Genomic DNA, 128,693 nt, shown 5'->3' with positions numbered 1-128,693 from the left:
GAATTCTTTGTTCAGCTCTGAGCCCCATTTTTTAATGGGGTTATTTGTTTTTCTGGAGCCTACCTTCTTGAATTCTTTATATATATATATTGGATATTAGTCCTCTATCTGATTTAGGATAGGTAAAGATCCTTTGCCAATCTGTTGATGGTCTTTTTGTCTTGTTGATGGTGTCTTTTGCCTTGCAGAAGCTTTGCAACCTTATGAGGTCCCATTTATTGATTCTCAATCTTAACGGCACAAGCTGTTGCTGTTTTTTCCAGAACATTTCCCCTGTACCCATATCTTTGAGGCTTTTCTCTACTTTCTCCTCTATAAGTTTCAGTGTCTCTGGTTTTATGTGGAGTTCCTTAATCCACTTAGATTTGACCTTAGTATAAGGAGATAGGAATGGATCAATTCACATTCTTCTCCATGATAACCGCCAGTTGTGCCAGCACCATTTGTTGAAAATGCTGTCTTTTTTCCACTGGATGGTTTTAGCTCCCTTGTCAAAGATCAAGTGACCATAGGTGTGTGGGATCAGGTGACAGCAGATGCTGGCGAGGATATGGAGAAAGAGGAACACTCCTCCAAGGTTGGTGGGATTTCAAGCTTGAACAACCACTCTGGAAATCAGTCTGGCAGTTTCTCAGAAAACTGGATATAGTACTACCGGAGGATCCTGCAATACCTCTCTTGGGCATATATCCAGAAGATGTTCCAACCGGTAAGAAGGACACATGCTCCACTATGTTCATAGCAGCCTTATTTATTATAGCCAGAAGCTGGAAAGAACCCAGATGTCCCTCAACAGAGGAATGGATACAGAAAATGTGGCACATTTACACAATGGAGTACTACTCCGCTATTAAAAAGAATGAATTAATGAAATTCCTAGGCAAATGGATGTACCTGGAGGGCATCATATTGAATGAGGTTACCCAATAACAAAGGAACTCACACAATATGTACTCACTGATAAGAGGATATTAGCCCAGAAACTTAGGATACCCAAGATATAAGATACAATTTGCTAGACGCATGAAACTCAAGAAGAACGAAGACTAAAGTGTGGACACTTTGCTCCTTCTTAGAATTGGGAACAATACACCCATGGAAGGAGTTACAGAGACAAAGTTTGGAGCTGTGAGGAAAGGATGGACCATCTAGAGCCTGCCATATCCACGGTTCCATCCCATAATCAGCTTCCAAACGCTGACACCATTGCATATACTAGCAAGATCTTGCTGAAAGGACCCAGATATAGCTGTCTCTTGTCAGACTATGCCGGGGCCTAGCAAACACATGAGTGGATGGTCACAGTCAGCTATTGGATGGATCACAGGGCCCCCAATGGAGGAGCTAGAGAAAGTACACAAGGAGCTAAAAAGATCTGCAACCCTATAGGTAGAACAACATTATGAACTAACCAGTACCCCGGAGCTCTTGACTCTAGCTGCATATGTATCAAAGAATGGCCTAGTCAGCCATCACTGGAAAGAGAGGCCCATTGGACTTGCAAACTTTATATGCCCCAGTACAAGGGAACACCAGGGCCAAAAAGTGGGAGTGGGTGGATAGGGGAGTGAGGGGTGGGTAGGGTATGGTGGACTTTTGGGATAGCATTGGAAATGTAAATGAGGAAAATACTTAACAAAAATATACAAATAAATAAATAAATGAATAAAATTTATAACGCAAAAAAAAAGAAACTTTGCAGTTTCATGAGGTCACATTTGCCAATTCTCAATCTTACAGCACAAGCCATTGCTGTTCTATTCAGTAATTTTTCCCCTGTGCCCATATCTTTGAGGCTTTTCCCCACTTTCTCCTCTATAAGTTTCAGTGTCTCTGGTTTTATGTGGAGCTCCTTGATCCACTTAGATTTGACCTTAGTAAAGGGAGATAGAAATGGATCAATTCACATTCTTCTACATGATAACCACCAGTTGTGCCAGCACCATTTGTTGAAAATTCTGTCTTTTTTCCACTAGATGCTTTTAGCTCCCTTGTAGAAGATCAAGTGACCATAGATGTGTACGTTCATTTCTGGGTCTTCAATTCTATTCTATTGGTCTACATGTCTGTCACAACTCTGACACTCTTCATGATACTTTGCTATGCTTAAGGACAGAAGCCAGCAGCAGGGTCATATGATTAGTTTACAGTTCATAGCATACCCTCAGTCACTTCCACTCTTCTCAATCTCTCCCTATTCTCTTCCACACCTTGCCTCCCATTCTCCTCAGAAAAGGGGAAACCTCCCATGGATAAATATTAGCTTATCAATGTGCATCTTTTTCAATTAAGGCTAGACAATGGTGCCCAAATAAGGGAAAGTGATCAAAAGTTAGGCAACAGTCAGTAATCACCCCTTGTCCTGTCGTTTCTGTTCCATATGAAAGCCAAGCTTCAGAACTGTTAAATATGTGTAAAGGGCCTAGGTCTGTCTCATGAAAGTTCTCTGGTCGGTAGTTCAATCTCAATGATCCCAACTGTGGCTAGGTAGCTTGATTCTGTAGGTTTTTCTTGTGCTGTCTTTGATCTCTCTGGCTCCTTCAATCCTCCCCACCGCCTACAAAATTCCCTGAACTTCGTTTGCCTGGGGTCTCTGCATGTGATTCTATTTATGGCCATGTGATTCCTCTCCAAGGAGAGTTGTGCTAGGCTCCTGTCTGCAGAATATCATTAGTAATGTCAGGGCTCTTGAACAGATTGGAAAAGGTGATGACTTCTTGAAATGAACACCCATGGCTCAGGCACTCAGTTCAACAGTTAATTAAAGGGACCCCATTAAATGGAATATCCTCTGGAAGACAAGGGACAGAATTAGTATGTCAAAACAGAAGCCTATAGAATGAAAAAACAAACAAACAAACAAACATCTTTACCATCTATTCATTTGTCAGAGGGCTGATATCCAAACAAAATATATATCTCCAGGAACCAGACATCTACAAACCAAATACCCCATTTAAAAATAGGGTACAGAGGTCAACAGAGAATTTTCAACAGAGGAATCTCTAATGGTCAAGAAGCAATTCACGACATATTCTACTTTCCTCGTCAAATGCATATTGAAAGTACTTTGAGGGTCCATCCTATAACCATCAGCATGGTTAAAAAATGGGAATGGGTGGGTAAGAAAGTCGGGGGGAGGGTATGGGGGACTTTTGGGATAGCATTCTAAATGTAATTGAGGAAAATACGTTATAATAAAATATATATATATAAAAAAAGATTTCCACTTTAAAAAAAAAGACTAAAAACTCAAGATGCAGTACATGCTGGTGAGGATGTGGAGTAAGGGAGACAGTCTTCAAATTCTGGTGAGTGTGTCAACTTTTATACTACATTTGTAAATCAATCTTGATATTTCTCACAAATAATTCTACCTCATAACCCAGTTATATCACTCCTGGGCAAATACTCAAAACATGTTTCCCCATAATACAAGGATACTTGCTCAACTACATTCATAGCACCTTTATTCATAATAGGCAGAAAGTGGAAACAACCCACCTGTCCCTCTACCATAGAATGGATAAGGAATATTTTGTACATTTATGCCATGGAATCGTGGTCATCTACTAAAAATATGGAATATTATGTGATTTTCAGGCAGATGGATGAAACTGGAAAAGATCATTCTGAGTGAGGTAACTCAGACCCAGAAGGAATTGCGTGTTATGTAGTCACTGTTAATGCATTATTACTTATAGAGTATAAAATGACCATGCTACAATCCAAATCCGCGAACAAGCTAAGTAACAATTGGGAACAAGGTAGAGTGATTGAATCTCACTCAGAAGAGGAAATAAAATCGGTATCAGTGGTGATTTCTTAGGGAGAACTATATAGGAGAGGGTACAGGGACAGGAACATTTTGGGGTATCAGGTATGGTGGGAAGGGCCAAGGGATTTAGAGATTTGGGAGATAGAAAAGCAATCCATGTGGGGGCATTTCAGGGAAAAGCAAGAGACCTTGGATGGAGCAGGCTGCTGGGAGTATATGGGAGGGACCTTGGCTGAGAGCCCAGCAGATGGGTATAAAGAGATGAAGTAGCCACCTCCTCTAGCTAGGCAAGATTTCCAATGGAGGGAGGGGGACACCAATCCACCAATTCCTATCCAAAAATTTCCCTGCCTACAAGATATGCAGGTATAAAGATAGAGCAGAGATTGAAGGAATAAACAACCAATGATTAACCAAACTTGAGATCTACCCCATGGAAGAGAGCCAAACTCTGACACTCTTAATGATACTTGGTTATACTTAAGGACAGAAGCCTTGCATAACTGTCTTGCGAGTGGCTTCATCCAGCACCTGATGGCAGCAGATGGATACCCACAGCCAAACATTAGACAGAATTTGGGGAGTCTTGTGGAAAAGTCAGAGGAAGGATAGAGGGAGCCAGATGGTGAAAAGATCAGCCCAGGGCTTTTTACCAAATTTGACCAAACAGCAGAGCTTAAGGACCCAGCCATTCCTGGAAGACAGAGGAGGTCATGAAGCATGTAGGCACCCTCCCTTCCTGGATTACATTTCTCAGGAATACCCATGGGCACAGCGTCCATTTGCCACCTACAGACAAGAGAAGTCCTTGCCACCTCATTCCCTAAAGACCAATCAGTTTAAAATTCATACTGTGCCTAGTTGCTGTATAAAAACTGGCCAAATGGGCCATGTGGGTTTGGGGCCTCTTCTTGAGGTGCATGACGATCCTAGCATACTGGAACAATAAATTTCTCTTGACTTTGAAATCATCACCTTCTACGAGTTCTTCACTCGAGGGTCCCCATTAGCTAAGGGTCATCAGAGCTTTACAACAGAGTCAAGCATTCCAGAAGGAGACCTACATAACTAAGTCATGTGGACCCATTGGGAGTTCACACAGACTGAACTACCGATCAAAGAGCATGCATGGTCTAGACCTAGGCCTCCTACTCATATGGAACAGATGTGAAATTTGGTCTTAAATGAGGGTCTCCTAAAAATCAGACTGGGTGTTTTCTCCTTTTGAACTTTGTTCTCTGCATTTGGAACCTTTTCCCCTTGATGGGCTGACTTGTCTGGCTTCAGTGGGTGAGGATGCATTTAGTCCTGATGCAACTTGGTGTGTCAAAGTGGTGTGGAACCTGGTAGGGGTGGGGAGTGTGTGCCTCTCCTTTGCTGAGGAGAATGGCAGAAGGAAATGAGATGAAAAGGTCAGAGGGTAGAACTGGGAGGAAAAGACAGGCAGGAAGTGATCAGGTGGTAAAGTGAATACATAAATGAATTAATGAAAGCAAAAAGAAATGAGAAACAGGGAGCTAGACATGTTAGCATTTAAACTTTGCCCACAACAAACTGAACAGAAACAAGTTTTTCCTGAAACATGTTAGCAACATATATTCTCATGAGCCACTTATAATTACACTAAATAGTCATGAAATATGCAATTATTTTGATATAAGACAAAGTTCTGAACATTGGATTGAAGCTTGGTGCCTTTAGTTAGTATGTACTTATAACTGATAATTAGTATATGTCAATTACACAAAGAATGTTGTTTCAGTCAGACATTTCCCTAAGACATAAATAGGTAAGGTTATATTTAGTTCTTATTTCTCTCCCTCTGTACATTGTTTCTTTCTCTTCTCTGATCAAGATATGCGTAAAGACTATACTATAGAAATTGTTCAGGATTTTTTATTATTTTGATTTTTATTTACTTATTTTGAACGGTTTTGTTCCTTTCCTGATCAGGGATAAGATGAGTTCAAGAGACATCAAAAGGAAAGTGCTCAGGGACTCTGGCTCCCTATCAAGAGGAAGTTTTTTGAATTTTTATATTAGGTATTAGATAAGTAGATAGAATGCTACTGAATTCCTGCTCTGAATTCTCAACCTAGAGGGTGCTGAGATAATTGTTACATATTATCACACCCTGTTAATTTGGTTCATAGATCCTGTGAATGGCTAGGTAAACATTCTATGAAATGAAGCTCATCCTGACCATTCTTAGAATGACTCAGGATATTGCTATATCATTGGCTGATCTATATAGTGACTATCTAAAATAGGAAACAATCAAGCAAACCAGCGACACACACATGTACACAAAATGTTTGAATTGTAATGAATTAAAGATAATGCCAAAGTCGTAAGCTTTTGTGCAAAATAAATTCCTGATTCCTTTTGATTCTCTATCCATGAGTATGTTTACCATTCTCAAACATGGGCCTGTAAGGATCAAAAATTATGAATCCTGGTTGCTCTTTCAGACAACTGGAGTTCAGTTCTAGACAAGCACCTGGTAGCTGACAACCATCTATACAACGTTCTGATGCCTTTTTCTATCATGCAAGGATACATGCAAATAAAAGAGGAATATACATAAAATACATACAGAAATAAATATTGCAGAGTGACAAACTACTAATTTCTTCTCACTCACCCATAGTGAAAGAGTTCAAACTCTGGAGCTCAGAGCATCTTACAATATTGCTCACCAATGGAGCTCAAAGGATATGCCTAAAACTCCAAATGCTCCCTTCACAGACACACAAGTGCTACTGAACAACATCACCATTTTAATTAATTGGGCCATTTTTTATTCCCTTGTGAAATTGAGTCCTTTTTTATTTAAAGAGTTCTTCAGCTGGTTGAATAGCTACCTGTGTATTATGTGGATTTGTGCATGTGAAAGGTGGGATCCACAGAGGACAGAAAGGAGGGTCCTAGCACCTGAAGCCTGAGTTCCATTTGACAGCCACGTGGTTATTAGCTCTGAAACAGAACTTTGGTTCTCTGCAAAAGCAGCATGTGCTCTTCACTGGTGAAGAGTCTCTCTCAATCTACATGTTGTTTGTTTTAAGAATATGAAAGCATGTTAATTGTGGGAAAATATCAGGTGAGTTCACTGGTCTTAAGGAACAAGTTCAGGGAATTGGACATTCAGACAGGGAGAAAGGGTGTGAGGGAAGACAGAAAGAACGAGTCTGAGAGAGGTATGTTCTTTATTTTTTTTTCTTCCTCTGTACTTTAGGCCAGCCTAGAAGTTCATATATTTCCCACCATAACTGATAACTTTATCCACCTTCCCAAGATTGTGAATTTTGACATGCCTGGCTTCAATGTGTACTTTTTTACTTCTTTCCAGAGGGTGATTGTTGTAGTCTTTTAATTTAGATGCTTTATTCAATTCAGACAATAACAATGATGTTTAAACAAAGAAATCATGTTCTAAGTTTTCAATAAATACAGAGTAACAAATTATTTTATTGATAGTTTACAGAAAGGGGGTATAATGACTAGGCTGAGTGAGATTTTTTTCTCTGTTCTTTTTATTACAACTGAAGATGGAAAATACATTTTTTTTGGTAAGACATGTGTCCCAAACCTTATTTTTATTCAAATCCAGAATGTTCCCATTTTACTGCCAGCAACGACAAAGGTTGGCCACCTGGTCAAAGACCCAGCGCTCCCCACATGTGTGGCAGATATCTGTAGCAAAGGAGGTGTTCTTGGGCTGCCTTATTGCCCTCAGTGTATCCATGAGATCCTGACAAAGTCGCACAAATCTTTCTACAGAGACTTGAGCAAATTCATCATAGCACTCCAGAGGGGCAGGGTATTGTTCCACATTCATCTTGCTCCAGTTGGCTGTGTGCTGCAAAAGGTCCTTCAGGAAGGGCATGGAGAATTCATTGTTGTAGAAGTTGATATTGGAGATCTGAGAGCATTGTTTGAATGCAGGTAGGAGGACACTGAGCTGGGAGTCCTTCATCCTACACCCCTGCAAATCCAGAGTCTCAAGAGTGCCTGCCACTTTCATGAGGAGACCTCTCAGAGGCATAAGATCCAAATCCAGTAAGACCACACCTCTCAATTCCAGATGTTTTAGCTGAAAGAGGCTCTGACAGCAGGCAAAGGAATCCAAATCTCTCTGTGAAATCAGGGAGTAAGTAATGGAGAAGGTCTTCAAGGGTGTCATCAAGCACCTAGAGGTAAAGGAGACAGATGGTTAGTTATGGCAAATGGGCTTGTAGATGTTTGGCAGGGATATACAGAGTGGTAGCAGGAATCAGGTGCCCCAAGATCAGTTTTACTAAGTGATTAAGGACATCATCTATGATGCTTTCTGTTGGAAACTGCTCAGTCATTTCAACCTCTTAATTTATCTCCTGGCCTCACTCTAAACCTGAAAACCAGTTCATCCCCTAATCCCAGAAAGCAACAGAAGAAATCCCATCCCAATAGAATTCTGACAGGATCTCAATATTTGCTGTGTGTTCACTGAATCTGCATTCTATCATTCCCTCTGCAGTCATGCTTGCTCTCATTTACAGCCCAAGCTCTACCTCCTGCCCCATGTATTCAGCACTACTGGGCTCAAAACATTTAACCCATGGGAAGTGGGTGATGATAGAAGGCTGTTCTAACAGATCTGAACATATAGCTCCTGTTTACCCTGTACTTGTGAGTCCCCTGACTTCTCACTACACACTTCCATTCCTCTTCAGTTTCCATTTGATTGGGCGGCCATGATTCTAGGAAGAAATACAACTGATCCTTACTAGATCTGACCTACTCTTTACCTCAAATCACTTTCCTACTTCATGAGTGTTCATTTGAGATACTGATTTATCTTGTAAAATTTCCCTTGTATAACTGAGTATTCATGGAAACAAGACATAACTTCCAGTCTTTGGAGTCTCTAAATATTTGTTCCTAGTGACTGGTTGGCATCATGTCCCCATAACCCTTAAGAAAAGAGAGACAGATTTGCTCTGATAGCTGAACCAGCTCTCCATCATGGCTTACCCTAGGACCTGATTCATCTGGGATCTGAGAAAATGGACGCAGAACATGAAAAGATGCTGCAGACAGTTGAATTTGGAGAACTGAGAAGCAAACTTGTTGATACACTTGACTTCGGTGACTCTTGTTCTATTGGGTAAATGGAAGTCGATTTTGTGGAGGGGTGCCAGGAATACTTTGCAAAGATTTCTCATCTGCCCAAAATAGGGGGCAAAATGTGTCAACTCTAACAGAGTCCATTCAGTGTTTAGTTCTAACTCCATGATGTGCTCTGGATCAAAAATGTGGAAGATATGTCTGAGAGCTTTTACTGGCAGAGTCCAGATTTTCATCTTTGTACAGCAGAAATATAGGGAGCCCTTTCTCTCCTGGGCCCACTTCAAGAACCATGTTTGTGCTTCATCAAGGCAGGACCTGATGCACAGGTCAACTGTGACCTTCAGACGCTGCCTCAGTGCATATCTGGGACGGACCTGCAGGGCTTTCTTTTCATCCAAGATCTCTGCTGAATAGTCACTGTCCTCTGAATCAGTCCATATGTTCCAGAAGCTATGGTGCACATTCCTCAGGTCGAGATACTGTAGTTTTTTCCTCCTGCAGGTGAAACATAAGAATGATGACAGACCCTGAATTAGCTTTTACTACATATATCTAAACTCGTCTCTCTTCTGTGCTAAAGTGTACATTTTTTTTTCAGGACCTGATATCCAAGTTGGACTCAGGCTTGCTACTGAAGCTTTCCTGTGCTTCTGTACACATGAATACTTTTCTTTCAATAAGGTACACTTTACTTCTCCTTACTTATATTATTAGTTCTTGTGGGAATGTCAGGGATAGGCTCATTCCACTGTGAGGCCACATTTACTCTAGTCCATATTCAAGGTTAATCCATATCGAACTGTGCTCAGTACAAGTAAACAGTAGCTGTCAAGAACCCTGTATCCCTGCCTGATGATGCCATCAGAAGCATCTGATCCATTTATGACAGATCTAATCTCCCTGACAATGTCTAATGTGTACTCCTTCTGCTCCCTTCTACAGGACTTGGAAATTGCTTACCTGGGGTGAAACCCTATGGTTCGACGAATGTCTACTCCATCTAGCACAGCCTGCAATGTTTCCAGGTCAGTAGTCCTCATCAATGCCCCCACAGGGAGACAGTGGAAAGGCCAGGCTATCACCAATGCCTTTATGAGCTTGATATATCTGCCATCAATGGCCTCCTTGAAAAGTGCTGGGAAGAGTCCATGGGCCATCTCCTCCAGATCAGACATGCCTAGAGCCTCCTCTCTCACCAGAGTCTGAATTGCCAGCTTCTGGAGTGTGGGTGGGGTATGAACATTCATCTTCTTAAGGTCTCCAATCAGAAGGATCCTGGGGAAGGAGTCAGAAATGCATATACGTTTAAGAGAATATTTATAAAACTTCCTCACCATCACATCAACCACTAAGCTTCTGAGTTACTGCTCATGCAATGGTAAAGACATCAATTTACCTCTTCATCCTAAGACGTCATAGAAAGACAGTCGCCCACACTGTCATCATGGCAGCCTCTCTATCACCCAAATGGGTATATAATTTTTGGATCAAAAATTTTGTTTGTGACACACTCTTTAAAAAAAGAAAGAATGAAAGTAATATTGAATTGACAAGACTCACAGGACTTAATGTGGATGGCCCAAGACAACATGTGCAGCACAAGCGAGATAGAACCTTAAGAGACCAGCCTCAGTGGATAGGCATGTTCCCCACGTGAGGGAAGGGACCAGTCACCCATCTCAAAATTTTTAACTTAGAATTGTTCCCATCTAAAGAAAAACTTGGACAAAAAATGAATCAGAGATTGAAGGAAAGACCATCCAGAGACTGCATACCCTGGGATCAATCCCATCAGCAGACACTAATCCCCGACACTATAGTTGGTGCCAAGATGTGCTTACAGATAAGAGCCTGGTATAGCTGTTCTCTGAGAGGCTGTGCCAGCATGTAAGACAATTGCAGACACTTATAGGCAACCATTGGACTGAGCCAGGGGAACACAATGGAAGGCTTAGGGAAGAACAGAAGAGGTGAAAGAGATTAAAGCCCCATAGGAATAACAACAATATCCACTAACTTGACCCCTCAGAGCTCTGACGGATGAAACCACCACCCAAAGTTTGTACACGGGTGCATCCACGGCTCTGGATAAATATGTAGCTGATGATTGAATTATCTGATATCCATGGGAAGGGAGATGCTTGGTCCTGTGGAGGCTTGTTGGGGACTGGGTGTGTGTGTAAGGGAGTATTGTTTTAGAGTCAAAGTGGATAGATGATGGTCAGCGGCTGCCAAAGAAAAGACTGGGAAAAAGAACAACAATTCAAATGTAATTAAATAATCAACAAAAAAAAAAAAAAGGAAAAAGAAAAAAGAAAAAAAAACCCAAAACAAAAATGCAACACACAACAATCATGGAAGCAGTAAAAACACACACACACACACACACACACACACACACACACACACACACACAACACCCTGTGTCTTGGATCAATATTGATCCACTAAGCATGATGATGACAATGGGTTCCTATAATTTTCAGGGTTTTCTGGGTCCCATATACAGACCATATAAAAAAATCAAAGCTGTGTGAAAGCGATATCAAGCAAAGCCTAATGTAAGACATTGAGTGAGACATTAAGACACTCCAAGTGTAACTCAAGCTATTGTGAGTTAAAGGTGTTCAAAGACACATGGTCCCCTGGTCTCCAGGTGAGCCAGTGACTCACAAAAACAAGCACAAACATTTGAGTGAATGGAAATGTGAGGGAACACACTAGTAATGTTAATACTGAGGAGTCTTATGAGTCAAAAGGTTATTGCTTTTCACCCTACCCAATGCCACATGGCCATTTGTAGGACAGCTTAAACAAAATAGAAAATCAACCATAATAATGAAATCACCTGGTTAACATATACGTTTGTGATGAAGCTAAAACTTCATTTGAAATTAAATCCCAGGTGTTCAATGTATTCCTCTAAGAAGAAAAAATTAACATGTTTTGTCCTAACTTGGAGTCTAAATGTCTCTACATCAAACCGCATGACCAAGGGGAATATCATTACCTCCTAGTTCTGAACACTGTAGACTGGTCTCTGAGTGCTGGTCAAACAAGACGGTTATTCAGGCTGCAGTTCTCTGAATGTGTTCTCTGGCTCCAGTGAAGCCTTTATATACCTCTCTGCTCACCACTCCCTTTTGTAGCCACACCCACCAATCCCAAACTGGAATTGGAGTAAATTATTAAACTCCACCCTTTTAATCGTATTTGTAACATGCAACCTTTTCAGTGATTGAATCAGAGCTCTCAACCTCATTTCACAGCTCATGTGGGAAGGTTATGGAACAAGAGGAACACATCTCTATTGTTGAAGAGAGTGCAAACTTGCACAACCACTTGTAAGATCAATCTGGCAGTTTCTCAAATAACTGAGATTCAATCTACCTTGTAGACCCAGCTTTACCACTCACAGACAGAAAGCCAAAGAGGACCCACAATGCCACAAAGATACTTGCTTGACTATGTTCATAGTAGCCATCGTTCTACTGAAGATACCTTAAGGCCTTCTAAAACACAGAAGAACTGATGCACATATGAATTTAGAGAGCTTGAAGCAGCGGGCACAGGGCATGCACAAATTTGTACCACTTGACAGTATTGAGAGAAGCTCCCATTTGGAACCCAGAAGCTGTCTCCAATCTATAAAGTAAAGTCTTCCAAATGAAACACTAAACTTGTTAAATGGAATTTTTTTTTTTTTTTTTTTTGGTTTTTTGAGTCAGGGTTTTTCTGTGTAGGCCAGGCTGTCCTGGAATTCACTTTGTAGACCAGGCTGGCCTTGAACTCAGAAATCCGCCTGCCTCTGCCTCCCAAATGCTGGTATTAAAGATGTGCACCACCACTGCCTGGAGTTAAATGGAAATTTTCTGTTGGATGCAAATCCTACTCTTAAAAGAAGACTAATTAACCAGTTGTAGGAGGGAAACAAAACAAACTCAAAGACAATTTAGCAGATCTGAGTGTTAGAAAGTTGTGTTATACACTTTTGTTTATTTATATTGTTCTGCTTTTAGATTATAAATTCTTTCTTTCTGTTTTTCTGGGATTTCTGTGTCTTTGAATGTATTCTGTATTTCTTTGGGATTTTTTTTTGCTGTTGTTGTTGATGATTCTACTTTATTTTTTTGATGGGGTGGGATTGGCTCTCTTTTTCTGTTGGCTTATTTATTTTGTCCTGTTCCAAGTTGTGTGTTCTTCTTTTCTTTTGATTTTCTGTTGCTCTTTTTGTTTATTTGTTCATTTCTCTGTTTGTTTTTCAAGCAGGGTCTCATTGTATGTTAAACTGTTCTGTACCTCACTTGCTAGGCCAGTCTGGAGGTGGTCCTGCCTCTTCCTCCCCTGTCCTGGCAGTACACTTGTGTTCTGCCACACATGTTTCTGGATTCTTTAAGTGCCTGTTTCTTTTCTCAGGAGAGATACAAAGGGTGTGGATTGAGATGGAAAATAATGTGGGAATGACCTCAGAGGAGTTGGGGGAGTTGAAACCATAATCATAACACGTTGTATGAAAAAAAAATATTTCAGTAAGGGAGACGCAAAGAAAAGGGGAGGGAGATATGACTGAGTAGTTAGAGCACTGGCTTCTCTAACAGATACCTCAGGTACATATCCTAGCTTTTGTGTGTCAGCTCCTGTGTTTTTTTCCCCCATGCTCCTAACTCCTGAACTATCTCTTTATCCCATATCTGATTAACATGAAGGAGTGCCAGCTTAGCACATTGTCTACAGATAATGCCACTGAGATAGGAACTAGACAGGCTGAAGGCTCATACTACACAAAGAGGCAGAGATAGTATCTTCTTTAATTTGCGTGTAGACAGGGTTATAGATGAGGACTATTTCACCTAGGCAGCCATAACGAATAGCATGGGGGTTCATTACAGGAAAGGATCTCAGTATCCAGACTTGATAAGTGAGATAGTTCAGTTTTGGAAGCTTGAAAATTGGGAGCTATAGAACTCTTGATCATGAGAGAACCCACAACATGGAGAAGGCCAGTGGCTCCTTGAATGAGACCCAATCTTGAGGAAAGTGCCCCAAGAGAAGTTGTTCCAAGACTTGTAGCTAGCAAGCCTTTTCATTGTGTACACTGGACTGGAAGGAAACTGATCTATATTCTGTACTTTCATAGGAACCAGTGTCATTGATGCTCTCTCCCTGGAAGAAGCAATTCTGGAATGACCCCTGAGGTTACTCTCTAGGCACATCTGGTAGAGATTTTCAAGATATGCAAAGGTTGAGGATCAAGGCTAGATGTTACCATTGTCCTGTGACAGCCACATTTCTGGAGAAAATCAATGGGAGAGGCCAAGATCATCAGTTCCTTTGGATTTTGAGCCTGTAGTCTCTGGATTTTGCCTGTTAAATTCAATTGTCAGTCAAGGAAGAAAATGGTTGCTCATAGCTTTGGGCAACAAACAGGTGTTGGTGTGACCCTCACAATGTTCCTTCCCAGGTCCTACTGGTGTGGCTCAGAGGTGAAAAAAGAAAGGAATAGTGTGTGCTAGGAAGATGTGAATGGCTAAATACTATAGGCACGGTTGTTGAAGCATCTGCTTTATCTGCGTAGGTGGTAGAGAGCACCAAGCTACCAGAATAAAAGTTCTGGGCACCTGAATAGCAAGGGGGTTAGAAGTTTCATGGCCAAACAGAGAATAGTGCTTAGTAACAGGATCTCAGCCACAGTCAGGTCCAGAGGAAACCCTCAAACAAAGACAGATGTAAAAAATACCCCCCAGACCCCCCACAAACAAACAAGAAACAAACCAGATCAATAAAAACTTTGAGACTTTCCATTCTTCTACTCTGATGAGCATGGAACAGAAGGTCAACCTCACCAGGACAGGGCTCCTTGAACCTTGGTGCAACAATACTACCCAAACAACAGATTCTACTGTGCATGAAATTCCCCAAGGACAGCCTGGACAAGCTGCTCAGAGGAACACAGGTCAATTTCAGAAAATCTCTAGAAAAAAAGTTATTGCAATATAATATGATCAGGGATCTATTGTCTCCCATTGAGCACAAAGCCTGGACCTGAAGAAAGCTTTTGCCCACCATTGGGTATGTATACAAAGCCTCCATTCCAACTCTGAGGTGTGACATTGTTCATGCATGCTGAAAAAGTGTGTACACATCAGTGTCTGAGTTTGGTGACTGTAAATGGGATGGATCACCAGGTGAGCCAGTCTCTAGATGGTCGTTTATTCAGTCTCTACTCCACACTTTGAGTCTGTATCTCCTTCCATGTTCCCCCTTTTGTCCACCCCCTTTAAGATAGATAAAAGATCCACACTTTGGTCTTCCTTCTTCTTGAGTTCCATGTGGTTTGTTAATTTTATCTTGGCTATTCTGAGCTTCTGGTCTTCTGGACTAATATCCACTTATCTGTATGCCCCAGTGTGGGGAAATGGCAGGGCCAGGAAGCAGGAGTGGGTGGATTGGTAAGCAGGGGGAGGGGGAGGGCATAGGGGAAGGGTGTTTTTCACAGGGGAAACCAGGAAAGGGGCTAACATTTGAAAATGTAAATAAAGAAAATATCCAATGAAAAGGCGGGTCATTGTCTTTATCTCTAGACAGTGGTACTTGTGGCTCTTTCATTAAAAACTGTAGTGCCTATTAACTCGGCAAGGTCAATGCCCCTAGGCTCCAGAATTCCCTGGTCATGAGCCCCATCCAGCTCAAAGTCTCCTTTCTCTTGGTCCCATTTTACTCTGAAAATCTTTCTTTCTACTTTGGATTTCTTCTTTCTTTTCCAAGGAGATCTCATTAGCATTTGGAGAAAGCCTTTTTTTCTTGACCCAAGGAGTTTTACTGCAGATATTTTAATTCATGAAGCCAGAACAAGAGGCTGAGCTGCCAATCAAACACCCAGCTCCCATTGTTGGTATTTGAATGGGAGACACAGAATTACATTATGTAGTTTGGGGGTCATCCTTCATCAGTCCACTGAAACTTGCACCACCACCCTTGATAGCTCTCCTGCTCTTCTGTACATGCTGACTGTCTTAGTTCATTTGTAAATTGGTGGATCAGCTAGGGAGTGTGCATGTAGAGTGGGTGGACTGTAAACTGAAGTGGTCTATGTCAGTACAGCTGTGGTTACCACTACTGAACTCAGGCTTGACAGCAAGTGCCGTTCCCCTCTGAGCCAACTCACTGGCTCTTAAGCTCCCTTGAAGTTAATTTAAGAATTTTATTTTGTGTTTTGGGTACTTTTTTGTTTGGTTTTTGTCTCTCTGTCTGTTTGTTTGTTTGACTGATTTTTGACAGGGTTGGTCAGTTTACCCATCTCTGGTTCTTCCTGAACTCACGTTGTATACTAGATTAACCTTGACCTCAGAGCTTCTCCTGTGTCTACCTACCTAATCCTGGGTTTTAAGTCTGCACCTGCACCATCTGGGAAATTTCATCTTGTTTGTGTGTTTGTTTTGTTGTTTTTAGACAGGGTCTCTTTGTTTAAAAGCCCTAAATGTCCCATAAGCCACTCTGAGGAGCAGTCTGGCCTCGAAATCAAAGATGCTCCTGCCTCTGACTGTAGTGCTGGGATTTATGCCCTGTGCCACCCTGCCCAGCTCTGGTTTAATTTTGTGAAAGATCCTCACTCCATAGATTTCACTGGTTGGGGATTAGTTATTAAGATAAGGGTAGCTCTGAACTCCCTGAATCAGTCAAACTTTGACTCCTGAGGGGAGGGAATCAATGTGTATGCTCCCATTCTCAGTATAAATGTATGGTTTTAGTAAGATTTGTTCTATGTGTAGGGGTGCTTTGCCTACAACTATGAATGGGCAGCCCTCTCATGGCTGCTCCCCTAGAAGGTCAGAACGCAGTTTCACAACTGCTGGAACTGGAGTCACAGATCATTTCAAGCCACCATGTAGATGATAGGAATAGAAGGTTGACAGGTTCCTTCTTTCTAAGCCAAGTCTCCAGCCCAAGACCCACATCCCTGAGGAATGTTGTTAGGCTGATCCTACTTGTCATAATCTAAGTTGCCTGAGCAGCCAAGGGCACCATTTCCCTTGTCTTTTAGGGATCAGACTATACTTCAGCTTACAGTTTGGCTGAAGATGACATTAAAATGAGCCTCCTACCTCCCACTTCCAATTTTGAGCTTACCAGCATGCCCCATCTTGTCTGTTGCACAGAGAGTTTTAGAGAGGAATCTTTGAATGCTGGGTAGCTCCCTACCAACTGAGTACACACACAACACCCTGGCCACTATAGTAATGGAATCAAGCCTTGCTCCTGCCCTACCTTTTGTGTGGCTGCTGCTGCAGTTTACTGACAGAACATCCACTTCAGCCCTTGAGCTCCAGTACCTATTCCTAACTCTGACTCTGTATTCTGTCCCAAATCCAGCTAAAAAGAATACCTTTGAATTATGGTATGTCTCTGATCAATAACAGATTAAACCCTTAGCTGATGAAAACTAAAAATGACTCTGGTCCCATGAATGAAATCCAACCAGATGTGTTTATTCATAACAGTAATCCTAGCAATAGGAAGGATTCTGAGGCAGAAGAATTTCTAGAATTAGACTTCTAAAACACCCTTGGCTTCTGAGCATGACAAGACCCATGGAACAAATTGAAAACTAAGTAAACCTTAAGTAAATGAAAAAACAAATAAAAAAACTTGATGTTATATGGTTAATTAACAAGTGGAATGTTCATATTTATCCATGAAACCTTTTGGGGGGGTGAGGAAGAGTGGAGAGTATGTGAATACAAGTCCTTCTGATTTAACCGATGAAATGATTAGATCTTTGATCTGGAATTTGAAGGGTGGAGATTAAACCAGGAAATCCAATTCCAGTTTTGGTTGGAGGGTGTGGCTAAAATAGGGAGGGGTTAGCACAGAGGTATATAAAGGCTCCAGTTGATCCAGAGAACACACTCAGAGACCTGCAGCCTGATAACTGCCTGGTGCAGCTGGGACTTGGAGACCTATCTGCAGTGCTCAACTGGTATGTACTGGTTTTTCCTTGGGTAATGCAGTTTGATGTAGAGAAGTTTAGACTTCTTTAGAGGAACAGGTTGAAGACCTTGGGTTTCATTCCAATTGAATTTTTAGCCTCATCACCGATATATTTCTGTAGCATCACTGATATATTTCTATAGCTTGCATAGTTCATTAGTGTGTTTCATAAAATTTTTGAGACAAGTATTCTGTATCTTGTTCAAACTCTCTTAGAACTGGCCATGTGGCTCCTGGGAAGCTGGAAAGCAGATCATTCTGACTAACCTGTTCCTTCAGGTTTCCTCTTCACTGAATTTGTGTGTGTGTGTGTGTGTGTGTGTGTGTGTGTGTGTGTGTGTGTGTGTGTGTGTTTGTGTGTGTGTGTGGTGTGTGTGTGTGAGAGAGAGAGAGAGAGACAGGCTCTGGGTCACACTGTAGACCTGTACACCATGTATCTTTGGTTTTCTTCAATGCCCAATTGCTCGAGTGAAACTTTTGAGTTATGCATATGTATTGCCTTAGGCTTTGTGTTTCATCTTTTCCACATAGCTTTCTTCTGTGTACATGATCTGCTTACCAGACCCAGGAAACCCTAAAAATTGTAGAAATGCACTGAAGTCATTCTGCTTACTGGGAATTAATATTGATCTGCATCACAAAGATGTATGTTTGTTTTTTTGGTTGGTTGGTCAGTCGGTTGGTTTTGTTTGATTTTGGAATTTTTTTTTATTATTTTATGTAAGTACACTGTAGCTGTCTTCAGACACACCAGAAGAGGGAGTCAGATCTTGTTACGGATGGTTGTGAGCCACCATGTTGTTTCTGGGATTTGAACTCTGGACCTTCGGAATAGCAGTCGGGTGCTCTTACCCACTGAGCCATCTCACCAGCCCCTGGAATTTTTTTTTAAGAATGTTTTTGAGAAAGGGTCACACAAAAAGTATTTTGATTTGAAAATTATGTGCTCATTTGGTTTTTAGAAAGACCCCGGTTGTGGGAGTCTGTCTTTCCACCACCAGTTTAGGTTGAAGAGGTAAATTGATTTCTCTGTCACTGTCAGAGTAGTAACTCTGAAGATTAGTGGTTGATGTAATGGTGAGGAAGTTTTACAAACTTTGTCTTGAAAGTATATTTTTTTCTGAATCCTTCCCAAGGAGCCTTCTGACTGGAGACTGAAGAGGATGAGTGTTCAGACTCTGTCCACTCTCCAGAATCTGACATTGAAGGCTCTGCTGAGAGATGAGGCTTTGGCCTTGTCCTGTCTGGAGGAGGTGCCTTTTCTGCTCTTCCCAGCACTGTTCCAGAGGGCCTTTGCTGGCAGACTTAAGAAGCTCATGAAGGCAATCATGGCAGCCTGGACTTTTCCCTGTCTCCCTGTGGGGGCTTTGATGAAGTCACCTAACCTGGAGACCTTGCAGGCTGTGCTAGATGGAATAGACATGCAACTGACAAGAGAATCTCACCCCAGGTGCGTGATAATCAAGTCGTCTATAAGGGATCATTTGGGTACACAGTAGAGATTGTGGGGTCAGGGAGAATGGCTTCTGATGGGATCATCAGACAGTGGTGCAGGAACCTTGAAGCTATTGTCTTCTTGGACTAAGGACAGTTGTAACTGACAGTTGTCAGTGGATTACAGCTTACTCTAAGTAGCCTCTAGAATGAGCTTATTCCTGGTTTTCCCACAACCACTATTAATGGGACTAAGGAGAAATAAAGAGTACCTTAGTGGAAGGAAAGTGGTCAGGTCTACACATGCAGCTCAGGGAAAGATTCTGTAGCATGCTTGTGTGCACATTGCACTCTGTTTCAAGAAATTATACCTTACCAAAGTTGGGGAGACTTGAGTTTAGAGTCAGGTAGTCAAAGCTGACTGTGGGTAGTCATGTCTGCTGACATTTGACATGTTTCACTCCCGACAGGGGAAAACTTCAGGTTCTGGACCTGAGGAATGTGCACCATGCCTTCTGGGACATATGGGCTGGTGCAGAGGATGGTAGCTGTTCTTCAGAGCCCTTGGATGAGAAGCCTACAGTAGTGAAGGTCCTTCGCAGATATGCAAGGAGGAGGCAGCTGAAGGTGGTAGCAGACCTGTGCCTCAGGCCCCGCCATGATGAAACACAAGCATACTTCTTGAAGTGGGCCCAGCAGAGAAAGGACTCCCTACATTTGTGCTGTATAAACATGAAGATCTGGGCTATGCCCGTGGACTTTGTCTTAGAGATTTTGAATGTCTTTCATCCAGAGCACATCGAGGAATTCGAACTGAACACTGAGTGGAATGTGTTCAATCTGGCCCGTTTTGCTCCCTGCTTATGGCAGATGAGAAATCTTCGCAAACTTCTCCTGGCACCCCTCTATAAGAATGTCTTCAAGATTGCCAATAGGACAGGAGACAGAGAAGATAAGTGTGTCAAGGAGTTCGTTTCTATCTTCTCCAAATTCAATTGTCTCCAGCATCTCTCCATGCAAGGTGTCCACTTTCTCACAGACCACATGAGTCAGGTCTTCAGGTAAGCAAGGATGGAGATCTGAGTTACCTAGCAGAGCATTTTTTCTTGTCCGTTTTAAGGATTATTCATGTACAATGCCTGACAGTCAGCCACCTGGAACAAATTTTAGGGACCTTTTAGAATATGGCCGTTATGTGTATTGATTCAAAGTCTCAAATAATTACTCCTGAAGCAAAAGACTGAAGGGAGGTAAGGAGTAGCACAGATCTGATCAGAAGAGACTGTAATTCTTCTTGGAGTCACAGCCAACAAAATGATCAGAAGCGCTGGCCAGTGGTGGCACATGCCTTTAATCTTAGCACTTGGGAGGCAGAGGCAGGTGGATTTCTGAGTTAGAGGCCAGCATGGTCTACAGAGTGAGTTCTAGGACAGCCCGGCTATACAGAGAAATCCTGTCTAGAGAAAAGGAACAAAATAATCAAACAACCAAACAAACAAAAATGATCAGAAGGGAACAGAGAGTTAAGGTTGTAGTTAGGAGCTGGGGGAGACCATCAAAGTGAGGAGGTTAGCTCTGTGCTAAGATCTGTGGGAACAGCCTAATATCTTCCCCTACTTTCCCATGGTTTGGAGCCCCAGTACTGTGGAGTACAAGGGATATGAGGGATTGTGTGGAACTGTAAGGGATAGCAAGAGTGACTGTTCAGAAACTTGGATGAAATGCAGCTTTGAATGAGCCCACATGTAATGTCCCTAGATCCTGTCAGGACTCTTTTGTCACAGAACTTCCTCTATGTGTCTTATGGGCTAAACTGGTTTTCTGTGTGGGACTGAAGCCAGCAGATTAAGTGTGGGTGACCTTGGGTCACCTGGTCCCTTCTACAACTGTGTAAACTGCATTCCACGCTCTCCATCACCACTTGCCAGAACTAACCATCTGGTCTCACTTATTCCTAGGTGCTTGATGACACCCTTGGGGTCCCTCTCCATCACTCACTACCAAATTTCACAGTCAGACTTGGATTCCTTCTCTTGCTGTCAGAGTCTCTTTCAGCTAAATCATCTGGAGATGAAAGGCGTGGTCTTACAGGTTTTGGATGTGATGCCTCTGAGAGGTCTCTTAGAGAAAGTGGTAAAAACTCTTGAGACTCTGAATTTGCAGGGATGTAAGCTGAAGGACTCTCAGCTCAATGCACTCCTACCTTCCTTCATACAATGCTCTCAGCTCACCAAGGTCAACTTTTACAACAATGACTTCTCCATGCCCATCCTGAAGGACCTTTTACAGCACACAGCCAACTGGAACAAGATGAATGTGGAACAGTACCCTGCCTCTCTGGAGTGCTATAATGAGTTGGGACATGTCTCTGTAGAAAGATTTGCCCAACTTTGTCAGGAACTCATGGATACACTAAGGGCAATAAGGCAGCCCAAGAGCCTCTCTTTTGCTACACGTATATGCCACAAATGTGGTGAGTGCTGTGTCTATGGCAAGAGAGCCAGACTTTGTTTTTGCTGGCGGTGAACATGGATTCAGAACTTCTGCATGTGAATAAATGACAGTCTTGAGACACATCTCTCATCTGGGGTGCTCAGAGACTGACTTCAGGCAATGTAAAGATACTTGGAAAGGAAAGGATGTGCAATAATTGGGATCTTGGAGGCTAAGCTTGACATGGGGAGCAGACTTGTGGACTGACAAAGGCAACTTGGATGTTTTGAATTGACTCTGCCAGGACAGATTAACTAGATCCTTTGTCATGGACTTGTAAACTTTTTGTTCTTCACTGTAATATATAATTGAATAAATAGAACATGGGTGCTTTTTTAGATGTTATTCCTGATGTCTGAGTAGAATAAAATATCTAACTTTAAGCATTTTGAGCAAATGTCCTCTGGAGAGAGTCAAAATGAACACATGGATGCTAGCATGTCATGATTCAAAATCTGGGATAGGTGGATAAAGTTATCAGCTAAGGTGGTTCACATATGGATATCTAGGTTGGCCGGTGGTAAAAAAAAATTCATAAACCCAATCTCTGTGTCTCTCACACTCCTTTTTCCTTCCTTCCCCTCACCCCGTCTCCCTGTCTGCCTGTCAACTTCACAGGCCTTGTTGCTTGGAACCTATGAACCTGCTGGAAGTTTGCTCACAGAAAATTCCTTTCATGCTCTTCAGAAAAATAAACAAATCAACAAACAAAAGCTCATGAGCCCAAAAAGGCAATGAGCCATGTTTAATAGTACATGTTGCTTTAGAAGAGGGCAGATTTTGATTTCAGAACTATCATCAGATGCCTACAGCAGTAACTCAGGCTTCAAGTGTTAATCTCATTTCTTCAGACATCTGTGGATCCTAGCATTTACAAGCACCATATGTACAATAAATCTGCATATACACAAAATTGAGAACATCTTAGAGAAAGTCACACCATTTCACACAGGTTTCAGAAAATGAAGTAATTGATTAAAATGATATTGGTCAGTAGCAGTTCCCAGAGTTTTGTGTGCCTCCAATGGTATTCCCCTCTACCATAGTGTGAAGAGAATGTGTGAAGTTTCAGGTGTTTTCATTGAGCTTAATTGGGGACCAGTAGCCCAGTTTGTTCTGTTCTCTGGTTTGAAGCCTGCACCTTAGAAGGGTGAAAGAATACTAGGAGTTTGTCCTAGAACAATATCTGTGTATTTGCCTGCCAGTCCTTTTCAAGACAGTGGTTGGGACCCTTAGTATTGCTCAACAGTTCTATATGGTGAGTTTCTCTCTAAAGAATCTACAATACACAAATACATTAACGTGCACATACACACACCAAACAAATGAATAAAAAAAAATTGAGAATGAAAATTTCAAGGTAATTCCAAATATTTTCAGTATGTGAAATAAACTTTTGATTCATTGTTATTCTATACCTCCAAGTACTTGGCCTATAGCAATTCGTGATACCCTTAGTTTACCCATGGTGGAAAGAGAAAGACCAGTAACTAGACTTGAGCTATGGTGGTATTTAGTCACTGAGATGAAAGATGAAGTTTGAAATTTTCAAATTATTTTCACAATATGTGAGATGGAGCCCCAAGACATCATCCATGCCAAGCAAGCATAGAACCACTGAGGTACATCTCAGGTTGATTTTGATCAACTCATCCAGTTGTTCATTTCTGTAAGATGCTTTACTTCCAGAGGGTCTTACTTTGTAGCCTATCCTGGCTGATAATTTTGTCTACCTAAGAGGATTTGCAATCCCTCAGAAATATTTTTCTGGGGCCATTGATTCTTCAGATCATGTTTGGTCAAATTTACAAATCTCCTGCCTCATCTTCTCATACCAATAAACATCATTTAAAAACAACGCCTCAAATGTCTTTATATGAGGAAAGAAAAATATTTGGTGTCATCTTGGGCCATGTGCCTATCTTAGAGACAGCCTGTAGACATGGGATTGGTGCTTGCCCATTTGGTCAAGGTGTGGACACATGGAACCAGGTTAGTAGAGCACTCAGTGTCTGAGAGACCAGACAGTGACTTCATCCAGGGAATCAGTCTCTCTACTAGCTTCTTTGGGCTCTTTGTTGCTGTTGACACAGGCTGTCATGTATGAGCTGCCTCTGCAGTAAGACAGCTGTGTACTCCTGATACTCCTCCCTCTTCTTTCCATGTGAAGGCAAGAGGGCAATATATCAAGCCCAGTCTCCAGCAAGGTTTTCAATGGCTTTGAATTTAGACCTCTCATTTCAATCAGTAACTTGCAGTATCAAAGGTGCGTTGTACTCTCCAATTTCTCCTTAAAAGAATGCAGTTCCATGTCAGGCGTGGTGGCACATGCCTTTAATCTCAGCACTCGGGAGGCAGAGACAGGCAGATTTCTGAGTTCGAGGCCAGTCTGGTCTACAAAGTAAGTTCCAAAACAGCTAGGGCTATGCAGAGAAACCCTGTCTCGAAAAACAAAACAAAAACAAAAACAAACAAACAAACAATCAAACAAACAAAAAGAATGCAGTTCCACAGAAACTGATCTCACTGCTGGTTTGGTGGTCCACAGTTCCAGTCTCAGGATTCAGGGGTGGTAGCATCAGGGTAAATATTCAAGCTAGCCTTAGCTTCATAATTGGCTGCAGGCTAGGTTAGTCTACGTCAGACTGACTCAAAAATAAAGAAATATGTATGGAAAGTAGATTAGGACATATCATTTCTAAGATATTGACCCAGAGCACCCAGGCTCTGTGTGGGTGGGGAAGCACCCTTATAGAGGCAGGAGGAGGGGTAATGGGAAAGGAGGGTCCCAAAGGGGAGACCTGGAAAGGAAAAAAAAAACTTTTGAAATGTGTCTTAGTCAGGGTTTCTATTCCTGCACAAACATCATGACCAAGAAGCAAGATGGGGAGGAAAGGGTTTATTTGGCTTACACTTCCATACTGCTGTTCATCACCAAGGAAGCCAGGACTGGAACTCAAGCAGGTCAGGAAGCAGGACCTGATGCAGAGGCCATGGAGGGATGTTCTTTACTGGCTTCCTTGGTGATGAACAGCAGTATGGAAGTGTAAGCCAAATAAACCCTTTCCTCCCCATCTTGCTTCTTGGTCATGATGTTTGTGCAGGAATAGAAACCCTGACTAAGACAAATTGGTACCAGGAGTGGGGTATTCCTGTGACAACCTGACCATGTTTTGGGGAGGACTGTGGAAGGACTTTGGAACTTTGGGCTTGAAGATCCATCCGTTGTTAAATCTCTGTCGGATGTTGTGTAGGAGTTTGGAAGATAATGTTGAGAACACTGCAGAAGATGGAGGTCTGGTTTGTGAAATTTCAGAGGGAAAATTAAAGACTCTTTTCAGGGCCATTGCTGTTTTGATTGTGAAGATTCTGTAGTTCTGGTTAGCTGGGGCTGAAGAATCAGCTGTGATTAACAAGATACCAGAACTACCAAAGCAAAAACTTTGCATTACTGGGACTATTGATGCTGGTTAGCTGGAGCTAAGAAATTAGCGGTGATTAAGAAGAGACCAGCATCATTGAGGTGACATCTTCTGGGAAGTGTTTTCTGAAAGCACAAAGAGGCTGTGTTCCAGAGATGGCCAAGGTTGTACTCCTGCTGCAGTGGGTCTTGGTAATATGTAAGTGTCACACAGGTGGTACTGGTTTTGAAGGCATGAAGGGGTCACGCAAAGCAGCTGAGGTTTGGCACTGTGAGAGGCCATGGAAGGCCATTGGTGAAGGTGCAGCCTCAGTTGCAATTGACGGCCCAGGACTGAAGGGGTCATGCAGCCTTTTGGAGATGCCAGTACCATGAGATGATCACCAAGAGCAGCAGCAGCAGTGGAGTACAGGCATCTGGAGCCTAGAGGACTACGCGTGTGCTACAAGGGGCATGGCTGGAGAAGTGACCCAAGCCCTTGGAGGAGCCCAGAAGATCGTGAGTTGGATCCCAGACATTGGATGGTTGGAGATTGACTTTTGCTTTTGATTGTGACTGTGCCCTGATATTTTCCCTCTTGAAGGAAGAAACTGTTTTAGTGGAGCCCACAGTTAAGAGACTTTTAATTGTAAAAAGACTTTGGATTTTAAAAGAGATGGATATTTTAAAGAGATTGAAAATTTAAGAATATGTAAAGACTGTGGGACTTTTAAAGTTATTTAGATCTTGGGGATGAATAAGAATGTAAGGGTTGAGGCTTACTAGTGATGTGTTTGTGTGTCAAGTTGACAAGGGATCAATTGTACTGTCTAGTTTTGTGTCAACTTGACACAGCTGGAGTTACCACAGAGAAAGGAGCTTCAGTTGAGGAAATGCCTCCATGAGATACAACTGTAAGGCATTTTCTCAATTAGTGATCAAGGGGGAAGGGCCCCTTGTAGGTGGGACCATCTCTGGGCTGGCTGTCTTGGATTCTATAAGAGAGCAAGCTGAGCAAGCCAGAGGAGGCAAGCTAGTAAGGAACATCCCTCCATGGCCTCTGCATCAGCTCCTGCTCCCTGACCTGCCTGAGTTCCAGTCCTGACTTCCTTGGTGATGAACAGCAGCATGGAAGTGTAAGCCAAATAAACCCTTTCCTCCCCAACTTGCTTCTTGGTCCTGATGTTTGTGCAGGAATAGAAACCCTGACTAAGACAAAATGTAAACAAATAAAATATCCAAGAATAAAAAAAGAAACAAAATGCATGATATGAAGAGTCAACAAAACCAAGAGCTGACTGAGAAAAATCAATAAAATGGATAAACCCTTAGCCAAACTAACTAAAGGCTATAGAGAAAGAATCCAAATGAACAAAATAAGAAATGAAAAGGGAGACTTAGCTACAGAAACTGAGGACATCCAAAAATCATCATCATATCTTACTACAAAAGAATTGTACTCTTAAAGTAGAGAAACATTGACAAGATCGAGGATGAAATTCCTTTTATGATATCTCTATGAAGAGAGAACACTAGAGACCTTTGTCTCAGTCCCATCAGAAAAGCTTCAATCTTACACTAATACAATGTTTATATAAGCTACTCCCTTAAAGAACCAAAGTAAATTGAACTGAAGAACAAGAGACTGTTCCCCATAAGTTAGGAATGGCATTATCAGAAATGCTGTGGACAGTTTTCCTATCAGCTACAAATGCTTCCATAGTTATTTATAATTAAAGTGAAAATAGTTGTTTGGAAGAAAAAATATAAGTAAATATTTTTTTTATTTTATTATTGACATTTAACAAACAAAAAAAAAGAAAAAAGAAAAAAAGAAAAAAATACCTTGTTTGCTTACACATTGCTGATCTATAACAAGCTGCTTAGTTACAAATGTAATTAGGTTCTTGGGAATAATAATTTTATTCATAATACTTAAAATATTGGCTCATGTGAAGGTATTCGGAAACATATTTTCTCTTAGTATACTCATTGTAAACTTTCATTTAAACCATAGACTATAAGTACACTGTTATTTTTGTACTGCTTGGAAGATATAGCTGGGATATATAGGCTGTGGTAGAAAAAGAGTGTTGGAGCTTTGCTCCACCCATCAAATGTGTATGTATGTATATGTTTAAAGTTGAAGGTTTTGAAGCTTACTTCATCCACCGTGTGTGTTCGTGTGTGTGTGTGTGTGTGTGTGTGTGTGTGTGTGTGTGTGTGTATGTGTGTGTGTGTATGTGTGTGTGTATGTGTGTGTGTTTGTGTGTGTGTTAGAGAGAGAGAGAGAGAAAATATATATGTAAATTATGTGTGTGTGTGTTAGAGAGAGAGAGAGAGAGAGAGAGAGAGAGAGAGAGAGAAATTATGTATGATCCATCAACACTTCTGGCCAGTCCCACTGAGTATTTTGCTGGCAACAGATTGCTTCTTGCCAACCCCGTAGAATCAACCTTTGCTCCTTCAGAGAAAAGTCAGCTGGGTGATCAGCTACCAACTCTATGCACAGCCTCAGTTTGCCCTGGATGTCAAAGCTGGCCTTTGAAAAATGAAGATGTCAACATTTTACTTCAGGATTGCAAGCAACCTTTTCTTTCCTAGGCTCAATCCAAGAAGTATGTGCATCACTCATTTGTAAGTTTTCCAAAACAGAAGTCAGCAGTTATCACCTTCACAGCGGGATTTGGTACAGCTTCCAGCTCAGGCTCTTCTACCTACTTCTGGATCTTGGTCTCTCCTGAGCAGCAAGCACCAGCAATTCCAGCCCATACATCCCAAACATCATGATGCTCATTCTGCATATCGGGTACTCAAAGTTTCCACCTCCTATGGGTAACAGGTGAAGTGTCAGTGGAAAAGAGATGACTTTCCATGGAGTCAGCTCTTCCTTTCTCCTATCTGGTCTAGGCAGTGTTGGTTTTTCTCCTAGTGCTGAGTATCCACTAACAACCTAATGGTGTTAATGACTTTTTCTGAGCTGCCTCCATAGCCCTGTGAGTTTACTCCATTCTGTTACTCTTTAGCTGGTACTACTACTACCTGTGGGAGAGTCAAGGGAAGGCTCTTTCCCTGTACCTACATCTTTACTATTAGTCCACTCTACACTGAACAGTATTTTCTCATCAGAGAACAACATCAGTCAAGGCATCTGTAATCTTACTAGTGAAACTTCCAATATACCTCTGTTCCCATCCTGCAAGATCCAGTGGATTACTTCCCCAAAAACCAGTGTCCCCCACTTGATATTACATGGGCCATGCTTACCTGAGTTGAAATTCATGTGTAAATAGGACATATAATCCACCCAGCAAAGCCTGAAATATTGCCTTCTGGAGCCTGTATATCAAGGCACCACAGGAAAGTAGATGGAAGGCCATGCTGACACCATAGCCTTCACAACCTTAGTGAATCTATCAGTGAAAGCCTCCTCGAACAGTGCTGGGAGAAGATCAATGAGCAATTTCTCCAGAGACAACCAAGGTCTCATACTTCAGTGCCTTCTTCCTTATCAGCTCCAGGAATTGGGGTGGGCCATGAACTGCCATCCTGATTGGTTCTGGGAAAAATTCCAAGAAAGAACAAACAAGTAAACTTTAACTCACACAAACACAAATCAGTGTCCAACAAGTATCACTAAAGGCTTACAATCTGATAAAGTTACTAAACATATTCTTTCAGTCTTCCTGTCTCTGGCCTCTAATCTCGGACCAGGGTAGTTGGGTGGGTGAAGTGCCAGAAGGTAAGTAGTTCCAGATCAGCCATGCAGTGGAGAACACCTAAATAAAGCCAAACATTTAAAAACAAAACCAAACAAACAAAAAGAGTGCTCCACACATTGAAGTATATGCCTTTCATTCCAGCCCTCAGGATGCAAAGATATGGAGATTTTGCTTTCTAGCCTGTTCCACATAATAAGTTACAGGCTACTTAGAACCATGAGTAAGAGTATTTAAATCACACATGCAAACTCACACACAACCACACACCCATACACATACACCACACATTTTTTGGGATTCTATTGCTGTGGTGAAAAGTCATAGCCAAAGGCAAGCTGAGGGTAAAAGGGTTTATTTGGCTCACCCTTCTACACTGTAGTCCATCATCAAAGCAAGCAAGGACAGAAAAACATGACAGGAACCTAGAAGCAAGAGCTGATGCAGAGGAAATGGAATGGTGCAACTTCTTGCCTTGTTCTCTGTAGTTTGCTTTCTTTTAGGACCACCAGACCAGGAATAGCACCACCATAAGTCAGCTGGACATCCCCATCAAGCACTAAGAAAATTCTCCATTGACCTGCTCAAAGCCCATACCTATGAAGCCATTTTCTGAACAGTTGTTCCTTCCTCTCAGATTACTCTAACATGTGTCAGTTGACATAAAACTATCCAGCACATCTTTCCCCTGTCAGCTTAACACATAAACGCTTTTTGAGACATAACCCTTCCCTTTTGGGTGGCGGGTGTTGATCACCAAGATCTCGGGTTAATAAATATCACAAATATAAAACATGAATAATTAAACCTTCACAACCTTTACAAATTCAATCACATCAAAAGTGCAGTCTCTGAAAAAAAAATCCAGTCTCCTCCAAGTCACCTGCCTGCCAGATCCACCTGCGGCACCTAGATGTACCCTGTCCACTGAGCTCCATTTTCCAGTCCATCGTTCTGCCTGCATTTCTGCAGGTCTCTCAGCATCTAGAATGTTCTAGTCAGTCTCTGCCCAAGGTCTCTTGCCTGCCAGGTTTCCTTAGGCCACACACAGCAGAGCAAATTTCACCTTGTACCCTGCACTCCACCTGCTTGCTCACAAATCTGCCCTGCTTTTCAGGAGGCTTGCTGGCACCAGAGACAACCCAAGAGCTAAAGGTCAGCATAAGAACAAAATCAACAACAGCCAAGGCAATATGGCAACTCCAAATCCCAGATATTCTACTACAGTAAGCTCTGGATATCCTAATGTAGCTGAAGCAGAACAAAATGATCTTATACTCAATTTTTTGAAGATGATAGACACCTTTAAAGAGAAAATAAATAAATCCGTTAACCAAACACAAGAAATATAATCAAACAGGTGAAGGAAACACATAAAACAGTTCAAGACATGAAAATAGAAGAGAAACCACTGAAGAAAATACAAACAGAGGCAATCTTAGGGATGACAAACCTAGGTAAGAGAAGAGACACCACATACACAAGCATCTTTAACATAATACAAGACATAGAAAAGAAAATTTCAGGTGTCAAAGATAAAATAGAAGTATTTGATACATCAGTCAAAGAAAATGTTAAATCGAAGGAGGTTCTGATGCACAACATCCAGGAAATTTGGAACACTATAAAAAGACCAAACCTAAGAACAATAGAAATAGAAGAAGAAGATTCTTAGCTCCAAAGATACAGAAAATAATTTCAACAAAATAATAAAAGAAAAATTTCCTAACCTAATGGTAGAGTTGCTTATAAACATACAAAAAGCTTAAACAACACCAAATAGATTGGACCAAAAAAATCCTCCTGCCACATAATAATTAAGACACTAAATGTAACAAACAAAAATTATATCAAAAGCTGCAAGGGGAAAAGGCCAAGTAATATATAAAGGGATACTTATTAGAATTACACCCAACTTCTCAAAAGAGAGTTTAAAATCCAGAAGGTCCTGGTGCAGACTCTAAGGGACCACAGATAGATGGCCCAGACTACTATACCCAGGTAAAACTTTACATCACTATATATGGAGAAAACAAGATTGTCCATGACAAAACAAATTTAAACCATGTCCATCACCAAATACAGCCCCATAGGAGATACTAGAAGGAAAACTCTACTCAAGTAAGTTAACTCCACACAACAAATGAAATAATCCCATACTAGCAAACCCAAACTGGAAACACACACACACACACACACACACACACACACACACACACACACAGGCACACACACACATTCATAACCAACATCAAAACAGGAATCATCACTTATTGCTCATCAATATCTCTCAACATCAATGGGCTCAATTTTCCAGTCCAAAGACACAGACTAACAGAATGGATGTGAAAACAAGACCCTGAATTTGCTTCATAAAAGAAACAGAATTCAACAACAAAGATAGACATTACCTTAAAGTAAAGGGCAGGAAAAAGATTTTCTAAGCAAAAAGACCAAGAAGCAAGTCAGTGTAGCCATCATAATATATTTTGACTTTCAATGTACATTATGGAAGGACACTTCATATTCAAAAAATATAAAAATCCACTATAAGAATGTCTCAATTATGAATAGTTCCACAAATGCCAGGGAACACATATTTGTAAAAGATTACTAATGCTTAAATCACACTTCCAATATCATACATTGGTAGTGGGAGACTTCAACACCTTGCTTTAACCAAAAGACAGATTATCGAGGCAGAACCTAAGCAAAAAAATCAGAAATAATGAAACAAGGAGAAGTTATGAATCAAAGGGACTTAACAGATACCTTTAGAACATTTCACCCAAACAAGAAAGAATATACCTTCTCAGCACCCCATGGAACCTTCTCCAAAAGTGGCCATGTAGTTGCTTACCAAGCAAACCTTAAGAGATACATGAAAACTGAAATAATTACCTGTATCTTAACAGACCAAAATGGATCAAACTGGATTTCAACAGCAGTATAAACAACAGAAAGCCAACAAATTCCTGGAAACTAACAACCCTCTACTCAATGATTACTCAATGGGTCAGAGAAGAAATATATTAAAGACATTGTAAAATTCAATGAAGATGAAGGCAGAACATACCGAAACCTAAAGGATACAATGAAAGCAGTGTTAAGAGGCAAATTCATGCCCTTCCGCTCGACTCGAGACTCGAGCCCCGGGCTACCTTGCCAGCAGAGTCTTGCCCAACACCCGCAAGGGTCCACACGGGACTCCCCACGGGACCCTAAGACCTCTGGTGAGTGGACCACAGTGCCTGCCCCAATCCAATCGCGCGGAACTTGAGACTGCGGTACATAGGGAAGCAGGCTACCCGGGCCTGATCTGGGGCACAAGTCCCTTCCGCTCAACTCGAGACTCGAGCCCCGGGCTACCTTGCCAGCAGAGTCTTGCCCAACACCCGCAAGGGTCCACACGGGACTCCCCACGGGACCCTAAGACCTCTGGTGAGTGGATCACAGTGCCTGCCCCAATCCAATCGCGCGGAACTTGAGACTGCGGTACATAGGGAAGCAGGCTACCCGGGCCTGATCTGGGGCACAAGTCCCTTCCGCTCGACTCGTGACTCGAGCCCCGGGCTACCTTGCCAGCAGAGTCTTGCCCAACACCCGCAAGGGTCCACACAGGACTCCCCACGGGACCCTAAGACCTCTGGTGAGTGGATCACAGTGCCTGCCCCAATCCAATCGCGTGGAACTTGAGACTGCGGTACATAGGGAAGCAGGGTACCCGGGCCTGATCTGGGGCACAAGTCCCTTCCGCTCGACTCGAGACTCGAGCCCGGGCTACCTTGCCAGCAGAGTCTTGCCCACCACCCGCAAGGGTCCACACGGGACTCCCCACGGGACCCTAAGACCTCTGGTGAGTGGATCACAGTGCCTGCCCCAATCCAATCGCGCGGAACTTGAGACTGCGGTACATAGGGAAGCAGGCTACCCGGGCCTGATCTGGGGCACAAGTCCCTTCCGCTCGACTCGAGACTCGAGCCCCGGGCTACCTTGACAGCAGAGTCTTGCCCAACACCCGCAAGGGCCCACACGGGACTCCCCACAGGACCCTAAGACCTCTGGTGAGTGGAACACAGCACCTACCCCAATCCAATCGCGTGGAACTTGAGACTGCGGTACATAGGGAAGCAGGGTACCCGGGCCTGATCTGGGGCACAAGTCCCTTCCGCTCGACTCGAGACTTGAGCCCCGGGCTACCTTGCCAGCAGAGTCTTGCCCACCACCCGCAAGGGTCCACACGGGACTCCCCACGGGACCCTAAGACCTCTGGTGAGTGGATCACAGTGCCTGCCCCAATCCAATCGCACGGAACTTGAGACTGCGGTACATAGGGAAGCAGGCTACCCGGGCCTGATCTGGGGCACAAGTCCCTTCCACTCGACTCGAGACTCGAGCCCCGGGCTACCTTGACAGCAGAGTCTTGCCCAACACCCGCAAGGGCCCACACGGGACTCCCCACGGGACCCTAAGACCTCTGGTGAGTGGAACACAGCGCCTACCCCAATCCAATCGCGTGGAACTTGAGACTGCGGTACATAGGGAAGCAGGCTACCTGGGCTTGATCTGGGGCACAAACCCCTTCCACTCCACTCGAGCCCCGGCTACCTTGCCAGCTGAGTCGCCTGACACCCGCAAGGGCCCACACAGGATTCCACACGTGATCCTAAGACCTCTAGTGAGTGGAACACAACTTCTGCCAGGAGTCTGGTTCGAACACCAGATATCTGGGTACCTGCCTTGCAAGAAGAGAGCTTGCCTGCAGAGAATACTCTGCCCACTGAAACTAAGGAGAGTGCTACCCTCCAGGTCTGCTCATAGAGGCTAACAGAGTCACCTGAAGAACAAGCTCTTAACAGTGACAACTAAAACAGCTAGCTTCAGAGATTACCAGATGGCGAAAGGCAAACGTAAGAATCCTACTAACAGAAATCAAGACCACTCAACATCATCAGAACGCAGCACTCCCACCCCACCTAGTCCTGGGCACCCCAACACAACCGAAAATCTAGACCCAGATTTAAAAACATTTCTCATGATGATGATAGAGGACATCAAGAAGGACTTTCATAAGTCACTTAAAGATTTACAGGAGAGCACTGCTAAAGAGTTACAGGCTCTTAAAGAAAAGCAGGAAAACACAGCCAAACAGGTGATGGAAATGAACAAAACCATACTAGAACTAAAAGGGGAAGTAGACACAATAAAGAAAACCCAAAGCGAGGCAACGCTGGAGATAGAAACCCTAGGAAAGAGATCTGGAACCATAGATGCGAGCATCAGCAACAGAATACAAGAAATGGAAGAGAGAATCTCAGGTGCAGAAGATTCCATAGAGAACATCGACACAACAGTCAAAGAAAATACAAAATGCAAAAGGATCCTAACTCAAAACATCCAGGTAATCCAGGACACAATGAGAAGACCAAACCTACGGATAATAGGAATTGATGAGAATGAAGATTTTCAACTTAAAGGGCCAGCTAATATCTTCAACAAAATAATAGAAGAAAACTTCCCAAACATAAAAAAAGAGATGCCCATGATCATACAAGAAGCATACAGAACTCCAAATAGACTGGACCAGAAAAGAAATTCCTCCCGACACATAATAATCAGAACAACAAATGCACTAAATAAAGATAGAATATTAAAAGCAGTAAGGGAGAAAGGTCAAGTAACATATAAAGGAAGGCCTATCAGAATTACACCAGACTTTTCACCAGAGACTATGAAAGCCAGAAGAGCCTGGACAGATGTTATACAGACACTAAGAGAACACAAATGCCAGCCCAGGCTACTATACCCGGCCAAACTCTCAATTACCATAGATGGAGAAACCAAAGTATTCCACGACAAAACCAAGTTCACACAATACCTTTCCACGAATCCAGCCCTTCAAAGGATAATAACAGAAAAGAAGCAATACAAGGACGGAAATCATGCCCTAGAACAACCAAGAAAGTAATCATTCAACAAACCAAAAAGAAGACAGCCACAAGAACAGAATGCCAACTCTAACAACAAAAATAAAAGGGAGCAACAATTACTTTTCCTTAATATCTCTTAATATCAATGGACTCAATTCCCCAATAAAAAGACATAGACTAACAGACTGGCTACACAAACAGGACCCAACATTCTGCTGCTTACAGGAAACCCATCTCAGGGAAAAAGACAGACACTACCTCAGAGTGAAAGGCTGGAAAACAATTTTCCAAGCAAATGGACTGAAGAAACAAGCTGGAGTAGCCATTTTAATATCGGATAAAATCGACTTCCAACCCAAAGTTATCAAAAAAGACAAGGAGGGACACTTCATACTCATCAAAGGTAAAATCCTCCAAGAGGAACTCTCAATTCTGAATATCTACGCACCAAATGCAAGGGCAGCCACATTCATTAGAGACACTTTAGTAAAGCTCAAAGCATACATTGCACATCACACAATAATAGTGGGAGACTTCAACACACCACTTTCTTCAAAGGACAGATCGTGGAAACAGAAACTAAACAGGGACACAGTGAAACTAACAGAAGTTGTGAAACAAATGGACCTGACAGATATCTACAGAACATTTTATCCTAAAACAAAAGGATATACCTTCTTCTCAGCACCTCACAGGACCTTCTCCAAAATTGACCATATAATTGGTCACAAAACAGGCCTCAATAGATACAAAAATATTGAAATTGTCCCATGTATCCTATCAGACCACCATGGCCTAAGACTGATCTTCAATAACAACATAAATAATGGAAAGCCAACATTCACGTGGAAACTGAATAACACTCTTCTCAATGATACCTTGGTCAAGGAAGGAATAAAGAAAGAAATTAAAGACTTTTTAGAGTTTAATGAAAATGAAGCCACAACGTACCCAAACCTATGGGACACAATGAAAGCATTTCTAAGAGGGAAACTCATAGCGCTGAGTGCCTCCAAGAAGAAACGGGAGACAGCACATACTAGCAGCTTGACAACACATCTAAATGCCCTAGAAAAAAAGGAAGCAAATTCACCCAAGAGGAGTAGACGGCAGGAAATAATCAAACTCAGGGGTGAAATCAACCAAGTGGAAACAAGAAGAACTATTCAAAGAATTAACCAAACGAGGAGTTGGTTCTTTGAGAAAATCAACAAGATAGATAAACCCTTAGCTAGACTCACTAAAGGGCACAGGGACAAAATCCTAATTAACAAAATCAGAAATGAAAAGGGAGACATAACAACAGATCCTGAAGAAATCCACAACACCATCAGATCCTTCTACAAAAGGCTATACTCAACAAAACTGGAAAACCTGGACGAAATGGACAAATTTCTGGACAGATACCAGGTACCAAAGTTGAATCAGGATCAAGTTGACCATCTAAACAGTCCCATATCACCTAAAGAAATAGAAGCAGTTATTAATAGTCTCCCAATCAAAAAAAGCCCAGGACCAGATGGGTTTAGTGCAGAGTTCTATCAGACCTTCAAAGAAGATCTAATTCCAATTCTGCACAAACTATTTCACAAAATAGAAGTAGAAGGTACTCTACCCAACTCATTTTATGAAGCCACTATGACTCTGATACCTAAACCACAGAAAGATCCAACAAAGATAGAGAACTTCAGACCAATTTCTCTTATGAATATCGATGCAAAAATCCTCAATAAAATTCTCGCTAACCGAATCCAAGAACACATTAAAGCAATCATCCATCCTGACCAAGTAGGTTTTATTCCAGGGATGCAGGGATGGTTTAATATACGAAAATCCATCAATGTAATCCATTATATAAACAAACTCAAAGACAAAAACCACATGATCATCTCGTTAGATGCAGAAAAAGCATTTGACAAGATCCAACACCCATTCATGATAAAAGTTTTGGAAAGATCAGGAATTCAAGGCCCATACCTAAACATGATAAAAGCAATCTACAGCAAACCAGTAGCCAACATCAAAGTAAATGGAGAGAAGCTGGAAGCAATCCCACTAAAATCAGGGACTAGACAAGGCTGCCCACTTTCTCCCTACCTTTTCAACATAGTACTTGAAGTATTAGCCAGAGCAATTCGACAACAAAAGGAGATCAAGGGGATACAAATTGGAAAAGAGGAAGTCAAAATATCACTTTTTGCAGATGATATGATAGTATATATAAGTGACCCTAAAAATTCTACCAGAGAACTCCTAAACCTGATAAACAGCTTCGGTGAAGTAGCTGGATATAAAATAAACTCAAACAAGTCAATGGCCTTTCTCTGTACAAAGAATAAACAGGCTGAGAAAGAAATTAGGGAAACAACACCCTTCTCAATAGTCACAAATAATATAAAATATCTTGGCATGACTCTAACTAAGGAGGTGAAAGATCTGTATGATAAAAACTTCAAATCTCTGAAGAAAGAAATTAAAGAAGATCTCAGAAGATGGAAAGATCTCCCATGCTCATGGATTGGCAGGATCAACATTGTAAAAATGGCTATCTTGCCAAAAGCAATCTACAGATTCAATGCAATCCCCATCAAAATTCCAACTCAATTCTTCAACGAATTGGAAGGAGCAATTTGCAAATTTGTCTGGAATAACAAAAAAGCTAGGATAGCAAAAAGTCATCTCAAGGATAAAAGAACTTCTGGCGGAATCACCATGCCAGACCTAAAGCTTTACTACAGAGCAATTGTGATAAAAACTGCATGGTACTGGTATAGAGACAGACAAGTAGACCAATGGAATAGAATTGAAGATCCAGAAATGAACCCACACACCTATGGTCACTTGATCTTCGACAAGGGAGCTAAAACCATCCAGTGGAAGAAAGACAGCATTTTCAACAATTGGTGCTGGCACAACTGGTTGTTATCGTGTAGAGGAATGCGAATCGATCCATACTTATCTCCTTGTACTAAGGTCAAATCTAAGTGGATCAAGGAACTTCACATAAAACCAGAGACACTGAAACTTATAGAGGAGAAAGTGGGGAAAAGCCTTGAAGATATGGGCACAGGGGAAAAATTCCTGAACAGAACAGCAATGGCTTGTGCTGTAAGATCGAGAATCGACAAATGGGACCTAATGAAACTCCAAAGTTTCTGCAAGGCAAAAGACACCATCAATAAGACAAAAAGACCACCAACAGATTGGGAAAGGATCTTTACCTATCCTAAATCAGATAGGGGACTAATATCCAACATATATAAAGAACTCAAGAAGGTGGACTTCAGAAAATCAAATAACCCCATTAAAAAATGGGGCTCAGAACTGAACAAAGAATTCTCACCTGAGGAATACCGAATGGCAGAGAAGCACTTGAAAAAATGTTCAACATCCTTAATCATCAGGGAAATGCAAATCAAAACAACCCTGAGATTCCACCTCACACCAGTCAGAATGGCTAAGATCAAAAATTCAGGTGACAGCAGATGCTGGCGAGGATGTGGAGAAAGAGGAACACTCCTCCATTGTTGGTGGGAGTGCAGGCTTGTACAACCACTCTGGAAATCAGTCTGGCGGTTCCTCAGAAAACTGGACATAGTACTACCGGAGGATCCAGCAATACCTCTCCTGGGCATATATCCAGAAGATGCCCCAACAGGTAAGAAGGACACATGCTCCACTATGTTCATAGCAGCCTTATTTATAATAGCCAGAAGCTGGAAAGAACCTAGATGCCCCTCAACAGAGGAATGGATACAGAAAATGTGGTACATCTACACAATGGAGTACTACTCAGCTATTAAAAAGAATGAATTTATGAAATTCCTAGCCAAATGGATGGACCTGGAGGGCATCATCCTGAGTGAGGTAACACATTCACTAAGAAACTCACACAATATGTATTCACTGATAAGTGGATATTAGCCCCAAACCTAGGATACCCAAGATATAAGATATAATTTGCTAAACACATGAAACTCAAGGAGAATGAAGACTGAAGTGTGGACACTATGCCCCTCCTTAGATTTGGGAACAAAACACCCATGGAAGGAGTTAAAGAGACGGAGTTTGGAGCTGAGATGAAAGGATGGACCATGTAGAGACTGCCATAGCCAGGGATCCACCCCATAATCAGCATCCAAACGCTGACACCATTGCATACACTAGCAAGATTTTATTGAAAGGACGCAGATGTAGCTGTCTCTTGTGAGACTATGCCGGGGCCCAGCAAACACAGAAGTGGATGCTCACAGTCAGCTAATGGATGGATCATAGGGCTCCCAATGGAGGAGCTAGAGAAAGTAGCCAAGGAGCTAAAGGGATCTGCAACCCTATTGGTGGAACAACATTATGAGCTAACCAGTACCCCGGAGCTCTTGACTCTAGCTGCATATATATCAAAAGATGGCCTAGTCGGCCATCACTGGAAAGAGAGGCCCATTGGACTTGCAAACTTTATATGCCCCAGTACAGGGGAATACCAGGGCCAAAAAGGGGGAGTGGGTGGGCAGGGGAGTGGGGGTGGGTGGATATGGGGGACTTTTGGTATAGCATTGGAAATGTAAATGAGTTAAATACCTAATAAAAAATGGAAAAAAAAAAAAAGAATGTTTTGCCATTGAATCCATACAAATCCTTTTTTTTTTTTTTTTTTTTTTCCTAAGACTGCAGTGTACTAAACAGATGGGCCAATGCCCACCTCTTAGACAATCACTATGACTGAAGGAGTAAAGAACCTTCTTACCTCGTTTGGGTGCTTTGCTACTGTCTCAGGATCTGAAGAAAGGGAGGGTAAGTTGCTAAGTAGGAAACTACAGTCTGTTTATAAAAAATAAGAAGTGCATTATTTGCAAGATACCCACTGAGGCTGCATATGATGGTATCCTGGCCTATGAAATATGTGTACGGAGATGTGTACTTCTCAGTGGTCCTCCACACCCCAGATCAGTCACTGTGTGAGTAGAGAAGGCTCTGAGCAGTAAGCAAGATAAGGATTGGGAAGGTCTACATGTCTGCATGGTTATCTATATGGCAAGTTGTGACAAAACCATGTTACCAATGTATAACATGCTTGATATTGGTAAAATATATATTTCAATTACAAAAAAAAAAGGCAAATTCATAGCACTAAGTTCCAATTGAGTACTACTCAGCTATTAACAAAATGGATTTATGAAATTCTTGGACAAATGGATGTATCTGGAGGATATCATCCTTAGTGAGATAACCCAATCACAAAAGAAGTCATTAGATATGCACTCACTTATAAATGGATATTAGCCTAGAAACATAGAACAGCCAAGATTCAATTTGCAAAACACAAGAAAATCAAGAAGAATGAAGAACAATTTGTGGATAATTCATTCCTCCTTAGAATAGGGAACAAAATATCCATGAAAGGAGTTACAGAGACAAAGTTTGGAGCTAAGATGAAAGAATGGACTATCCAGAGACTACCCCGCCTGGGGATCCATCCCATAGTCAGCCACCAAGCCCAGACACTATTGCATATGTCAGAAAGATTTTGCTGAAGGGACCCTGTTATAGCTCTCTCATATGAGTGCCTGGCAAATACAGAAGTGGATGCTCACATTCATCTATAATATCAAACACAGGGTCCCCAATGGAGAAGCTAGAGAAAGCACCCAAGAAGCTGAAGGGGTCTGCAACCCTATAGGTGGGAACAACAATATGAACTAACCAGTACCCCCAGAGCTCATACCTCTAGCTGCATATGTAGCAGAAGATAGCCTAGTCGGCCATCACTGGGAAGAGAGGCCCCTTGGTATTGCAAACTTTATATACCCCAGTACAGGGAAATGCCAGGGCCAAGAAGCAGGAGTGGGTGGGTAGGGGAGCAGGGTGGGGGGAACTTTCGGGGTAGCATTTCAAATGTATATAAAGAAAATATCTAATTTAAAAATAAGATACAATTTGCAAAACACATGAAACTGAAGAAGAACGAAGACCAAAATGTGGACACTTTGCCCCTTCTTAGAAATGGAAACAATCGGTCGCCATCTTGGTCCGGGACCCGCCGAACTTAGGAAATTAGTCTGAACAGGTGAGAGGGTGCGCCAGAGAACCTGACAGCTTCTGGAACAGGCAGAAGCACAGAGGCGCTGAGGCAGCACCCTGTGTGGGCCGGGGACAGCCGGCCACCTTCCGGACCGGAGGACAGGTGCCCACCCAGCTGGGGAGGCGGCCTAAGCCACAGCAGCAGCGGTCGCCATCTTGGTCCGGGACCCGCCGAACTTAGGAAATTAGTCTGAACAGGTGAGAGGGTGCGCCAGAGAACCTGACAGCCTCTGGAACAGGCAGAAGCACAGAGGGGCTGAGGCAGCACCCTGTGTGGGCCGGGGACAGCCGGCCACCTTCCGGACCGAAGGACAGGTGCTCGCCCGGCTGGGGAGGCGACCTAAGCCACAGCAGCAGCGGTCGCCATCTTGGTCCGGGACCCGCCGAACTTAGGAAATTAGTCTGAACAGGTGAGAGGGTGCGCCAGAGAACCTGACAGCTTCTGGAACAGGCGGAAGCACAGAGGCGCTGAGGCAGCACCCTTTGTGGGCCGGGGACAGCCGGCCACCGTCCGAACCGGAGGACAGGTGCCCGCCCGGCTGGGGAGGCGGCCTAAGCCACAGCAGCAGCGGTCGCCATCTTGGTCCGGGACCCGCCGAACTTAGGAAATTAGTCTGAACAGGTGAGAGGGTGCGCCAGAGAACCTGACAGCTTCTGGAACAGGCAGAAGCACAGAGGCGCTGAGGCAGCACCCTGTGTGGGCCGGGGACAGCCGGCCACCTTCCGGACCGGAGGACAGGTGCCCACCCAGCTGGGGAGGCGGCCTAAGCCACAGCAGCAGCGGTCGCCATCTTGGTCCGGGACCCGCCGAACTTAGGAAATTAGTCTGAACAGGTGAGAGGGTGCGCCAGAGAACCTGACAGCCTCTGGAACAGGCAGAAGCACAGAGGGGCTGAGGCAGCACCCTGTGTGGGCCGGGGACAGCCGGCCACCTTCCGGACCGGAGGACAGGTGCCCGCCCGGCTGGGGAGGCGACCTAAGCCACAGCAGCAGCGGTCGCCATCTTGGTCCGGGACCCGCCGAACTTAGGAAATTAGTCTGAACAGGTGAGAGGGTGCGCCAGAGAACCTGACAGCTTCTGGAACAGGCGGAAGCACAGAGGCGCTGAGGCAGCACCCTTTGTGGGCCGGGGACAGCCGGCCACCGTCCGAACCGGAGGACAGGTGCCCACCCGGCTGGGGAGGCGGCCTAAGCCACAGCAGCAGCGGTCGCCATCTTGGTCCGAGACCCGCCGAACTTAGGAAATTAGTCTGAACAGGTGAGAGGGTGCGCCAGAGAACCTGACAGCCTCTGGAACAGGCAGAAGCACAGAGGGGCTGAGGCAGCACCCTGTGTGGGCCGGGGACAGCCGGCCACCTTCCGGACCGGAGGACAGGTGCCCACCCGGCTGGGGAGGCGGCCTAAGCCACAGCAGCAGCGGTCGCCATCTTGGTCCGGGACCCGCCGAACTTAGGAAATTTGTCTGAACAGGTGAGAGGGTGCGCCAGAGAACCTGACAGCTTCTGGAACAGGCAGAAGCACAGAGGCGCTGAGGCAGCACCCTGTGTGGGCCGGGGACAGCCGGCCACCTTCCGGACCGGAGGACAGGTGCCCACCCGGCTGGGGAGGCGGCCTAAGCCACAGCAGCAGCGGTCGCCATCTTGGTCCCGGGACTCCAAGGAACTTAGGAATTTAGTCTGCTTAGGTGAGAGTCTGTACCACCTGGGAACTGCCAAAGCAACACAGTGTCTGAGAAAGGTCCTGTTTTGGGCCTTCTTCTTCGGCCAGGAGGAGGTCCAAATACAAGATATCTGCGCACCTTCCCTGTAAGAGAGCTTGCCAGCAGAGAGTGCTCTGAGCACTGAAACTCAGAGGAGAGAATCTGTCTCCCAGGTCTGCTGATAGACGGTAACAGAATCACCAGAAGAACAATCTCTAAACAGAGTCAACTATAACTACTAACTCCAGAGATTACCAGATGGCGAAAGGTAAACGGAGGAATCTTACTAACAGGAACCAAGACCACTCACCATCACCAGAACCCAGCACACCCACTTCGCCCAGTCCAGGGAACCCCAACACACCTGAGAACCTAGACCTAGATTTAAAAGCATATCTCATGATGATGGTAGAGGACATCAAGAAGGACTTTAATAAATCACTTAAAGAAATACAGGAGAACACTGCTAAAGAGTTACAAGTCCTTAAAGAAAAACAGGAAAACACAATCAAACAGGTAGAAGTCCTTACAGAAAAAGAGGAAAAAACATACAAACAGGTGATGGAAATGAACAAAACCATACTAGACCTAAAAAGGGAAGTAGACACAATAAAGAAAACTCAAAGCGAGGCAACACTAGAGATAGAAACCCTAGGAAAGAAATCTGGAACCATAGATTTGAGCATCAGCAACAGAATACAAGAGATGGAAGAGAGAATCTCAGGTGCAGAAGATTCCATAGAGAACATCGGCACAACAATCAAAGAAAATGGAAAATGCAAAAAGATCCTAACTCAAAATATCCAGGAAATCCAGGACACAATAAGAAGACCAAACGTACGGATAATAGGAGTGGATGAGAATGAAGATTTTCAACTCAAAGGTCCAGCAAACATCTTCAACAAAATTATTGAAGAAAACTTCCCAAATCTAAAGAATGAGATGCATATGAACATACAAGAAGCCTACAGAACTCCAAATAGACTGGACCAGAAAAGAAATTCCTCCCGACACATAATAATCAGAACATCAAATGCACTAAATAAAGATAGAATACTAAAAGCAGTAAGGGAAAAAGGTCAAGTAACATATAAAGGCAAGCCTATCAGAATTACACCAGATTTTTCACCAGAGACTATGAAAGCCAGAAGAGCCTGGACAGATGTTATACAGACACTAAGAGAACACAAACTGCAGCCCAGGCTACTATACCCAGCCAAACTCTCAATTATCATAGAGGGAGAAACCAAAGTATTCCACGACAAAACCAAATTCACGCATTATCTCTCCACGAATCCAGCCCTTCAAAGGATAATAACAGAAAAAAACCAATACAAGAACGGGAACAACGCCCTAGAAAAAACAAGAAGGTAATCCCTCAACAAACCTAAAAGAAGACAGCCACAAGAACAGAATGCCACCTTTAACAACTAAAATAACAGGAAGCAACAATTACTTTTCCTTAATATCTCTTAACATCAATGGTCTCAACTCGCCAATAAAAAGACATAGACTAACAAACTGGCTACACAAACAAGACCCAACATTTTGCTGCTTACAGGAAACTCATCTCAGAGAAAAAGATAGACACTACCTCAGAATGAAAGGCTGGAAAACAATTTTCCAAGCAAATGGTATGAAGAAACAAGCAGGAGTAGCCATCCTAATATCTGATAAGATTGACTTCCAACCCAAAGTCATCAAAAAAGACAAGGAGGGACACTTCATTCTCATCAAAGGTAAAATCCTCCAAGAGGAACTCTCAATTCTGAATATCTATGCTCCAAATACAAGAGCAGCCACATTCACTAAAGAAACTTTAGTAAAGCTCAAAGCACACATTGCGCCTCACACAATAATAGTGGGAGACTTCAACACACCACTTTCACCAATGGACAGATCATGGAAACAGAAACTAAACAGGGACACACTGAAACTAACAGAAGTGATGAAACAAATGGATCTGACAGATATCTACAGAACATTTTATCCTAAAACAAAAGGATATACCTTCTTCTCAGCACCTCATGGTACCTTCTCCAAAATTGACCACATAATAGGTCACAAATCAGGCCTCAACAGATTCAAAAATATTGAAATTGTCCCATGTATCCTATCAGATCACCATGCACTAAGGCTGATCTTCAATAACAAAATAAATAACAGAAAGCCAACATTCACATGGAAACTGAACAACACTCTTCTCAATGATACCTTGGTCAAGGAAGGAATAAAGAAAGAAATTAAAGACTTTTTAGAGTTTAATGAAAATGAAGCCACAACGTACCCAAACCTTTGGGACACAATGAAAGCATTTCTAAGAGGGAAACTCATAGCTATGAGTGCCTTCAAGAAAAAACGGGAGAGAGCACATACTAGCAGCTTGACAACACATCTAAAAGCTCTAGAAAAAAAGGAAGCAAATTCACCCAAGAGGAGTAGACGGCAGGAAATAATCAAACTCAGGGGTGAAATCAACCAAGTGGAAACAAGAAGAACTATTCAAAGAATTAACCAAACGAGGAGTTGGTTCTTTGAGAAAATCAACAAGATAGATAAACCCTTAGCTAGACTCACTAAAGGGCACAGGGACAAAATCCTAATTAACAAAATCAGAAATGAAAAGGGAGACATAACAACAGATCCTGAAGAAATCCAAAACACTATCAGATCCTTCTACAAAAGGCTATACTCAACAAAACTGGAAAACCTGGACGAAATGGACAAATTTCTGGACAGATACCAGGTACCAAAGTTGAATCAGGATCAAGTTGACCTTCTAAACAGTCCCATATCCCCTAAAGAAATAGAAGCAGTTATTAATAGTCTCCCAGCCAAAAAAAGCCCAGGACCAGACGGGTTTAGTGCAGAGTTCTATCAGACCTTCAAAGAAGATCTAACTCCAGTTCTGCACAAATTTTTTCACAAGATAGAAGTAGAAGGTATTCTACCCAACTCATTTTATGAAGCCACTATTACTCTGATACCTAAACCACAGAAAGATCCAACAAAGATAGAGAACTTCAGACCAATTTCTCTTATGAACATCGATGCAAAAATTCTTAATAAAATTCTCGCTAACCGAATCCAAGAACACATTAAAGCAATCATCCATCCTGACCAAGTAGGTTTTATTCCAGGGATGCAGGGATGGTTTAATATACGAAAATCCATCAATGTAATCCATTATATAAACAAACTCAAAGACAAAAACCACATGATCATCTCGTTAGATGCAGAAAAAGCATTTGACAAGATCCAACACCCATTCATGATAAAAGTTCTGGAAAGATCAGGAATTCAAGGCCAATACCTAAACATGATAAAAGCAATCTACAGCAAACCAGTAGCCAACATCAAAGTAAATGGAGAGAAGCTGGAAGCAATCCCACTAAAATCAGGGACTAGACAAGGCTGCCCACTTTCTCCCTACCTTTTCAACATAGTACTTGAAGTATTAGCCAGAGCAATTCGACAACAAAAGGAGATCAAGGGGATACAAATTGGAAAAGAGGAAGTCAAAATATCACTTTTTGCAGATGATATGATAGTATATATAAGTGACCCTAAAAATTCCAACAGAGAACTCCTAAACCTGATAAACAGCTTCGGTGAAGTAGCTGGATATAAAATTAACTCAAACAAGTCAATGGCCTTTCTCTACACAAAGAATAAACAGGCTGAGAAAGAAATTAGGGAAACAACACCCTTCTCAATAGCCACAAATAATATAAAATATCTCGGCGTGACTCTAACGAAGGAAGTGAAAGATCTGTATGATAAAAACTTCAAGTCCCTGAAGAAAGAAATTAAAGAAGATCTCAGAAGATGGAAAGATCTCCCATGCTCATGGATTGGCAGGACCAACATTGTAAAAATGGCTATCTTGCCAAAAGCAATCTACAGATTCAATGCAATCCCCATTAAAATTCCAACTCAATTCTTCAACGAACTAGAAGGAGCAATTTGCAAATTCATCTGGAATAACAAAAAACCGAGGATAGCAAAAACTCTTCTCAAGGATAAAAGAACCTCTGGTGGAATCACCATGCCTGACCTAAAGCTTTACTACAGAGCAATTGTGATAAAAACTGCATGGTACTGGTATAGAGACAGACAAGTGGACCAATGGAATAGAATTGAAGACCCAGAAATGAACCCACACACCTATGGTCACTTGATCTTCGACAAGGGAGCCAAAACCATCCAGTGGAAGAAAGACAGCATTTTCAACAATTGGTGCTGGCACAACTGGTTGTTATCATGTAGAAGAATGCGAATCGATCCATACTTATCTCCTTGTACTAAGGTCAAATCTAAGTGGATCAAGGAACTTCACATAAAACCAGAGACACTGAAACTTATAGAGGAGAAAGTGGGGAAAAGCCTTGAAGATATGGGCACAGGGGAAAAATTCCTGAACAGAACAGCAATGGCTTGTGCTGTAAGATCGAGAATTGACAAATGGGACCTAATGAAACTCCAAAGTTTCTGCAAGGCAAAAGACACTGTCTATAAGACAAAAAGACCACCAACAGACTGGGAAAGGATCTTTACCTATCCTAAATCAGATAGGGGACTAATATCCAACATATATAAAGAACTCAAGAAGGTGGACCTCAGAAAATCAAATAACCCCCTTAAAAAATGGGGCTCAGAACTGAACAAAGAATTCTCACCTGAGGAATACCGAATGGCAGAGAAGCACCTGAAAAAATGTTCAACATCCTTAATCATCAGGGAAATGCAAATCAAAACAACCCTGAGATTCCACCTCACACCAGTCAGAATGGCTAAGATCAAAAATTCAGGTGACAGCAGATGCTGGCGAGGATGTGGAGAAAGAGGAACACTCCTCCATTGTTGGTGGGATTGCAGGCTTGTACAACCACTCTGGAAATCAGTCTGGTGGTTCCTCAGAAAATTGGACATAGTACTACCGGAGGATCCAGCAATGCCTCTCCTGGGCATATATCCAGAAGAAGCCCCAACTGGTAAGAAGGACACATGCTCCACTATGTTCATAGCAGCCTTATTTATAATAGCCAGAAACTGGAAAGAACCCAGATGCCCCTCATCAGAGGAATGGATACAGAAAATGTGGTACATCTACACAATGGAGTACTACTCAGCTATTAAAAAGAATGAATTTATGAAATTCCTAGGCAAATGGATGGACCTGGAGAGCATCATCCTGAGTGAGGTAACACAATCACAAAGGAACTCACACAATATGTACTCACTGATAAGTGGATACTAGCCCAAAACCTAGGATACCCACGATATAAGATACAATTTCCTAAACACATGAAACTCAAGAAAAATGAAGACTGAAGTGTGGACACTATGCCCCTCCTTAGAAGTGGGAACAAAACACCCATGGAAGGAGTTACAGAAACAAAGTATGGAGCTGAGATGAAAGGATGGACCATGTAGAGACTGCCATATCCAGGGATCCACCCCATCCATAATCAGCTTCCAAATGCTGACACCATTGCATACACTAGCAAGATTTTACTGAAAGGACCCAGATGTAGCTGTCTCTTGTGAGACTATGCCGGGGCCTAGCAAACACAGAAGTGGATGCTCACAGTCAGCTAATGGATGGATCACAGGGCTCCCAATGGAGGAGCTAGAGAAAGTACCCAAGGAGCTAAAGGGATCTTCAACCCTATAGGTGGAACAACATTATGAACTAACCAGTACCCCTGAGCTCTTGACTCTAGCTGCATATGTATCAAAAGATGGCCTAGTCGGCCATCACTGGAAAGAGAGGCCCATTGGACACGCAGACTTTGTGTGCCCCGGTACAGGGGAACGCCAGGGCCAAAGGGGGGGAGTGGGTGGGTAGGGGAGTGGGGGTGGGTGGGTAAGGGGGTCTTTTGGTATAGCATTGGAAATGTAAATGAGCTAAATACCTAATAAAAAATGGAAAAAAAAATTTAAAAAAAAAAAAAAAAAGAAATGGAAACAATCACCCATGGAAGGAGTTACAGAGAAAAAGTTTGGAGCTGAGACAAAAGGATAGACCATCTAGAGACTGCAATATCCAGGGATCCATCCCATAATTAGCCTCCAAACGGTGACACCATCGCATACACTAGCAAGCATTTGCTGCAAGGACCCTGATATAGCTGTCTCTTGTGAGACTAGGCTGGGGCCTAGCAAACACATAAGTGGATGCTCACAGTCAGCTATTGGATGGAGCACAGGGCCCCCAATGGAGGAGCTAGAGAAAGTATCCAAGGAGCTAAAGAGATCTGCAACCCTGTAGGTGCAACAACATTATGAACTAACCAGTACCCAGGAGCTCTTGACTCTAGCTGCATGTGTATCAAAGGATGGCCTAGTGGGCCATCACTGGAAAGAGCCCCATTGGACATGCAAACTTTATATGCTCCAGTACAGGGGAATGCCAGGGCCAAAAAATGGGAATGGGTGGGTAGGGAAGTGGGAGGGAGGGTATGGGGGACTTTTGGGATAGTATTGGAAATGTAATTGAGGAAAATACGTAATAAAAAAATATTAAAAAAAAAAGAAAAAGAAAAAAAAAGAATTAGCAAGGTACTTGCTGCTGGGTTAAACTTTTGTTGGTCTGCTCCCGAGTAGACTCCATATCCTGGTCCATCCTAGAGCAACCACTGCATTCAGAGTCTTGGAGCTGCTGCTGGGAGCCTGGTAGACTTGGAACCCATCAACAACCCCCCACCCCCATCCCCGAATACTGCTCTCCTTTCTTCCATCCATTCCACCCCTTCTACCTGATCCTTCCTGCTGTGGCAGACTTCTAGTTGGTCTGCTCTGTGAAGACTCCATATCCCAATCTATCCTAGAGGACCTGCTGCACTCAGAGCAGTTGTTCTACCAGTGCCTGACAAATACAGATGTGGATACTCACAGTCTACCATTGGCTGAGCACAGGATCCCCAATAAATGACCTACAGAAAGGACCCAAGGAGCTGACAGGTTTTGCAGCACCATAGGAGGAACAACATTATGAACTAACCATTATCCCCAGAGTTCCCAGGAACTAAACCACCAACTAAAGACTACACATCATGGGACTCATGGCTCCTATGCTCATAGATTGATAGAATTAACATAGTAAAAATGGCCATTCTGCCAAAGGCAATCTATAGATTCAATGTAATCCCCATCAAAATCCCAACACAATTCTTCAAAGACATAGAAAGAGCAATTCTCAAATTTGTCTGGAAAGGAAAAAATCCCAGAATAGTGAAAACAATTCTTAACAGTAGAAGAGCAGCTGGGGGAATCACCATCCCTGACATGAAGCTTTACTACAAAGCAATGGTGATAAAAACTGCACAGTATTGGTAGAGAGACAGACATGTTGAACAATAGAATAGAATTGAAGACCCAGAAATAAAAGCTCACACTTATGGTCATTTGGTCTTTGACAAAAACACCAAAAATATACAATGGAATAAAGAAAGCATCTTCAATAAATGATGCTGGTCTAACTGGCTGTTTGTTTGTAGAAGAATGAAAATAGACCCACATTTGTCACCTTGTACAAAGCTCAAGTCCAAGTGGATTAAGGATCTCAACATAAATCAAGACACACTGAATCTAGTAGAAGAGAAAGTGAAAAAGAGCCTTCAAGGATAGCTAAAAGCAGTCCATGTCGGGGAATCTCAGGGACAAGCAGAGACCTGGGGTGGGTCAAGCTCCTGGGAGGATATGGGAATTACCCTGGGTGAGACTCAAGGAGCTAGGAATAAGGAGACTGAAATGGCCACTTCCTGTAGCCAGGCAGGATTTCCAGTGGAAGGAGGGGGACAACAACGTACCCACAAAACCTTCCATCCAAAAATGTCCCTGCCTACAAGATATACAGGGATAAAGATGGAGCTGAGATTGAAGGAATAACCAACCAATGAGTGCACAAACTTGAGACCTACCTCATAGAGGAGAGCCAAACCCTGACACTCTTGATGATACTTGGTTGCACTTCAGGACAGAAGCCTAGCATAAACATCATGTGAGGATTCATACAGCAAGTGATGGCAACAGATGGACATGCACAGCCAAATATTAGGCAGAATTCAGGGAATCTTTTGATATAGTCAGAGGAAGGATTGAGGGAGCCAGATGGGTCAAGTATACCAGAAGGAGACCTAGAGAGCCAAGTCACCTGGACCCTTTGGGCATTCATAGAGATTGAGCCACCAACCAAAAAGCATGCATGGTCCAGACCTAGGGCCCCTACAAATGTGGAGCAGATGTGAAGCTTGGTCTTAATGTGTGTCACCTAACAAGTAGATGGGGGGTTGTCTCTTATTGAACTTTGCTGCCTTCTATTGGAATCTATGGGAACCTAGTGGGGCTGCCTTGTTTGGCCACAGTAGGAGAGGATGCATTTGTTCCTGATGCAACTTGGTTTGCCAGGGTGGTGTGGTAGCTGATGGGGTTGCATAGTGAATACCTTTCCTTCTCTTGGGAGAATGGGAGGAGGAAATGATGAGAAAGGGTCGAAGGGTAGGCCTAGGAGGAAAGGGAAGGCAGGATGTGATCAAATGGTAAAGTGCATAAATGAATGAGTGAAAATAAACAGAAATGATAAATAGGGAGCTAGACATGTTTAACATTTAAACTTTGTCAACTGCAAACTGAATAGAAATGTGTTCTCCCTGAAATATGTTAGCAACCTATGTATTCATGAGCTACTTATAATTAAACTAAATAATGATTAAATATGCAAAAGTTTTGGTATATGATAAAGTTGTGAGGATTGGTGTGAAGCTTGGTTGCTATAGTTAGTATGTACTTATAACTGATAATTAGCATATGCAAATTATACACACACAATGTTGTTCAGTCAGACATCATCCTACAGATATAAATAGGTAGGGTTATATTTATTTTAGTTCCTTATCTCCCCCCTCTGCACATTGTTTCTTTCTCCTCTCTTATCAGTATATGCTTAAAGTTTATACTATAAAAATTGTTCAGGTTTTTTATTCTTTTGAATTTTATTTACTTATTTGTCACAGCTTTTATTCCATTCCTTAGCAGGGATAAGATGAAGTCAAGAGAGACCGGAAGGAAAGTGCTAAGGGATTCTAGCTCCATGTCAGGAGGAAGTTTTGTGGATTTTGATATTAGTTATTTAGATAAGTAGATAGAATGACATAGAATTTCTCCTCTGCAGTCTCAACCTACAGGGTGTGGAGATAACTCTTATGTATTATTACATCCTGTTAATGGGGTTCACAGATCCAGTGAATGGATAGAAAAACACTTTACAAAGTAAAACACATCCAGAGATTTCTTGGATTGACTTAGGACATTGGTATTACTTTGATATATCTACACAGTGATTATCTAAAAACAAACAAACAAACAAACACACCATCAATATGCACAAGGTCACCAAATATTTGAAATGTAATTAATTAAATATAATGCCAAACTGGTAAGCTTTCCTGCAACATAGATACCTGCTTCCTTGTGAATCTGTATCTGTGAGTGCTTTTTTTCCCTTTTCAAACATAGGCCTGGAGAGATGATGGCTCAGTAAGTAAGAGTCTTGGTTGCTCTTTCAGACAACCTGAGTTCAATTCTAGACAATTACCTGGTAGCTGATAACCATCTATACAGGGTTCTGATGCCTTTTTCTGTCATGCCAGCTTACATAGTAATAGAACAGGAATAAACATAAAATGCATACAGAAATAAATGTTGTACATTGACAAATTCCTAATTTCCTCTACTCATCCATAGTTTAGGAGCTCAAACTCTGGAGCCCAAAGCACCCTACCCTATTGCTCTCCAGCTGAGCTCAATGGACACACCTGAAAGTTCACATGCTCTCTTCACAGAGCCACACAACTGTTGATGATCACCATCCAAGTTTTAATTAATTGGGCCATTTTCTTTATTACTTTGTGAAACTGAGTCCTTTTTTCTTTAAGAACTTCTTTGACTAGGTGGATAGCTACATGTATATTATGTGGGTTTGTGTATGTGAAAGGGGGCATTCACAGAGGCCAGAAAAGAGGGTCCTATCACCTGAAGCCTGAGTTCCATTGGACAGACACCTGATTATTAGCTCTGAAACAGAACTTTGCTCCTCTGCAAAAGCAGCGTGTGCTCTCCACCAATGAAGAGTCTCTCTCCATCTATGCCTTGTTTATTTTAAGAATACAAATGCACGTTAAATGTGGGGAAATCTCAGGTGAGTCCTAAGGAACAAGGTCAGGGAACTGTTGAGATAGGAAGACAGGTTGCAAGGGAAGACAGAAAGAAGGAGTGTAAGAGAGATTTGTTGTTTGGTTTTTCTTCTTCTTTACCTTAGGCCAGCCTAAATGTCCATATGGGTCCCACCTTAGCTGATAACTTTATCCATCTTCCAAAGATTGTGAAAGGCCTGGCATCAATGTGTACATTTTAACTTCACTCCAGAGGGCATTTGTAGCAGAGTCCTTAAATTTAGATACTTTATTCAATTCAGACAGTAACAATGATGTGTAAATGAAGAACTCATATTCTAAGTGTTCAATAAATGCAGAGTAACAAATTATTTTATTGATGGTTTACTATACAGAAAAGGGGTATAATGACTTGGCAGAGGGAGTCTTTTTTCTTTTGTTCTTTTTTTTATTACAAATGAAGAATTAAAGTACATTTGTTTTGTAAAGTACATGCTTTATGTAGTGGAGAGACCTGCATATTATGGGATACCTTTATATAAAATATGGGTGTGTCATAGAGTTTTGGAGTCCACTGGAATAAGGCTTTAGAGACATGTGGCATAATGGATGGATACAGAGGTTCCAGTAGTCACTTCATTAAAGCATGATAAAAAGATCAAGATTACAAAGCCAGACTGGAAATCCTGTTTACTTTGCCCTATGTTGTCTTCTTTCCTTTAGGCATCTCGGTTGAGTCCAAGGTGCCTTGAAATCTGAATGTACTAGATATTAATTGTGATCCTTTTAATCTTCCTTCATAGGAGGTGTGACTATGTTGCTCAAATTGTTTAAATATTTTGTGCACATAACTGATCAGCCACCCAGGAGGGTTGTACACGTAACCCAGGCAAAGTACAAGGGAAATAAGTGTCAAGAAAAGTTTCATTTTATACATTTCCAATTTCTTTTGTGTGTGTGTGTGTGTGTTCTTTCCACACCAATACTCTTTTTTTTTAAATTAGGTATTTTCCTCGTTTACATTTTCAATGCTATCCCAAAGGTCCCCCATACCCACATCCCCAATCCCCTACCCACCCACTCCCCCTTTTTGGACCTGGCGTTCCCTTGTACTGGGGCATATAAAGTTTGAAAGTCCAATGGGCCTCTCTTTGCAGTGATGGCCGACTAGGCCATCTTTTGATACATATGCAGCTAAAGACAAGAGCTCCCGAGTACTGGTTAGTTCATATTGTTGTTCCAACTATAGGGTTGCAGTTCCCTTTAGCTCCTTGGGTAATTTCTCTAGCTCCTCCATTGGAGGCCGTGTCACCCATCCAATAGCTGACTGTGATCATCCACTACTGTGTTTGCTAGGCCCCGGCATAGTCTCACAAGAGAGCTATATCTGGGTCCTTTCAGCAAAATCTTGCTAGTGTATGCAATGGTGTCAGCATTTGGAAGCTGATTATGGGATGGATCCCTGCATATGGCAATCACTAGATGGTCCATCCTTTCCTCACAGCTCCAAATTTTGTCTCTGTAACTCCTTCCATGGGTGTTTTGTTCCCATTTCTAAGAAAGGGTAAAGGGTCCACATTTTGGTCTTCGTTCTTCTTGAATTTCATGTGTTTGGCAAGTTGTATCTTATATCTTGGGTATCCTAAGTTTCTGGGCTAATATCCACTTATCAGTGAGTACATATTGTGCGAGTTCCTTTGTGATTGGGTTACTTCACTCAGGATGATACCCTCCAGGTCCATCCATTTGCCTAGGAATTTCATAAATTCATTTTTTAATAGCTGAGTAGTATTCCATTGTGTAAATGTACCACATTTTCTGTATCCATTCATCTGTTGAGGGACATCTGGGTTCTTTCCAGCTTCTGGCTATTATAAACAAGGCTGCTATGAACATAGTGGAGCATGTGTTCTTCTTACCAGTTGGGACATTTTCTGGATATATGCCCAGGAAAGGTATTGTGGGATTCTCCTGTAGTACTATGTCCAATTTTCTGAGGAACGGCCAGACTGATTTCCAGAGTGGATGTACAAGCTTGCAATCCCACCAACAATGGAGGAGTATTCCCCTTTCTCCACATCCTCGCCAGCATCTGCTGTCACCTGAGTTTTTGATCTTAGCCATTCTGACTGGAGTGAAGTGGAATCTCAGTGTTGTTTTGATCTGTATTTCCCTGATGATTAAGGATGTTGAACATTTTTTCAGGTGCTTCTCTGCCATTCGATATTCCTCAGGTGAGAATTCTTTGTTCAGCCCTGAGCCCCATTTTTCATGGGGTTATTTGACTTTCTGGAGTCCACCTTCTTGAGTTCTTTATATATATTGGATATTAGTCCCCTATCCGATTTGGGATAGGTAAAGATCCTTTCCCAATCTGTTGGTGGCCTTTTTGTCTTATTGATGTTGTCTTTTGATTTGCAGAAGCTTTGCAATTTTATGAGGTCCCATTTATCGATTCTTGATCTTACAGCACAAGCCATTGTTGTTCTATTCAGGAATTTTTCCCCTGTACCCATATCTTCGAGGCTTTTCCCTACTTTCTCCTCTATAAGTTTCAGTGTGTCCGGTTTTATGTGGAGTTCCTTAATCCACTTAGATTTGACCTTAGTACAAGGAGATAGAAACGGATCAATTCGCATTCTTCTACATGATAACTGCCAGTTGTGCCAGTACCATTTGTTGAAAAGGCTGTCTTTTTTCCACTGGATGGTTTTAGCTCCCTTGACAAAGATCAAGTGACCATAGGTGTGTGGATTCATCTCTGGATCTTCAATTCTGTTCCATTGGTCTACTTGTCTGTCACTACATTTCCAATTTCAAACAGACTTTTTCTTCCCATGAAATACCAGTGTTTTCCATTCCTGGGCCCATCTAACCTTTCTGACTCTGAACCAGATAGTGAGGTTGGTAACAGTCAAAGACCACACAGAGAGAACATCCAGGTTTATAAGTATAGAACTAAGCATCTAGTTAGTTTGTCCGGGGAGAAGCCAGGTATCAATGCCAAACTGTGTTTCTGACTCCAATTGGCCCCTGTTCCCTCCACCCTTCCAACTGTTCCTCCATGTCAAGCTCAGTCTCCAAGACACCAGTCACTGTACATCCTTATGTTTCCAACCATCTGAGCAGTATCAGAAACCATGGGCTCCTAGGTCCCCAGATGAAAGATGTATATCAAGCCTATTGTTTATTCAAATCCAGAACTCATATTTCCCAATTTGCTGCCAACAACAACAACAACGTCTGAACACCTGGTGTTAGACACAGCACTCACCACATGTATGGCATATATCTGTAACAAATGAACTCTTTTTGGGCTGCCTTTTTGCCCTGAGTGTATCTATGGGCTCCTGAGCCAATACATCATAGCACTCCAGAGGGGCAGTGTATTGTTTCTCATTCATCTTGGTCCAGTTGGCTGTTGATGCGAAAGGTCCTTCAGGATGGGTGTACTGGCTAGTTTTGTGTCAACTTGACACAGCTGGAGTTATCACAGAGAAAGGAGCTTCAGTTGAGGAAATGCCTCCATGAGATCCAACTGTAAGGCATTTTCTCAATTAGTGATCAAGGGGGAAAGGCCCCTTGTGGGTGGGACCATCTCACGGCTGGTAGTCTTGGTTCTATAAGAAAGCAGGCTGAGCAAGCCAGGTGAGGCAAGCCAGTAAAGAACATCCCTCCATGGCCTCTGCATCAGCTCCTGCTCCCTGACCTGTTTGAGTTCCAGTCCTGACTTCCTTTGGTGATGAACAGCAGCATGGAAGTGTAAGCCGAATAAACCCTTTCCTCCCCAACTTGTTTCTTGGTCATGATGTTTCTGCAGGAATAGAAACCCTGACTAAGACAAATTGGTACCAGCAGAGTGGGGTATTCCTGTGACAACCTGACCATGTTTTGGGGAGGACTGTGGAAGGACTTTGGAACTTTGGTCTTGAAGATCCATCCATTGTTAAGAGCTCTGTCAGATGTTGTGTAGGAGCTTGGAAGATAATGTTGAGAACACTGCAGAAGATGGAGGTCTGGTTTGTGAAATTTCAGAGGGAAAATTAAAGACTCTTTTCAGGGCCATTGCTGATTTGAATGTGAAGATTCTGTAGTTCTGGTTAGCTGGGGCTGAAGAATCAGCTGTGATTAACAAGATACCAGAACTACCAAAGCAAAAACTTTGCATTACTGGGACTATTGATGCTGGTTAGCTGGAGCTAAGAAACTAGCGGTGATTAAGAAGAGACCAGCATCATTGAGGTGACATCTTCTGGGAAGTGTTTTCTGAAAGCACAAAGAGGCTGTGTTCCAGAGATGGCCAAGGTTGTACTCGTGCTGCAGCAGGACTTGGTAATATGTAAGGGTCACCCAGGTGGTACTGGTTTTGAAGGTATGAAGGGGTCACGCAAAGCAGCTGAGGCTTGGCACTGTGAGAGGCCATGGAAGGCCATTGGTGAAGGTGCAGCCTCGGTTGCAATTGAAGGCGCAGGACTGAAGGGGTCATGCAGTGTTTTGGAGATGCCAGTACCATGAGATGACCACCAAGAGCAGCAGCAGCAGTTGAGTACAGGCATCTGGAGTCTAGAGGATGACGCCTGTGCTACAAAAGGCCTGGCTGGAGAAGTGACCCAAGCCCTTGGAGGAGCCCAGAAGATCGTGAGTTGGATCCCAGACATTGGATGGTTGGAGATTGACTTTTGCTTTTGATTGTGACTGTGCCCTGATATTTTCCCTCTTGAAGGAAGAAACTGTTTTAGTGGAGCCCACAGTTAAGAGACTTTTAATTGTAAAAAGACTTTGGATTTTAAAAGAGATGGATATTTTAAAGAGATTGAAAATTTAAGAATATGTAAAGACTGTGAGACTTTTAAAGTTATTTAGAATGGGGATGAATAAGATTGTAAGGGTTGAGACTTACTAGTGATGTTTTTGTGTGTCAAGTTGACAAGGGGTCAATTGTACTGGCTAGTTTTGTGTCAACTTGACACAGCTGGAGTTATCACAGAGAAAGGAGCTTCAGTTGAGGAAATGCCTCCATGAGATCCAACTGTAAGGCATTTTCTCAATTAGTGATCAAGGGGGAAAGGCCCCTTGTGGGTGGGACCATCTCACGGCTGGTAGTCTTGGTTCTATAAGAAAGCAGGCTGAGCAAGCCAGGTGAGGCAAGCCAGTAAAGAACATCCCTCCATGGCCTCTGCATCAGCTCCTGCTCCCTGACCTGTTTGAGTTCCAGTCCTGACTTCCTTTGGTGATGAACAGCAGCATGGAAGTGTAAGCCGAATAAACCCTTTCCTCCCCAACTTGTTTCTTGGTCATGATGTTTCTGCAGGAATAGAAACCCTGACTAAGACAATGGGCATGGAGAAATCACTGTTGTAGAAGTTGACATTGGAGATCTGAGTGCATTGTTTGAATCCAGGTAGGAGGGCATTGACCTGGGAGTCATTCACCCTACATCCTTGCAAATCCAGAGTCTCAAGAGTGCTTACCACTTTCATGAGGAGACACCTCAGAGCCATAAGATCAAAATCCAGTAAAACCACACCTCTCAATCCCAGATGTTTTAGCTGAAAGAGGATCTGACAGCAGGAGAAGGAATCCAGGTCTCTCTGTGAAATTAGGGAGTAACTAATGGAGAGGGTCTTCAAGGGTGTCACAAGGAACCTAGGGTTAAAGGAGACAGAGAGTTAGTTCAGTCAAATGGTCTTGTAGAGGTTTGGCAGGGATATACTGAGTGGTAGAAAGAACCAGGTGCATGCCCCAAGTTCAGTTTGACTAAATGATCAAGGACATCATTTATGATACTTTCTATTGGAACCTGTTCAGTCCATTCAACCCCACAATTCATCTCCTGTCCTCACTCTCAAGCTAAAAATCAATTCATTCCTTAAGCCCAGAAAGCACTCAGAAGAAATTTCCATCCCATGAAATTTTTGACAGGATCCCAATATTTGCTGTGTGTTCACTGAATCTGCATACTTTCATTCCCACTGCAGTCATGCTTGCTCTCATTTACAGCCCAAGCTCTACCTCCTATCCCATGCACTCAGTGCTACTTGGGCTCAAAATATTTCACTCATGGAAACTGGGTAAATATAGAAGGCTACTCTCATAGTTCAGACCATATAACCCATGTTCACAATGTGCCAATGAGTACCCTTACTCCTCACTACAGTCTCCCCTTTCTCTTCCCTTTCCATTTGATTCTGTGGGAATGATTTCAATTACAACTAATTTTTACTAGCTCTAACCTACTATTTACACCCAATCGCTTCTCTCCATCAGGAGTTCTCATCTGAGACACTGATTTACCTTGTAAAATTTCCCTTGTTTATCTCAGTGTACATAGAAACAAGACATAACTTTCTGATTCTTATTGGTCTCTAAATGTTTGTTCCTAGTGGCTGGCTGGCATCATGTACCACTAATCCTTATGATAAGACAGACAGACTTGCTCTGATAGCTGAACCAGCTCTCCATTATGGCCTACCCTAGGACCTGATTCATCTGGGATATGAGAAAATGGACGCAGAACATGAAAAGTTGCTGGAGACAGTTGAATAAGAAGAACTGAGAAGTAAACTTGTTGATACACTTGGCTTCTCTGACTCTTGTTCTATTGAAAATAGGGAAGGTGATACCAGGAAGGGATACCAGGAAGACTTTTCAAAGATTTCACAGCTGCCCAAAGTAGTGAACAAAATATGCCAACTCTAACAGGGTCCAATTCAACTCCAATTCAGTGATGTGCTCTGCATAAAAAATATTCAAGGGGGCGCAGAGTTGGCAGACAACCCCAAGGTCCCCAGAGGACTCTCTACAGTATCTTAGGACCCCCTGGTGAATGGAACACAAGTTCTGTTCCAATCTAATAGCGCTGGACCTGAGACAGCATTAATTAGGGAAACAGAAAATGCGGCCTGACCAGGGTCACAAGTTCCTTCCTTTTGGCGCCAGGACCTGGTCACCTTAGGCATGAAGTCAGCGGACACCCCCAAGGTCACTAGAGGACTCTCTACTTGATCTTAGGACCTCTGGTGAGTAGAACACAACTTCTGCCAGTAGGCAGATTCAAACGCCAGATATCTGGGCACCTTCCCTATAAAAGGAGAGCTTGCCTGCAGAGAGTGCTCTGAGTACTGAAACTCAGGAGAGAGCTAGTCTCCCAGGTCTGCTGATGAGGGCTAACAGAATCACGACATCAACAAGCTCTAACCAGAGACAACTATAACAAATATGTCCAGAGAATACCAGATGAAGAAAGGCAAACGTAAGAATCTTACTAACAGAAACGAAGACCAATCACCAACATCAAAACGCAGCACTCCCAACTTGTCCAGCCCTGGGCACCCCAACACACCTGAAAATCTAGACCTGGATTTAAAAGCATATCTCATGATGATGGTAGAGGACACCAAGAAGAACTTTAATAGCTCAGTTAAAGTACTGCAGGAGAATATGCTAAAGAGTTACAAGTCCTTAAAGAAAAACAGGAAAACACAACCAAACTGGTAGAAGTCCTTGAAGAAAAACAGGAAAACACATCCAAACAGGTGATAGAAATGAACAAAACCATACTAGACCTAAAAAGGGAAGTAGACACAATAAAGAAAACACAAAATGAGGCAACACTGGAGATAGAAACCCTAGGAAAGAAATCAGGAATCATGGATGAGAGCATCAGCAAGAGAATACAAGAGATGGAAGAGAGAATCTTATGTGCAGAAGATTCCATAGAGAACATCTGCACAACAACCAAAGAAAATGCAAAATGCAAAAGAATCCTAAATCGAAATATCCAGAAAATCCGGGACACAATGAGAACACCAAACCTACAGATAATAGGAGTATATGAGAATGAAGATTTTCAACTTAAAGGGCCAGCAAATATCTTCAACAAAATAATAGGAGAAAATTTTCCAAATCTAAAAAAGACACGCTCATGAACATACAAGAAGTCTACAGACCTCCAAATAGACTGGACCAGAAAAGAAATTCCTCCCCACACATAATAATCAGAACAACAAATGCACTAAATAAACATAGAATATTAAAAGCTGTAAGGGAAAAAGGTCAAGTAACATATAAAGGCAGGCCTAACAAAATTACACCAGACTTTTCACCAGAGACTATGAAAGCCAGAAGATGCTGGACAGATGTTATACAGACACTAAGAGAACACAAATGCCAGCCCAGGCTACTATACCCAGCCAAACTCTCAATTACCATAGATGGAGAAACCAAAGTATTCCAGGAAAAAACCAAATTCACACATTATCTTTCCACGAATCCAGCCCTTCAAAGGATAATAACAGAAAAAAAATACAAGGACAGAAACCACGCCCTACATAAAGCAAGAAAGTAATCCTTCAACAAACGTAAAAAAGAAAGACACAAGAACAGAATTTCAACTCTAACAACAAAAATAATAGTAAGCAACAATTACTTTACCTTAATACATCTTAATATCAATGAACTCAATTTCCCAATAAAAAACATAGACTAACAGACTGGCTACACAAAAAGGACCCAACATTTTCCTGCCTACAGGAAACCCATCTGAGGGAAAAAGACAGACACTACCTCAGAATAAAAGGCTAGAAAACAATTTTCCAAGCAAATGGTCTGAAGAAACAATCTGGAATAGGCATTCTAATATCTAATAAAATCAATTTCCAACCCAAAGTTATCAAAAAAGACAAGGAAGGACACTTCATACTCATCAAATGTAAAGTCTTCCAAGGAGAACTCTCAATTCTGAGTATCTATGCTCCAAATGCAAGGGCAGCCACATTCATTAAAGAAACTTTAGTAAAGCTCAAACACACATTGCACCTCACTCAATAATAGTGGGAAACTTCAACACACCACTTTCATCAATGGAAAGATCGTGGAAACAGAAACTAAACAGGGACACAGTGAAACTAACAGAAGTGGTGAAACAAATGGATTTAACAGATATCTACAGCACATTTTTTCCTAAAACAAAAGGATATACTTTCTTCTCAGCACCTCATGGTACCTTCTCCAAAATTGATCATATAATTGGTCATAAAAAAGGCCTCAAAAGATACAAAAACATTGAAATTGTCCCATGCATCCTGTTAGATCACCATGGACTAAGGCTGATCTTCAATAACAACATAAATAATAGAAAGCCAACATTCACGTGGAAACTGAACAACACTCTTCTCAATGATACCTTTGTCAAGGAAGGAATAAAGAAAGAAATTAAAGACTTTTTAGAGTTTAATGAAAATGAAGCCCATACATACCCCATATTATGGGACAGAATAAAAGCATTTCTGAGAGGAAAACTCATAGCTCTGAATGCCTCCGAAATGAAACTAGAGAGAGTACACACTGGCAGCTTGACAACACACCTAAAAGCTCTAGAGAAAAAGGAAGGAAATTCACCACAAAGGTGTAGATGACAGGAATTAATCAAATTCAGGGGCGAAATCAACCAAGTGGAAACAAGAAGAACTATTCAAAAAATCAACCAAACAAGGAGCTGGTTCTTTGAGAAAATCAACAAGATAGATAAACCCTTACACAGACTAATGAGAGGGCACAGGGACAGCATCCTAATTAACAAAATCAGAAATGAAAAGGGAGACATAACAACAAATCCTGAAAAAATCCAAAAAACATCAGATCTGTTTATAAAAGGCTATACTCAACAAAACAGGAAAACCTGGATGAAATGGACAAATTTTAGACAGATACCAGGTACCAAAGTTAAACCAGGATCAAGTTAATGATCTAAACAGTCCTATATCCCCTAAAAATTTAGCAGTAGTCATTAATCGTCTCCCAAACAAAAAAAGCCCAGGACCAGATGGGTTTAGAGCAGAATTTTATCAGACCTTCAAAGAAGATTTGATTCCAGTTCTTCACGAACTATTCCACAAAATAGAAGTAGAAGGTACTCTACCCAACTCATTCTATGAAGCCATAATTCCTCTGATACCTAAACCACAGAAATATCCAACAAAGATAGAGAACTTCAGACCAATTTCTGTTATGAATATCGATGCAAAAATACTCAATAAAATTTGAGCTAACCGAATCCAAGAACACTTTAAAACAATCATCCCTCCTGACCAAGTAGATTTTATTTCCACGGATGCAGGGATGGTTTAATATACATAAATCCATCAACTTAATCCATTATATAAACAAACTCAAAGACAAAAAACACATAATCATCTCCTTAGACGATGAGAAAGCATTTGACAAAATCCAACACCCATTCATGATAAAACTCTTGGAAAGATCAGGAATTCAAGGCCCATACCTAAACATGACAAAAGCAATCTACAGCAAACCAGTTGCCAACATTAAAGTAAATGGGGAGAAGCTGAAAGCAATCCCACTAACATCAGGGATTAGACAAGTCTGCCCACTTTCTCCCTACCTATTCAACTTTGTACTTGAAGTCCTAGCCAAAGCAATTCAACAACAAAAGGAGATCAACGGGATACAAATTGGAAAAGAAGAAGTCAAAATATCACTTTTTGCAGATGACATGATAGTATATATAAGTGACCCCAAAAATTCTGCCAGAGAACTCCTAAACCTGATAAAAAGCTTCAATGAAGTAGCTGGATATAAAATTAACTCAAACAAGTCAATGGCCTTTCTCTACACAAAGAATAAGCAGGCTGAGAAAGAAATTAGGGAAACAACACCCTTCTCAATAGTCACAAATAATAAAAAATACCTTGGTGTGACTCTAACTAAGGAAATGAAAGGTCTGTATGATAAGTACTTCAAGTCTCTGAGGAAAGAAATTAAAGAAGATCTCAGAGGATGGAAACATTTCCCATGCTCATGGATTGGCAGGATCAACATTGTAAAAATGGCTATCTTGCCAAAAGCAATCTACAGATTCATTGCAATCCCCATCAAAATTCCAACTCAATTCTTCAATGAATTAGAAAAAGCAATCTGAAAATTCATATGAAATACAAAAAACCTAGGATAGCAAAAACTCTTCTCAAGGATAAAAGAATATCTGGTGGAATCACCGTGCCTGACCTAAAGCTGTACTACAGAGCAATTGTGATAAAAACTGCATGGTACTGGTATAGTGACAGACAGGTAGACCAATGGAATAGAATTGAAGACCCAGAAATGAACCCACACACCTATGGTCACTTGATTTTTGACGAAGGAGTTAAAACCATCCAGTGAAAAAAAGAAAGCCTTTTCAACAAATGGTGCTGGCACAACTGGTGGTTATCATTTAGAAGAATGTGAATTGATTATTCCTATCTCCTTGTACTAAGGTCAAATCTAAGTGGATCAAGGAGCTCCACATAAAACCAGAGACGCTGAAACTTATAGAGGAAAAAGTGGGGAAAAGCCTCGAAGATATTGGCACAGGGGAAAAATTCCTGAATAGAAGAGCAATGGCTTGTGCTGTAAGATCAAGAGTCAACAAATGGGACGCCATGAAACTGCAAAGCTTCTGTAAGGCAAAAGACACTGTCAATAAGACAAAAAGGCCACCAACAGATTGGGAAAGGATCTTTACCTATCCTAAATCAGATAGGGGGCTAATATCCAATATATATAAAGAACTGAAGAGGGTGGACTCCAGAAAATCAAATAATCCCATTAAAAATGGGGTACAGAGCTAAACAAAGAATTCTCACCTGTGGAATACCGAATGGCTGAGAAACACCTGAAAAAATGAGCAGTATCCTTAATCATCAGAGAAATGCAAGTCAAAACAACCCCGAGATTCCATCTCACACCAGTCAGAACAGCTAACATAAAAATTTCAGGTAACAGCAGATGCTGGCAAGGATGTGGAGAAAGAGGAACACTCCCCCATTGTTGGTGGAATTACAAGCTTGTATAACCACTCTGAAAGTTAGTCTGGTGGTTCCTCAGAAAATTGGACATAGTACTGCAGGAGGAACCTGCAATACCTCCCTTGGGTATATATCTGTTCTGTCCGGCCAGTAGATCACAACATGGGTTCTAGCCTGGAAAGGCATTTTGGAAACCTGGAAGAGAAGAGGGGCTAGGTGGCGAGATAAAGAAATGCAGCTAAGACAGGCATTCTGATCAAAGCTCAATTTTACTGTTCTGCATGCAATTATAAAGCAGGGGAAGGGGGCCCGATTTTCGACAATTAATATTGGAGTCCAATAGCAGGGTGACCACGTGCACGGCTCCAAACAGCAAAGAGGCAGGTTCCAGCAGTGGGCATGGCAGAACAATTGAATGGGAAGCTCCACCCCTGAGCAAACAGGTTTCAGGCTGGGGGAGGGGAGACTACATCTCCTCCCTTTTGTTAACAAAAAAAGAAAAAAAAGAAAAAGATGGCCTAAGGCAAAAAATTTATTTATGCTCCATAGTTTTGCCTGAATTTTAGGGCTAAAGAAAAAAACCTGTCTTAGTGGGATTCCCTAACTTTTTTTATGGTAAACTGTATCTGGCTAAGACTGTCCTTTCTATCCTAGTAAATAACTAACAGAAAAGCCTGGAGCTGTAGGCTCTGACTTTATAATGCTAATTAGTACTGAATAGGTAACTTCCTAGTTGAATTTTAAGCAAGGCGTTGGAACCCTGGCTAAGTTTGGCTGAACAAATTTGAAATACACTTTATTAAGAATAACAGTTAGTTGATATTCCTCCGCACTTTTGGATGACAGGAGGGAAACAGGGAGGAGGTGTATGACCGGCTCCATAGTACAAGGCCAATTGGCTTTTTATATTGGGGTGGGAGGCAGTGAAGACAGTACGGTCTCCAACCTCTCTCCCCCCCATTAATTAAGTTAAATAAGGCAACGCTTACCTGAGGTGATCAAAAGATTTTCTCATCCATAGATGAGTGGGCTTTTAACCTTGGCTTGGGTGGACATTGACAGGATTCCTCCCATGGGTGCTGTCACGACCCACACCTGTGGCTCTTGGTATGTTTTGGGGAGGGGAGGTAGAGCCATAGATATTTTTTGTTTATTAGATATCAACCTCCTTTTTAAACCGGGTATAACCCACAGGAAAATCAGAAATGGTCAAGCTGGACTTGTCCCTGCAGTAGTTCTCTGCACCAAGCGATACCCATACTATATTCGTATGATTACGAAATAGTATGCACAGTTCTGAGTACTGTGTAGCTCCTAAAGGAGAATTATCAACCTCAGATTCAGCAAGGCCTAGGCAAGAATTATGTTATTAGTAACACCACGATTTGTGGCTAAAATAGGAGCTGGAAGTCGTTTCTCCTCATCCCTGTATTTTCCACAGCCTGAGGAACTAAGGACACCTTGCAGAAACAGGAAGGGTGAAAAGCCAGAGGTCAGCTAAGGGACTAAACCCATCTATCAAAATAAAAACTAATCTCTATTAATATTAGAAATATCTACTTTTCTAGCCCTCTTGGTAAACCTAATTTTTAACTTAGACTGAAAGCCACGTGCTGTAATGTCCTGGGACTGAAGTAACAGCTGCCACCTGTGCGCTCTAGGGGGCGGGGATGTACATCTGCTGATCTGGCTGGAGAATGTTGATTAACCTGCTTGAAAAACAAAATCTGGACAGTGAGAAAGTAGGAAAGCAGAAATTCTTTTGGGAAAGTCCAGGTACTTTATTTAAATGTAAATAGTAAAGCTGAGGTTAATCTCTAGCCTCCTGTTGGGTAGCAGGCCCAGAGAGTAGCAGGAAAAGAGCTCTTCTGGGAGCATTCATTCCCAGCTGAATTTTAAGCACAAGAGGAATTTTAGTCTTCAGAATGATACTTAAGAGAAGAGTCAGAATCTGTGTTCATCTGACGAATTAATCTCTCGGCAGAAGATATTCCAACTAGTAAGAAAGACACATGCTCCACTATGTTCATAGCAGACCTATTTATAATAGCCCGAACTGGAAATAACCCAGATGTCCCTCAACAGAGGAATGGATAAAAAAATTGTGGTACATTTACACAATGGACTACTACTCAGCTATTAAAAAGAATGAATTTATGAAATTCCTAGGCAAATGGTTGGACCTGGATGGCATTATCCTGAGTGAGGTAACCCAATCACAAAAGAACTCAAATGATATGTACTCACTGATATATGGATATTATCCCAGAAACTTAGAATACCCAAGATATAAGTTACAATTTGCAAAATACATGAAACTCAAGAAGAAGAAAGACCAAAGTGTGGACACTTTGCCCCTTATTAGAATTGGTAACAAAACACCCATGGAAGGAGTTACAGAGACAAAGATTGGAGCTGAGACAAAAGGATGGACCATCTTGAGACTGCCATATCCAGGGACCCATCCCATAATCAGCCTGCAAAGGCTGACACCATTGTATACACTAGCAAGATTTTGTGGAAATGACCCTGATATAGCTGTCTCTTGTGAGACTATGCCGGGCCTAGCAAACACATAAGTGGATGCTCACAGTCAGCTATGGGATGGATTACAGGGCCCCCAATGGAGGAGCTAGAGAAAGTACCCAAGGAGCTAAAGGGATTTGCAACACTATAGGTGGAACAACATTATAAACTAACCAGTACCCCGGAGCTCTTGTCTCTAGCTGCATATGTATCAAAACATGGCCTAGTCGGCCATCACTGGAAAGAGAGGCCCATTGGACAAACTTTATATGCCCCAGTACAGGGGAACGCCAGGTTCAAAAAGTGGGAGTGGATGATAAGGGGAGTGCGAGAGAGGGTATGGGGGACTTTTGGGATAGCATTGGAAATGTAAATGAGGAAAATACCTAATAAAAAACAATAAAAAAAGAAAAAAAAAGCAAGTGAATGAAAGGTAGATAGAAAAATGGGAGAGACTCACAGGACTCAATGAGGATGTCACTGTGGGAAATTGCAGGCTAGTATCCAGTTGAGCTGAGGTCTGAACCCCGATGGTCATAATTCACCTTCATGACATGTTAGGCATTCCCTCATGGTCCTGGAACTCTGACCCCTCCCTAAGTTACCGCCCACCACAGCCCCCACAAGAGAAGCATGGTCAGTAGTGACATAGACAATGGCCCAAGCTTCTGACCTTCATGCTCAACTCCTACACAGTTACCTAGCAACAGTAAAGACCATAAAAGAGGTGTTCAGCCCACAACTCACTCTCTCTTACTCTTATGCTCTTACTTCTTACCCTTCATTCTCACCCTCTCTCTCCCCTCTCTTTGTCTTCTCTCCTCTTCTCTCTCCCTCTTTCTCTCCTCTCTCTCTCTCTTGCTCGCTCTCTCTCTCTCTCTCTCTCTCTCTCTCTCTCTCCCTTCTCTCTCCCTGCATTTCTATAATAAAGCTCTTAAACCAGAGAGAGTCTCTGCTCCATCAAGATCCACTGTGCACTCTGGTCAGTGTTGGGAACCTCTTCCCTTATTCCTCGCTCTCCTAACCCTGGGGCTACAGGGTGTGGCCTTGGGGTTCTCAGATCAGGGGCTGCCCCTTCTCCATCCCCTGCTAACTGGGACAGAAGCTATGCTCACCCAGGGCCAAGTGGAAAGTGTCCAGCAGCCCTCCAGTGCCTGCATCCACCTGCCCAGAGTATAGGAACTCTGGCCAGATATGGGCCCCTTTTCCCTTCCCCCTCCTCCCAGGGCCTTCCTCTGCCCCCCCCCAATTTTTTTTGTTCCCAACATGTCCCTAGCTGAAATAAGGAGCAAAGGAGAGATAGAACCTTAAGAGACTACCCACAGTGCATAGGCATGGCTCTCAGTTGAGCGAAGCAGCCAGTCAGCCATCTCGAAATTTTAACCCTGAGCTGGGCAGTGGTGGCACACACCTTTAATCCCAGCACTTGAGAGGCAGAGGCAGGTGGGTTTCTGAGTTCGAAGCCAGCCTAGTCTACAAAGTGAGTTCCAGGACAGCCAGGGCTATACAGAGAAACCCCATCTCTTGAAAAAATGCTCAACATCCTTAATCATCAGGGAATAGCAAATCAAAACAAACCTGAGATGCCACGTCACAACAGTCAGAATGGCTAAGGTAAAAAATTCATGTGACAGTAGATGCTGGAAAGGATGTGGAGAAAGAGGAACACTCCTCCATTGTTGGTGGGATTGCAAACTTGTACAACCACTCTGGAAATCAGTCTGGTGGTTCCTCAGAAAATTGGACATAGTACTATCGGAGGATCCAGTAATACCCCTCCTGGGCATATATCCAGAAGATGTTCCAACTAGCAATAAGAACACATGCTCCACTATGTTCATAGCAACTTTATTTATAATAGCCAGAAGCTGGAAAGAACCCAGATGTCCCTCAATAGAAGAATGGATACAGAATATGTAGTATATTTACAGAACGGAGTACTCAGCTATTAAAAACAATAAATTTATGAAATTCCTAGTCAAATGGATGGATCTGGAGGGCATCATCCAGAGTGAGGTAACACAATCACAAATAACTCACGTGATATGTACTCAGTGGTAAGTGGATATTAGCCCAGAAACTTAGAATACCCAAGACACAATTTGTGAAACACATGAAACTCAAGAAGAACAACGACCAAAGTGTGGATACTTTGCCCCTTCTTAGAATTGGGAACAAAACACCCATGGAAGGAGTTATGGAGCTGAGATGAAAGGATGGACCATCCAGTGACTGCCCCACCTGGAGGTCCATCCCATAATCAGACACCAAACGCAGACACTATTGCATATGCCAGCAAGATTTTGCTGAAAGGACCATGATATAGCTGTCTCTTGTGAGGCTATTCCAGTGCCTGACTAACACAGAATTGGATTCTCACAGTCAGCTATTGGATGGAACATAGGGCCCCCAATGGAGGAGCTAGAGAAAGTATCCAAGGAGCTGAAGGTGTCTGCAATCCTATAGGTGGAACAACAATATGAACTAACCAGTGCCCCCAGAACTTTTGTCTCTAGCTGCATATGTATCAGAAGATGGCCTAGTTGGCCATCATTGGGAAGAGAGGCCTCTTGATCTTGAAAACTTTATATGCCCCAGTACAGGGGAAACACCAGTTCCAAGCAGTGGGAGTGTGTGGGTAGGGGAACAGGGTGGAGGGAGGGTATAGAGGACTTTTAGGATAGTATTTGAAATGTAAATGAAGTAAATACCTAATTTAAAAAAATTGGAAAAAAACCCTCTCTCGAAAATCAAAACAAAACAAAACATAAAAATTTAACCCTGAATTGTTCCTGTCTAAATGAAAAATAGTTACAAAAAATAGAGCAGAGATTGAAAGAAAGGCCATCCAGAGACTGGGATCTTGGGATCTATTCAATTAGCAGACAGGAAACCCCAAGACTGTTGCTGATGCCAAGATATGGCTGTCCTATGAGGGGCTATGTCAGCATCTATCTAAGACAATTGCAGACACTCACATCCAGCTAATGGATTGACCTTGGGGACCCTAATGAAGTAGATCTGGAAGGACTAAAGGAGCTGAAAGGGATTGTAACCCTTAGGAAGCAAACAACATCAACTGACTGGACTCCTCAGATTTCCCAGGGACTAAGTCACCAGCCAAAGAGTATACATGAATTGGTCTATGGTTCGTGATACATATGTAACAAAGGATTGCTTTATCTTGCATCAATGTGAGAGGAACCCTTTGTCCTTTGGAGGCTTGTTTCCCCAGTTAAGGGGGATGCTGGTGGGGATGAGACTGGAGTGAGTGGGTAGGGTACACCCTCTTAGAGGTAAAGGGGAAGAGAATGGAAGGGGGTGTGGAGGTGAAAACTGGAAGGGAGAAAACTCCAGCTGCATATGTAGCAGAGGATGGCCTCTGGGGAATCAATGGCAAGGAGGTGGGAGTGGGTGGCTGGGTAGAGGAACACCCTCACAGAAGCAGGGGGAGGGAGGATATGATAGGGTGTTTCCTGGAGGGAGGAAAACTGGGAAAGGGGATGGATAAAATTTGAAATGGAACTAAAGAAAACATCCCCGAAAATGAGAAATTAATAAAATGGTCAATAAAAAAAGGAAAAAAATGGCGAGGAGTTATGGGATGAGGAACAATAAGAGCTCAGACCAGGATTGGGATAAGGACTGTACTGTAAATAAAGAATTTAAGGAATATTAAATTTATTAATAAAGAAAAAGAAAAAACGTAAAATAAGAAAAAAAACAAAGCAACCAACCAACAAAATCAATAAAACCAAACCAAACAAGCTAACATACAATAAAACAAAAAATACATCCTGTGTTGAGGATCAGTATTGAATTCCCGTAAGCAGGTTGATGACAATGAGTTTCTACAATTTTCAGGCATTCCTGGGTCGCAAAAGCATATCATATCCAAAAAAGAAAACTTTGTTTAAATGATGCAAAGACACATGAGTAACACGCAAGTTTCATTCTAGCTATTGGGAATGGAAGGAGATCAAAGATGCATGGTCTACAATGTGAGTAAGGGTCTCACAAAAACAAATAAAGACAATTACTTCAGTGAAAGGAAACAGGAGGGAACATGTTAGTCATAATGATCTGATTTCTACCTTACCAAGACTCACATGGTTAACAACATAGAGCATACTTGTCCCAAAAACTTATATGGAGAACACCAATGAAATATATATGCTATCATAGAAATATATTGGTGATGAGGCTAAAACTTTATTTGGAATGAAAGCCAACATCTTCAATGTGTTCTTCTAAAGAGATGGAAATTAAAATTTGGAATCCTATCCTGGAGTCTAAATTTCTCTACTTCAAACTGCATGACTCAAGGGAAAATCATGACATGCCTATTGTAAGCACTGCAGATCGGTCTCTGAGTCTCAGACGAACCAGGCAGCTATCCAGGCTCCAGGTCTCTGAATATTATCTATGTCTCCACTGAAGCCTTTATAAAATTCTCTGCCTACTCCTCCCTGTTGCAGCCATGCCTCCAAACACAAACTGGAATTGAATTAGATCTTTAAACTCCACCCTTTAAATTGTATTCATAACATCCATTACACGGATTGATTCAGAGCTCATTGTGAGTATATCTCCATATTGCCCCACCCCTCAAACATTTCACTTATTAATTAACATCACATCACTTAATTTGTGATATTTTTCCTTCATTTGCTTAATTATTATGTAGTTTTGAGTTTGATATGACAGGTCTGTGTCTTGCTCTGAAGCTATGGTTTTATAAATCTAAGTTCTAGCAATCCTCCTGCCTCAGCATCCTTTTTCCTGCTAGTACTACTGTTTTGAATCACTGTACCTGGGTGAATGTTGTTCATATGATTAAATCAGTCTGATTTGCCTCAGAACAGTGTTTAGTCTGTTGCTGATAATAGACAAAAAAATAATTCATAGATATTACTGTCACTTGATTTGAGAAAAACAATTTTTTAATAGTCAGGAATATGTTCTGGAGCTCAAGGACTGAATTAGATGCTTTTGCAATAAACTTCAGTAATACCTACACAAAAGTTAGAGGACGGGGCAAGGCTTGATTCCATTAACATTGTCCCAGGATTCTGGGTGTGTATTCAGTTTGTAAAGAGTTATCCAGCATACAGGAAGTCCTCTCTCCAGCACCACATGCAGCAAACAATATGGCCATGCCTAGAACATCACAATTCAAAAGTTGGAAGCAAGAGGATCAATTCAAGGCCATCCTCAGCCATATTGTTAAGAGAAGGAGAGCCTGAGCCTTATAATTGGGCCCACTTCTTAAAAGAGCCAAACACAATCAGAAAACGGTGGGTCTGAGAGAGATGCTACCCTTAGCAGACAGAAAACAGATAATGTGCCAGGAAGGATCAGGCCAGCATGCTTGCTCAAGATGAAATCAGGTGTGGGATCGGTGCTGTGGAGTTAGCTGCCCAATAATGAGCACCTGTTAATCTTCTATTCCCAGCACCTACTTGATGACGTGACTCCAGTTTTTTGAAATCTGAAGCCTACTTCTGACCTTCTTGGGCACTTTCTTGGCATACATGTGGTGCACATTCATATATTCAGGGAAAACACCAAAACAAAGAGAACAAGTCATTAATAAAAATAAATCTGTAAGTAGAACAGTGGCAAACCCCTTTAATCTCTCAAATCTGGAGGCAAAGGTAGCCTGGGTTCGATGAGTTTGAGACTAGCCTTATGTAAGTAGATATTTATTAACTAGTGAAGCCTATGGAGTAAGCATCTGTTTTAGAATTTAACTAGAGCTGGCTGGGCTGGCACATAATTCTAATCCCAGCTTCCTACAGACAGAAGGAGGTGGACCTTTAGAGCCCAGACCGATCTACAGAAGGAAATGTGAGACGGGGGAACTCTAAAATAGAGAAATACACTCTCAAAAACCAAACCAAACCAAACAACACAAAAATCTAATTTAGCTGGGAGGTGCTACTACAGGCCTTTAATTCCAGCATTTGCGAGGCAGAAGTAGGTGGACCTCTGAGTTTGAGCTAGCCTGGTCTACCAAGTGAGATCTGGGACAGCCAGTCCTGTTAAACAGAATGCCTGTCTCAAAAGTGTAAAAACAAAAAATGAAAAGTAAATGTTTTCTAAAAAAAAAAAAACAACAACTTTAAGAGATCTTAGTAGGCTGTGAGATGGCTCAGTGATCAATGGTACTTCCTACCAAGCCTGAATGCAACAATGGGACCACAGGTGTAAGGAGAGAAACCACTACAGGTTCTAGTGCTCCCAAGTCTACATGTAAAGTCCTCTGCCAACACACCAACACATTCCTCACACCCAAGTAAAATATGAAGGCCTAGATGGAATTTAAGGCCTAGGTAACTGTTTCCTGTCTGCCAAGTATAAGGAAACTTTCTCATATGTTCCTGCTCCCACTAGGAAACTTTCTAATCCCCAAATCAATTACATATTCTGTTATGTACTGTGCCAATAGAAATGGATCATGATAGAAGTCAGTAGATCTGTTTTGTATAGTTACCCACAATAAACTAGAACCCAAACCAACCACCCAACAGCACTTCATGCACTTATGTATAAGATTTATAGTACTTTCCTTTGTAAGCTTGCCCTGGGATGGACCCCAACATAAGAGAAGCACTCATACTGATATAAAAAACTATTTGGGATAAGATTTCCATTTTGAGTAGTGGTTCAGTTTAGTGTAAGTTCCCCTGGACCTTCCTGGCAACTAACATCTTACTTGGCAGATGGAGACACGTACATGTATGTGGGTAACTGACATCCTGGTTGGCAAGTTAAGATATAAAGGTTAGAAAGTCCCATTCTGGAGTCCCATGCTACAGTTCAATACTCCAACCCATGGAGCAGGACAGCTGTATAACAAAGACATGTTCTTTTAGGAATCCTTTAACCCTAAATCTTGATTGGTGAAATATCTCGGCACAGATCTTTGTGGATTTTGTGCTTGAGAACCCTGTAGGATAGAAGAAAGCTATGGCTGGCTTTAATGAGTGACAGACCCTGTCATGGGTGCTTGCTCTCCCACAATCCTGAGTGTCACAGCTCTGATATTCAGAGCTTGTACTGTTTTGCCAGGGAAATGTTAGTGGTCCCCCAATGGACACACAGGAGCTGATCTGATAAAACTCACAGCTGGGCCATTATTCTATTCAATCTAGTTTGGCCCCTCCTTCACCCCCAACTAACTTCCATCATGCAGAACTGTTTTAGTGGTGGTTGAGGGCCTAATGTCTATTGGGGCAAGGCTCTAATAGTAAGCAGTAAGCAGGAGTACATGTGCAAGCATCTAATTGAAAAGCTACTGTGGCCTTTAACATAATTGGCTGGTACTTGGAGTCATATCACACATAAACCTTCTGTTTCACTCTGCACTGGTGGTTGTTAGGCAAAGTGTGGGCTTATAACCTGGGGTTCAGGATTTTGGGGGGAATGAACTGGAGACACTGGCCTTGTTGAGGGTGTAACCTGAAAACTCTGTTCTTGTTGGGAATTAGCCTAGAGATGGAAGCTAGACTCAGGTTTTGTTGAGGGCAACTTGGAAACTAATGCCAGGTAACATAAGTTTACCTGAGTTCAAACTTAGGTCAGGTTCTCTAAAATGGAGTCTGAACTTAAAATATTTGGCCTCTCATCCCCCTTTCTCTTGTGACTAGAAATCTCAATCATGGAACTTTCTGAAGCTTCATGAAATCAGTAATAGGGTTATGTCTTTTTGGTGTCCCTGGGGCATGGGTAGGGACCCATTTGTGGGAGATAGGAAAGAGTTTTGAGGCTGAATTCTCCTCCTGCTGGCCAGGGTCTTCTTCAAGTGCAAACAAATGCTTGGTGAATCCGTGCTCCAACTCTGTAGCACAGGGACCCTTTTAGGGAAGCTCTGGCAGTGTCTCTTGACCAAGGTACAATCTCTGGGTAAAGTTGGTGGAACTCTAGAGGTGGTCATGTTTTATGGGAAGCATAAAGGTTAAGCCAAACACATTTATGTACCCATTGGACACACTTTAAATTGTGTAACAATTAGCAATCATCTGTTTTTGTAATAATTTCTGTCAATAAGTGAACTAAACATAATTTCCAAAGGGGGAAGCCCTATCAGGTACAGGAAGTTCTATACTCTATAAGGATGAAGGGGAGAAGTGTCACCCAGTCACCATCAGTCTTTAAGGTCAATTTAGTTAGTTTAGTTTGGGGTTCTATTTATGTTCTCTACCTGACGTGATCTCTGGTGTCTATAAGCACATGAAATTTCCAGTCAATCCCCAGAATATTAGCTAATCTCTAACTTACCTGGGACACAAATGTAGGTCCATTATCTGACCCTATAAACTTAAAAAATATATATCTTGGAAGAATTTCTTTGTTACCATCTGTATAGTTTCATGTTAATTGGGAAAGTCTCAATCTATCCTGGTAAGATATCTATAAATATCAGCAAATGTTTGTACCCGGATTTATTTGGTTTTATTTCTGTAGAGTCCATTCCCTGATAGACTCTTGGCTTGGTGATGTGATATTGAGTATCAGGGTCTTTCTCATTGTCAACCACATTAGTTAATTGACAGGCCTCATAGTTCTTAACAATGTCAGCTGGTTTCAAATTGGCATCCTCTATCATTAATTATGACACTGAGACATGGGCCAGTTTTGGCCTAGATCACATCTTCTGACTGGTCAGAGTGTGTGGGATCTCCTGGGTCTAGTGAAATCAAGGACATGAGAAGTCCAAATTCTAGGGTCATTCACTGGGCTGACTTCTTTCCCACTGGTTGGAATCTAGTCATTGACAGTGAATGATGGCCAGCTTTTTAGGCTCCTATAGAAGCCTTAGTATGAAGAGGATATCCTCTATATTTTTGATAATCCTTCCTGGGGTGGTGAGTAGGCCTCTCTCTTATAAATAGGCCTACAGCAATGAGCAGTAGCAAAGGCACCCTGGCCGTCTGGGTCTCTTGTCTTTTCTCAGCTCTAAAGCATTGGTCAGAGTTGCTAGTTCAAACTTCTGGGCTGAAATTCCTGCCAGGAGTGGCTCTTTCCATATGATCTTGGTGTCTGAGACAACTGCTGTTCCAGCATACCTCTGTATATCTGGAATGAGGCTGTTGCCATTGGTGAACAATGCCATCACTGCATCCATCTGAGCAGTCATGCAGAGGCCCAACCACTGTGGTAAGGATCAGGCAACAGGCTACCTGAAAAGTTATCCTGGGGCACTCAAGAAAAGAGGCTGGTAAGGAGTCATTCTGCCATCTTCTTTAACCAGGAGGTTGTTTCTGTACTGATGTGTAAACAGGGCAGGTTCCAGCTTCTGCCAGTTGGTGACACATTAGCCATTGGCTAATAGAAGGCCCAAATTTTGAATATGTATCCCCAGTTCTAGGGAGCTAACCTGTAGCTGACAGGGTAAATCCATTTTAGTGGAGGCTTAATAGTCCAAGCTTGTCAAGGTCTCTAAGAGGTCCTGGATTTTTTATTACTTCTGTTGTCACAAGAAAGTCATTTATACAGATGAAGAAACTTTATCTTCAGCCTTTAGAAGACAAAATGTTGAAACTTATTAACTATCAACAAAAAGCTAGTGGCTTTTCCTTTGACTTTAAGTTTACCCTGGGCTTACGGAGAGGGTGCTTTTGATCTTTAGGGCCTCCTTGCCTTCTTTTTCTCAGGCTATTTGTTTTTGGCATCTCTTATGGTCTTCTGGTAAAAGCTAGAGTGATTGCTGTCTTGGCTTCTAATAATTTAGGGTACATGGATGTATATTGTTGAAATGCTTCTATGACCCTCTCTAAAAGTCTTTTACTGTCTAATATCATACACTATGGCCAAATTTGGGGTCCATTTGTGGCTGCATTGAGACCTTCCAGTAGAGCCTATGGTAGACCAAGAGCCTCTCCCTTCCTTCAATGGTGTTAAAAAATCCCAATCTGGGCAAATAAGGGGAAAGCAAGCACACTGTGGAAGGCTCCCCTGTGGGGCCAGGAAGCTGGTTCCTGGCCCCTTCTGTGGTGGAGGGAACCTGTAGAATACACCCTGTAGAATATGATAAAGGTAATCTGTCTCATATTAATACGTCAATCAAAGTAAAAAAAAATAGTCACTTTGTCAAAGTCACCTGTCAAAGTCACCAGTCAAAGTTATCTCATCAAAGTCAGTCATTTTGTATCAAAAACCACAAATACAACACACAAAACCACAAAAACTTCACTCTCTACAGGGCAGTAACAAGAATGACCAGAACTTAATACTTTTGAAAAACACCTCTTTATAACACCGCAAACACAAATCCAATCATCTCTCCTTATTAGGTAGGAAGGAAATATAACCAGAAGCAATGCACATTCACAAGAAAGAAACAAATTGGTGGGGATTTGAGCCCATGCCCACCCAAACCTAGGCTCAGGATGGTTCCTGGCCCTGCACCCAGATACATCTATCCTCACCATAACAAACCACAAAAACAAATTCAAGGCCTTGTACCCAGAAGGATGTCACACCATTTATAGTCAGTGAACAAAGGAACCAGAAACAAAAATCAATCAAACTAGAAAAATAAATAAATAAATAAATAAATAAATAAAATAGAGTCTGTAGTAACAAGAATGAACCAGAAGATGGCACTCACAGAGAGGGATGTGCTGCCACTCAATTGTGAACAGTCAGCCAGCAACAAAAACCAAAACCACATGAGACACAATGAAATCAGTGGTAAGAGAAAAACTCATAGCTCTAAATGCCTCCAAAAAGTATATGAAAAGAGCTTACACTAACAGCTTGACAGCACCCCTAAAATCTCCATAATGAAAAGCAGCAAATACATCCAAGAAGTGTAGATGGCAGGAAATAATCAAACTTAGGGCTGAAATCAACCAAATAGAAACAAAAAGAACTATACAAAGCATCAACCAAACTAGGAGTTGGTTCTTTGAGGAAATCAACAAGATAGATAAACTTTTAGCCAGACTAACCAGAGGGTGCAGTGACAGTATGCAAATTAATAAATTCAGAAATGAAAAATGAGACATATCTTAAAATAATTATGTTTGTTGAATATTAACAGTTGAAAACTTTAAAATCATGTCCTACTTAAAAAAATACAGCAGCTGGAAATAACAAGAACCAACCAGAAAGTGTTGCTCACAGAAGGTGGAAGTGGCACCACTCAGATCTGGAAGAAAAAATATACAGCCCTCAGTAACAAGAACCAACCAGAAAGTGGTGCTAACACACAAATGGCAACCCTCAGTACTGCACAAATGTTTCCTCAGACCTGGAAAAATCACCATCGTAGCGTGAGTCAGTTATCTTTACACAGGTTTTCCTTACACTCTTGATCTCACAGAAAGTTTCTAACATTCAGACAAATTAGCTGTTGCACAATTCACAAGTTTTTGCTCCAACGAGCAAGTGCTCACCTGGTCAGAGCACACAGAAAACTTCTGACACTCAGGTTCCTCAGCATGTCTCAAACCTAGAAGTATTACCATGGCAACACAAGCCACCAGGTTCCACACAAATAAATTATCTCAGCTTGGTTGGAAACATTTATCTCCACACAAGCTGGCTTCTGTTCTGCTCTGTAGATCTCCCACAGAAAGCTCTGACAAATTCAGCACTCAGACAGGGAAAAAGCAGAAAGTTTAACACAATGTCACAAACATAAAATGCAAATACCTAGACTAGTTTTCCACCTTCAAGACCCTCTACATCAGTAGTCCTAGGTGTCATTGGAAACTTCCCAACCAATGCACCAAAATGTTGTGCCAGGTATATGTTAGTGATCCCCCAACACATACCCAGGAGCCAGTAGGATGCTATCCACAGTAGGGTTTTTATTCTATTCTAGGTAGCTCATGACCCCCAAAGCACCTTCATCATGCAGGACTGTTTGGTAGTAGGGGAGCCCTGAATGTCTATGGGGCAAGGCTTTTTAGTAAGCAGCAAGCAGAGAGTATGTGTGCAAACATCTAATTGGAAAGAGACTGTGGCCTTTAATATAATTTGCTTGTGCTGGGTGTCATATCATAAACTTAACTTCTGTTCCCCTCTGCATTGGTGGTCATTAGGCAAGGGGTGAGCTTGCAACCTGTGAATGAACCCACGTCCTCTGGAAGCACATCCAATGCTCATAACTGCTTAGCCATCTCTCCAGCTCCTATTATATGAATCTTAAGAAAACAACCAGAAAAAATCAGCAGGTGCAGGTTTGTTGGGGGGAATAACTTTTAGACACTGGTCTTGTTGAGGGTTTAACCTAGAAACTGGTATTGTTGTGGATTAGCCTAGAGACTGGAGCTAGACTCAGGTTTTGTTGGGGAGCAACTTAGAAACTAATGAGGGGTGCTAACCTATAATTTTACCTGATTTCAAACTTAGGCCAGTGTGACTATAATGAGCCAAGGTCCCCGTCTATGTTGCTTGCTCTTCCCCAATCCGGAGTGCCAGAGCTCCAACATTCAGAGCTTGGATACTTGTACTATCTCACATTTCAAGTCTGGATATTGAGATGCTCAACCCAGTACATATTATTTAAAGGTGTCTAGGTGAAATACTTCCAGTCTATACCCCAGGCTAGACTCAAACTAGATAGGATCTTGTTTCTGCCTCCTTGTGTAGTATGAGCCTTAAGCCTGTCTAGCTCCCATATTTGGTACCACCAGCTCTAGACAATGTGCCAAGCTGATTCTTTCTGGTGGTTTTCCTAAGATTCATATAGTAGGAGCTGGAGAGAGAGCTAAGCAGTTATGAGCATTGGATGTGCTTGCAGAGGACATGGGTTCATCCATAACACACTTATCATGGCTCACAACTGTCTATGATTCCAGTTCCAGGGCTTCCAATGCCTTCACACAAACATACGTGCAGGCAACATACAAACGCAGGTAAAATAAAAGATAATAAAGGACATAAAAGTCAAAAGCAGATTTACATAATTTTTAAACTACTTATTTTAATTTATTTATCTTTGCACTATGTAGTACTATGTGTATTTTATGGATATCAGTAGTTAGGCTCATAAATGGGGTTACAGATATTTGGGAGTTTCTTTGTTGGACACTGGAAAATGACCTTTGGTTCTCTGTAAGAGCAGCCAGTGCTCTTGACTCCTTAGACATCTCCCAACCCCCACTTTGTGTTCTCCATATGTCAAAAATAGACTTTTAATACAGTATGTTCTGATTATATTTGTTCCACCCCCAACTCTTCTTAGATCCCCTCCTACTTCTTCTTTATCTCAATTTATGCCCTTTCTGTCTCTTCTCAAAACAAACAGGTAGCTAAAGAATACAAGAAGGAGCCAAGTGTGGTAGAACACACCTTTAATCCTAGTACTTAAGAGGAAGAGGCACGCAGATCTCCATGAGGCAGTCTAGCCTAATCTACAAAGTGAGTTCCAGGACAGCCAGAGTTACACAGGGAAAGCATGTCTTAAAAAACAAACAAACAAACAAAACAAACAAACAAACAAAAAAACAAACAATCACCCTTCCGGTCTGAGCAACACCGGAGTAGCTAGGGTGCACAGTCGGCTGACTACTGCCAGCTACCCACAACACCCGCCAGGCGATCTTAAGACTTCTGGTGAGTGGAACACAGCATCTGCTCCAATCCAATTGCGCGGGATTTGAGACTGCAGTAGTCAGGGAAGCAGAAAACCCAGTCTGAGTAGGGGCACAAGCCCCTTTCGGTCTGTGCAGCACTGGGGTAGCTAGGGCACAGAATCAGCTGACAACCGCCAGCTACCCACAACACCCGCCAAGTGATCTTAAGACTTCTGGTGAGTGGAACACAGCATCTGCTCCAATCCAATCGCGCGGGACCTAAGACTGCATTAGTTAGGAAAGCAGAAAACCCTGTCTGAGTAGGGGCACAAGCCCCCTCTGGTCCGAGCAGCACCGGGGTAGCTAGGGCGCAGAGTCGGCTGAATACCGCCAGATACCCACAACACCAGCCACGGGATCTTAAGAATTCTGAAGATTGGAATCTGCCCGGCGCAGGAGCGCTTTGCCTGAGCATCAGCAGCAGACATCTTGGTTCCAGGATCCAGCCGAGTGTATCCTGCACAGGCAGGTGACCATTTTCCCAGCCAGAGGATAGGGACCTGCCTGGCACGGAAGTGCTTTGCCTGAGCATTGGCAGCAGACATCTTAGTTCCGGGACCCTGCCGAGTGTACCCTGCACAGACATCTTGGTTCCAGGACCCCGCCGAGTGTATCCTGCACAGCTCCAGAGAATACCAGATGGTGAAAGGCAAACGAAAGAATCCTACTAACAGAAATCAAGACCACTCACCATCATCAGAAAGCAGCACTCCCACCCCAACTAGTCCTGGGTACCCCAACACAACCGAAAAGCTAGACCCGGATTTAAAAGCATATCTCATGATGATGTTAGAGGACATCAAGAAGGACTTTAATAACTCACTTAAAGAAATACAGGAGAACACTGCTAAAGAGTTACAAGTCCTAAAAGAAAAACATGAAAACACAACCAAACAGGTAGAAGTCCTTATAGGAAAACAGGAAAACACATCCAAACAGGTGATGGAAATGAACAAAACCATACTAGACATAAAAAGGGAAGTAGGCACAATAAAGAAAACCCAAAGTGAGGCAACGCTGGAGATAGAAACCCTAGGAAGGAAAGCTGGAACCAAAGATGCAAGCATCAGCAACAGAATACAAGAGAGAGAAGAGAGAATCTCAGGTGCAGAAGATTCCATAGAGAACATTGGCACAACAATCAAAGAAAATACAAAATGCAGAAGGATCCAAACTCAAAACATCCAGGAAATACAGGACACAATGAGAAGACCAAACCTACGGATAATAGGAGTTGATGAGAATGAAGATTTTCAACTTAAAGGGCCAGCAAATATATTCAACAAAATTATAGAAGAAAACTTCCCAAACCTAAAGAAAGACATGCCCATGAACATACAGGAAGCCTACAGAACTCCAAATAGACTGGACCAGAAAAGAAATTCCTCCTGACACATAATAATCAGAACAACAAATGCACTAAATAAACATAGAATATTAAAAGCTGTAAGGGAGAAAGGTCAAGTAACATATAAAGGCAGACCTATCAGAATTACACCAGACTTTTCAGCAGAGACTATGAAAGCCAGAAGAGCCTGCACAGATGTTATACAGACACTAAGAGAACACAAATGCCAGCCCAGGCTACTATACCCAGCCAAACTCTCAATTATCATAGATGGAGAAACCAAAGTATTCCACGACAAAACAAAATTTACACATTATTTTTCCACGAATCCAGCCCTTCAAAGGATAATAACAGAAAAAACCAAAACAAAACAACAACAAAACAAAACAAACAAACAAAAAAAAAAACAATACAAGCACGGAAATCACGCCCTAGAAAAAGCAAAGAAGTAATCCCTCAACAAACCAAAAAGAACACAGCCACAAGAACAGAATGCTAACTCTAACGACAAAAAATAAAAGGAAGCAACATTTACTTTTCCTTAATATCTCTTAATATCAATGGACTCAATTCCCCAATAAAAAGACATAGACTAACAGACTGGCTACACAAACAGGACCCAACATTCTGCTGCTTACAGGAAACCCATCTCATGGAAAAAGACAGATACTACCTCAGAGTGAAAGGCTGGCAAACAATTTTCCAAGCAAATGGTCTGAAGAAACAAGCTGGAGTAGCCATTCTAATATCGAATAAAATCGACTTGCAACCCAAAGTCATCAAAAAAGACAAGGAAGGACACTTCATACTCATCAAAGGTAAAATCCTCCAAGAGGAACTCTCAATCCTGAATATCTATGCTCCAAATGCAAGGGCAGCCACATTCATTAAAGACACATTAGTAAAGCTCAAAACACACATTGCACCTCACACAATAATAGTGGGAGACTTCAACAGACCACTTTCATCAAGGGACAGATCGTGGAAACAGAAACTAAACAGGGACACAGTGAACCTAACAGAAGTTATGAAACAAATGGACTTAACAGATATCTACACAACATTTTATCCTAAAACAAAAGGATTTACATTCTTCTCAGAACCTCACGGGACCTTCTCCAAAATTGACCATATAATTTGTCACAAAACAGGCCTCAACAGTACAAAAATATTGAAATCGTCCCATGCATCCTATCAGACCACCATGGACTAAGGCTGATCTTCAATAACAACATAAATATTGGAAAGCCCACCTTCACGTGGAAACTGAACAACACTCTTCTCTATGACACCTTGGTCAAGGAAGGAATAAAGAAAGAAATTAAAGACTTTTTAGAGTTTAATGAAAATGAAGCCACAACATACCCAAACCTATGGGACACAAAGAAATCATTTCAAAGAGGGAAACTCATAGCTCTGAGTGCCTCCAAAAAGAAACTAGAAAGAACACACACTAGCAGCTTGACAACACATCTAAAAGCTCTAGAAAAGAAGGAAGAAAATTCACCCAAGAGGAGTAGATGGCAGGAAATAGTCAAACTCCGGGGAGAAATCAACCAAGTGGAAACAAGAAGAACTATTCAAAGAATTAACCAAACGAGGAGTTGGTTCTTTGAGAAAATCAACAAGATAGATAAACCCTTAGCTAGACTCACTAGAGGGCACAGGGACAACATCCTAATTAACAAAATCAGAAATGAAAGGGAGGCAAAACAACAGATCCTGAAGAAATCCAAAGCACCATCAGATCCTTCAACAAAAGGCTATACTCAACAAAACTGGAAAACCTGGATGAAATGGACAAATTTCTAGACAGATACCAGGTACCAAAGTTAAATCAGGATCAAGTTGATCTAAACAGTCCCATATCCCCTAAAGAAATAGAAGCAGTCATTAATAGTCTCCCAGCCAAAAAAAGCCCAGGACCAGATGGGTTTAGTGCAGATTTCTACCAGACCTTCAAAGAAGACCTAATTCCAGTTCTGCATAAACTATTCCACAAAATAGAAGTAGATGGAACTCTACCCAACTCATTCTATGAAGCCACAATTACTCTGATACCTAAACCACACAAAGATCCAACAAAGATAGAGAACTTCAGACCAATTTCCCTTATGAATATAGATGCAAAAATCCTCAATAAATTCTCGCTAACCGAATCCAAGAACACATTAAAGCAATCATCCATCCTGACCAAGTAGGTTTTATTCCAGGGATGCAGGGATGGTTTAATATACGGCAATCCATCAAAGTAATCCATTATATAAAGAAACTCAAAGACAAAAACCACATGATCCTCTCTTTAGATGCAGAAAAAGCATTCGACAAGATCCAACACCCATTCATGATAAAACTCTTTGAAAGATCAGGAATTCAAGGCCCATACCTAACCATGATAAAAGCAATCTACAGCAAACCAGTAGCCATCATCAAAGTAAATGGTGAGAAGCTTGAAGCAATCCCACTAAAATCAGGGACTAGACAGGCTGTCCACTCTCTCCATACCTATTCAACACTGTTCTTGAAGACCTAGCCAGACCAATTCGACAACAAAAGGAGATCAAGGGGATACAAATTGGAAAAGAGGAAGTCAAAATATCATGTTTTGCAGATGATATGATAGTATATATCAGTGACCCTAAAAATTCCACCAGAGAACTCCTAAACCTGATAAACAGCTTCGGTGAAGTAGCTGGATATAAAATAAACTCAAACAAGTCAATGGGCTTTCTCTACACAAAGAATAAACAGGCTGAGAAAGAAATTAGGGAAACAACACCCTTCTCAAAAGTCACAAATGATATAAAATATCTTGGCGTGACTCTAACTAAGGAAGTGAAAGATCTGTATGATAAAAACTTCAAGTCTCTGAAGAAAGAAATTAAAGAAGATCTCAGAAGATGGAAAGATCTCCCATGCTCATGGATTGGCAGCATCAACATTGTAAAAATGGCTATCTTGCCAAAAGCAATCTACAGATTCAATGCAATCCCCATCAAAATTCCAACTCAATTCTTCAATGAATTAGAAAGAGCAATCTGCAAATTCATCTGGAATAACAAAAAACCTAGGATAGCAAAAACTATTCTCAAGGATAAAAGAACCTCTGATGGAATCACCATGCCTGACCTAAAGCTTTACTACAGAGCAATTGTGATAAAAACTGCATGCTACTGGTATACTGACAGACAAATAGACCAATGGAATAAAATTGAAGACCCAGAAATGAACCCACACACCTATGGCCACTTGATCTTCAACAAGGGAGCTAAAACCATCCAGTGGAAGAAAGACAGCATTTTCAACAAATGGTGCTGGCACAACTGGTTGTTATCATGTAGAAGAATGCGAATTGATCCATTCCTATCTCCTTGTACTAAGGTCAAATCTAAGTTGATCAAGGAACTTCACATAAAACCAGAGACACTGAAACTTATAGAGGAGAAAGTGGGGAAAAGCCTCAAAGATACGGGCATAGGGGAAAAATTCCTGAATAGAACAGCAATAGCTTGTGCTGTAAGATCGAGAATATGACCAATGGGACCTCATGAAACTGCAAAGCTTCTGCAAGGCAAAAGATACTGTCAATAAGACAAAAAGGCCACCAACAGATCGGGAAAGGATCTTTACCTATCCTAAATCAGATAGGGGACTAATATCCAATATATATAAAGAACTGAAGAGGGTGGACTCCAGAAAATCAAATAACCCCATTAAAAATTTGGGCTCAGAATTGAACAAAGAATTCTCACTGGAGGAATACTGAATGGCAGAGAAGCACCTGAAAAAAATGTTCAAGATCCTTAATTATCAGGGAAATGCAAATCAAAACAACTCTGAGATTCCACCTCACACCAGTCAAAATGGCTAAGATCAGAAATTCAGGTGACAGCAGATGCTGGCGAGGATGTGGAGAAAGAGGAACACTCCTCCACTGTTTGTGGGATTGCAAGCTTGTACAACTACTCTGGAAATCAGTCTGGTGGTTCCTTAGAAAATTGGACATAGTACTACTGGAGGATCCAGCAATACCTCTTCTGGGCATATATCCAGAAGATGTCCTAACCGGTATGAAGGAAACATGCTCCACTATGTTCATAGCAGCCTTATTTATAATAGCCAGAAGCTTGAAAGAACCCAGATGCCCTGCAACAGAGGAATGGATACAGAAAATGTGGTACATTTACATAATGGAATACTACTCAGCTATTAAAAAGAATGAATTTATGAAATTCCTAGGCAAATGGATGGACCTGGAGGGCATCATCCTGAGCGAGGTAACCCAATCACAAAGAACTCACACAATATGTACTCACTGATAAGTGGATACTAGCCCAAAACTTAGTATACCCAAGATATAAGATACAATTTGCCAAATGCATGAAACTCTAGAAGAATGAAGACCAAAGTTTGGACACTGTGCCCCTTCTTAGAATTGTGAACAAAACACCATGGAAGGAGTTATAGAGACAAAGTTTGGAGCTGTGACAAAAGGATGGACTATCTAGAGACTGCCTTATCTAGGGATCCACCCCATAATCAGCTTCCAAACACTGAAACCACTGCATACACTAGCAAGATTTTGCTGAAAGGACCCAGATAAAGCTGTATCTTGTGAGACTAGGCAGGGGCCTAGCAAACACATAAGTGGATGCTCACAGTCAGCTATTGAATGGATCACAGGGCCCCCAATGGAGGAGCTAGAGAAAGTATCCAAGGAGCTAAAGAGATCTGCAACCCTGTAGGTGCAACAACATTATGAACTAACCAGTACCCTGGAGCTCTTGACTCTAGCTACATATGTATCAAAAGATGGCCTAGTTGGCCATCACTGGAAAGAGAGGCCCATCAGACACACAAACTTTATGTGCCCCAGTACAAGGGAATGCCAGGGCCAAAAAAATGAGAATGAGTGTGTAGGGAATTGGAGGGGAGGGTATGGGGGACTTTTGGGATAGCATTGGAAATGTCATTGAGGAAAATACGTAATAAATAAATAAAAAATGATAATTACAGTCTGGTAAGTTTCTATGTAAAACAGACACCCGATTCCTTGTAATTATGTATCCACAAGTACTTTTTGGATTGTCAAACATAGGTCTGGAGAAATGTCTCAGTAATTAAGAGTACTGGCTGCTCTTTCCAACAACCTGAGTTCAATTCTAGACAACCACCTGACCTGCTTACAACTATCTATACAAGGTTCTGATGCCTTTTTCTGACATGTAAGCATACATGCAACTAGAATAGGAATATAACATAAAATACATACAGAAATAAATGTTGAACATTGACAAACTCCTAATTACCTCTCACTCACTCATGGTACAGTAGTTCAAACTCTGAAGCCCAGAGCACTCTACAGTATTGCTCACCAACTGAACTCAATGGAAACACCTGAAACTCCACAGGCTCTCTTCAGAGACACACAATCAACATCCCCATTTTAATTGAGTTCTATTTGTGAAATTGAGTCATTTTTTAAAGGACTTCTTTAGCTATGTCCATAGCGACATATGTATTATGTGTATTCATGCATGTGAAAGCCAAGATCCACATAGTCCAGAAAAGAGAGTCCTATCACCTGAAGTCTGAGTTCAAGAGTGACCTGATTATTAGCACTGAAACCAAACTTTGCTCCTATGCAAAAGCAGCATGTGCATTTAACCTGTGAGCAATCTCTCCCAAACTACAGGTTGCCTGTTTAAAGAATGTGAATGCATATTTATTGTGAGCAAATTTCAGGTGAGTTCACTGGTCCTAAGGAACAAGGGTAGGAAACTGGACATTCATACAGGGAGTCAGAATGTAGGGGAAGACAGAAAGGAGGAGCCTACGAGAGGTTTGTTGTTTGTTTTGTTTTCCTCTGTGCCTTAGGCCAGCCTAGATGTTCATGTGTTCAACCATAGCTGATAACTTTACCCACCTTCCCAAGATTTAATTGTGACATTCCTGGCATCAATGTGTTAATTTTGACTTCTCTCCAGAGGGCATTTGTGGCAGAGTCCTTAAATTTTGATATGTTTTTCTATTAAGACAATAACAAAGATCTTAAGCAAAGGACTCATGTTCCAAGTGTTCAATAAATACAGAGTAACAAGAAATTATTTTATTGATAGTTTGCTATACAGAAAGGGGTATAATGACTAGGCAGAGGGAGATTCTTTTCTTTTGTTTTTATTACAACTAAAGCCTTAAAATACATTTTTTAAAAGTAAAGACTTTATGTAGATAAGTTACCTGCATATTATTGGACAACTTTACATATACTATAGGTACTTCATAGATTTTGGGACTCCATAGGAATAGGGCCCTAGAGACACGTGGCATGAAGACTTCATATAGAGGTTCCTGTTAGTAATCTCATTAAGGCATGACAAAAATATCAAGAGTTTAAAGCTAGAATGGAAAGCCTGTTTGCTTTGCTCTATGTTGTCTTCTTAACTTTAGGCATCTTTGATGGGTCCAAGGTGCTTTGTGGTCTGAATGTACTGGATAGTAACCATTTGTGACATTTATTTTCCTCCTTCAAAGAATTTGTCTATGTTGCTCACTTTAGTTTAAATGTTTTGTGCACATAACTGATCAGCCACACAAAAGTGTTACACATGTAGCCCAGGCAAGAGACAAGGGAAAGATGTGTCACGAATACTTTCATTTTATACATGCCATTTATCACCTAAAACTTACCTTTCTTCATAAAAAAACAGTGTCTTACCAATCCTGGACCCATTCAACCTTCTAGACCCTGACCCTGATAGTGATGTTGTTAACAGTCAAAGACCCATGAGAGAGATCATCTAGGTTTATGAGTACACAAAAAAAGCATCTATATATACACTGTCTGGGCAGAAGCCACATATAAACGCCAAACTGTTTTTCTAACCCCACAATCCCCCTGTTATCAGATTCCATCGAAATGTTCACCATGTCAAGCTCAGCCTTCAGGGTCCCAGTCACTGTAAATCTCTTTATTTCCAACCATATGGGAAGTGTCTGAAATCACAGTTTCTGAGCACTGCAGATTAAAGATGTGTCCCAAGCCTGTCATTTATTCATATCCAGAAGTCCTGTATCTATGTTTACTGAAAACAAGAACAAATTATAGGGCCCTGGTCATAGACACAGGGCTTACCACATTTGTGACAGCTATCTGTAGCAAAAGAGATGCTCTTGGGCTGCCTTATAGCTCTGAGAGTATACATGAGCTCCTGACAAAGTTGGACAAATCTTTCTACAGAGACATGACCCAACTCATTATAGCACTGCAGAGGGGCAGGGCATTGTTCCACATTCATCTTGCTCCAGTTGGCTGTGTGCTGTAAAAGCTCCTTCAGGGTGGACATGGAGAAGTCATTGTTGTAGAAGTTGATCTGGTTGAGGTGAGTGCATTGACTGAGGGCAGGTAGGAGGGCATTGATCTGGGAGTCCTTCATCCTACACCACTGAAAATCCAGAAACTCAAGAGTGTCTGCTACTTTTTGTAGAGACCTCTCAGAGGCATAAGATCCAAAGCATATAAGATCATCCCTCTTATTTCCAGATGGTTTAATTTAAAGAGGTTGTGGGAACAGGAAAAGAAATCAAAGTCTCTCTGTGAAATTAGGCATTGGGTGATGGAGAGGGTCTCCAAGGGAGTCATCAGGCACCTAGGGATAGAGGAGATCAGAGGGTTATTTCTGACAAGTAGTGCTGTAAAGGTTTGGCTGGGATGTACACAGAGGTAGAATAAACCAGGGGCCCCAAGCTCAGTTTGACAAAAGGATCAAGTACATCCTCTATGATGCTTCCTATTGGATCTGCTCAGTCATTCCAATCCCACAATTCATCCTTGGATCTCACACTCAAGCTGAAAACCAGTTCATCATTTAAGCCAAGAAAGCACACAGAAGAACTTCTAATCTAAGAAATTCCTGACAGGATTTTGATAAATTCTGTGGACTCATTGAATCTACATTCTATCATTCCTTCTGCAGTCATCCTTGCTCTAATTTACATCCACCTGTCCCATACACTCAGTGCTACTTAGGCTCAAAACGTTTCTCCCATTAGCACTTGGGGAAGATAGAAGGCTGTTCTCACAGATCTGAGCATATAGCTCATGTTCAAACTGTACTAATGAGTATCCTGACTCCTCTATACACTCCCCTTTCTCTTCCCTTTCCATTTGATTGGGCGGGCATGATTCCAGGAAGAATTACAACTCATTCTTAGAAGATCTGTCCTACTCTTTACACCAAATCACTTCTCTACCCCATGAGTTCTCATTTGAGATACTATTTTAACTTGTACTATTCCCCTTGTACATTTCAGTATACATGGAAAGAAGACACAACTTTCAGAGTCTTATGAATGTCTAAATTTTGTTCCTAGTGACTGTCAGGCATCATGGACCATGAATCTTAAGATAGACAGATTTGCTTTTGTACCTGACCCAGCTTTTCATTCTTGCTTACCCTAGAACCTGATTTAGTCTCTTAGAAAATGGACGTGTTTCATGAAGATATCCTGGAGACAGTTGAATTAGGAAAATGGAGAAATAATCTTGTGAACACACTTGGCTTCTGTGGCACTTGTTATACTTTAATAGGGGAGGAATTCTTGTGGAGGGGTGCCAGGAAGACTTTTTGAAGATTCTTCATGTGCCCGCAGTAGGGAGCAAAATGTGCCAGCTCTAACAGAGTCCAGTAAGCATTGAGTTCTAATTCTGTGATGTGTTCTGGATCAAAAACATTAAAGATTTCTCTGATAACTTGGTCTGGTGGATCCCAGATCTTCATCTTTGTACAGCAGAAATATAGGGACCCTCTTCTCTGCTTGGCCCAATTCAAGAAATATGCCTTTGATTTATTGAAGTGGGAACTGATTGACAGGTTGACTATGGCCTTCAGACGCTGCCTCTGTGCATATCTCAGAAGGACCTTCACTATCTGCTTTTCATCCAATGTCTCTGCTTTACAGTCACTGTCATTTGCATCAGCCCACATGTTTCAGAAGGCATGGTACATATTTCTCATGTCAAGAACCTGAAGTTTTGCCCTCCTGTGGTTGAAACATATGAATGTTAGCAGACCCTGAATCATCTTTTGCTACATATATCTAAACTCAGCTCCCCTCCCTACTAAGGTGTTTGATTTTTTAAGCACCTGATATCCAAGGTGGACTCAGGTATGCTACAGAAGCTTTCCTGGACTTCATTACACTTGATTACTTTTCTTTCAGTAAGGTAACCATTATTTCTCCTTAGAGATTAATTAATTATTAATTAGAAAATTTAATTATTATTACTAGTTGTGGGAAGGCCAGGGATAGGCTCATTCTACTGTAAGGCTAAATCTAATCTAGTCCATATTCAACTCTAATCCATATCCAACTTTCCTCAGTATAAGTAAACAATAGCTTTCAAGAACCTTGTATCCCTACTTGATGATGTGATTAGAAGCATCTGAACCATTTAGTACAAAGCCAATCTCCCTGGCAATGTCTATTGTGTACTCCTCATGCTCCCTTATACAATACATGGATATTGCTTACCTGGGGTGAAACTCTCTTGTCAGTCTCATGTCTACTCCATCTAGCAGAGCTTGCAAGGTTTCTAGGTTAGGCTTCTTTATCAATGGTCCCACAGGGAGACAGGGGAAAGGCCAGGCTGCCACCATTGCCTTTAGGAGATTGGTGTGTCTGCCAGCAAAGACCTCTTTGAATAGTGCTGGGAAGACCACAGTAGGCAACTCCTCCAGAGAGGACTTGATCAAAGCTTCATGTGTCAGCAGAGTGCGTGTGGGTGGGGTCTGACCACTCATCCTCTCAGGTCTTCAGTAAGAAGGCTCCTGGGGAAGCAGTTAGAAAAGAATATATATTCAAGACAAACTTTATAATATTCCTTCACCATCACATCAACCACTTAGCTTCTGAGTTACTGCCATGACAGTCATAAAGCCACCAATTTACCTCTTCATCCTAAACTGGTGGTGTAAAGACTCTCAAACTGGCATCATGGGAATCTCTCTATTACTCTAATGGACACCTAATTTTGGGGTCAAAATATTTTTATTTGTTACTCTTTCTTTAAAAAAGGAAAGAATGAAAGAATGCAAAATGGGAGAGACTCCCAGTAACCAGTACAGCTGGCCCTGGCTGAAATATGTAACATAGAGGAGATAGAGCTTGATGAAGCAACCCCCAATGAATATGCATGGCTCTCTTTTGAGGGAAGGGGCCACTCACACATCTCAAAAATTTTAACGTAGAATTGTTACTATCTAAAGGAAAAACAGGGACAAAAATTGGAGCAGAGACTGAAGAAAAGGCCATCCAGAGACTGGAATCTTGGAATCTATAAAATTAGCAGACACCAAACCCCAACACTGTTACTGATGCCAAGGTATGGCTGTCCTCTGAGAGCCTGTGCCTATAACTGTCTAATACAATAGTAGACACTCACAACCAACAATTGCATTGAGCTTGGGGACCACAGTGGAAGAGAAAGGGAAGGACTGAAGAAGCTGAAGGGGATTACAATCCCATAGGAAAAAATTATCAACTAACTGGACCCCTCAGATTTCCCAGGAACTAAGTCAGCAACCAGAAAACATACATGAGTGGGTCTATGGTTCCTGATACATATGTAGCAAATTATTCCTTATATGGCTTCAATAAGAGAGGAGGTCCTTTGTCCTGTGGAGGCTTGTTGTCCTAGTGAAGTGGATAAGCTAGAGGAGTGAGGCAGGAATGTGTGGGTGGGTGGGGGAGTGCCCTCTTAGTGGTAAAGAGGAGGGATCATGAGAGGGGGCTTGCAGAGCTGAAACCAGGAAATGAGATAACACTTGAAATGTAAATAAATGAAGTAATCAATAAAAAAATGGGTGGAGGGCCAGGCAGTAATGGCACATGCCTTTAATCCCATCACTTGGGAGGCAGAGGCAGGGAGATTTCTGAGTTCAAGGCCAGCCTGGTCTACAGAGTGAGTTTCAGGACAGTTAGGGCTACACAGAGAAACCCTGTCTCAAAAACCAAAAAAAAAAAAAAAAAAAAAAGGGAGGGGGGCAAGGGACAAGTAGGAGGAATGGGATGAGGAACAATCAAGTGGCAGATCAGGAGGGGGATAATGAATAGAGGGTAAAAATGAATTGAAGAGAAATTAAATTTAGTAATAAAAATTAAAAAAAAGAAAAAAAAAACAAATCAAAAACTGAATAGCAAAAAACAAACAAGAAACATACAAAAAAACCAATGCAAAAAAAAAAATACAAACAAAAGTCTTGTGTTGCAGATCAATATTGAATTCTCACTAAGGAGGATGACAACTGTGGGTTCCTACAACTTTCAGGCTCTCTTGGGTCCCAAAAGCATACCAAACCCCTCCACAAACACACTCACACACACACAAAAGAAAAGGAAAAGGAAAAGGAAAAGGAAAAGGAAAAGGAAAAGGAAAAGAGAAAAGGAAAAAAGAAAAAGAAAAAGGAAAAGGAAAGGAAAGGAAAGAAAAATCAGGAAATCAGGTGAAACATGTGAAAATGATCTAAAGCAAAGACTAAGGTGAGACATTTGATTAACTCAGAATTGTAATTTCTGCTATTGGGAGTTAATGATGATCAAAGTTACATGTTCTATAGGGGTACAATGTGAGCCAGGGTCTCACAAAAACAAAGAAGACCATCATTTCAGTGAAAGGAAATATGAAGGAACAGGTTAGTCAGAATGATCTGATTTCCAGCAAACCCAGAGCAACATGCCCAAGGGCTTAGAAAATTCTTGTATCAAAGAAATATGTAAAGCACACTAATGAAGTATACAAGCTATCATAGAGATATATTGGAGAAGAGGCTAAAACTGCATTGGGAATGAAACCCAAGGTCTTCAATGTGTTTTACTAAAGAGACAGAAAATGAAATTTCCTGTACTATCCTGGAGTCTAAAATCAAACTGCATCAAACTGCTTAACCCTAGGGAAACCAATTACATACCCGTTGTGAGTACTGCAGTTCTGAGTCCTAGACAAACTAGGCAGTTTTTCTACCTCAAGGTCTGAATATTTTCTGTCTCCACTGAAGACTTTATATGCCTCTCTCTGTAACCTTCCCTATTGCACCTACACCCTTCAACCTCGAATTAGAATTGGATTAGATGGTTAAACTCCACCCTTTTAATTCTATATGTAACATCCAACCACTTCGTTGATTGCATTAGAGCTCTCTGTGAGAATACATCCATAACACAACACCCCTCAAACATTCTATTTGTTACTTAACAGCACATCACTGAATTTGTGGATTTCCCCCTTCATTTGCTTTTTTATTACATAGTTTTGAGTTTGGTACAGGACTGGGTCTTGGTGTGAATCTAGAGTGGTTTCCAAACTCTAAGTTCTAGCAATCCTCTTGTCTCAGCATTCTTCTTCCTGCTAGGATTAATATGAAACACCACACTTGGGCAAATTTTTATTCATGCACACAAAGTCAGTCTAATTTGTGTCAGATCAGGGTTCAATCTATTGCTGATAATAGACATAAAACAATTCATCGATAGTATTGTCACTGGATTTGAGACAGTTTTTAATAGTCAGGAATAAGTTCTGGAGCTCTAGGACTGAATTGGATGCTTCAATAAACTGCAGTAGTACCTACACAAAAGTTAGAGGAAGGAGCACGGCCTGATTCCATTAACATTGTCCAAGTGTGCTGGGTGTACATTCAGTATGTAGGGAGCTACCAAACATACAGGGAGTCCTCTTTGGAGCAGTGCATGCAGCAGATATGACAGCCATGCCTGGAAACTCACAATTCAAGAGTTGGGAGTGAGGGATCAATTAAAACCCATCCTCAGCCATATTGTAAATAGAGGGACATCCTGAGACTTACATGTGATTCTGTTTTTAAATAGACCTAAAGAGAAACAGAAAACAGAGGGTCTGAGGTTGATGCTGCCCTTTGTAGACAGAAAACAGATAATGTGTCAGGTAGGATCAGACCAGCATGTTTGCCCAAGATGAAATCAGGAGTGGGACCTGTGCTGAGGAGTTGGATCCTCAATAATGAGCACCTGTTAATATTCTATTCTGAGCACCTACATGGTGGATTGAAATGATCTGTGAATCCAGTTCCTTGAAATCTGAACCCTCCTTCTCAACAATGTGGGCATCAGGCATACATGTGGTGCACATTCATATATGCACAGAAAACACCAAAACACAGAGAAAAAAATCTTTAAGAGAAATAAATCTGTAAGTAGAATGGCGGCAAACACCTTTAATCCCTGAACTCTTGAGGCAAAGGTAGATTGGGCTCAGTGAGTTCAAGGCTAGCTTTATCTAAGTAGCTAATTATTAACCAGTGAAGCCTATTGACTAAGGATCTGTTTTATAATTAAAGCAGAGCTGGGATGGGTTGCACATAACTTTAATCCCAGCACCCTGCAGGCAGAGGGATGTGGACCTATAGGGCCCATACTGATCTACAGGTTAAAGTGTGGAACAGGGAAACCTGTAAAATAGGGAAACTCTCTCTCTCAAATCCAATCCAAATCGAAGAAATAAAACCAAAATCTACTTTAGCCATGAGGTGCTACTATAAGCCTTTCATCCCAGAATTAAGGACGCAGAAGTAGGTGGACCTCTGAATTTGAGCTAGCCTGTTTTACAGAGTAAGTTCTGGATCAGTCAGATCTGTTAAACAGAAACCCTGTCTTGAAAAAGCTAAAAACAAAAAATGAAAAAAAAATAGTGTTTTTAAGAAAAAAATTTTAGGGAGCCTAGTAGACTGTGAGATATCTCAATGGTCAATGGCACTTGTTGCCAAACCTGAATTCAGCTATGAGACACACAGATGTAAGGAGAGAAATCACTTCAGTATCTCATGGTTTCTAGACCACCAACACATTTTTGGGATCCAGGTAAAATATGAAGACCTAGATGGAATATAAGACCTAGGTAACTGCTACATATTGGGATATAACAAAATAAAGATATAGAGCAAAAAGAGCCAATGAAAAACCATGAGAAATTCATATAGATGCAGGACATGTTCACACACAGTAGATTCCAATAAAAACCCAACATTGGTAGCCATAATATATGAGCAAAGGTCCCAAAGGTGATAAAGACACTGTAGGAAGTCCAACAGAGTCAATCAACTGGGACCTTTGATGCTCTCAGAAACTGAACCCCCAACCAAAGAACACACATGGGCTTGGAATAGGCCTCCCCACACAGATGTACAGCTTGGTCTTCATGTGGGTCCCCTAACAGCTGGAGTGGAGGCCTCCTTCAAAATCTGTTGCCTGTATGTGGGACATGTTCTTCTATTTGAGCTGCTTTGTCTGGACTCAGTGAGAGAGGATATGCCCTGCCTTGAAAATACTTAAAGTACAAGGGTGTGGAAATACACAGGGAGCCTCCACTCACTTAGAGGAGATGGTAAGAAGGCACCTAGATGGAGTGTGCTAGGGTGTGACCCTGAAGAGAACAGCTAGTGGGTTTTAAGATAAATAAGCAAAAAAAAAAAAAAAAAAAAAAAAAAAAAAGATAAAAGGCCTGACAAAACATTATGAGACCTAGGACCTCCAAAGAGGCCCCTGAGTTCATTTTGTGTTGGCCTGCAGACCTGCCCATCTGAATGGGATCTGTATCCTCAGGGAGACTTCATTTGAGAGAACTAATTTTTCGTTTGTTATTAATAGTTTCTGGGTTTGGGATTGGAGCTTGTGTCTATTTCTTTTCTCTACACTGATATGCCATGCAGTATAGACCATCACAGGCCCTGAGAATTCTCCTTTAGTCTCTCTGAGTTCATATGTGCATTAGTTCTCCTGTGTTTAAGAAGGGCTGACTTGCTTGGTGTCCACCATCCCTAACCCTGACACACCATTTAAATTGTTTTGAAAACATTTTAGTACAGCTCAGGCTTTCATTGCACTTTCTATTACAGTCCAAGGTGTCACTGGATTTCTGAGCCTCTACTCAGACTCACATGAACTGGGAACACAGCATGCCTCATTTTTCTAGATCATGCAATGATTTAAAATCTAAGATGTGAATGCCAAAAAAGGAGTTTTCTCCTCAAGTTATATCACAGAATTCCCTGCCAAAATGGGTGAAGCCATCATCCTGCCTCAGCCTTCTGAGGGCTACCATAGTAGAAGATTGGCAAAGCATAAAGCTCACCTCTTTATTCCAGAATAGTGAAATAATTTTTTAAAGTGTGACCAAGAGAGCTCAGTCAGGCAACAGGGTCTCAAGGGTAGGAATGACGATTGAAAAGACAATGACCATTAGACAACATTATTCCATGACTCCAGCCAGAGCTAAGGCTGAAGTAGATTCACTCTTCTCCAGTCTGCTTTTATACTAGTCTAAATACATGCAAAGGATAAAGTCAGTTTTAGGTCAAGCAACAAACAAGGCAATAAACTACATACCAAGTAAGGGGACTCCAATGGAGATGTTAGCAAAGCACTGAAGTAGATGAAATGGTTTGCAACCCCATAAGAAAAACAATATCGTCCAGCCAGACCCCAGGAGCTTCCAGGGACAGAACCACCATCCAAAGAGTACACATGGAGTAAACCATTGCTCCAGATGTATATGCAACACAGGATGGTCTTGTTGGGCATCAATGAGAGGAGAGGCCCTTGGTCCTATGAAGGCTCAATGCTCCAGTGTAGGGGAATGCCAGGGTGGGGAGTCAGGTGTGGTTGGGAAAGGGAGCACCTTCATAGAAATGGGAAGAGGGGATGGGATGGGGTTTCCAGAGGGCAAAATGGTAAAGGGAAGAAGATTTGAAATGTAAATAAATAAAATATCCAATAAAAATTCTATTGACAAAAACAAACAAAAATAAATAAATATCTCCTGATCAATATTTCTATGGGTTTATCAAGAGACCATGGTAAAACTAATGCCACATATTCCTCTGCTGAGTTTTCCTTGAGCATTGTATTAGCCCCAAAGTAAATATTCTTATCTGAGCCTACTTCACTGTCCTAGCCCATTGTCAAATTCCTGCCAAATTCCTACAAGGAGGCCCCAAATGCACTGCACAATGTACTCGTCATGTCCTCCTCTTACAATGGCATTTTATGGTTTTGCACATTTATTTTCAAGGACAGATTATGGCTCCCAAGTGAATTTCCCTCTGAACCATGCTGGTCACCAATGAGGAAAACACATCCAGGTGACTTGGCTCACATAGTAATCCTTCCAGCAAGAAGGCCAAGGCAAGAAGATCCCCATGGGTTGAAATTCTAAATTATCCCTGGCTATAGAACAATGTTGTCACAGAATACAATCCAAACCAAGAAGGTCAAGAGCAAAAAGGAGAATAAAGAAATCAATCAAACAATAAATAACCAAGGAAGGAAACAATAAAATTCAAGCCTTAATATGCAATACAAGGAACACAGAACCTGAAGAGACCACCCCCAGTGGATAGGCATGGCTTCCAGTTGAGGGAAGGTGCAACTCACACATCTCAAAATTTTTAACCTAGAATTGTTCCTGTCTAACAGAAAAACAGGGACAAAAAAACTGAAGAAAGGGCCATCCAGACACAGGGATTTTGGGATCAATCTCATTAGGAGACATCAAACCCCTACATTATTGCTAATGACAAGATCTACTTACATAAAGGATCCAGGTATGGCCGTCCTCTGAGAGGATCTGCTATCACCTGTCTAAGATAATTACAGACACTCACAGGCAACCTTTGAACTGAGCCTGAAGACCATAATCCTCTATAATATATGATGTTCTAGAAGTATCACCATTTCTGATCTGAAGTTATACTACATAGCCATAGTATAGTGAAAACTGCATTGTGTTGGCAGGAAAATAGGTTGATCAAAGAAATGAAACTGAAGACCTGGACACTAGATTTTTAATAGAGAATTCAAAAGAGACATTGGAAAAAAGAAATCATCCCTATCAAATGGTGCCTGTCTAACAGGATATCTGCATGTTTAAGAAAGCAAGTTGCTTCGTATTTATCATCCTCCAATACTCTCAAGTCAATTGAGTAAAGATCTCAACATAAAAATTTATCAGCCAAGCTCAACAGTTCCTTTGGATTCAAGTCTTCAGTTTCTGGCCTGTACCTTTTTGAGTACAACTGCCAAGCAAGGAAAAAAATGGCTGTTCTTGGATTGGGGCAGAAAGCAGGTTTTGCTCTGAGGCTCACAAGTGTTCATTCCCAGTTCCTACTGTGGAGGCTCAGGGTTAGCAATGCAAAGGAATTGTGTGGGCTAGGAAGATGTGAATGCTAAATACTAAGGGCACAACTGTGAAGCAGCTGCTACACCTGCATAGGTGGTAGAGGGAAGCAAGCCACCAGAATAAAAGCTCTTAGAAACAGACCAGCAAAGGGGCTAGAAGTTTCATGGCCAGAAAGAGAACAGGGCTTGGCAGCAGGATCTCAGCCTCAGCCAACACCAGAGAAACACTCAACTAGACAGAAGTCACAAACAAAGAAACAAACAATAACAACACCTGCCAGGCTCTCCATCCTTCTACTCTGAAGAGCATGAAACAGAAGATGAAAGTCACCTGGGCAGCACTCCTAACATCATGCTGAAACCATTCCTACTGTGTTCTATCCTTGGCATGGAATTCCCCAAGGACACCCTGGACAAGCTTCTCAGAGGGACACAGGTCAATCACAGAAAAGCTCTGGGAAACAGCTTTCAGCAATATAACAGGATAAGGGATGGATCCCTTCCCATTGAGCCCAAAGCCTGGACCTGAAGGAAGTCCTTTTCTTACCAGTGGGTATTTTGACAAAAGCCTCCATGCCTTTTGAGGCTTGAAATTTTTCATGCATGGTAAAAAGTGAGTCATTGTCTTAATCTCGCCAGAGGTACTTGTGGCCCTTCCATTAATAACTGTGGTGCCTGTTAAATTGTCGAGGTCAATGCTAGGCCCTAGGCTAATTTCCTGCTCATGAGCCTGACCCAGCTCAAAGTCTCCTTTGTCTTGATCCCATTTTATCCGGAAAATTTTTTCTTTTCAGTATTGATTTGTCCTTACTTTTCCCAAAAGACCTCTATAAACCTCTTTGTAGAAAATCTCTTTCTCTTCACCCGAGGAATTTGAAATTTTTACTGAAGCTATTTTCATTCATGAAAGCCCAGGACAAGTGACTGAGCTGCCTATTTAACATCAATTCCCATTGTTGGTATTTGGTTGGGTGAGACAGAATTCCATTATATAGTCTAGGCTAGAATCAGTTTGGAACCATCTTTTGTCAGTTCCCTGAAGCTTGCATCACCACAATGGATCATCTCTCGACCTGTTCTGTATGTGATGACTGTCTTAGTTCATTCGTGAATGGGTGTGTCAGCATGTATGTAGAGGTGGAGAACTGGAATCTGATAAATTTCTCTCATTTTTTCTGTGGGTCCTATTATTGAGTCCTTCACCATGGATGAAATGAAAGTTCACTATTTGTCCCAGCATGATATATGTCTGTCTGTCTGTCTGTCCCTCTCATACTGCAGGTTGGGGTCTTTGGTATTGCTTAATTTTTTTTTTGTTTTTGTTTTTAGAGAAAGGGTTTCCCATTAAAAAATGGGGTATAGAACTAAATAAAGAATTGTCACCTGAGGAATACCGAATGGCAGAGAAGCACCTGAATAAATGTTCAGCATCCTTAATCATCAGAGAAATGCAAATCAAAACCACCATGAGATTCCACCTCACACCAGTCAGAAAGGCTAAGATAAAAATTCCGGTGACAGCAGATGCTGGCAAGGATGTAGAGAAAGAAAAACACTCCTCCATTGTTGGTGGGATTGCAAGCTTGTACAACCACTGTGGAAATCAGTCTGGGGCTTCCTCAGAAAATTGGACATAGTACTACAGGAGGATCCCACAATACCTCTCCTGGGCATGTAACCAAAAGTTGTTCCAACCGGTAAGAAGGACACATGCTCCACTATGTTCATAGCAGCCTTATTTATAATAGCCAGAAGCTGGAAAGAACCCAGATGCCTTTCAACAGAGGAATGGATACAGAAAATGTGGTACCTTTACACAATGGAGTACTACTCAGCTACTAAAAAGAATGAGTTTATGAAATTCCTAGGCAAATGGATGGACCTGGAGGGCATCATCCTGAGTGAGGTAACACAATCACAAAAGAACTCAAATGATATATACTCACTGATAAGTGGATATTAGCCCAGAAACTTAGGGTACCCAAGATACAAGATACAATTTGCAAAACACATGAAACTCAAGAAGAATGAAGACCAAAGTGTGGACACTTTGCCCGTTCTTAGAATTGGGAACAAAACACCCATGGAAAGAGCTATAGAGAAAAAGTTCGGAGCTGAGATGAAAGGATGGACCATCTAGAGACTGCCATACCCGGGGATCCATCCCATAATCAGCCTCCAAATCCTGACACCATTACATCACCAGCAAGATTTTGCTGAAAGGACCCTGATATAGCTGTCTCTTGTGAGGCTATGCTGGGGCCTGGCAAACACAAAAGTGGGTGCTCACAGTCAGCTATTGGATGGAACACAGGGCCCCCAATGGAGGAGCTAGAGAAAGTACCCAAGGAGCTAAAGGCATCTGCAACCCTATAGGTGGAACAATGATATGAAATAACCCGTAACCCTGGAGCTCGTGTCTCTAACTGCATGTGTATCAGAAGATGGCCTAGTTGGCCATCATTGTGAAGAGAGGCCCCTTAGTCTTGTAAACTTTATGTGCCTCAGTATGGGGTAATGCCACGGCCAAGAAGTGGGAATTGGTGGGTAGGGGTGTGGGGGTGGTTTGGGGGAATTTTGGGATAGCATTTGAAATGTAAATGAAAAAATAATTTACAAATTAAAAAAAAAACTGCCAGTGTTCCACTGGCTACAGTTGGAAGGTCAATCAAAGGCTAGGGATTTTAAACTCACCTATGTTTGTAGTTAAAAAGATATCAAGCTTGTGGAGATGATTGCAAGAGTAATAAAAGGGTTAAAAACAGATGTGGTACAGTATGGGCCTATAGTTTTCTTTATACAAGCTTTGTTGGATACTGTGATAGATACAAATTTAACCCTGCCCCAATGAATATAAGGGAAATCTCCATAGGACTTTATCTAACATGGTGCTGATGAACTGCTCCAAGAAGCTGGTATCAGTTTTGGAGACTATGGCAGGGCTTCCTGTTGTTATACAATTGGCCTATGAGAATGCCAGTGCAGCCTGCCGCATGGCCATCTGGCCATACAAATCAAAGAGATATATAGTTATAGATAGATATAGACATAAATATATACTCATCTTTGTACAGAATTGAGCCCTCCTATAATTAGGGTCCGGCTCTGACTGCTGCCTTGCAGGTGACTACAGTACAAACAAAGCTTTACAGCATAGGGGTGATAAGGAATGTTTAAAGTATGGGGGCATAGGCCATTTTAGGAAAGACTGTCCAAAAAACAGAGGTATAGACAGGCAGTAGAATCACTCCCCTTGAGTCTGTCTTAGGTGCAGGAAGGGGAATCATTGGGCCGGGCCCCAGGAAATAGGCACAAATTAAGAAGCCTTTATATTGGAGTTGATGCAAAGCTCAGAGCAGGCTCCAAGATGCTTGTGTGGCTTTCCATTTGTCTTGGTCATCCTGACCAGGCCCTAGGAAGGTGTTTACCAGACCTGCTGACAAAAGAATTGATCAACTTATTTTACTTCCTTTGCATCCACTTCCTACCAAGTTTGTTATCAGTGAGAGAGGACAAAGTTGCTTTCATTCCTCTGATGCTTACTGAGTTCAATCTATTAGTAACAAGAGACCTTACCTTAAAATACTACTTGAAGAAAAAGGCTTTGAAGAATTAATAGACACTGGACCTGATGTACTCACCTCCAAGGGATTGGCTAGTTCATTAATCCAAAGGAAATTTCAGATTTAAGATTCATGGAAGGTTAATGAAACTAGGAACTTGTGGGGGCATTGCAGGCTGGCTTGCCTACTCTAGCTGCCATTCCAGGAAATGTATATAGAATTATTATGGATTTGGTTTTTGGTTTTTGTTTTTGTTTGTTTGTTTATTTGTTTTTTGGGTTTTTTTGGGGGGGGTGAGACAGGGCTTTTCTGTTTAGCCCTAGTTGTCCTGGAAATCACTTTGTAGATCAGGCTGGCCTCGAACTCAGAAATCTACCTGCCTTTGCCTCTGCATCTGCATCTGCCTCTACCTGCTGAGTGCTGGGATTAAAGGTGTGAGCCACCACGCCCGGCTGGGGAATTGTTTTTATACTATTCCTTTGCACCCTGATGATTGCAAAGGGTCTGCTTTTAGTGAGCTTTTAATTTCAAAGAACAAATGAAGCAATATAATTGGCAAGTTTTGTCTCAAGTAATGGCTAATAGCCTCATATTATGTAAAAATTTTGTCGCTTCTTCAAAACACAAAGTTAGGACATTTGACTCTTTCAGTGTACATTATTCTTTATATGGATGGTATTTTATTAGCTGATCCCTCTGATAGAATTTTACTACAAGTCTTTGCTCTTATACAACAAATTTTGGAGTAGTTGTTGCTCCAAAAAAGATTCAAAGGTAATAACTTTATGAATATTTGGGGGCTCAGTTACATCCTAAACATTCTAAACAGATTGTGGCACAAAAAAATTCAAGAGAGAAAAGATAATCTATTTACTACAAATTATTTTCAAAAGTTGTGTTAGGAGGTGTTACTTGGCAAAGACCTCATCTTAAGCTTATAACAGGAGGACTTGATCCTCTTTGATAATTCTCAAGAAAAATGAAAATCTTAATTTCCATAACAATTAACTGATGAGGGACAAATAGCTTTATAGAAATTAAAGGAAGCTGTAAGCCAAAACAGATACAATATATAGACTATGATCATTTATTGGGTGTTTCACAGCAGTCGTTTGGCAAAAGGAACATTAATGTAGATTCAAAAAGAGAGGTTATAATTACTCTTCTCTTTCCTTTGGTGTGACAGTTATTCTGACTCAATCATGGACTGGCCTATAAATCATTCCAGTATTGGAAAAAAGGGAATGACAGTCATCATTTGGAAGTCTGTGTTGGGCATTGGGCTATACCCTGACAGCCGGGTCTCCAGTTGAGCTGAGATGTTGAACCACAGAACCTGGTAGTGATAATTCATCTACATAGGACAGAAGGAGTTCTCTCATAATGAAAATGAAGCCACAACATACCCAAACCTATGGGACACAATGAAAGCATTTCTAAGAGGGAAACTTAAAGCTCTGAGTGCCCCCCAAAAGGATCTAGAGAGAGCACACACTAGCAGCTTGACAACACATCTAAATGCTCTTGAAAAAAAGAAGAAAATTCACCCAAGAGGAGTAGATGAAAGGAAATAATCAAACTCAAGGGCGAATTCAACCAAGTGGAAACAAGAAGAACTATTCAAAGAATTAACCAAAAGAGGAGTTGGTTCTTTGAGAAAATCAACAAGATAGATAAACCTTTATCTATACTCACTAGAGGGCACAGGGACAGCATCCTAATTAACAAAATCAGAAATGAAAAAGGGAGACATAACAACAGATCCTGAAGAAATCCAAAACACCATCAGATCCTCCTACAAAAGGCTATACTCAACAAAACTGGAAAACCTGGACGAAATGGACAAATTTCTAGACAGATACCAGGTACCAAAGTTATATCAGGATCAAGTTAATGATCTAAACAGTCCCATATCCACTAAAGAAATAGAAGCAGTCATTAATAGTCTCCCAGCCAAATAAAGCCCAGGACCAGATGGGTTTAGTGCAGAGTTCTATCAGACAATCAAAGAAGATCTAATTCCAGTTCTGCACAAACTTTTCCACAAAATAGAAGTAGCAGGTACTCTACCCAACTCATTCTATGAAGCCACAATTACTCTGATACCTAAACCAAAGAAAGATCCAACAAAGATAGAGAACTTCAGAAAATTTACCTTATGAATATCGATGCAAAATACTCAATAAAATTCTTGCTAACCGAATCCAAGAACACATTAAAGTAATCATCCATCCTACTCAAGTTTTTTATTTCAGGGATGCAGGGATGGTTTAATATACGGAAATCCATCAACATAATCCATTATATAAACAAATTCAAAGACAAAAAATACATGATCATCTCGTAAGATGCGGAGAAAGCATTTGACAAGATCCAACACCCGTTCACGATAAAAGTCTTGGAAAGATCAGGAATTCAAGGCTCATACCTAAACACGATAAAAGCAATCTACAGAAAACCAGTAGCCAACATCAAAGTAAATGGTGAGAAGCTGGAAGCAATCCCACTAAATTCAGGGACTAGACAAGGCTTTCCACTTTCTCCCTGCCTCTTCAACACAGTACTTGTAGTCCTAGCCAGAGCAATTCGACAACAAACGGAGATCAAGGGGATACAAGTTGGAAAAGATGAAGTCAAAATATCATTTTTGGCAGATGATATGATAGTATATTTATGTGACCCAAAAATTCCACCAGAGAACTCCTAAACCTGATAAACAGCTTCGGTGAAGTAGCTGGATATAAAATTAACTCAAACAAGTAAATGGCCTTTCTCTACACAAAGAATAAACAGGCTGAGAAAGAAATTAAGGAAACAACACCCTTCTTAATAGTCACAACTAATATAAAATATCTTGGCAAGACTCTAACTAAGGAAGTGAAAGATATGTATGATAAGAACTTCAAGTCTCTGAAGAAAGAAATTAAAGAAGATCTCAGAAGATGGAAAGATCTCCCATGCTCATGGATTGGCAGGATCAACATTGTAAAAATGGCTATCTTGCCAAAAGCAATCTACAGATTCAATGCAATCCCCATCAAAATTCCAACTCAATTCTTCAATGAATTAGAAAGAGCAATCCGCAAATTCGTCTGAAATAACAGAAAAGCTAGGATAGCAAAAACTATTCTCAAGGATAAAAGAACCTCTGATGGAATCACCATGCCTGACCTAAAGCTTTACTACAGAGCAATTGTGATAAAAACTGCATGCTACTGGTATACTGACAGACAAATAGACCAATGGAATAAAATTGAAGACCCAGAAATGAACCCACACACCTATGGCCACTTGATCTTTGACAAGGGAGCTAAAACCATCCAGTGGAAGAAAGACAGCATTTTCAACAAATGGTGCTGGCACAACTGGTTGTTATGTAGAAGAATGCGAATCGATCCATTCCTATCTCCTTGTACTAAGGTCAAATCTAAGTTGATCAAGGAACTTCACATAAAACCAGAGACACTGAAACTTATAGAGGAGAAAGTGGGGAAAAGCCTCAAAGATACGGGGATAGGGGAAACATTCCTGAATAGAATAGCAATAGCTTGTGCTGTAAGATCGAGAATATGACCAATGGGACCTCATGAAACTGCAAAGCTTCTGCAAGGCAAAAGATACTGTCAATAAGACAAAAAGGCCACCAACAGATCAGGAAAGGATATTTACCTATCCTAAATCAGATAGGGGACTAATATCCAATATATATAAAGAACTGAAGAGGGTGGACTCCAGAAAATCAAATAACCCCATTAAAAATTGGGGCTCAGAATTGAACAAAGAATTCTCACTGGAGGAATACCGAATGGCAGAGAAGCACCTGAAAAAAATGTTCAAGGGCCTTAATTATCAGGGAAATGCAAATCAAAACAACCCTGAGATTCCACCTCACACCAGTCAAATGGCTAAGATCAGAAATTCAGGTGACAGCAGATGCTGGCGAGGATGTGGAGAAAGAGGAACACTCCTCCACTGTTTGTGGGATTACAAGCTTGTACAACTACTCTGGAAATCAGTCTGGCGGTTCCTCAGAAAATTGAACATAGTACTACTGGAGGATCCTGCAATACCTCTCTGGACATATATCCAGAATATGTTCCAACCGGTAAGAAGGACACATGCTCCACTATGTTCATAGCAGCCTTATTTATAATAGCCAGAAGCTGGAAGGAACCCAGATGCCCCTCAACAGAGGAATGGATACAAAAAATATGGTACATTTACACAATGGAGTACTACTCAGCTATTAAAAAGAATGAATTTATGAAATTCCTAGGCAAATGGATGGACCTGGAGGGCATCATCCTGAGTGAGGTAACACAATCACAAAAGAACTCAAATGATATGTACTCACTGATAAGTGGCTATTAGCCCAGAAACTTATCATACCTGAGATATAAGATACAATTTGCAAAACACATGAAACCGAAGAAGAACGAAGACCAAAGTGTGGACACTTTGCCCGTTCTTAGAATTGGAAACAATCACCCATGGAAGGAGTTACAGAGACAAAGTTTGGAGCTGAGACAAAAGGATAGACCATCTAGAGACTGCCATATCCATGGATCCATCCCATAATTAGCCTACAAATGATGACATCATTTCATACACTAGCAAGCGTTGGCTGAAAGGACCCTGATATAGCTGTATCCTGTGAGACTAGACCGGGGCCTAGCAAACACATAAGTGGATGCTTACAGTCAGCTATTGGATGGATCACTGGGCCCCAAATGGAGGAGCTAGAGGAAGTATCCAAGGAGCTAAAGAGATCTGCAACCCTGTAGGTGCAACAACATTATGAACTAACCAGTACCCCGGAGCTCTTTACTCTAGCTGCATATGTATCAAAAGATGGCCTAGTTGGTCATCACTGGATAGAGAGGCTCTTTGGACACGCAAACTTTATATGTGCCAGTACAGGGGAATGCCAGGGCCATAAAATGGGAATGGGTGGGTAGGGAAGTATGGTGTGGGAAGGGTATGGGGGACTTTTGGGATAGCATTCTAAATGTAATTGAGAAAAATACGTAATAATAAAAAATATTTTTTGTTAAAAAAAGGAGTTCTCTCATGTCTCCTGGAACCCTGGCTCCTGTCGAAGTTACCAACCTGTGGAGAGCCATGAGCAATTGCCATTACAAGATGGCGCTGGCTTACTCAGTGCCTAACTAGTAAACAAGCAATGTGTGCAGGTGCTGGAGTAAATTTGTGCCAAGTCACTGCCCATCTCGGGGCACAGCAGTGGGGTGATGAGTGAGCAGCTAATCAGGAGCTGACACGTCACACGGAGGGGTATTTAAGCAGCTACTTTTTCCGGGTTCAGGGTCTTCCTGAGAAGTAAGCAATAAAGCTTTGCTGTAGAATGATCTTTTTGTCCGAGTGTGTTTTGCTGGTGAAACGTTACAAGGACAAAGTGGCGCTAATAACTCGGGAATATATCATCACCAGGCGCTGAAAGGAGACCCCCCGTTTCACGGGGCAGATTCAGAACTACGGAACAATACAGCTCTGCAAGGTATGGGCTTGAACTTTCTCCAGTGTTAGAAGCCTTTCTGTTCCTTTTTACAGGGCTCGTTCTTTTCTTTAGCTTGTGTATGGTTTCCACAGGAGGAATTGCTAACTAGTGTTCAGCCGAGGTCAGGCCAGGTTAGAAAAAAGGCAAGAAGATAGCATGGGAGCCTCCCACTCTGTGGTGACCGCCTTACGGTTGGTCGGTCCTGAGGCAGAGTGGCTTGAAAGTCTCCACCAAGACACTAGAAGACTTTGTAAAAGAGATAGATCGCATAGCACCGAGGTTTGCGTGCTCAAGGTCCTTAACTATCTCCTCTTGGGAGAAACTCAGGTGAGATTTAGTTGGGGAGCAGGAGAACAGCAAACTTAAAGCAGGAAACAATCATGCCGTTGTGGAAGCTGATAAGACCGTGCTTAAAGGATGAGGAATGTCAACAAGTAGTTAAGGCAGGGCAGAAAATTCTGGATGAAATTCAAGAAAGCCTATCAGAGGAGAGTGGGGAGAGAGAGTAGGAGCCAAAAGGGAGTCATGGTGCACCAATCAAGCATACAGGCCTTTCCATGGGTCTTGAACCTGAGGAAAAGATAATGTTGATACAGAATGCCCGGAGAGAGTTTAGAAGAGGAGAAAACAGAAAAACAAAAGATAATAGAAAATATAAAGATACAAAAGATAATATAAATTATAAAGATACAAAGGATAATACAAATTAGGTCAATTTACCCTCCTCTCGAGGACTTTGACTAAAGAGGCAGCCTTCATTAAAGGCTTAAAGATAGTTCTCAGGGTCACTGTGCCTCCTCTCATTCACTGGCAGTATTCCCAGAAGAAGGAGATAAGGAAGTAGAGTCTGAACATGAGAGAGAGAAAATAAGTTTTAGAAAAGCAGTTATCCCCTGTTTGGGATCTTTTAGCAAAAAAGAGAAAAAAATGAAAATAAGCTGTTTCAGAGCTCTCCTGGGAACAGAAGAAAAATGTGAGACGTCCTACTTTCTTTCTGGCTCCTATGGAGATATTCTTAGCTCTCGTTAGGATATCTGTGTCCCTTTGAGACACCAAGTTCTATTCCCTGTCTGTCTATTGTTTGTTTCTGGTGCACCAAAACAAATTGTCCATATGTCTGTCAATTCATGTTTGTTTTTGTTATGATGTTTGAATGATTATTGTTCTGTGTTTCATGTTGAAAAAATATAAATGGTTAAAACTTTATCTACTGGCTCTCCATCCTTTACCTTGTTTAAAAGCAGTCTCAATTTCCACAGCACAAGCTGATAAGTTTGCTACACTGTGGCTGGGAGCCAAGTACAGCTGAAAAAGCCTTGCTGAGGGCCTATTGCAAACGGAGCTCTTAAAGGGCAGACAGCCTTTTGCTTGTAACGGAAAGTTGGCTTGGGGTTCGGAACTCAGGGTTAGAGTCTTTCTAGACAACATGAATGAACACAAGAGGGCAGGTCTTTAGGGATACTTCAATATGGGGATAGTCTTTGGGCCAGGACTCTGGCAGAGTGTTCAGATTGAGAAAAGTTTGCATTTGGGTTGAGGCAGAGCTCAGAGGGGTGCAGCCTCAGCTTGGCTTGTGTGATACTTCTTAGAGCCTTATTACAGACCTAGCCAGATGTTGTTCTAAATAAAATTTAAATTCAAAGTTTATAAAAGGTCAATTACACTGTGAAATTTATCCATACATTGCGATTTGACTTGCCTACTTTATATAAAGTTATAGTGTACAGAGTTTGCTTACATGTATAAGTGTCTTTTCCTTGTTCCAAAGAGCCATTAATTTGGTTATTGCAGAATATTGATGTTTGATTTATTGCATACCATTATATAAAGTAAAATTGATAATCATCATCCTAAGATAAGTTAAAAATTTATAAATTCATGCATGCATGCATCCCATTTATTGTGTTTAAAAATAGCCTTTATATGAGAAGAAAAAAGTACATGTGAATTAAATCACATGATTATTCTTTTGAGTTTCCTCTTGTTTCAGCACAGATAATTAAATTGTGTGCTGAAGATGGTGTTTAAAAATGTTGAACAATCAAACTTTAAGTTGTATATTAATAGTTAATATTATATCTAAGAGCTTACAATTGCTTATGCAACTTATAAGAAAAAATACTGTTTCTTTAAGAAAATTGTTTTTGGACAGTTAAGAACTTGTCCTGGGTTGCCTGGAAATGACCCCCATGATTTGCTTTTGTGTTATAGAGGTTTACACAAAGCTTTAACTAATAAAGATTACAGATAGCTCTTGAGAAGATACAAACTCAGGATTCTTATATTTATTTGGGTTTTAGAAGATAGTTATTTACAGAGACAACTTAAATATTTTCTCTAATTTCTGATTAATAAATAAATAAATTATACACAAGTGACTATAATGACTTTTCAAGCATTCTAGTTACAATCTCTCTTCAAGAGAAACAATTGAAAGGTAATTAGTCACTGTTCATGTTGTATTAAAACTGACTAACAGTTCAGTATCTAAAATTTTGATGAAAATACAAGATTGTATTTTGATGCGTGAGCACCCCTTTTATATTCAACATGTTAGAGCACATACATCATTACCTGGCTCCTATTCAAGAGAAAAATTCCTAAGCTGAAGTTAGCCACTGGCAAGAAAGACTAAACAGATAAGTCCTAGCTGTTTATTTTGTAAATCTAAATAGTATATATGACTGGGCTGAAAAGCCACCCTAGAAACAAATGTTCTGTTCTTGTTAGTCAAAAGATTCATGACCTACACCTGGCATCATGGCGACCAACTCCCACAGGCTATATCCTGGGGAGGACTTGGAATGTATATGAAGGCCTCTATCTCAAACTGGTCATTAGATAACTAGGAGAATTAAAACTTCTTTAAAAACAAAAACATAAAGGGGGGATAAAGGCTATGATGCCAAAGATGGCTCTATGCCTTATAATATTTACTCTTAATTTCTTAAAACTGGATAATGCTGGGAGACCACCACCTGAAAGGCATGGACAATGGCCTCAACCACCCAATGAAATGGTCAAGTAGAAGAATGTCCTTGATAATAAATGGTACGGCCCGGATCCTATCTTAATCAGATCCTGGGGAGCTATTTGTGTTTTTTCCACAGGGTGAAGAAAATCCACTTTGGGTTCTGATGCGACTGACAAGGACTGTGAAAGATCAAGACGAATCCCAAGATGATCCTGTTATTCTTACTCCTGATGATTGAGACCAGGATAAGCATACCTTTGTGGGCCATAGTAAGATCATGGCCAGTACATTTACCGGTACATTCCAATTCTTCTACCTTGCCTTTGTTTTTGGCAACTGAATATTTTTAAAGAAAAAGATTATCTCTAATTGGGCAGATTTCATTAGCCAAAATAAAGTGAGCTCTGGGGTGTTATTTAATGCTTTAACACAAGTTGCTCAAGGAGCAGTCAGGCTCAAGTGATGTTGGAAGTAATGTAACTTCACCTATAAACATCACCATGATTATAATAAAGAGAAATGCGACTATTCCCAAAAAGATCACGATGGCCTGTTGACAATACTACTGCTATACGCAGCATGCCTTGGTGTCATCCGGACCTTGCATTTCCTATAGTTTTTTCACCTTGTCAATCAAAAGCTTTTTCCTCAGAAAGAAATAACATATTGTTTTGTTTTGTCATCTCCATTGGATTTTGCTGTAATAACTGGTAAAGGAGATGCTACAGGAAAAGAAAATATTTGGCCATATTACCAATGGATTCTAAGTAATGAGACAGGTGTTGGTGCCCAGTTGAAAGGAGGGCTGATGATTTTGAATCAGTGCCTCGATCTGGTTGAGGAACAAATAAGTGTTCTATATCAGTTGACCCAGTTGGGCTATGAAAGAAAAGTGGGTGCTCTGTGCATTACCACTGCTCTATATGATAAATTTACACATGCATCTAATCTGTCTAGGCAGCTTTCTTTGTATCTTGCAGGAAATTGGTCTGAAAGATTCGATGAGACCCTTGAGGCCCTGAGAGCGGCTGTTCTCAGGATCAACTCGACACGAGAGGACCTGTCATTGACAGAGGGTCTCTCCTCCTGGATTTCATCTGCATTTTCTTTTTTTTCCCATTTTTTATTCGGTATTTAGCTCATTTACATTTCCAATGCTATACCAAAAGTCCCCCATACCCACCCACCCCCACTCTCCTACCCACCCACTCCCCCTTTTTGGCCCTGGCGTTTCCCTGTACTGGGGCATAAAAAGTTTGCGTGTCCAATGGGCCTCTCTTTCCAGTGATGGCCGACTAGGCCATCTTTTGATACATATGCAGCTAGAGTCAAGAGCTCCGGGGTACTGGTTAGTTCATAATGTTGTTCCACCTATAGGGTTGCAGATCCCTTTAGCTCCTTGGCTATTTTCTCTAGCTCCTCCATTGGGAGCCCTGTGATCCATCCATTAGCTGACTGTGAGCATCCACTTCTGTGTTTGCTAGGCCCCGGCATAGTCTCACAAGAGACAGCTACATCTGGGTCTTTTCGATAAAATCTTGCTAGTGTATGCAATGGTGTCAGTGTTTGGATGCTGATTATGGGGTGGATCCCTGGATATGGCTCATCTGCATTTTCTTATTTTAAGGAATGGGTGGGGCTACTTTTGTTTGCTGCTGTTATCTGCTGTGGACTTGTGTTTATGCTCTGGTTGGTTTGCAAGCTCAGAACCCAACAAAACCGTGACAAGGTTGTTATTGCTCAAGCACTTCCTGCTATTGAACAAGGGGCCTCCCTTGAAATTTGGCTATCCATGCTTAAGACTTAATTGGCATCTGAGTTCTCTGCTCTTGCGCTCTTCAGTTCTGCAGAAAATGAGAGAGACTCAACAATTAAAGCTCACCCAGGGCCATACTCAGCTCTTGCTCCCCTAGAGGCTAGACTCATTGCACAGGAAAGAGTGAGTAGGTCTTTAACTCTTCTGGATTGTTGGGCTAAGCACCGCATAGGAGTCGCTCAGAGGTTTGGTCAGTCCGAGAAGACAAGTCGATTTGCATGAGGGTTGAGTGTCAAAGTGTCCCTCTCCTAGGAAAAACGGCACGGGAGCACATCAGTGTTTCTCTGGGTAAAAACCTGTGAGCCTAAGAGCCAATCCTGTACATGGCTCCTATTTCTGCACACTAGGGATTCGACCTCTATCTTCATCCATTAAAGAGTGGCTTGCATTTTAATAAAATAAAAAGGGGGAGATGTGGAGAGCCATGAGCAATCGCCATTACAAGATGGCGCTGGCTTACTCAGTGCCTAACTAGTAAACAAGCAATGTGTGCAGGTGCTGGAGTAAATTTGTGCCAAGTCACTGCCCATCTTGGGGCGTAGCAGTGGGGTGATGAATGAGCAGCTAATCAGGAGCTGACACGTCACACGGAGGGGTATTTAAGCAGCTCCTTTTTCCAGGTTCGGGGTCTTCCTGAGAAGTAAGCAATAAAGCTTTGCTATAGAAGGATCTGTTTGTCCGAGTGTGTTTTGCTGGCGAAACGTTACAAGGACACCAACCCCCTCAGCCCCCACAGGAGAAGTGTGTGGCTAGCAGTCACGTAGGCAATGCTCCAAGCTTCTGACCTTCAGGCTAAACTCCTCCCCAGTTACCTAGCAACAGAAAAGATAGCAGCATACTTTAAAAGGGGCTGTTTGGCCCCTCCTTGCTCTCTCACTCCTCTCTCCTCTCTCTTTGTCTTCTATCTTCTCTCCTCTTTCTCCCTGTCATTCTCTAGCCTTTCTTGTCTCTCTCTCTCTCCTTTCCCCCTTCTTTCCTCTTGGCCATGGCCAGTCTCTGTCTTTTCTACCTTCTCTCTCCCCCCCCTGTCTTTCTATAATAAAGCTCTAAAACCATAGACAGTCTCTGCTCATCAAGGCCCACTGAATTTGGAGGATGATGAGATAGGTTTTCTCCTAATAAGCCATTTCTGATCTCCCAATTGAAGGCCTTCCTGTGCTCCATCCAAAGTCCTCTGTGCTCACTCTTGCCTGTGTGGGAACCTCTCTTCCCTTTGCCCTCTCTCCCATAACCCCGGGGCTACAGGGTATAAACCTAGGGCCCCTTTTGGTTTCAGGGCTGCCCCTTGTCCACCCCCTGTCAAATGGGTCAGAGGCTTGGATGCCCACCCGGGCTGAGTGGAAAGTGTCTGGCAACCTTCCCACTTCAGCCTGGCCAGAGCATAGGTGGAACTCTGGCTGGACATGGGCTATATATAGTCCCTCCCCCTTCTTTCTCAGGCCCCTTGTTAGTTCCCACAGTTCTGTACATTTTCAGAGAAATACTTGGAAATTAGTTACAGTTCTTTATGAAGTTACATTTGCAGGGGGTAAAATTGGACAGGAACTGGATTTTGAACAAGTGTTAGTACATGTGTTTAAGCTCCTAATCTTTTATTCCTTCAACAAGAACAACTATGTACAGCCCTTCATGAAGAATGTTACTTTTATGTCTATCATTCAGGAATAGTAAATGATTCTATTTAAAAAGTTCGAGTAGGGATAGTCAAAAGGAAAAGAAAAAGGACAGAATCAGGGATGGTTTGCATCCTGATATTCCACTTTCCCATGGCTTACAATATTAAATTCTAAACTGCTTGAACCATTAATTATAATCTTGTTGCTTTTAACTTTTGTACCTTTTATCTTAGGCAGATTGGTTGCCTTCACACAGGACCACTTTAGCAAGCTCAGCTATTTCACCATGGCACTTATTCATTGCTATAAAGAAATGCAATGAGTGCATATTCATATACCCTTTGTAGCCTTGGTCTGAATGGGAAAGAGTGTGTGACAGAAGGCCAGTAGCCAGAGACAGGTATGAGAGTTCTTATGCTTCTATCAATCTAAGAGAGTAATACATCAATGCTACATTTGTCCTCCATCATTGGTAAGAAGGAGCAATATAGGCACCAACATAAGATAGGCATAGTCACCTAGCTACTATACCCCCATATGGGAATACAAAAAAAAAAACAAAACAAAACAAAACAAAAAAAACCCCAAAAAACAAAAACAAAAAGAAAAACAAAAATAAAAAAAAAACAAAAAACAAGTAAATCTTGTGCCCCTGTCCAGCTACTGCTCATGTTTATAAAATAAAAATGTGGGGATTATAATCTTCCTCCAGCCTTGAGCAGGTAAACAGACACTGAGTGCTTGCTACAATGGGTTTTACGACCTAGGTATTCCATAGGATATTGGCAAACAGAACCCAAGTAGACATCAAAAACACAATCCACAATGATCAGGTAGACTTCATACCTGAGAAGCAGGGATGGTTTAAAGTACAAAAAGCCATCAATATAATCTACCATATAAACATACCAACGAAAAATTACATGCTACTGAGAAAGACTTTGATAAAATCCAATGTATTATGTTGAAAATCTTTGAGAGATCAGGGATAAAAGGCACATAGCTAAATACAATAAAGTCAATATACATCAAGTCAAAATCAAAGATCAAATTAAAAGGAGAGAAACTTAAAGCAATTCCACTAAAATCAGGGACAAGGCTGTCCATCTTCTCCCTGTCTCTTTATTGCAGTACTGGAAGGCCCAGCTAGAGCAACAAGACATCTAAAAGAGGTCAATAGAATACAAATTGGAAAAAAGGAAGCCAAATTATTGTTATTTACAGGTGATATGATAGCATATGTATATGAGCCCAAATATTTTAAGAGAGAAATCTAATAGCTGATTAACTCCTTTAGCAAAGTGGCTGGATAGAAAATTAAGTAAAAAAAAATCAGTATCTTGGCTCTATACAAATGATAAATTGGCTGAAAAGGGAATTAGACAAACAATGTCCTTCACAATAATCACAAATAATATATCTTTTTGTAACCAAGCAAGTAAAAGACCTGTATGACAAGAACTTCAAGTCTTTGGAGAAAGAAAATGAGGAATATATCAGAACATGGGAAGATTTCTCATGCTCATGGATTGGTATCAATGTCTAAGGCATAGGTCTGAAGGGTAGAGTTGCATTAATAAGTACACAAGGGATGCATAGCAACAGTGTGACAATGCATAGTTTGTTGAGTGCTCAATAATCGTTTCTAGGTACTCAGAATAAAGGTTGCCTACAGATTCTAATTCTCAACAGCTTCCATATCTCAAGCCATAACTTATCTAGTTTCAAGGTGATACAAACCTCCTTGCTGAGTGAGAATTCTGTCAGCAGCCCACATAATTTAAGTGATGCTTAGTTTAATTAAAAGCAAAGTACATTTCTAATGAAAAAAAATGGCGAAGAAAGCCACTTCCTCAGGCATACACCTAAATTGGCTTAACATCAGTGTTCTCTGCTGAGAAAGTACATCTTGTCCATGTCTCAGTACCCTGAGATTTACAGAAATCCTTATGTCACCTCACAGATAGCAGGCTGGGAGTCATGCCACTTTTCTACAGATCAGAAGGATTAACATAGTGAAAATGGACAACTTTTCAAATGAAATCTATAGATTCAATGAAATTCCCCCCAAAAACTCCAACATAATTATTTACCTTGAAAGAGCAATTCTCAATTTCATATGAATAAATGAAAAACCTAGGATAGTTACAAACAATTCTGAACAATAAAATAATTTCTAGAGTTATCACCATCTCTTATTTCAAGTGGTATTACAGAGCAATGGTAATATAAACTGCATAGTGGTATTGAGACAGACAGGTTGATCAATAGAATTGAATTGATTATCCACACATCAATGTACACTTGATTTTTAACAAAGCCAAAACCAGACAATGAAAAAATGATCTTCAACAAATGGTGCTTTTCTAACTTGATATCTGTATGTAAAAGAATGTAAATAAATCCATATTCATCATCCTGCAAAGTACTCAAGATCCACGTGGTTCAAAGATACAGTATCTTGTTTCCCTGAATCCCAGGATGCTCCACTTGATTCTACATGGGTCATGTTGTATATACATGGAGACCTATTAAAATTACACCCAACTTCTTAAAAGAGACTTTATATCCAGAAGGGCCTTAGCAAATATCTTACAGCAGAGACTGCAGATGGAAGATGCAGACAACTATACCCAGGTAAAATTTTACATCACCATAGATGTCATAAACCAGACTTTCCATGAGAAAATAAAATTTAAACAATATTTATCTTGAAATACAGCCCTATAGAAGATACTAAAAGGAAAATGCCAATCCAATCAGGTGAAGCAAACACAAAATATATACATGAAATAATATAATCGCACACCAGAAAAAACAAAAGCAGGGGAACACACACACACATATCCATCACCAACATCAGAAGAGGAATTACTAATCATTAGTCATCAATATCTCTTAACATCATTGGACTCAATTTTCAAGTAAAAAGACACAGACTAACTAATGGAATGGATGTGAAAAGAAGATCCAGCATTCCACGTCATACAAGAAACAGACCACCACAACAAAGATAGCCATTACCTTAGAGTAAAGGGATGGAAAAAGATTTTCCAAGCAAACAGACCAAGAAGCAAATTATTGTAGCCATCCTGGTAGTTTTAGAGACTTTCAGTGAAAATTATGGTAGGTCACTTCACACTCAATCATACCAAGAGGATGTTTCAGTTATCATTATCTATGCTCCAAATGAAAGGGCACATACCTTCATAAAACAAATATTAAAGTTTAAATAAAACCTAGAATAGCACACATTAATAGTGTGATACATCAATACACTGTTTTCACTAAAAGATAGGTCATTGAGGCAAACAGTAAACAGGGAAATAATGAAATGGAGATATGAATCAAATGGACCTAACAGATCTTCAGACCCTTTCACCCAAACACAAAGTGTAGTCTCCCCTCCCCCAGCCTGAAACCTGCTTGCTCTGGGGTGGAGCTTCCTGCTCATTCTTTCTGCCATGCCCACTGCTGGAACCTGCTGCCTTGCTGTTCTGAAGCCATCACGTGCTCACCCTGCTACTGGACTTCGAGATTATTTATTAAGTCCCCCCCCCCTTCCTTCATAACGGAGTGTTGCAACAGTAAAAATTGAGCTTTGATCAGAGTGACTTTTGACTTGGCTTCGTTCTTTCTTCTGCTCATCTAGTTCTTCTCTTTCAGCTCGAGTTGCCATCTCATTTGAAATGTTCATTGCTAGCTGCGGGCCAGCCTCAACAACAAAGGATATACCTTCCCTCAGAAACTCATGTAACCTTCTCCAAAATTGACCATGTAGCTGGTTACAAGGCAAACCTCAACAAATATAAGAAAGCTGAAATAAATCCCTATATCTTATCAGACCACTCTATTAAACCTGGACTCTAACAATAGAAACAACAGAAAGCAAACAGCCTCATGGGAACTGAACAACTGTCTACTCAGTGATCACTGGGTCAAGAAGAAATGAGTTAAAGTCTTTTGAAAAGTCAATAAAAATGAAGGCTGAACACACCCAAACTTATGGGACATGGGGAATGCAGTCCTCAGAGGTAAATTCATAACACTAATTACCATCATAAAGAATTGGATTTCTCATACCAGCATCTTAATACTACACCCGACAGCTCTAATAATAAGAGAAGCAAATACACCCACCATTTGTAAACAACAGGGCTGAAAACAATCAATTAGAAACAAATAGAGCAGTAAAAAGAATCAACCAAACAAGTTTTTTTTGTTTTTTTTTGTTTTTGTTTTTGTTTTTGTTTTTTTGTTTTGTTTTGTTTTGTTTTTATTTTTTTTTTTTTTGAGAAGATCAACAAGACAGGCAAATCTTTAGCCAAACTAACTAAAAGACAGAGAGACAGTACCCAAATTAACAAAATCAGAAATTAAAATGAAGACATGAAAAACGACACCAAGAAAATCATTAGGTTTTACTTCAACAACGTGTACTCTACAAAATTAGAAAATCTAAATGAAATGGATGATTTTCAAGACAAATGCAAATTACAAAAGTTAAAACTCAATGTCCAGTTAACTGTCTATTCCTATAACCCCTAGAGAAATAGTAGTAGTCAGTAAAAAGAGCCCATCTCCAAAAAAAAAAAAAAAATGCTCAGGGCCAGACAGTTCTATTGCAGAACTTTACTCTACTTTGAAAGAAGAGCTTATGCCAATAATCCTCAAATTATTCCACAAAATAGAAACAAAAGGAACATTGACAATTCATTCTGAGGCCAGGGTCTCCCTGGTACCTAAATTATTCAAAGTCTCAACAGAAAATAAGAACTTCAGGCTAACATCCCTTATGAATATTTACGCAAAAATATTGGAAACTGAATCCAAGACTATGTCAAAGACACAACCCACCTTAATCAACTAGGCTTCATCCCAGGGATGCAAGGACAATTCAATTTATGGAAAATCCATCAATGTATTCCACCATAAAAACAAACTTAAAGAAAAAAAATCACATGATCACCTCACTCGATTCTGAGAAAGCATTTGACAAAACCTAACAGCCTATTATGTTAAAATTTTGGAGTTATCAGGATACAAGTTGGATATGTCAACATAATATAAGCAATATGTAACAAGGCAATACCCAACATCAAATTAAAAAGAGAATTTTAAAGCAATCTCTGTAAAACCAGGGACAAGACAAGTCTTCCCACTCTCTTCCTATCTACTCAACATATTACTTAAAATTCTAGCTAGAGTAAAAACTAAAGGATCTCAGGGGGATAAAAATTGGAAAGGAAGAATTCAAAGCATCACTAGTCGCAGATCATATGATAGAATAGATAAAAGATCCCCAATATTCTACCAGAGAATTCATACAGCTGATAAACACCTTCAAAAAAATGGATGGATTCAAAGCTCACTGTAAAAAATAACTCTTTTTATAGAAATGATAAACTGGCTTAGAACAAAATTAGGGAAACAGCACCCTTTACAATAGTTACAAATTATCTCGGTATAACTCTCCTCAAGCAAGTGTAAGACCTGAATGACAAGAACTTCAAGTTTTTGAAGAAAGAAACTTGAAAGAAATTGGAGAAAGAAATTGAGGAACATATCACAACATGGAAAAAAATCTCTCCCCTTCTGGATTGGTAGGATCAACCTAGTAAAATTGGTCATGATACCAAAAGCAATCTATAGATTTAATGCAATTCCTATCAAAATTCCAACACAATTATTTATAGACCATAAAAGAACAATTCTTATATTCATATGAAAAAATACAGAAGTGGATGATCATAGTCATCTATTGGATGAAACACAGGGCCCCCAATGGAGAAGCTAGAGAAAATACCCAAGGAGTTGAAGGGGTCTGTAACCATATAGCTGGAACAACAATATGAACTAACCAGTACCCCCAGAACTCATGTCTTTAACTGCAATAAGTAGCAGGAGATGGCCTAGTCGGCCATCATTGGAAGAAAGGCCCCTTTGTCTTGCAAACTTTATATGCCCCAGTACAGGAGAATGGCAGGGCCAAGAAGTGGGAGTGGGTGGGTAGGGGTGCAGGGCAGGGTAAGGGTATAGGGGAATTTCTGGGTAGCATTTGAAATGTAAATGAAGAAAATATCTAATAAAAAATTGGAAAAAAAAGAAAAAATAAAAAAAAAAGATATCTAAGACAATCCTGTACAAGAAAAGTTCTGGAGTGATCACCATCTCTGCTTTCAAGTGCTACTAGAGAGCAATAGTTGAACAATGTTATCAAATTGAAGACCCGGAAATAAACCAGTACAATTATGGGCATTGGTTTTTGACAAAGAAGGCAAAACCATATAAGAAAAGAAAAGAAAAGAAAAGAAAAGAAAAGAAAAGAAAAGAAAAGAAAAGAGCTTCAACAAATGGTGCTGTTCTAACTGGATGTCTGTATGTAGAAGAATACAAATAGATCCATATCTATCTCCCTACAGAGCACTCAAGTCCAAGTGAATCAAATATATCAACCTAGACATGCATGCACTAATTCTAATAGAAAAGTGGGGAATAGCCTTGGACCCATTAGTACAGGAGACAACTTCCTGAACAGATCCAACATCTCAGCCCCTAAGATCAACAATTAAATGGGACCTCATGCCAGGGAGGGTGGCACACGCAGAGGCAGGTGAATTTTTGAGTTCGAGGCCAGCCTGGTCTACAAAGTGAGTTCCAGGACAGCCAGGGCTATACAGAGAAACCCTGCCTCGAAGAACCAAAAAAAAAAAAAAAAAAAAAAAGGGGGGGGGACCTCATGAATCTAAAAAGCTCCTGTATGGGAAAGAACACTGTCAAAAGGACAAAATAGAAGCCTAGAGATTGGGCAAAGATCTCTACCACCCTTACACCTGAAAGAAAACTGATATGCAAAAAAATATATAAAGAACTAAAAAACATAGACACCAACAAACCAAATAACCCAAATCTTAAAAATGGGCACATAGCTAAATAGAATTCTCAACAGAGAGATATTAATGATGGAGATGTATGTACAGAAATGTTCAACACCCTTAGTCATCAGGGAAATCCAAATCAAAATGACTATAGGATTTCATTTTATATCCTTTAGAAGGGCAACAGTTCATGCTGGCTATGATGTGCAGCAAGGGGAAAACTCTTCCTTTGCTGGTAGGAGTGCAAACTCATACAACCAGTCTGGAAATCAATTCAGAGATTTCTCAAATAATTGGAAATAATTTTCCCAGAACTGATTATACCACTCCTGGTCATACACACAAAAGATACTTGATCATACTTCAAGGACAGTGTTTTAACTATGTACATAGTTTTATTGGAAATAGCCAGAAACTTGAGACAAAGCAATGTCCCACAACTGAAAAATGGATAGTGATAATATGGTACATTTACACAACAGAATACTACTCAGCTATTAAAAACAATGATATCATGGAATTTGTAGGCAAAACTCAGACCAAAAAAGGACAAATGTGGCATGGACTCATAAGTATATATTAGCCATATAGTACAGGATAACCATGCTATCCACAGACCCAAAGAAACTAAGAAGGAAGACCCAGCAGAAGATGCTTGAATCTTACTAAGAACAGAAATTAAGAACACATCAGGAATAGATGGATGGAGGGAAATGTGTGAGAGAGAAAATCTGGACAGTAACCAGAGGGATTGCATGTGAGGAGGTTGAAGGCAGAGAGAAGTGGAATCTGTGACTGTGGAGAATCTCTGAGATGAGCTAGATAACTAGGACAATGGAAACTCCCTGGAATCTATGAGAGTGACCCTAACTATGACTTCTTGAAATAGGACATACAGAAAATGAACCAGTCACATGCTGTAACTAGGCAAGATTTCTGATGGAGACAACAATTCAGCCACAAACCCTTAACCCACAAATTTCCCTGCCTATAAATATGCATGAATAAGGAAGGAGCAGAAATTGAGGGAATGCATAACTAATGACTAAACAAGTGTGAGATTCATGCCAGGAGAGAGACACTACCCCTGATGTTATATTAAGGATATTGTGTTATACTGACTGATGGGAGCCTAGCATTCATGCCATCTGAGAGTCTTCACACAGCAGCTGATGGAGACAGATGCAGAGACCCAATGCAAAACATTAGGCAGATCTTGGAGAATCTGTGGAAGAAAGGGGTTGGGGGAAGGATTGAAGAATCAGATAGCTCAAGTAAACAACAAAACTTACAGAATCAACCAACCAAGCCCGATAGGGGCTCAATGAGATTGAATTACCAACTGGAGTGCATCCACGGGATAGACCTAGGCTTCCTACACAGATGTAACAGATGTGCACCTTGGTCATTCCATGAGACCCCTAGTAGCAGGAACAGGGGCTGTCTAATTGTTGCCGCATTTGGATCTTTTTTCCCTAACTGGGCTGCCTTGTCTTGCCACAATTAAAAAAAAGAAGCACAAAGTCTACTGCAACTTGATATACCAAGGTATATTCATGGGAGACCTCCACTTCTCTGTGGAGAAATGAAGGGGAGAGGAGGTAAAGGAGGTGAGAGAGCATAACTGGCCAGACAGAGAGGAGAAGCTGCATTCTGGATGTAAAATAAATAAATTAATAAATTAATGGAAGTCATCCAGTCTCTCTTTCTTCCTATTGGGTTCCTTTGTAAGCCTTGATATGGGAGCCTTTGTCTTGCCTTGTTTTGTTCTCTCTGGCTGTCATCTCTTGGAAACCTGCTTTTTTTCTGAAGAGAAAACAAAAGGGGATTAGCTCTGGGGAGGGGAGATATGTGTTTACAGGGAGTTAGGAGGAGTAGAGGAAGGGGAAATATGAATGAGATGTATCGTATATATTTGAGAATATTTTTAACAAAATATCCATTCTGTTTTAAAATACAAAATCTCCTTTCAAAGTCCAAAGTCTCTCAAGTCTGAGCTCCTGTGAAAATCAAATGTAAATTAAATTCTTACTTTAAGAGGAGAAAACCAGGGCATAGTCACAATCAGATTAGAGCCAACCTAAATGGCAAGAGTATAAAGAACTCAATGTCCAATGCCTGGGTACTAATGAAAGACTCCGAGAGGAGCCCCTCGCTCAGGCCTCAGGACAATAGCGGACACCCAAGAACTCACGACAGACCGAGCTTGTTGCAAACCACATGAGGCTTTATTCGGGGAAAGCCAGAGCTCTGGGGACGACTCATATCCCACGCAGGGGTAGAGGAGTCGTCCTGGAGGGGAAAGAGTTCCCAGTTTTTATAGGCCCTCAGGGGGGAAAGGAGAAGGGGGAGATTAGGGGATTTCCAGATCTAAACAATGTCTATTCTCAAGAAATGGATATGGGAGGGGTACAAGGAAAGAGTCTAATGAAGGTGCAGCAATGGGCACACACCTGGTCAGAACATTGGCAGACACACAGGTTCAAGGAGTGGCCAGAGCATTGTGCACCTCTATTTTTCTAAATCAGTGAAGCTAGTTCTGCTAACACTGACGTCTATCTTGCCAATTTCAGGGCTTCTGTGTCCTTTTACATTCTGCCAGGATCTTTCACTACCTTCTCTCTTCTGGGTTCCTTCAAAGGCCTTGGATCACTTCTCTGGTCTGCCCTGTACTGCACACAGAGCTTGTCTTCTAGGCTCAAGCTAGCTCCACCCCATACCTGCTGTCCTTGGTACTCATGCCAAGGTACTGCATCTCCAAATGCTGGGGGTCTGTCAACTGGGTAGCACTTTCACCCTTAGCCTTTCCTAGACTCCAAGATTCCAGCAATGCTCTCCAATGCCAAGCCTCACCTGTTCTCCCCTTAGTAACTTCATAACCAGCACCACCTGGGTGATTCTTTCACTAACAAGTTCAGCTGCCAACCTTGGAATACAGCTTCTTTGTATTCTGAGAGAACACTCTCCAGATGACTTTACATCAATAATGCTGGTCTCTTAATTTATATCTGCTGATTCTTCAGCCCCAGCTGACCTATATTGATATTTCAGGAAAGAAAAGGTTTCACTTTACTTGTTCTGGTGACTTGTTCATCAAGAGCTGATTCTTAAGCTAAAACCTGAACCATGAAGTCTTAACTCAAATGGCTCAGTAGTCTTGGCTTCCTTCTGAAGTATCACAAGCCATGCCTCCACCATCTGTACTGCTCTCGATGCTCTTACCTTCCAACCTCCTACAGAACGCCTGAGATCTCTTCACTTAATGGATTTTCTACCCAAATTTCCAAAATCCTTTCTCAATACTCCCTAAAACATGATCAGGTCTGTCAAAGTAACATCACACTATGCCAGTACCAGGTAATGTCTTTGGGATTGTTTGCTGTGATGAACCTGGTCCACCAGCCTAGGGATAGAACTACCCACAATGGGCTGTGCACTTCCTCATTAATCACTAATTAAGAAAATGTTCTACAGGCTTGCCCATAGCGCAGTCTTATGGAGGCATTTTCTCAATTCAGTTTCCCTACTCTCAGATGACTCTAGCCAGTGTAAAGTTGACACAAAGCTGTCTACACACACACACACACACACACACACACACACACACACACACACACACACACACACACACAAATTTCAACCCAAAAGTTTTTTCTCTTATTAGTAACAGAGGAAAACCCCTCAAGATATTTTAAGGTATTATTCTTTACATTTTTCTCACCGATGAGAACTTCATTTTTTAATGAGTCTAAGTTCCATGAATGCTGACAAAAATAAGTGAAATAAAAGTTTAAAGGTAGATACTAGACATGTAGTGAGTTTCAGGAAGGCTTGCCAGTGTGCTTTGAGCATTCTCTGTCACCACACTCTTTTAAGAGTCCACAGAGCTTGGACTTTTTCCCATCACATAGGACATAGAGGTAGAAAGGTCTCTGCTGCTCAAACTCATCTAAGATACATATATATTTCTGAAGTAGCCTGGATTATAGGAGACCATGTTTCAGTTTAGCAAAACTAACCAAGCAATAAAACTAGCCAGAAACACTAAAATGAAACAGAAGATTCTTGAGTAATAGCCTGTAAGGTCAGCCCCTGGGAGCTGAGGCTGGGTTTGGTCACACATGCCAATGACTCAAGTATTCAGGAGACAGGGACAGGAGGACTGCAGATTCCAACCAATCTGAGCTACATGGCTAGTTCCAGGCCAGTCTGGGCAACATATCAAAATGCTGTCTCAAAAATTAAGAGTCACAAATTATCAAAGGAAAAGACACTTTGAGCTAAACTAAAACTGAATTTGGGTTTGAAACTAACCTCTAAACAGCAAATCTGGGGTCAGAAATTACAGTGCCCCATGCCACCCAATGTCCTCAGCATGGAATGGCAGGGTGGGCTGCAGAATGCAGGTGTTTAACTTACCTGTGGTGACAGTGTTCCTAGTTCAAGCAAGGACAGGCTGAAGTTTTAGGTTCTACAACTCTGAAAGTTTCCCTTACTCCTCTGGAGCAAAAAGCCACCTTCTTCCTTACTCCTCCTCTTTGCCACCGCAGATCCACCCACAAGCTACAATTTGATTCGATGGGAAGGGGTAAATCTCAGAGAGCCCCACCTCTAGTTAAAAAAATCGCAGTAACCAAGGGCTGCTCAGTGAGGGGGAATTAATAAAAAAACAAAAAACAAAAAACAAAAACCCTGAGCTTCCTAATTGCTGTGCAGCTCCAGGTGGTTGGACTTGAAAACACATATACACAGGAAATAGTAAATCAGACTCAGCTGGTTGTAGTTATATATTACAGATCTGTACAGACACTCTATGTTCATGTGTCTATGTGTAGTTGTTTGTGTATTATTACTGGATCTCTCCCAATGCAATGCTCGGTTTCTTTGTGTGATGAGCAAAAAGTTAAGATTGACACATCAGGAAGGGGAGAAGTGGATTCCCTTTTTGTTGATACAAAACAACAACTATAAACTAAACAAAACGAAACAAACCAACTCTAATCTCAAAGGGAATAAAACATACTTTATTCTGGTGCCAAATAGGAGTAGTCATGTTCTGAAAAAAGATTTAGGTTACACCAAATTTCATGTTTCAACATAAAAGCAGTCTCATGAAGTTCTTATACTAGCAACTCAAAAAAATATATAGGTAAAATTTTAATGTTAAATTTTAATATTTACATTGCTGGGAATGTTAGTAGGTAGGTTTTTAAAACCTGAAAAATCTCTCATATCAGCTTCAGATGCCATCTGAGAACATTCTGAAGTTTTTGATTGTTGGGACTGGTGTTTTTAATTTAATACACTATAAGTGTTTTTTTTTTTAATCTATTAGGGTATTAGGTCCTGTTTTATTTGTTAGTGACAGGGTGTTTGGTGGGACATATAGGGAGAGAGAAGGCATGGCTATTTAATACACTAAAGATTCCCCAAGTCAACTGTGTTCAATTTCCTGCCTGAGGCATTCTATCTCCCCCATGTCACTGCATGCCAGTCAGCCAGTCAGCCTCTGCAGCCATCTTCCCAGGAATCTCTTTTCAGTCCTCCTTACAGAGATGAAGTACATTAAAAAGAATTGAAAATGAAATTCAGAAGGAAGTGCCTATATCATCTTATTAGAGTCTGAGAGGGAGACAGGCCATCTGTAAATCCCATAAGGTACCAGATGGGAAAGGAGATAATGAGGGAGAATCATGTCTTTAGAGTTAGGGACAGCAATGGTGGTCTGCAAACACAATATAAAAAGGCAGGTGGTATCTACAGAAGAGAAGGACAAAAAGCCTAGAGAATCACAGCAGGAATGTTTAGAACATACACAGGTATTGGAGCGAAAAAGTTTAAAGATTGCATTCACAAATTTGAGTTAGAACCCAAAAAATAGGCTGGTTTGGCATTGAAGATGACCGACCAACTGGTAGGAGGGAAGTGTAAGAACAGCAGCTAAATAAGTGGTTGATCATTCTTCCCATGTCCTTGGAATATCCTCAGGTGAACCAACTCTCCTTTGGGATGCCAAGTGATTGACAGGTCAACTTGTATTAACTCCTAAATTGAAGGGATAATACAATGTAATGTTCTAATTTTTGGTACAGATTAAAATGACAGGGTTCTCTCAGGGTCAGGGGTCAAACTCAGACCCTATAGTATGTCCAAGAGAAAGTAGCTCTTTGTATATATTGGACATTAGTCCCCTATCAGATTTAGGATTGGTAAAAATCCTTTCCCAATCTCTTGGTGGCCTTTTTGTCTTATTGACTGTGTGTTTTGCCTTACAGAAGCTTTGCAATTTCATGAGGTCCCATTTGTCAATTCTTGATCTTACAGCACAAGCCATTGCTGTTCTGTTTAGGAATTTTTCCCCAGTGCCCATATCTTCAAGACTTTTCCCCACTTTCTCCTCTATATATTTCAGTGTCTCTGGTTTTATGTGGAGTTCTTTGCTCCATTTAGACTTGAGCTTTGTACAAGAAGATAAAAATGGATCAATTTTCATTCTTCTACATGATAATCACCAGTTGTGCCAGCACCATCTGCTGAAAATGCTGTCTTTTTTCCACTGGATAGTTTTATCTCCCTTGTCAAAGATCAAGTGACCATAGGTGTGTGGATTCATTTCTGGGTCTTGAATTCTACTGCACTGATCTACCTGTCTCTTGCTGTATCACAATTGCTCTGTAGTACAGATTGAGGTCAGGCATGGTGATTCCACCAGAGGTTCTTTTATTATTGAGAATAGTTTTTCCTATCCTAGGTTTTTTATTATCCCAGGTGAATGTGCAAATTGCCCTTTCTATCTCAGTGAAGAAGTGAGTTGGGATTTTGATGGGGGGATTGCAATGAATCTGTAGATTGCTTTCACCAGGATAGCCATTTTTACTATATTAATCCTGACAATGCATGAGCATGGGAGGTCTCTTCATCTTCTGAGATCTTTGATTTCTTTCTTCAGAGACTTGAAGTTCTTATCATACAGATCTTTCACTTTGTTAGTTAGAGTCACACCAAGGTATTATTATTTGTGACTATTATGAAGGGTATTGTTTCCCA

At 41.3% G+C, this 128,693-nt stretch overlaps 2 protein-coding genes and 1 pseudogene across 2 annotated transcripts; 1 reads left to right on the top strand and 2 right to left on the bottom strand.

Moving 5' to 3' along the window:
• Positions 1-7,293: 7,293 nt before the first annotated feature.
• Gm6351 (predicted gene 6351) lies at positions 7,294-67,764 on the bottom strand. Its single transcript, XM_030255005.1, has 7 exons — positions 67,597-67,764; positions 58,275-58,449; positions 28,470-28,761; positions 27,875-28,031; positions 9,848-10,162; positions 8,792-9,382; positions 7,294-7,968 (listed from the first exon to the last, which is right to left on the bottom strand). Exons 5-7 carry the CDS (start codon positions 10,132-10,134, stop codon positions 7,401-7,403), a joined length of 1,446 nt encoding a protein of 481 aa, XP_030110865.1. The 5' UTR covers positions 10,135-10,162; positions 27,875-28,031; positions 28,470-28,761; positions 58,275-58,449; positions 67,597-67,764; the 3' UTR covers positions 7,294-7,400.
• On the top strand, positions 17,791-21,882 carry Pramel37 (PRAME like 37). Its single transcript, NM_198667.2, has 4 exons — positions 17,791-17,864; positions 19,012-19,325; positions 19,780-20,370; positions 21,268-21,882. The coding sequence occupies exons 2-4, from the start codon at positions 19,039-19,041 to the stop codon at positions 21,833-21,835; spliced, it is 1,446 nt and encodes a 481-aa protein (NP_941069.1). The 5' UTR covers positions 17,791-17,864; positions 19,012-19,038; the 3' UTR covers positions 21,836-21,882.
• Positions 67,765-89,158: 21,394 nt separating the features above from the next.
• On the bottom strand, positions 89,159-91,888 carry Gm3089 (annotated as a pseudogene).
• Between the last annotated feature and the right edge of the window lie 36,805 nt (positions 91,889-128,693).

This window comes from Mus musculus, chromosome 5 (assembly GCF_000001635.26).
Source record: "Mus musculus strain C57BL/6J chromosome 5, GRCm38.p6 C57BL/6J".
Classification (NCBI taxonomy): Eukaryota; Metazoa; Chordata; class Mammalia; order Rodentia; family Muridae; genus Mus; species Mus musculus.
This window is presented reverse-complemented; position numbering and strand designations above follow the sequence as displayed.

Excerpts from the sequence above, each read along its gene's own strand:
- Gm6351 (XM_030255005.1), bottom strand. The coding sequence starts at position 10,134 with ATGAATGTTCATACCCCACCCACACTCCAGAAGCTGGCAATTCAGACT. Across the intron at positions 9,383-9,847 it reads ACCATAGGGTTTCACCCCAG|GAGGAAAAAACTACAGTATC; the intron begins GTAAGCAATTTC and ends TTTCACCTGCAG. Across the intron at positions 7,969-8,791 it reads CAGATGAATCAGGTCCTAGG|GTGCTTGATGACACCCTTGA; the intron begins GTAAGCCATGAT and ends CTTTACCTCTAG.
- Pramel37 (NM_198667.2), top strand. The coding sequence starts at position 19,039 with ATGAGTGTTCAGACTCTGTCCACTCTCCAGAATCTGACATTGAAGGCT. Across the intron at positions 19,326-19,779 it reads ACAAGAGAATCTCACCCCAG|GGGAAAACTTCAGGTTCTGG; the intron begins GTGCGTGATAAT and ends CACTCCCGACAG. Across the intron at positions 20,371-21,267 it reads CACATGAGTCAGGTCTTCAG|GTGCTTGATGACACCCTTGG; the intron begins GTAAGCAAGGAT and ends ACTTATTCCTAG.